Here is a 144,179-nt window from a genome sequence, read left to right on the forward strand (position 1 = left end):
AAAAGAGCCTCAGGCTCAGGGTTCTGAGGCTGAGTTGTGGACAAATTTTTAATGTCAGTTTTGGTTATAATCTCCTTTTACAATGATAGCTGCCTCCACTGAACAAGAACTAATATTTTGATCTGGAACTAACCTGCTGAAGTCTGATGGAAAAATTTAGTTTTCTTCTGGATTTTTTACGTCAGTGGAGCTCAGAGTGTCTGATATCTGCTGAGGTGGTGTATGATGTAAAAAGCTTGAAAACCAGTGAAGTACATCATTCTCACTTGTATACCCATCTGCCCGTCCAAGGTTGGATGGTTGTGAAACCAGCTGTGCAGGAGAGTCAAAGCTGAGTTGATACCTGAGGCCACTCCTTCTGTTCAGATGAGGAAAAAACATAATGACAAACTGATGAACGAAAATAAAAAATGATAATAAAGATGTGCAATGAAGCCTGATTTTTCTCATTTTTAAAGTGTTTACTTGATCATAAATAACCACAAGGTGAGCTAAAAAGTAATATAAAAACGTCTTTATGTACAAACGAATCATTAATTCTTCCTGAACTTGGACAGCAGCCTGCAGTCTGGTCCATAAGTGCGACAGGTTGCACATCCACGTGGTGCTGTGGCTAAAGGGGAACGTGCACTGTAGAATACAATTTCTTAATAAAAGTAATTCTCATAATAAAAAGACATTCTTATATTACATTTTAATTATTAAGGAACACATTCAGCAGGTGGATCTGGGAGTCTCAGGCGACTTGGATATTCTTGTGGCTGAGGCAACAGATCTGGCATGTGTGCAGTCTTTTGCACTGATGGTGTTAGAGGAAGACCATCAAGCGGATTAGATCTGTCTTTACTGTGACTTGTTCTTGAATGAATGAAATGGATGAACAGTAGTTTCATTTTCCCTTGAGGGAAATTAGAAAGTCTGGATCTGCAAAAATGGTATTTATAACAGAATGCTTCATATTTCACCAAAAGTAATTTAAAAATCTGACAAACATTACTGTAGTTTTATTTTTGTATTTTAATGAACAGAGCAGCAGAGAACAACACAAATGCTGATTTTGTTCGAACCCAAGATATGAAGATTTTGGTGAGTGCCACAATTTCCGTAAAATGTTTGTAAGTAGGATTAAAAAACAACTTAAGAATGTAAGAATGGCTGAATGAGGCCCATTGTCCCTCACAGCTCCCCATACATTTGGGTTTGATTTTGTTAAATGAAGTTTATTATTCTCATTGACTATCAGTGAGGACATAGTCATGTGTTGCTGCAACTGCTGGCAGATGACGATAGAAAACCTGAACTTGAAAACATTATGACATAATGAAGCTACGGGTTAGATGCTATACAGCTGCTAGCATTCTCCCTCCCCATGGTACCACAGCATTGCTGAGCATCAGAAGAGTAAACACGTGTTCACAGCAGTAAAAATTAATTGGTCAAACAATTTCACTTAATTTTGTATTTTAAAGATGAAACTTAACAGAGAAGCTTCAAAAATCAGATCCTAAAACAGAAAGAAGTTCTCAGATAACTGAAGTTTGGGCCTGTGTGGCAACCATGATGCTGACAAACAGTTTGTCTGATGGTTTGTGATTTCTTTTTTCATTTAGCATCTCTTCATCTGTTAAAATAAAGAAGCCACTCGTGCATGTTGACATGCACACATTTGATGTTAGATTGACTGAACTTGATTTTATTCCTCAAAGCAGAGCTTTGTTTATTACGGCATTTTCCAACTTTATCGCTGAACTCAATGATCAAATAAATATCGCTTCCTTTTTAAATAAAAATGGTATTTGTGCCCGTTCACACAGAATCCTGTTGTAATCGTTCTTCTGAGATGAATGAATTTGTATTTAAAAACTAAATAAACAAAAAAGACACAAGACAATAATGAAACAAAACTCAGCGTAAACTTTAAATGTTTTTATTAAGTTTCTCAGGTTTTTTAATTAAACTGAATTAATCTGCTTTTCCCCCGGTAGTTTTTTCCATAGAATTAATGTCTTTTTTTCTATGAGTTAAAGGGGATTGTTGGTCAAGTAGATCAGCATTCACAATCAAACCTTCACTCTTTTTTTTTTACAGCAGAACTTTTAAAGTCATTTTTTTAAAGTTTAAAAATAGAAAAAGATAAATAATAATAAGCTAAACATTCCATTTAAATACATTTTATGCAGTTGTCAATTCTTTATATTTCCTTTTTTTCTATTTTAATTTTCTCTCCAGTGCAGTGACGATTAAATTTGATCCAGCATCATTAAGCTTTAAACCCCGCTCATTCACCAAGGAAAGTCTCTTTTCTCCAGCTTTTTCTCTCACTGAACACCTGTTTTATTTTGCTGTGGTGTTAATATCCATCATTTGGATGCTGTTTATGAGTGATATGAAAAAATGATGTAATTAAACCTGCTGCTAAACAATCTGCAGGAAGGAGGAAAGGCTTCCTTCGACAAAACCATTTCCTCCAAATAAAATAAAAATAACATCCACCAGAAGAAGGGATGAAAAAAAAAAATAAATAAAAGCTTTATTGTCAAAGTAGTAAGTTAGAGAAGTTGGGGGAGTGAGGAAGAGGATGGACAGAGACAGGAGAGATCTGAAACATGGGATGAAGCTAACATGCAGCCTAAATCATACACGGTTCATTCTGAAGGTTTGGAAGTGGAATTTGACTAAATATGCATAAGTCTGCTTCATAAGTCAGCTTTTAAGCTCTTTTGGAAGTTTCGTTAACTACTGCTTTTTCCTTGGCGAGTTTCTGCTGTTAAACCTGAAGTAGATGGCGGTGATAACGGGATTACATGGAGAATTATAATGTATTAGACTGAAGTTGGCTGGCTCGTTTACCATGACAACTGGAGAGCTAGATAGTTTGAAAATACTGGTCCTCATTTCATGAGTGTATCTTGAATTAACAAGATTTTGTCCTAGATTAACAACTAGTTACCTAGTTAGTTAAAAAAAGGTAATAAAGTTGTCCGTTCTCAGTGTCTTGTCCTGATATGTTTAGTCTATGGATTTCAAGTACAGGTAACTCTTTGGGTGGTTTTGGATGGTTAGTTCAGTCTGCACAGCATCCTACACTGAGCATGTCATTTAAACAGCAAACCCTAAAAGCCGGCTTTCTCTACTGCTGGCTTCTCCTACAAACAGCAGAGACTAAATTTGTCCTGACAGCAGACAGATCTCTATCTGAAGATGCTACAAACACATGGGAGAAAACGCTGAAAAATTTTCAGAATTTTAGTGATTACTTGTTAAATGATGTTGTTCAGGCATGTCCAGAGGAAGAGGTTAAAGCAGCACCCATAACTTAATGTGCTCCTTTTTAAAGTAAAATACCTTCCCCGTTCTGATGTAGCATTAGTTTAGCTGTGAGGAAAATGAAGAAGTTGGCGTGGCTGCAGTTATTTAGTTTTTGGTTTACCTGTGACACATTTTAACAGGAACTTTTTCTCTTTTTGTCTTATTTATTTTGGAGTAATTTAATTTCTGACAATTTGAACTGTATGTGAATTTAAGACATTCAACAAGCCTGACAACTTGTGCATAGTACAGACAAGCAGACAGCAGTGAAAGTGTTTTCTTTACAATATTTAACTAACAGTGTTTCTTTAGTTTGAACCTTAGAATTTTTTAGACCGTTACAAACTTTACAAAAAGATGAATGTGATGGAAGTAAATTCAGAACCAAGCCCGGAGTGTACAGCTTTTCATTTGTTCTAGTGTGGGTAAAAACTGATGAATGAGGTTTAAAAGATTTAATTAAATGGAAACAGAAGAGAAGACAATAAACCTGCAGACTAACACAAGAGCTCACTGTTTGAAACTCTGCTGCCTCCTGCTGCCTGCTCACAATGCTGCACAGGATACAGCCCTCCTGGAGGATGGGAGGATGGGTGGGATGTATTCAACTGCCTGAACTCCCCCAACCCCACATAAGACAAACAGGTAGCTCTTTTCAATTTACAATGAAATAACCAGTCTCGATGCATACACAGACCCTCTGCATGCTTGTATCCAAAAACATCTCTGATTGTATTGCTATGTTCTTCCTGGTCACAAATGTTCAAAACTGCATGTAAAACAAAATGTATATTTATACCAAAAATTAAACAACACAGCCAAAGACACAGAGAAAAGTAATGCTCAGCTTGAATTAGCTATAGATGTGGCTATTTCTGACAGGAAAAGGCTGGATCTGGCCTGAAACTGCCTAACACAGACAGAACTGCCCACAGTGGAGTGTGACGGGGTGACCGCGTTGTTCAGACTGAAAAATCAGCCTCTGGAGGTCCAAATTTAGGGGATTTTTCATTTGAAATTGCTATGCAACTTTTTAAAGAATACATACAGCAGCATCATAACATCTAAATATTCCATTGTTCTGATTCAGAAGATTCCTGAGTTAGGCCCTGTTTTTGTTGGACTTTTGTCTCCATTTACTGGATAACATTGACCGAGATGACAGAGAAATTTACAGCAAACAGAAAATCACACTAAAGGATCCAGCCTGTTACGCTGGGTTCTGTTAGCATGGCTGCATAAGATAGAAATGCTACAAGTTCATTTACAATCAAACATGGTTTCACTTTGCTAGTCTTTTCAGAGGGGAACCCGACCTGGATTCATCTTCCAGTTTGATGACCAAACTAAAGTCATGTTCTATCCTCCTGGTCTAATCTCCAATCCATAAAGTGCACATAAGGTGTCAAGCTGACACTGAGACTCCTCAGAAACTAGATAAATCGATTTGAGGCGCTTTTCAACCTTAGCTTAAACATTTTAAACAGGAAACACATTTGAGAGACATTCAGACAGTGAGAACCAACGTGAAGAGGAGCAGGTCTGTGGAAACAGCTTAGCAGCTCTTATTGAAACACAAGTCCAGATGTTTCTTTCTGCATTTCTTACATTTTCATGGGAGAGAAAAAGATTAAGATTTGATATTTATTCTGTATTTCTACAGCAAATCTGGAATCATATATGGATTATTACACAAGCACAAACACTGAAACTCTCACCCAAAAAAAAGCAAAAAAAAAAAAAAACATAGAACCTTTGACCTCTGCAAGACAGGTTTTGGTTGGTTGGTGTTTTGGCAGAAACTTTATGGCGAGATTTCACTTCATAGTTTTCAGTGGTCTGATTAATGTGTTCTTTGACATCATTTTGAGACTTTCTCTGCTTATTCTTTGTCTTTTCTGTCTTCATAGTTTAATCTCACCTGTTTGATTTTACAGGACGTAGACAGAAATCCTTACAGCTCAGTAATCCATTCATGCCTGCAGTTTAACACAATATGGTGGAGCTAAGCGAATCTTAGACCAGCTGACGCAGAACAATTACTGCCAATAAAACACCATGCAGCGTAACATAGTCAGTCAGTATGACACACTTTCAGCTTTTAAAGACATTTGTTCAGGATCTTATCTGTCCACGGGTTGTATGAAAACACTTTGACCCGTTCAAGTTGTGGTGGGACTAGACATAAACATAAACCAAGATGGCTGCCTCTCCTTCACGGGAGCTAGCGTGTAGCAACCAATAACGTAATAACAGCCAGTAACGTAAAGTTTTTTCTTTTCTTTTCACGTGTCTAAATTAGAGTTCATTATCTGTATTGTATATCAAACTTAAGTGCCATTATAGTGCCAGTCGAGTTTTAAATGCAATCTGAATTGTTTTAACAGTTTTCTTGAGAAATGTTTGAAATAAGTTTTAATTATATGTAAAATAAAATCATTTGATGATGCAACATCCAACAAAGACACTGACATGAAATTCTGAACTTTCATCTCTAAACAAATAAAACATTCTAAATAAAGATTTTGTACAACAAATAATTCAGGAATTGGCTCTCACAGCCATAATTAAGAGGAGCAAAGGCTGCATAGTACATGTCTGTGATACGAAAATATGACAATATGCAAATCTCTAAACCTTTTTCTTTAAAACTGTACAGGACTGCAAAAAAATCTTTCATTTCACAGAAACGCAGTCCTACTTATTTATCTTTCCATTACTGGCTGAAATTAACACATTTTCAAAGGATTTTTTTTTATCAATGCTAGTCTATTAATGTATGAACCCATTACGTTATTTGCTCGTTTTTAGCGGTTATTTCAGACCATCACAGCTATTCAGCCTCCAACCCACGTAAGACTACCAATCTGATCCTCTGCTATCATTTCTGATCAGCTGATGGATGTTTCACTGTTTCTAAACCTGACGTGCTGATTGAGATGTTTCCACTCTGAACCAGTGGCAGAGCTAGGCTTTTACACAACCAGAGGTTGGGCAAGACTTTATCAGGGGGTCATATACTAAGAAAGGAAATGATTATGTTCTAACACTGCTGTAATAACTGTGGTCACGTTAAAGAGACATGAGAAATAAAACATTAATAATCTGGATCACCAAGTGGAAATATTTACAAGTTCAAAAGGTTCATAGAACGTGAGTTGGTTGTTTTGGGGTGCTGTATGCAGTGCTTGATGTGGCAGGAGGGGATCAGTTCCAGTTTACTGTCTGGTGGTGGCGGTAAACTGGATCCTGGCTAGCTCCACGCTGGGATCCGTGGGGCTGCTGATACTGGGGTCTGTCTCATCCTGATCTGTCCTTCCTCTTTACAAAAAAGTCAGAAATATCTCCCTTTCTCTTCATTTTTATATCTTCCCATCCAAAATCAGACTGGTGACATGATATATTTCTCCACATTTTCATGCTGTTTAAAACCAGCTAGCAGCCTTGCTAGCCTCCTGTTTAAATGGAACTGGATCATGTAGCACTAGCTTAGTCAGCAGTAAGTAACATGGATACTGAGCTTCTCTTTGAGCATCTTTAGAGTTTAGTTTAAGCTCCAATGTGAAAATGTTGAACTGAGCTGATGTGTAGTCTGTAAATACACCCAATGGAAACTAAATATGACATGGTTTCCTCACATTACCTTAAAAGTAATCTAGTGCTAGCATAGAGCTAGATTAGTTCTGCTATGCAGCTTCATGCTAACATCAGGTTAATACCTGACATTAGTAGAAATATGCAGCCACATGTCAATATCTTTAGAGGATGAATAATTAGGAAACTACTTTAAAATGAACTTCACACTTGTGTAGTGACCCCTGGGCTTTCCAGTCAGGTTTCTGCCCCCACTAGCTCCGCCACTGCAGTCTGAACTGGTCTGATTTGGAAGTTTCAGTCTAAAGACATTTTAGCTGCTAGGACATGTCACACGAGGATGAAATTAGAGTCAAATGGTATCCTGAAACTGGTTAATTTTAGAGGCATTTCTAGAGCAGTTACCGAGAACAACAAACAACAGAGATTATTGATTACAGCAACTCGATATGAGATTTAAGTGCTTTGTTGAACGAATCAAAGTGCATTAAGCCTAAGTCTCACAAACAGCACCTTTTAATCCTTTTAACTGTGGCAATGCTAGATAAATAAAAAAAAGATAAATAAATAAATAAACTCTCATAGCTAACTGAGATTTCTTTTAACATAATCCAATTTTTGACAGCAGATCCTGAGTTTTATATGATTATTGTTATATTCTTTAAAACTTTTTGATTAACAAACTTAATTTTCTTTATATTTTGTGGAAAAAAACATGGTTCTTGAACCTTGTGTTTGTTTCCATAAATAAACATGAATAAAACCATAATTAATATCAAACTGATTATTCTGACACTCAATCTGAAGAGACAAAAAACAAACAAAAAAAACAACAAAAAACAAAAACAAACAAACAAACAAAAAAAACCTGGACATTAATCTTTCCCTGCTGAGCAACAATCCTGGATGAAGAGGCAGCCATTTTCACCAGCTGTTAGGACCAGCCAAGCTTCATCGCTTTGGGATGGGCCTCGGACGGTTCAAGTAAAGGGACGACACACACTTTCAGATCAAATTGATCAGATCAGGTTGAGTGACAGCACCCCTCTCTGGAGTCCAGATAACGACACAGATACACAGCTGCCATCAGAGAGTTCAAGTTAAGGTTCAGGTAAAAGGCTACAAGTAGAAAACCAGGAGAAGTAGAAGCAGACCAGCAGCCAGGTGTAGAGCTGAAGAAGAAGAATTATCTGTAGCAGATGCCGTCCATGGAGGTGATGATGGCTGTTTCTGGACTTTTACTGAACTCTCCAAAGATTTTTTTTTCTTTTTTTTAAGGAAAAAAAAAAAAAAAAAACACGGAAGAACTTTCAACTCTTTCAGTCCCAACCAACAAAATAGAGAACATTTTTTTTTCTTAACAGTGTTGCCCTGTTACATTTAACATCATCAATTTTCAATTAGTAGCCCTGTTTTTCATGAGATCAGAGTGGCTTGCAGAAGTCATGCAAAATATTCATGCTGGTAAATGATGCCTTGAAAAGACTCTTTTTTTTTTATATATAATAGGTGTTCTCTAAATCCCGTAAAGTGCCTTCTTTCTTTTCCCACATCCCGACAGGTGTGGTCTTCACAATCGCCTTCCTCCCCCATTCTCTAAGAGGAGGGCGCGTCTACTCATCCTCTCCGCCTCCAGAGGGTGCAGTTTCATCCATTAACAGCAGATTAGACGAGTTAAAAAGGGAAGCCAATGTCTTTACTCTGAGACTGCTAAGTGGGACAAAGCTAAAGATAAGGTCTTTCTGCAACTTCCTCATTAAACTCCACCCGCCTTTTTTTTTTTTAAAAACCCTTCATTTCATTGTCCTTCTCCTGATTTTTATTGGTTTCATTCATGCCATGCATATTTGCTATAGAGGAGGAGCAGTCGCAGTGTTGAGATGCAGGAAAGGGACCACAAAGATTTTAGGGGGGGGATAGATAGAAAGAGAGAAGAGAGAGAGAGAGAGAGAGAGAGAGAGAGAGAGAGAGAGAGAGAGAGAGCGAGAGAGAGGAAGTTGGCTGATGATATCCTTGTCTTTTATATTAGGTTGATCTGTGGGTTTCTGTTTGTCCCATCTGACATGTCGTTCCACATCTGTCTTTGGCTAATTTCTATCAGGGTGGGACAAAAGTTACTCGGATGTTCAGTTTACAGTCTGTAGAAAGAGCTGGGTGAGAACAAATTTGCATGATATGGCTTGAGTTTTCAGATATGTGTGAGTAGACTCCAGCCCGCCGTTACCTGCAGCTCAGCAGTGGAATCACCAGATCAGTCTCTGTGGGAGCTCTTACACATCACCAGCTTTCCATCCAGGAAAATCCTTTCATGTGATTTGTTCGGACTGCCGGTTCACTACAGGTGGAATATTTGGTCTCCCGTATTAAAATCCAGTTATTTGTCCTGGATGTGATGATGATAATGATGATGGTGTTCTCTCTCTTCTCGCTTTCTCTCAGTTTTTACATTGATTTGGAGGAAGTGGAGGAGCAGCAGTTTTGAGTTTACAGTTTCCCTCTTCTTATGGTGAAAATGGTGGAAGCATTAGAAACTCAGCACTGAAAGGAAAAAGAAACCAGAATTTAGACAGATTCTGCAGTAGATAAGTCAAGATCGATGATCCTCCAGACACCAGACCTTGATCCTGATGAGGGACGACTCATGAGGAAAGGCTGCAGCCAATAAAACAAACAAGCTTAGTAAAGTTTTAAAAGAAGTTAACGGAGTTCATTTAACTCTAGTTATCAGATTCAACGTCCAGGTCTGGTGCAGATCAAAGTGACGTCAGTGAATGATGCAGGTGGGTAAATTAATGTTTTCTTTGCTTTCACTCATATGGAGCCAGCAGCACCAGCCAAACATTTCTCATATCTGAAGGAAAGTTTTACAACATGTTTTAGGACTACATGTAAGAGACTTTTTCTTACTACATATTCACACCCAGTAACTGTACGTCTGCAGTGTCGATCTGCCACTGACTGTAGAAACAGACATGGTGAACCCTGCTGGTTGGCTGGCTCCTGAAGGCATGAACAACGATACGATTTAGACAAACGGTGGAGAGTTATTCTTGTAACTTGATTGGATATGTGTCTTTTTGAGAAATATTTTATAAAAGACTACCAAAAACTGATTAGAGGGAGTGAAATTAGCCAATAAAACTATGATAAATTGTGGAGGGTGTCTAAATGTTCTATTTTACAAATATTAGCATTTGAACAAACCATGAAACATTCATAGACATAACACTGTTTGTCTGTTTGTCCTAGCTAGTAGTCGTTATAAACTTTAGAAATATTTAACTAGCTGGTGCAGCCTTGTCCTGTTATATGGGTACTGATCAATCATGATCCTATCATGTTGATAAAGGATCATTTAGACTAAAGAGAACAACCCACCTCAGATTGTAGGAGAGGCAATGAGCAAAACTGACAATTATTTTAGCCACCATCACAGAATTTATCAAAAAAAAAAAAAAATCCTGTTGGAAAATAAAACATGTGAAATCACTTTGAATGCAGCCTTTTTGCCAAAAGCATCAACATTTTAAAACCTAATTTATTTATTGATATGCATAAACCGTCTGAGCTCAGACTACATTAATTCTTTTTCTTAAAACCTAGTCAGAAATTTTAGAACCTGTGAATAGCCAGAGGCCGATAGGGGACCCGTGCTATGGCTCCTCACCGCTGGCCAGATGTTCAGCCCATAGAGAGCTGGTCGCAGATCATCGTTAGTTTGATCTCTCCATATATCAAGATTTGGAAATCCAGATCACTTCTATTTCTATTCTATTCTATTCTATTCTATTCTATTCTATTCTATTCTATTCTATTCTATATCTAGTCAACACAACATTTGCCATAACCCACATCCAGGCTGACATTGGAAATCTGGACCACGTTTGGCTCATACTACACTTGCCAATGCCATAACTGAGCCATAAGTCTGGGTTAAGGCGGATTTATACTAGCACAGCGTCTGCGTCACCGCGTAGGCACGCGTAGGTGTAGCTCCGCAGAGGCTCGACGCGCACCTCTTCCAGACCTGACGTTGACCCCTGCTACGTGGACGGTTACGCGGAGGTACTCCCTTGTGATTGGTCTGTTTGGGATCACGTGTTACCGGATATCTGGATCTTCTCACTGAATTTTTGTGGTAACCGCCGTTTTTAAAAACAATAACCAGTGGATCAAGTTGATGAGAGGCTGATTGAATTATTTCTTTGATTTCTTTCACAAGCTAATAAAGACACTGAACTATACTGGACGCCATTGTTATTTTAAAACAGAAAATACCTACCGAACTGAAGTGAACCATCAAAAGAACTCTGACCTGGTGAGTTTACCGGCTGATACCACCCCTGCTGCCACCTTCAGGTTAGGAGGAGAAACTGCAACACAACACCAAGATGACGAGTACCCCCTACGCTCGAGTGCGAGAGCAAACTCACCAGTGTCAGCTATGCCATAGCCGACTGTATGCAGACTCTGCATGAGTATAAATCCTCCTTTAGGCCCGACCATGTCTGGTGCCTGGGTACAGTCCTCTCTCAACAAAGCTGGCAAACATGACTAGGTCATCCTTCTTGACCAAGCAACAGCAAGTCACTTCTCAGACCAGATGTTCAGCATGATTCAGCATGATTTGGTCTATTTATTCAAAAGTTTCCACCAATGGGGACAACTCAGTATGGGACAGCTCAGTACACACTCTTTGGTGTTTCTGCATGCACAAGCTGCCTAGGGTGCAAAAATATTTGATCCGAACTGTTCTACAATTTTAGGACCCTTTCATCGGGATCCCAATCTTACTGATCCGACTAAAGGGTGGTGCTTGACTCTGCAATCCATTGATTGGTTGAACTTTAACTTCCTGTGTGACTCAGCAATAAGACCAAAGCAGGAACAGCTTGGGCGCATTCACACCAGCCTTACGGATTCAAATCTGCAAGTCTGTATGCTCGGAAATTCTGCTTCTTTTGGGGAACTGTGTGAATAAACAAACAAATTCTTATTTGAATCAAAAAAGCAAACTCAGTCCACCTACAAATGGACCAAATACAAGAAGCAGACTACAAAACAGAGTGCATTGTGGGTTCCGTGCACAGCATTGTGGGTAAACTCAACCAAAAACATAATCATGTGTGGGATGATAGGTGGCTCTGGATGGGAGAAATGGTCAGAGGCGGAAGAATTTGGGAAAAGTTTTGATAGAAATTTGATCAAGTTAAAACCGCTAGGATCTGATGCAGCTCTGTTTTTAGCGAGAGTGGAACAGGTTATTTAAAAGGTTGGATTCGTTTGAGTAGTGCAGCGTAAACACAGTCTCAGTCCAGAAGAATACTGCACCCCCTAACTGAACCGAGTCCCAACTGGACCAATTCAAGCAGACTATCCTGGTGTGAATGCACTCAATATTTGGTGGACTTGTTGTTTAAAGCTATATGCCAAGAATGAAAAACAGAAACTGCTGGATCTCCACCATTCTCCTCCTTTGTTACTGAGTCACTATTGTCTTCGTTATAATTCAAGGAAGGCGTCATGCTGTTATGTCATGCTGATGCATCTATCATTATCCGCCTGCCTACCAGGTAAGGGCCATGGAAACGCAAGAGAGTTTACTAAACCAAATCTCACGAAACTGCCCCATCCCAAGCTGGACCTCCTGAGGGAAATGAAGCTAAAGATAACCTTTGCACCACCAGCTGAACCCATCGCTCCTGTCTGATCTCCAGCTTCCCAACGGGGTGGGAGGGGAGTGAGGTTGCCGTGGTGTACCTAACCTAATTTTATCATTTCTGACTGACTCTCTGGAAACTTGTATTTGGTTGAACTCATTACAAACTGAATAAGTTAAAGTTTAGATCACCCTCTCAGGGAAGAAGTCCTGACATATGGATCTTTCATGGGTCTTGCGCCACTTCTTTTGTCCCTGTTCTATTTTGGGGTTCAGCACATCACACTCTTCCAGAGAAAATGCCACAGATCAAATGTGTTTAATTCTGGAGGGATGATGGAGGAGAATAGAATTCATTTACTGTGGTTAAATTGGCCACCTTGTTGCATATTGTCTGGTTCAGCCAAAAAGGCTCACTAATAAAGATGGGGATACTGGTGGGTGGTACAGTAGAAAACAAGTTGCCCCACGTCTCATTCCCATATGCACTTTGTTTAAACTATTACTACCTGACCTTGTAAGCTCTTGTGGACTCCATGGCTGAGCACGGTCCATTTAACCCTCTTCCACCCCCCCCTTTGTCAGCATTGAATGGTCAGTAAATTGTAAGCATTATTCAACAGACACAACCAGTTTAGCTAATTGTCTGTTTTGCATTCTTATCTACCCTTTCTATAAAAGCACAATCCAGGACAACATTTTGAGAGTTGGAGTCTGTTTGTCTATCTTACCGTTTGCCCTACCACCAGTTCATTCTAATCCTCTCCTTATTTATCCGATCTGTCCTCTGTTCCTGCCACAATCTGTAGTTGGTTTTCAGCAAGAATAAAACTCTGTCTTTGCCACCACAACAATTCTTTAAAACTTCCCGCCCATAAAGAGATGCCATATAAAAATACATCTTTGAGTTTCTGGCTGCTGGAACGATATGATAAAGACTCTCAGATTAATGAGGCCTCACCCATTTACTACTGCTGCTGCTGCTGTCTTCCGAGCCCAGTCAGTAATGCTCTAATGAAATTTCAAAACATTTCTCTATATCTAGATGACATTCGGATCTAATAGGAATGCCAACAGCGTTTGGAAAACCTTGAGGAAGCTGAGATATGTGACTACCATGTGCCTTCATTGACTTCCTTGGGATTTTCTTTCTTGAGGTGGACAGGAAAAGACAGATCCAGAGAAGGTAAAGGCTCTCACAGAACGACCATTCTAACCAGCGAGAAGCAGCTCCAGCAGTCCAGAAAAGCTTTTTTGAATTTCTGTCTACACTTCATTCAGAGCTGGTCACGTATCAGCTCCTTAAGCTAGGGTCACCTAAAAGACTCCAAACTCCAGTGAATGCATCAGATTCTGGAGTGGGGGCAGTGTCATGTCACTGGTCAGGCTGAGAAGGTAAGCTGTATCCCTTCACTTTCGTTTCCCTTGTTTCGTTAAGCCCTGCGGACCTCAGGAGTCAGAAGTTGCTAGCAGTAAAACTAGCTTTGGAGGAGTAGAGACATTAATCAGAAACTGATTACAAAATTCTTTCTTCTCCTCAATCTTCTGAGAGACCTTGGTGAGGTAATGGCCTTACAGCTGCAGTCATATGGGATCAGCTGCTTTCTTATAAACCACGTTTGGACCAGTGGGGAACCAACAGTGTGCCCTGTCACCATTGTAAGAATCTCTCTCTCTCCCCCTATTTTTATTTTTACTGACTGGTAGAACTGGTGTTGTGGCTCTGATTGGCTTGGCCATTCAGTGCAGCGAATCAATGCACAGAAAGGCAGGTGGCAGTAATAACAGAAAGTTAACAGCTAATTTTAGTAATTTCAACTAAAGAGCTCATTTTTTTCCTTTCACTCTATGCAGTCTTCTGCTCTCTACTATATAACAAATGTTAGACCATCCATCTGAATCAGGTCTTGTAGGAAGTTGTACGTTTAATTTTTCATTCTTTATAATCTTCATGAATTTATTTCTGTGTCTTAATCATAGCATGCAGGCAGTAAGGCAGGGTTCACATGGATGTGATGCTTTAATGCTTGTTGGTGGCTGGGTCTGATGCTGGGGACTGCACCCAAGAGATCAGACACATGATTTGTCAAATGATCTGATTGGCCAATACTTCTGCTGCTTTTTGAAAAAGTTGTCCTCAACTCTCCACCGCGGTAGTGAAGCAAAACAACGTTTCCAAAATTCGATTCAGGAATGTGAGATGTCCGTCCATTCAGAGTGAGTGAAAGCAGGACTGAAACACATCTGTGTGAATCCAACCTTACTACGACCAGCAGCTCCACACCCAGAGGGCTGATGGCTAGTTTGTTGGATCATATTGGCACATTTTAACCCAAAGATGCTGCTGGCAAAGAGGCAATAGGAGCTCCTGTGATGTCATGAATTATAGAAAGACGTGTTTCTTTACCACAACTGCACAGCATTCAAAGTCCTCTCAAGTTTGAGCAAGAACGAAAGAAAAACATAAAACTGCAACAATTAAAACTGTTGTTAATCTGGACTTTTCACTAGTACCCAGTGTAAATGGTTGTACTAAAGGAAACCACAACATAGTACTGTAAATTTAACCAAGCAAAAAAATCAAACACACAACTAAGCAAAATGAAAAACACACCATCATAAAGCTTTCTGATCACAGCAGCATGCATGTCCACTAAAATACAGAGCTTGATTATGACACACATCAACCTTTCCTGTTTCTGGTTATCCAGGAGGCTGTGCAATTCTCTGACTTTACACTTTTATGTGAGATTTACTAAGATTGAATACTCTGTAACTCAAAATATTTTAGTTTTAGTTAATGTTCCAGTCAGAAGTCTGCAGCCAACCAGTTCCAGACTGAAATCTGAGCACAGAATTGAAGACTATCCAGACCAGACCTCAGCCAAGTAACAGAGATTTTTAACTTCATGTCACTTCATGTTCAAGCAAAGAGCAGCTGTATCAGGTCAGGTTCTCCTTTTGTTTAGTTCTGGTGCAGTTTGTTTGCTCGAACAGCAAACTGCACCTGTGTGGGATAAAACAAGCTGTAGGTGGGTTCGGTGAAGTCTGTTTGACCCAGATGTGGAACAAACAGAGACAACAGCGAAAAATAACATGGAACACAGCAAAGGAAGAAAAACATAAAGTAAAATGTCACACTGATACATAACCACACAGATGAAATTAGGAAGAACAGCAGAAATTAACACTGAAGTTCACATTCTTACATGCTTCTTTCTTTCAGTCCTCCACATCACCACACTTTTCTGTCTCGCCCAGAACTTTTCCTTCTCCATCTCCTCTCTGATGCTGCTCGGCTGACAGACCACTCAGAACACATCATTTCAAAGCATTTCTTCCCCTCCTCCCATGTACAGCTTAACACATCTTTTTCGTGTCTTCCTGTCTTTTTCCTTTCTGAATCCACTGTCAGGTCAAGATTTTTTTACTTGCTTCAGCAGTTCTCCAATTTCACTTTTTGCTTTGTGATGAGTAGAATCTCACAGAAAGTGAGATCCATTAGTGGGAAAGGGCAGAAAAACCAGGAGAGGACACAAGAAGAAGACAGGATGACACTTGAACAAGGAAAGATAACAGTATATTTGAAGGTGGGGCAGTATGACAGAATATAAGGCAAGCACATGCACAGAAAAGAGCTGAACACTTTATCTGGACCCCAGTCTTCATACAATCATCACTGAAGAAACATGGTGGAACACAGCAGCAGAGTCAGAAATAAATACCTGAGCTGGGAATGGATGAAGGAAGAGGAAGCCAAAGAGTGGCAGAAGGAGGATGAAGTGATTCTACATTCATTTAAAAATCCTCCATATTCCTCCAACAATGCAGTGATCCAACACAACGTCTCCTCATTCCTGACAGGAAGCATCCAACAACTCTCAGAACCAGAGAAGAAGAAAAAATTTACAATTTCCATCCGTTTAGACTTCCTTGTTTTACACATCTGCCTCCAAACAGTGAGCCCAGACCAGGAATCAGACCTGGATCAGGAATCAGACCTAGACCAGGAATCAGACCTGGATCAGGAATCAGACCTGGATCAGGAATCAGACCCCGTTCAGGAAACATACAGGGATAAAGAGTCAGATATTGATTAGGAATCAAATATCTGAATCGGGAGTCAGACCCTGATCAGGAATCATACAAGGATAAATAGTCAGATCTGGATCCGGAATGAAACCTGGATCTGTCACGGTTCTGCTGCTTGTGTTTCCTTTTCCTGGGCTTTAGGTGGGGCTGTGCAGGTTTCAGGAAGCCTTGGTGGAGTCCGGTCTGCTCCTGCCTCTGTAGCTGTTTTCCATCTTTCCTCATCGAGCCTCCCTTTATGAGGACTGCAGGAGCAACCAGACCTCGCCAGATTGTCTCACTGTTTTCGTGGTAAATCAGGCCCCCACCAGCATTACTTGTGCTTCCAGTCAAGTATTCCGACCCTGCCTTTTCCTCCCTCCTAGCATTGCCTTGCTGCTCCGGGACTTCAGTTCACCTCCACCTCCAGTCTTCCTCCGCCAGTCACTCGCTTGCTACCTTCACCTACCTGCCTGCTCGCCCCACCCTCCTCCAGCTCAGGAACTGCAGCCGCTACCTTCCCCTCCACTCAGGATTTCCACCTGGATTCAGTAAGCCACCCACTAAGATTGGATAATTGGATATTTTTCTGATCAGGACTGCCCCTTATCATTCTCCTCTCCTCCCAGAGATCCAGAAACCCCTGGACCCTCCCCAGTTCAGGCTGCTCAGACTCCAGTAAACAATAAAGCTTGTTCTGTTTCTACAGTTTTCACATCTGCTATTTGGGTCCTGCTTTCACCTTATTCAGACGGCTGGACTCAGCCGTGACAGGATCAGGAATCAGACCTGTAGACCAGTAATCAGACCTGGATCAGGAATCAGACCACCATCAAGATTTATATCCGGATCAGGAATCAGATCTGTATCAGGAATCAAAGCATGATCGAAAAATCAGATATTGATCAGACCTGGACAAAGAGTCAGGCCTGGATCAGGAGTCAGATTTTTATTCAAGAATTTGATCTGGATCAGGAAGGAGGTTTTGTAACACGCCTTGAAGGTTTGGATGTGTCTTAAGGGCTCCACAGGTTTGGAGGTCTGTTAAGGGGCCCAAGGGTTTGAAGGGTTTTCCAGGGGCTGACAGGTTTGGAGGTTTGTTTCAGTTTTTCCGGACTGGCGTGTTAACCGTTATGTTGAAGCTCAGCACTGCTGTCGGTTTGAATGAAGGCCTAAAACGGACAGATGGAAACGACAGAGTATGAAATGATCATGAAGAGAAGTTGTGCAGATGGAGAGACTCTGGGGAAAGCAAACCTGGGAAGAGAAGGTCTCGCCTCTTGCTCCCCAAACAGGAACAAAGACAGTGGTGGAAGCATCTGGATTTTTTTTTTTGTATGTTTTCACGAGTTCACAGTTTCTGCTTCTTGTTGCATAATCTGATGCAGAATGTTCACTTCTCCATAAACAGGAAACTACATCAGAGGCTAGAATTGCTTTTCTTTGTTCAACAAGTATCTAAGCATCTATATGAAAGCAGGGATATAAGACCCATGAGAAATGGTCTCCCCTCCATCCTAGAAAAATAGCCCCCTCCCCCCATCCCTGTTACAGTACCTAACCTGATCTGTAATGACCAACAGATCAATTATAGTATTTTATCATGCAGAACATCAGCTCATCCCACGTCTTCTACACAGACTAGGTTGTTTTTTTGTTTTGGCCTGCATGCTAGTGCACGTGTGTGCATCTAAACACACACACATTCATACTCTCTGTTATTAGTCTAAATGTTCTTTACACATTCATTGAGTTTGAGACAAAATAATAAATATTAATCATGAGTGCCCTTATTGTTTGCAATGGAAACCCATGCAGGTTCGTACAAAACAAACTTTACATATTTTACATGTTTTCTCTTCATCTATACGACAAAATCGACCAATGATCTCTGGAAAAGACTGAGTAGAGGGGTGAGAAGATGAAGTGATAACAAAGGAAACAGTGACTGAGAATGAACATCCATCAGATTTTCCTTTCTTTCACATTTTGAAGACAAATGGGGAACTGATCCCAGCTTGAATTCTATGCAAGATGGGAAAAAGAAACGCTTCCGGATCCTCCAAAAAGGCTCAGAGGAGAGTTTCCTTTTTAGCAGAGAGCAGGTAAGAACGTGGTGGAAATCAGGACTGGGTTTAGTTTTCTGACCGGACATGGAGCTAAAATAAGGTCAGAATAGAAACATGGCTCAAGACAATGAGATTCATTCAGTGTGTTGAGGCCAGGTGCATAAAACACAACTAACAGATTAAAGTCTGCTACAGTTCATAGCAAAGATGTCAAATCCAAAACATTTCTGCACAACAATCAGTGAAAAAAAAAGACAAAAGACCTTCAACTTTGATTAAAAAAAAGAAAAAAACAATTTAAATAAATCAGCTTTTTTAAGAAAAGGAAGATGTTTGTTGTGCATCTCAGGACAGAGGTAGATGCTGGTCCGACTGTCAATGTCTCATCTACACTGCATATTTCTATTTTCTTCTTTGACGTCGCTTTCTCTCACTTCTTCTTTTGTGGTGTTTGGAGTCTGCTCCTCTTCTACCATGGGCTGTCGCTCCAGTAGCCGTTCATGGTGCCTCCTACTGAGCAGCAGCAGCAGCAGCCGAAAACAAAGACAGGATGGATGGACAGAAGAGGGAGGGCAGGGATGGGTTCAGGGCAAAAACAGGGAAAGAAAGAGAAGCCAAAAAGGGACAGAACTAAAAAATATTGCCATTGGCTGCTGAGTCACACTGGGGTCAGTGGTGGCGATGATGGTGAGATGAACTCCGACCTGAGGAAAAGCCAGCTTCTCACCTTCAGGCTGAGCGGCAACGTCTGAAACTTTCCCACATAAACACAGTCAGTTCCTCCATCAGAGAATGAGACATGTCTGGTAACTACAGACCTGCAGTCAGGGAGGCTTAGCTTTAGCTTCTAGATGAGATTTAGAAGCAGTGAGTGAAACCTGGCTGCTCTCTGAACTGGAACAAACTGGAATTAGTTTTTATTTTTATTGGTGGATGAAAGTTAAATCTGAAAAAGGCTGTTTTAGTCATTTTTTTTTTATGTCAGATCCCTGCTAGGCTAACCACATTCTCACAGCAGCAATAATTTTCTTTAACATCTCTACATTGAACGAATGATCAGGTGTTTCCTGGTTTTACAGCTCAGTCTTTGATGAGAGCTCAGGTGAGAGGACAGCAGGTGGAGGATGAATCGTGGATTTGATCCTACCGTCATTTTTTCTGACAACCTGTACCCTGACGGCTGTGGTGGGACGAGTAAGTAAATACGGTTTTTACAAACATCCTCCTCGTTTCTTTGTGTTTCTTGTATGAAAAATAAATGAGCATTACATTCACCATCTCTGCTGTGTTCATCCCTTCTGACATTCCCAACTTCTTCTTTTTAACTTCAGAACAGTATGAGCTCATTTGATTGAAGCAGAAATAATCTCAGAACATGTCGCTCTAGACGACTAGAAACATTCTTACCTGCGAAGGCATCCCCTTAGAAAAGAAAGAAAATCAACAGGCTGGTTCACGTTCATGTTTTTCTTTTCTTTGGGGTTTAAACTTCTCTCCTAGTAAAACCACCTGATTCTGCTTTTTAACACTGAGGTGGATAGATGTGGATTTTCTTATCTAAAGTTTGTCTATGTTTGGATATTTTATCCTAACAAGCTTGAGTCACATGGTTAAATTTATATTTAATGTGCAATGCAGTATTATTCTTATTTCAAGTTAGAAATATATATATATATATATATATATATATATATATATATATATATATTTTATTTTTTTCCTGATATTGCTCTATTAGGGAAAAATTAATGACCAACACCTTCACGTTCATCTTACATCTAAAGGGCTCCAGATGGGGAACCGCTGAACTAAGACATAATATGTTCCTCAACATCTGCTCCTAAACTGTAAAAAAAAAAACAACAAACAAACAAACAAAAAAAAAAACCTGTAATAAATGTTTTGCTTTTTTTTTCAGGAAGAAGCTGTCAGGGATGTGTCAGGTGATCTCCTTCAGCCTGGTCTCCCTGCAGACTACAGCTAGAACACAAAGAGGTCAACATCTATGGTCAAAATGGCTTCTTCAAGATGTTGTAGTTGGGGTAAAAGTTTTTACCTTTTTTTAGTCTAAACCAACCAAGCTGTGATAATATGTTAGTGCGTGAGTGTGATTGTTCTGAGGCTTCATTTTCTACAAGGTTTCTTATTCGTAGCTATACTTATCAGGGGCAAAATAAGTGCAAGTGCAGTCAAAATACAGGCAAGAGTCAGCAACAGGGAAGCTACAGGAGTCCTAACTAACCTACTATCTATCCCTGTTAGTAAGGCAGGCGTGCTGGTGTATGTTGGACTAGTTCTGACGTTAGCTAAAGCATCTATTTGACATAAATCATCCAGATTTTCTTGTCTCTGGTACTAAATCTTAAATATGGCTCAGCGGCTCCGACAACTTTAATTCTTTGTTTTTCTTTATCAGGAGGAAAAAATGAAGAATGAAATGAAAAATGAAAAACAGCTGTGAGTATGATTTCCATTCTCTTGAATATTCTCAAGAAAAAACAAAACAAAATTGATTTGGTTGTTATTGTTGATCTTTGTTAGCAAAGCTACAAGATGGAGGGGATAGGTGAGTGGCATCGTCTGAGGCCAGGTGGCTCAAAGGGCTCAAAGGTGGAATTGGTGATGGGGGTGAGTCGCAGCGGGCCCCCCGTCATCCCAGAGATGTTATTCAGGCTGCGCGACTTCTCATAACCTGTGGCTACATGACATGCACAAGTCAGAGAGCAGAGGTTAGAGCAAGGTGACGGTCATTCACGGCAGGTATGAGCAGACCAGGATGTCAATGAGAGAAAATCATGATCCAGTCAGTGATGTTATGTTATGACAGCATCAGATACAGCAAACACAAACCAACCAGTACAGTTACAAGCACCGATAAAGAACGAAAAGAAACAATATCCAAACAAAAATAACATAATTATTTTAGACCAAAGGAGAAAGTTGGAAAAAGACGGACAGACAGATGGATGGAAGGACAAACAGATGGACAGACAAACACAGACAGAGACAGGACAAAACAGGAATGTGGGTTATGAAAATCAGCTCTTAGTTCATACCTGCAAACTCAGAAGGTGTGAAAAGGTGACAAACTTAACCCCTTTAAAGGGGTCTGGGGGTAAAAACGTGGCCATTTTAACATGTAAATGAAACATTCTGGTGGACTCTGAGAGGAAAATAAAGCAATAAATCTATGATAGAAATAGTAGTTACGATTTAGTGACAGAAGAACCACCTCTGCATTAGTAACCTGCTGAGATTCAGGCACAGGAACCTGAACTCCAACTGGGAGTGTGTTGTGTTGGCACTGAGAACAGGCTAAAAGTACCTTTTTTGTCAATATTTTTAAAATACTATGATTTCCTTCACCTGCATCGAAAACCCAGATTTTCTTTTAATATAAACTTCTTAGTAGTTATTATGATTTAATGTTTTTTTTTATAAACTGTGTTTCATTATTAAACCAAAAAAAAAAAAAAAATGTTTTAATAGTTCTCAACAATGTGCAGTGTGATAACGGTTAGCTAAAGATAACTGAACATGTTACGTTTCCGTCAGAGGGGCTGCTTCCAAAACTCAACGTGTCTGGACCACGAAGATTCGTTGAAAATGCGTATTCAGCAGAAATGTATCCTTTTGTGATTGCTGTGCTATAAATTTGAGTTATGTTCTTTACTTCCTGTGTTTTGTTTACATTTGGAAAATTCTGCTCTTGTTTTAATTTTAAAGCTGGTCTCATGAGTCAGCAAGACATAACAGAAAGAGAAACCCAGCACAGTCACAGCCTCTAATATAAAGTAGCATCAGGGGTAAAAGATGAAGGGTGTTGATATTTTCTAATGCCAGTTTCCCAGTCCTGCAGATTGCAGTTTTTTACCCCTACTCAATGACAAATATATGCCAAGATGCACTTTTAAATTGTTATCATTAAAAGGTCTATTTCAAAGTTCAATTCAAATTTTAAAAGAATTTTGGATTAATCAAATATCTAATCTGGATCAAGCTGAGTCTTTAAAGTTGACTTTCCATAAAAACGGAATAAATCTGACTTAAGAGAGTTAGTTTAAATAATTAGGGGGTATAAAGAAAATGATTTAAGTGAACTAATGGGTTTTAGTAAAGTCTAATGGTTGCCTTGTTGAGTTTCAGCATTTGTAAAAACTAAAGACGTTTAGGGGAAAGGGTTTCCACCAAATTTCTATTAAACACAACTAATTGTGGATTACAGTGTGAGACTTTAACTGGATTTTATTCTGTACCTCAGCCCTGAAACAAGCAGCACCCCAAAACCTTTCTCAAACTCTTCTTGAGGAGGCCTCCTGTCTGCTCAAAATAAATTAAGAATCTCTTCACAACTACAAGGGCTGTATGTATAATCTTGTTTTTAAAAGAAAGTTTGGACATGTAAGATTACTTCAGAGGTATCACAATCAAGACATGTGTTACTGGAACACAGTAGAAAATGTAAATGTTTATCTCCTCCTAAAAGAAAACCCACATTACTTCAAGTGAAAACCAGAGAATTGCAGCCAAATTAATCTAGGAATCCCTAAGAGTCCTAAAAACACCACAGGAATCCAGAAAGAAGTGAAACCTAAGATAGTCTATGATTGGAAACCTGCTAATTTCATCTCCATGGAAACTAGCCGGACCTTCATGATTAATTTCTAACAATGGCAGAGTCATACATTATCAGAGTTAAAGTAGTAAAGTAAGACATGATTTCTGATCCTGGCTGCTAGCTCCCAGTGTTTTTGTCCCACAGTGATGAGACAGACACCTTTGTAACCAGCAGAGTCTCTGCTTTCGTGTGACTCCTTGTTTTTGTGGTTTGCTTGAAGTGGAGAAATTAGCAGAAGCTCTGAAGTGGACAGAGCTGTTCTCACGTTTTTTTTTCACATTCCCATGTAATTGCTTGAGGTTTGAACTGTGTTTGCATTGGATGCCAATGCTTGGGAGAGTCTTTTAGCTGAGTTTCTGCCCATCATTGTATCAAGCTACATGCTACGATTGCTGCTGAGCAGGCTAACCCCAACTGCATCTGACCATATTAGATGATTACTTATTAAACCAGACACTGGTGTGTACTTTCGTTTTAACTTGTATTTTACAACAATAACATTAATTGAAATCAACTAATGATACAGTGAAGCTAAGCAATGGAGATAGTCCTCCTTGAATGACTCACTCTGAACTGAGTGACACTGTAGGCCTATATTAACAAACGATTCACTGATGTTAGCTGATGTGCTAACATGCAGACCAATTGAACTTTCCATTATAGACTAATCCGGGCAAATACTAGAAGTAGACCGTCTGCCATTATTGCTGTGGCACTTGTTTGCCTGTCAGAAGAAGTTGTGAAGAGAATCGGATAATTTCTTAATGCCACTGCTTACATCTTAACGATGTCAAGGAAATCTGGGAGGACATGTACGATTCTTGGTTGCTTTAACAGCTATGGAAGACTTCAGTTGTGGAAAAAATGGACCTTTAATTCATAAAGATTGCTCCTGTCTGTGACCTCTCTTGGTTTACTGATTCCCTGGGAGGACAGCAGACAGGGATGCTTTACAGAAGTGGGTCAAGAATATAAACAAATTTTTTTTATTCCTAACAACAGCACACTAAGTTTTAGTGAAAAGTTGTCAATCTGACACTAAAGCTTGTATTTCCATGTTGTCAAGCTTAACATGGCACAACAAATCCTGTTTATTTTGCTAGTTATTGTTAATGGTCTAAGAGACAAGAGGTTGCTCTGCTGCTGAGAATACATTACTAACTTGGGAAATATTGTGAAATGTTACTAAGCGTAGACCTGCCACACACTCACACCAAAAAACATTTGGACTTTAGTTTTAACCTCATAGATTATTGTAAAAGCATAAAATTTGTGTGATACTTTTATTGTTAGAATGTGAAACATGAAATGTATTTATGTTTTTGTCTTTGATTGAGGAAACTATGTATACAGCAGATCGTAAAAATATATCATTTACAAAAACCTGATGTTGTACTTGTACCTGATGTTGAAGTTGTACTTCATGCTGGGCTGATGAACATGTTAACATTGGACCCTTAAATCAGACACGGTAACTTTATTCGTCCTGTGGTTCATAGAAATGATTTTATTCTAGTTTTCAGCGGACAGCTATGAAACTGGTGTAACCACTAGGAATGTCAAATGGACTTTTTTTTTTCCTCGTATTTCTCCTTTCTCTATTCTGTCTATTTTTTTAACCAGTGTCTGACTAACATGAAAAACAAAATAACTATCAGAATGGCAGATGAGATACCTTCATCAGTAACTGTGGACCACTGCCTAACATCATCAGTCCAGATATCCAGCTGCTCAGTTGGCAGGGCTTACATCTCGCATGAGGGAGACTCGAGTTTGAATCCCACAGGGGACATATTACAACTGGGCAAATATTAACACCTTTCACTTGGGTCCTTAGGCAACCCTTAATGTTACTGCCTAACCACCTCATCATGAGTACTATCACAGTCTGAAAGGAGATACAACACGGTAATGCTATGGCAAGGGGGAGCCAGGACAATAGATCAGAAGGAGGAGATAACACCCCCCCCCCCCCCCCCCAGAGATTGGGTATCAAGCCCCAATGATGAATGAGATGAATGAGAGAGCAACTGACCTGAGGGATAAGATCATGGCAAAGATGAGAGCCTGTCAACCCCGACACTGACTAGCAAGAATGTGTGAAGTACCACCAGAAAATCTTCTAGATGATGTGAATGCAGCAATAAAAACAATCCCTACTGTGACCATCACTAAAACCAATGAGCTGATATATGGTAAATAGTCAGTATTTATATAGGCCAAGGACCGAACTGGCAACCCTCAGGCTACAAGGCGACCACTCTACCCACTGAACCATGAGGCCTCATACAGTACAGCAACAGTAATCCTGAAGATGCGCATCTCCAGGCACCATGGAGAAGGAAGATGGCAGCCAAAATCAAGGCAACTTGGAGGAAAGTTAGTCAACTGTCAGAACTCCAGAAGTGTACAACCACAAAAGGGGTACCCAAGAGGTACAGCCAGATGTCCATACCTGAGGCTCTGGAAACTGCCAAACAAAGACTCCAAGCATTGGCTGCATGACTAAGGAGATGCACTACACTCTATGAGGCTTCATTACAAACTCAATGAAGCTGTGGCAGACCACCCTTGAGGCCAACTTCAAGCCATTTGCACAAGTCTCCATCAAATAAACCAAGGAGATTCTCTGTCCCCACTGCTGTTCTGCATAAAACTGAACAGCCCCCAGTGCTAAACCTGAACTGCCTCAGCCAATTGATCAACAAGTCTGGCTATGGCTACCGACTCAGGAATGGGGCCACCATCTATCACCTCCTCTACATGGATGACATCAAGCTGTACGCTAAGAGTGAGCATGACACTGACTCACTGATACACACCTTCAGGATCTACAGCATGGACAATGGAATATCATTCGGCCTGGAGAAATGTGACCGCATGGTAACAAAGAGAGGGAAGGTAGTCCATACAGTGGATATTGCACTCATAAAGGGCAGAACAGTGGATGTTAAGGAAAGCTACAAGTACCTTGGCATACCACAAGCAAACGGAAACCACAAAGAAGCCACAAGAAAAGCTGCCACTGCCAAATATCTGCAATGAGTAAGGCAAGTCCTGAGAAGTCTGCTCAATGGCAAGAATAAGATCCGGACAATTAACAGCTATGTCCTGCCAGTGATCAGATACCCAGCAAGATAATAAGCTGGCCAAATGAGGGAGTTCAGAATACAGATGTTAAAATAGGGTCCCACCCTAAATCCAGTGTTTTATACACTAAGCGCAAAAAGAGAGGGTGAGGACTAGTGAGCATCAGGGCCATTATCCAAGATGAAACACCCAAGCTCCATGAATACATCAGGAAGATGGCCCCAAGGGATGAAGCACTGAGTGAGTGTCTCAAGCAATGGAACCTGGAGGAGAATGAAATGGAGGAACCATCATGGGAGGACAAGACCCTGCATGGGACTATCTACCACCGACAGATAGCTGAAATGGAAGATATGAACAAGTCCTACCAATGGCTAGAGAGGGCTGGACTTGAAGGACAGCACAGAGGCGCTAAACATGGCAGTACAGGAGCAAGCCTTGAGTAGAAGGCCAATCGAGGCCAAGATCTACCACACCACACAGGACCCCAGGTGCAGGCTGTGCAAAGAGGCCCCTGAAACAATCCAGCACCTCACAGCAGGGTGCAAGATACTGGCAGGCAAAGAATCCATGGAACACAATAACCAAGTATAGTGTACAGAAACATCTGTGCAGAATATGGACTGGAGACCCCTAGGCCACAATGGGAAACACCTCCCAAGGTGGTGGAGAATGAGAAGGCTAAGATCTAGGGGGGACTTTCAGATACAGACTGACAAAATGGTAGTGCCCAACCAACCGGACATTGTGATCATGGATAAGCAGCAACAAAAATCTGCAGTGATCAATGTAGTCATTCCCAACAATGGAAATATCAGGAAAAAGGAACACGAGAAACTGGAGAAATACCAAGAACTCAAGGAAGAACTGGAGAAAGCCTGGAAGGTGAAGGCAACAGTAGTACCAGTGGTCATCAGAGCACTGGGGGCCGTGTCCCCCATGCTGGAGAAGTGGCTCCAACAGAAACTCTCCAGATATCTCCATCCACAAGAGCGCAGTCCTAGGAACAGCTAAGGTACTGTGTACGACCTTCAAGCTCCCAGGACTCTGGTAGAGGACCTAAACTTGGCAAAGTGATGCTTCAGTACATTATTATTAAGGATGGATGTGCTGTGATGAAGCAACACTTCCACTGTTGCTAGATGACCAATCATCACCAGAGAACCCTGTCCCCCCCTCGCCCCCTGTTGCACTGAAGATTCACATGTCTACAATCTAGTGGTGGAAAGTGGTAACAGGTTAAAGTTCTCTTTCTGGAGATACGACCCGATGCTTGTCACAATTTTGACTTTGGCGCCTAAAGGGTTAAATAACAAATATGTAGTTGATAGTGATAATGATAGTTCATTACATCAACATCAAAGATTTGTCATCTCAGAGGAATTTGATGTAAGGGTAAATGATGCGGCTAAGGGAAGAGCAGTCATCTGTTAATTATAAGGTTGGTGGTGTGATCCAAGCTTCCCCACACTACATGCCGAAGTATGCTTGGTCAAGAAACTGAATCCCACGTTGCCTCTGATGTATTCACTAATGTGTAAATTTGTGTGATAGGGAAAAACACATTTAATAGATAACTTCTCAGAAGTGCTGTGTGAATTTGTGTAAATGGGTGAATATACTTTGCAGTGTAAAAGTGCTTTGAATGGTCAAAATGACTAGTAAATCGCTATATTATATCCATTTACCAGTGAAATATAAATCTTTTTGCTTTGGCATGCGTTAGCTTGGCATAGCGTCCAGCCTCTGCCAAAAGAGCAGCCGTAAGCACAGTTACCTCTTAGTAAACAATCCACTGCCAAGCTTACATGTAGAATTTATGTGGTTTCTACTGTATGGTTTCCTCTGTAGCTTAGTGTTGACATACGTAGTAAGAGAAAAACTGCCTTTATATCTGTAACTATTAGGCTAAATTAATAGTTTTTAATAGCTCATAGATGCAGTTGGCAGTTTATGAATGCTATGGTAAAAGCTCTGGTTATTTCTTCTGCGTTGCATACACTGATCAGCCATAACAACATGAAAATTTTTAAACAACAGAACAGATCAATAAATTATACGTCCATCAGCTGTACTAGTATGTTGTCAGTGGTTTTAATGTTATAGCTGATTGGTGTAGGTCAGGGCTCTCCAACTCGCGTCCTCCAGTTTCCTGGTCCAACACACCCGATTCAAATAAAATGGATCCAGCAGTTTGTTGTCGTGTTCTGCACAATGACCCAGTAATCTGAGTCAAATTTGTTGAAGCAGGAAACATCTAAAACCCACAGGACCCTTGAGGACCAGAGTTTGACATCCCTGATGTAAGTGTTTTTTTTCTGGCTGCAGATCAGTTCTGTGCTTTCACCACTTCTGAAACGATTCTTTTTAAAGCAAAGCAAGAGGCTAAGCTCAGAGTAGAAGCATATATGTCCAGCAGTGTGGTGGCTTGTTTTACATACCTCCTCTTGTCACACTTTAGTAACACAACGCAGGGGGAGAGACTGAGGAGGATAGCCTGAAGATGGGATGGACACACCATTGTTAGAATGGAAAGGGGAAAAAACTGTGGGTGGGGGAAGGGGAGAGGGAAAAGGGAGCAAGAGGAAGGAGGTATTGAGGGGAATGAGTGGTAATGGATGAGCTAAGAGTGTGCTGACATAACAAATTGAAAAAAACTTCTTTTTCTATATCCGCAAAGATGTAAAGACCTTTTACTCATTTCTAGGTTTTAACTGAAGTTATCAAGTTCTCCAACTGAATCGGTAATATCTGTTCATACCGTTAAGTGTGAATCATAATCATGTCCGGTTCATGCAGCATGAGGGAAATATGCTTCATATAAGCATTTCCAGACTGGATCAGACATCATTATCAAGTTCATAAATGTAATAGAATCCTGATGAGGATGAAGGACAGTGGGTTGAATGGAGCTGCCAACTGCTGTAATTTAAACCACGGGCCTTTGCAAGACAGAACATCAAGACCAACATATGATCGGTTGGTAATAGGGAGTAAGAGCCGGGCAATATTGCAAAAAAAAAAAAAAAAAAAAAAAAAGATCACAATGATTTTCTAAAATATCTCGACAATGACATCGTGTGTGTATGTGCCAGATATGTACATGTAAGAAATACATGTATAAAGTATGAGAAAAACTATTTATCCTAAAATAAATTCTTTTTACAAGGCAACTGACACTTTTAGGACCATTTTACAGGTTTCTGTAGTTAAAGACAAATACAACATGTTACAGCAAATCTTTATTTCTGTTTTGCCTGGACTGCATCATCACTTGAGTAGGATTATGATTATAAGCTTAGAATACAAATAAAATGAAAATATGTTATAACTTTATAAAATCATCAATCTATTAAACCTAATTCAGCCCTGGTTCAACCAAGGAGTCAGTCTTGGTACAGGATGTCTCGGTACACATTTTTTTTTTATGTTGTGAACAATGGAAAAAAAGATAAACTGGGAAATGTACCAGAATATCCAATTACAGCTGTCACATTTTTTGTGACCCTTTCACTGGGGTCCCAGTCTTTCTGAGCCATCTCTAAAGGGTGGAGCTTGACAGACTGTGGTCCATTGATTGGTGGAAAGAATCTTCACTTCCCCGTTTGACTCATCAATAAAAAACTAAAAAGAGGGAACAGCTCCATGTTTAAATATACGGTGGATTATTTTATTGTTGTTTAAAGCCACATGCCAAGAAAAGCGGACACAAATTCTGGATTGTCCTTCTATGTTTCTGTCACCTTCTTCTTTGTTATAATTCAGTGAGGGCATTGCAAGGCTATGATTTCATGCTATTATGTAGCTGATGCATATTTCTATCCGGCTTATACCCCACATCCGAGGTCAGGGTTTACTGAACCAAGCCACACCAAGCTATCCCATCCCAAGCTGGATTCCTTTGTGGAAACAGGGCTTAAGGGTACCCTAGGGTAATTTCTCGTTAGCATCTTGTTGTTAGCCATTATTTTGGCTTAAAACTAGTCGCAGATGTTAAAAAATAACTTTGGTATTGACAGCTAAGTCTTAGTGTTTGATCGTGGGTTTGAGCAGGACTGCATATAACTTGGAGAAAATTTGAAGGATTGTTAAGCAATAATTTCTGGTACCTCACCGGGTCCGGCATGCAAAGGGGGAATAGGTTAACCAAAATCTGACCCTGCATGACAGACATTTTAACCCTTACAGACAAGTAGGAACATAGGACTTCATTTTAAGTTGTTTCTCCATACTAATGTTGTGTGCCAATAATGATACCCCGGAAAGTACCTGATCATTAATACCACTTTCAAAACCATAAAGGGAAAAAAATGACAACTTGTAAAGTATAAAATGTTTTTAAAGTCAGTCATGCCAATTCAGAGATTTAAATAGGACCATGTTGGATGCACTGTAATAGCTGCTTAAAACACATTTTCTAATTGCAGCATTTTCTAAACTCAAGGTGAAGCCAGGTTATATCCACATTTCTATTTTATATAACCAACAGCATCTTCCATTATTAGACTGAGGATGATGCTATGCTGAGAGCTAAGTTTATCTACTTTAAAGTACAAAATCAATGCAGGAAATTTAGACCTCTGAGAAAATAACAAAGGTTCCCAACAACCTTCTTTTTTTACATATCCTGTTTAAAGTTTTTGGCTAAAAGACACTAAAATCAATGCTGGAACTGGAGCCAGATCACCATACGCTAACAGGTCTGGTGTTTTAGATACAGGGCAAAGAGAAAAACCAGGATATTCTGATTCACATCTTCAAGGACTATTGCCCTGAAGTTGCACAAATGTTCTGTGTACAGCGGTATCAATAAGAAGCTTTAACACTCGGTCTTCAGACCTGTTTCACAGTTCATCATTTTTGAGGATGGGAAGAGACAGTTCACATCACTGACACAGTCTGGGATCTGAAAGAAAGTCTTTTAATTTGGCACAAAGGTGTTGGAGTGATGCCGCAGCACAGCAGACGCTGGCTGCTGCTAATACTTGGCCTAGTAGACCCCCTGATTCAGATAAATGAACTGGTAAGAGGTACAATCTAAGATCAAACGATATAAACTATGTGTTATGATAGCTGCATTCAACCACGTCTAACTAGTTCTCTCCCAGGATATCATGCCTGTTGTCTTTGGAATCACCTTTTGTAAGTTTGCATGCTCACATTAACCCAGTTTTCCATCTGCATCTAATGTTCTGTCAGTCTGTCATGTTAGCATGTTAGCATGTACGCCTGCTGCAGTGTAAATCTACATTGTACGTTTCAGACACTGAGCTACGTACCTGGCGTCAAGTGGACAAATGCAGTACTGGACAACTTCTGTTTGGACATCAGGAATTTTGTGTTTGGAAGGTTTAAGTTAAGAAGAAATTCATGCTGTTTCACAAATTCATCTGTTTCATTATATATGTGTCTTTGTGTAATTTCCCCCTCTTCTTTCTAGTTGCCTGTCTCTGTATTTTCACCTCTTTGCTTGGAGGCTCCACAGTCTGTTCACCTATCTGAATTTAGAAAGGCATGAACAGCAAAAGTAACATATTTAAATTTGTTGATTTAGGGAGGTGCTACTAAAAGCAGCAGGATCATGGTTCACCAACAGCAGCTCGTAGGAGGTGAACTTTTTACCCAGAGAATGATGCCCACTCAAAACTCAAAAGAGGCTTAATTCAAAACTCAGTCAAAGTTTATTTAGAGAGCTTGAGAGATGCTTTAATGTGGTCCAACAATGGTCCTGCTGTCTCAGTAGCAACGTTGGAACAATAAACAAAAGTGTGAGAAGAATAATCTAAACACAGTTGAGTCACAGTGGGATTGGATTAGTCTCACCAGTGACATCAAGTTCTTATAATACTCTTGTTCAATTACTACACAGTCTGTAATTATGCCAGCAAGGGAGGCAACCAGGATGGAAGGCAATTTTTTAAAGAGCCCTGATGGCACTCAGACGCAAAATCTGGTGAAAATTTTGCATATGAACATGATCCTGTCATAAAATGTGACAAGTCTCAAATGTTAAATGGTAGTAAAACAATAGAACAAATAACTAATGCATAGGCTTTTCTTCCACTAATAGTTTTTTTAAAGAGGCTTCAAAGGTGAGACCATATGGAGTCACCACAGTTCTTAAAGCTCTTCTGAATACTTACCTGGCTGTGGTCGTAGGACCTGTGTTTTGTCTGTTTCTTTCCCCCTGCTGCTTGTCTGTTAAACCTACCAGATTGTTTGAGTCCCGAATGACCGAGTCACCAGAAAAACATGCTGTCATTTTACATGTTCTGGCTTACGTTCCTTATGTTGACTTTTCACAGTTTTTGATGTGTGTTTTTTCACAAACATCACCGCTAGACTTGGTGTCAGATACATTTCATTCTTTTTGGGGATCAAAGTACGTATTCAACAATCCATAACACCAGTTTTCAGAAGCAGATTTTCCTGGTGACTGGGCTGATCCTGAAATAAAAATATAATTGACCTCATTAACTAACCATATACTGTAAGCATGACAGCAGTTAGCGTTCCATCCGAGCCCAACAGCGAGTCAGATTAGCTCAAACTAAAGATTATCAGGAGCTTTTTAATCCCTGATTTTCAGTCATATCTACAGAGTTGCTCCCCAAACAAATGAAAGAGTCTCTCTGTTGGCTGGGATGTAAAAACTGACTGAGCTTAATCCCAACGGGCGGATCAGAGGAGACCAAACAACCAGAAACTAACAGTGCACAACAGCCGCAGTCACTCTGGCACCTGTCCCGAAGCAAAAAGGTTTCACTCATCCTCAGCTTTCCTGCATTTAATTACTCTCTAAAACTAATTCAGATCTTTGGAGCAAAATTTGTTTTTTGGTTTTGGTAAAATCAGGACTGAAATCTCAACTGAAGAATCTGAAGATGCCAAGTTGTTTTTGAGGTGTTTCATCAACACGTCGTGCAGAGAAAAGGTGATAGTTGGTACCCCTAACCCTATCTGTAAGTACCAGAGTGAGATGAGACTGGGTGAGAAGAGGAGAAGGAGGAGGAAGAAGAGGAGCAGGAGGACGGAAAGACAGCTACACACAAAACACAGACAGACAGAGGACGGATGTAAAGAGAAAAGAAACAGAGAAACAGACAAACAAAAAGATGATAGTGTAACACAGACCAACAAGAGCCAACGTACAAAAGCATGAATGTACACAACCTGAAGAAGGAGACAGTAACAGAACAGCATCAAAACAACAACAACTGTAGGACAACACTGGCATCTGTCCCCATGACCTGTCCTCCGGCTGATGACAGCATGGTGTAGGTGGAAACAACAAAGACACACATTCAGACTAATAAACAGGCTTAAACGGTCCCACTGATGTCTGGATTGTCTGTGTGTACAGCAGCCAATGCTGTCTTTCTCAGTCCTACAGTCCTCATCTTCAGATTAGATCAGTTAACATTTTTTTACATCATGTTACTTCTAAAAAACTAACAGATCACAGTTTATGGGTGTGGTGAACATGAGATGGGATCATTTTACAAGCACACAGGTTACATTTAGTAAAGAAGTCTCTAAAAAAACAGACTATCTAAAAAAATAAAACCTGTGTGATTTTCCGTTTGCTTGGATGTTTGGTCAACCTGTGCCAGCGCTGTGGACAATCGTTAACTCAACAAATAATCTAAATCTAAAATAAAACCTGTATAACATTAATTAATATGAAGTGCAGCTTAATGTCAGTGCAGCTAAAGTTAAAACTGGTCCGTACATCTTTTTATTTTCTATTCCCACTCATTACAATGCAGGGTTGCAGCTGGAGCCTAACTGCTGTCAGGTGAGAGGCAAGGTACGCTCTAAACTAGTGGTTCCCAGCCTGTTTTCCTTGAAGATCCCCCTTGATGCAACTACCAAAAAGCCATGGATCCCCTATACTAAAACCCTGCTTGGCTTCATGCTTTCACCAGTTGCTTCTCACCACAAATGCTGCACTCTGGCAGAGTTCTGTCCTTTGATCAAACCAAAGTTAAGGTGGCTATCAACATTTTATATATATTCCATTCTATTCTAGCTTGCGCTGCAACGTGGCAGCAAACCGTAGTATGTCCGACCATAAATACAGTCGACTTTTTTTCAAGACAACCACCATCAAGTAGAATTTTTTAAAAAGATTTTTTCATGTTGGTTCAGAGGCTGTGCTGCATAAGGGATTTCTCTGTGTAGACTGGACTCTTTAAAGACTTGCTATATGTTGAGTATCCATGGCAATAGAAAAGCCTAACCGGGATTGACAGAGCTCTCCAAAACCAAGAAAATTAGCTAAACAACACTATATTCCCAAACAAGTTGAAGAAGAGGCTAAGAGGGCAGGAGCGAGGCAGCGACAATAACTGTGGAAATTCAAACCGTTCTGATGGGTAACGTGAGATTACTAGCTAAAAAAACAGACAGGCTCGCAGTGCTAAAGAGGTCTCAAAAAGAATACAAGGGATACAGCATTATGTGCTTTACCAAGACATGGCTGCATGAACACATCCTGGACTCTAATGTGTCAGCAACAAGAAAATCAGCAGAAAGCTAAAGGGGGTGGAACTGCAGAGCTTTTTAACCACCGTTGGTGCCATCCTGGACATGCCCCGGTAAAGAAGAAGATCTGCACAAGGACATCGAACTGTTAGCTGTGAGTATACGTCTATATTACTTACCCGGAGAGTTTACCTGTTTTATTCTGGTAGCGGTTGGTATCATACCTGGTACCACTGTGAACAGTCTGACATCATCAGCGTCATCATTGCTAGGCTACAAACACAGCATCCTAACGCATTCATTGCGCTCTCTGTAGACTGCAACAACGTCTCCCTCTCTGCAACATCGCCAACATTCCAGCAGTGTTTCAGCTGCTCCACCAGAGAAAACAAGATGTTAGATTTATTTTATGCAAAAGTAAAAAATGCATCCAGCCCCTCTGCCCTGCCTCCTTCAGGAAAATCAACTGGCTCTTCTCACCTTCACCTACAAACCCAACCTCTCCTACTGGGAATTTAGAAGCACCAGTTAACCTAACATCGGAAAGCCAGAGAACTCACGCATGCACTGCACTACTTCTGCTCTAAAAAGTCAGCTGTCAGCAACGTTTTTCTCCACATTTACTTATTTTAAATGAATAAAATGACCACCCCCGAGAACTGCCAGGGAGGATTTACTGCTGCAAGACTGCTGCAACATATGAAGTAAATGTAAAGTTTATGTAACTAGGAGGAACTGCAGTAGTCTCTTCCTTTCCCTCAAATGTCAGCAGACAAACTTGAGTTGAACAGAAGCTGTAAAATAATGACTTTCTTTATAAAATACAACTTATGTGCTTGCAAAAAGAAAATGCAAACAAACAAAAGACATGTAAATATGGCGTCCACTGTGCCAGCAGAGATTCCAGAGCTCTGGATGTTAAATCAGAGTTTGAGGAGCTAACATGCTTGTCGTTATCCTGCATTTCAAAAGCAGGACTGGCAGTTAAAAGATGTCAGAGAAGCATGTGAGCTGCTGTAACCACATGTTGTATCATGAACATTATCTTGTAAAAATTCTACAAACAAATAAAATGTTGGTGGTATTAAAAAATAAGATGGCTTCATGAACAAACAAAGACACGCACACATACAACCTGCATATGTCACCACATGCATCTTTAAATGACGCTGAGCCAATGTTTAAAACATTAGCTTTTACTAAACTGTATGCACTTTTTAATGTTTGCCCATACATTTAATTAAAGTCTGTATTTGTGTGTAGCAGAAAGCTTTTGATTGTGTTGTATGGTATATGATTTCTGACTCACTAGCAGTGACTACTAGCAGTAGTATCAGCATTAGTAGCACTAGCAATAGCATTAGCATTACTAGTAGCAGTAGTAGTAACATTAGAAGTAGCAGTAGTAGTAGCATTAGTGGTAGCATTAGTAGTAGCAGTAGTAGTAGCATTAGTGGTAGCATTAGTAGTAGCAGTAGTAGTAGCAGTAGTAGTAGCATTAGTAGTAGCAGTAGTAGTAACATTAGAAGTAGCAGTAGTAATAGCAGCATTAGTAGCATTAGTGGTAGCATTAGTAGTAGCAGTAGTAGTAGCATTAGTGGTAGCATTAGTAGTAGCAGTAGTAGTAGCAGTAGTAGTAGCATTAGTAGTAGCATTAGTAGTAACATTAGTAGTAGCAGTAGTAGTAGCATTAGTAGTAGCAGTAGAAGTAACATTAGTAGTAGCATTAGTAGTAACATTAGTAGTAGCAGTAGTAGTAACATTAGTAGTAGCATTAGTAGTAGCATTAGTAGTAACATTAGTAGTAGCAGTAGTAGCAGCATTAGTAGTAGCATTAGTAGTAGCAGTAGTAGTAGCATTAGTAGTAGCAGTAGTAGTAGCATTAGTGGTAGCATTAGTAGTAGCAGTAGTAGTAGCATTAGTAGTAGCAGTAGTAGTAGCATTAGTAGTAGCAGTAGTAGTAGCATTAGTAGTAACATTAGTAGTAGCAGTAGCAGAAGCATTAGTAGTAGCAGTAGTAGTAGTAGCATTAGTAGTAGCATTAGTAGTAGCATTAGTAGTAGCAGTAGTAGTAGCAGTAGTAGTATTAGTAGTAGTAGCAGTGGTAGTAGAATCAACATTACTTTTGACGTGAGCTGTGGCAAAAGCATAAAAAGTATTATTTCATTGTGTTATATTGTGTGGAATCACATTGGGGTTTATTGTGTTGTATATTATTGTGTTGTATATTATTGTGTTGTATCATACAGAGATGTTCAAGTCCTTCTTTGCAAGTCCAAGTCAAGTCTCCAGTTTTTGACCTCGAGTCAAGTCATTCCTGCAGTAATTTCCTGTGCAACACCTGCCGTCTGGTCTGCTTAGAAGATGCATTATAATTTCCAAGGAATTTAAAATCCGTTCTCACCTTTTATCTACCAGCATTGATCTTTAGCTGAAACTGACAAATGCTCTGTCCCTCTCCTCTGGATGATTTCTATGTTTTACTGATTTCAGAAAACCTGCAGATTTGTTTATATTTGTATGTTCTTAAAATAACTTATCCAAGAGTTTTTAATCTGTACAAGAATCAATCTGGACCCACAGAGAAATTTTCAATGTTAATGCTGCAGTTCATAACAAGATTTTCCTGAATGTAGAGTTTTTACTATATGATACAAATATGTATCTTAGTCATTTCCCATAAATATGTATTTCTGCATTTAGTGTCGTTTCCCGTGATGCTGCAAGCATGTCGGGAACTTTTTTTTTCTTCTTTTACAAACATGTTCCAGCTCAAGGTGCAACATGCAGGTAGTGTTACCTCCTGCTGCCATTACTTCTTCTTCTTCCTCTTTTCTTTTTGTTCTTCTTCTGAGAAAGACAACATCTAATTTTTAGGAATATTTTGCCATTCACCTGGCTGGTGTGTTACTGAAAAAATAAACCAACAATTTTTGAGGGATATTGTGCTGTTGTTTCATTACCTCACTGGATTTGCCTAAAAATCCGTTCATGTTTATTTTCCCAATATTTTGACCAAAACCTGCCCTGGAAATGGGTTTTGAAGTGTTTACTTTTTTTTAATTTTAACTTGAAATCACAGCACCACCATGAGGCAAATTTAGACTTATTTTTTCAGAGAGCATTTCCCCTTTTTTCTAGAAATGCCAGCAGGTTGTGCACGCAGCGGCGTCCGTGTACCACAGTACTTTCTCACCACCTCGATCAGCTGTTAATTAAAACTATCCTTTCAGATTTGCATCAGCAGAAAAGCGGAAGTGACAACTTTCCGCTTCATGCTTTTCCACGTTAATCACGCTCACCTCAAATGTCTGACCAATTACACAATACTTCTTGGAGTCCAAGTAGAAAGTTCTTCTCCACTAACCGTCAGATTTATCAAACTACGGTAAGTCTGCAAAATGATCGCCTGTTTGATGCTAATGCTAATGCTAATGTTCCACATTTTGTACACTGACATTAAATGGGGATTTGATATGAGCTAGCTCCAATCACTAATTTTCAGTGTAATACTCATTTACTATGATTCTACTATCAGCTGGCAGTGGAGGATTGATCAAACTGACCTGATTCTTGATGGTGATATGAGAGCAGACACACCAGGTAAGTAATTGCATGGTAATGTACCACATTGATAGTTGTCAAAATATTTTCTTTAAATGCTAAAAAACATACAAACTGCGTCTCAGTGACAGACATTTTACTGAATGACTGCATCTATATGCCTCAGATTTCCCTCTTAAATCTCGCCATACAGTGGTTCAAGCACAGAACAGCGTGCATGAATTCGAGAGGAAAATTTCAGACGCTATCTTGTATCTCAAATAAAAGCATGTAGATAAGTGTGCGCCCTCTTCAGTGTAGTAGCACCTATGATATGTCAAGTCTGATTTTTGACATTCAGGATTTTGTCCCAGGATGGGCATTTACACTCCCGTCAATCTTAAGGCCAAGAAAGTACTAGACATCCAACTGGTACAGGTAAGATGTGCTTATGAATGTTATTAAATGCTTTAACTACATCTTTTGTTTTTATCATCACTTAAAATGCCATTTATGCTAAATTCTGCAGAGCAATAAAACAGTTTCAGGATGGAAAAGGAAGGTTAGAATGCGACCTTACATTTCTTGAGGACAATGATGTTCAAATCAAAACAACTGCTGCATAGTAGCATGAAGAAGTTCTTAAGAGTAAAAAGACCTCGTTTTGCACAATGTTATGATGCATGGCATATTGGGAAGGATAAAAGAAAAAGATTTTATTTTTATTTTTAACTCATCTAAGAAAAACTTTGTTTCATGTGGCCTTATTTGACTGCGGTAATATTACCTGAGCTAGAAAACAGCTGAAGAGAACCAGTATAGAAAGTCAGACCAGATTGGTCTAAAGACCATGTCTGCATCCACCAAACATCAATCAGCTAACTTTCATTCTCCCTGAACCCCGCTGGTTAGTTACATCACTCAGTTGGGAGCGGGCTGGGTTCTCGTCGCTCCTGGGTGTCGGGAGTGGCTGGGTGGGGGCCCCTGGGACCTACCGGTCAGATCTGAACAAAATGACGTCATTTTGCTCTCAGAGACGTGGTTGGGGACAGCTTGCGGCTTCTCAACACATCATCCGAGCAGAACTATTGTGTGGTTGGTCGGAAGTTTCAGGTGGCCGTGGTTAACGTGGAAAAGAATGAAGCATTTCTGCATTTCCCCTGATCCGAGGCTGAACGGATAGTTTTAATGATGGAGGTGGTGAGAAAGTACGAAAATGAATACAAAACGTGGAATTTAAAGACACAGACACCGCCACGCGCACAATCCCGCCCTGCCATAGACCAAGTTTCTCTTTAAATGTTAAATAACCAGGTCAATTGTTCTTTACACATAAAAACACAGACATTCCTCCTGCAGTAATCCCCGCCCACCGCGGACAAAGCCTCTCATGGAGGATGAATTGACCGATATGAACTTTTTTCCTGTTCTTGCAGCCTTGAACAAAGTTCTCGCTTTTTGTGGAGCATGTAACAAGATTTAAGGTGCCTTGATGCTTACAGCAATGGCACCCACACTCAGAAACATCCAGAATGACTCGGGTGGAGTGTGAGCATGCATGGTTGCTTATCTTGTTTGTCTCTGTTGGCCCTGTAATGGACTGGTGGCCAGATTCTACCCCAATATCTGCAAGTGGATTAAATACTTTTTGAGGCAGTTGACTCATTAATTAAAATGGCAGTTTAATCCACACGATTTGGTCAATTGTCCTTGGGTAAAACTCTGAACCCTTATTTTCCCCCAGTGTGTGCATTAGTGTGGAAGTGTGAGAATGAAAGAAAATAATATGAATGTATAGAAAAGAAGGGCTGTATGAACGTGTGCATGAATGAGCAAATGACACAAACCAAAGCTAGAAAAAGGCTCAATCCTAACTAAATAACTGTGGACTACGTATTATTACAGTGGTTTTTAATGGGCTTAAAAAACCTGGAGCTGAGTGTTTTATATCAGATCAGATGGGAGGTGTTTGTCAGATGCCATCTACAAATGTCCTGTTGGGTGTGATCTGTTGTAGTGCATGATCAATAAATCAGCTTTGTTGCATATGGGGCTTATCAAAATTTAGACACATCCTGGGGATCGTTAAACAGTCACATGCGTACAGATCAAGAACCAGTCCCTCTTCATCAGTGTTCCTCTTCCGTCAGTATCATCTTAAGTGTTCTTGGTTGCACATGACTCATGCCGCTTTCTTGCAAAGTGAGTAGCAACCGTGTGTTAACCACTACAACGGTGAATCATATGTCTAACTGGCCTTTGTCCTCATCGCTGTTTGTAACTTTTCTGCTTATTCCCTTCAGATGGGCATGAAAGTAGAGGACAAAGCGTTCGTACAGTAGTTGAGAATGTGGTGAGGCTTACTGTTCCTGGAATTTATAATTACTCAAAGACACGAGTACACATAACAGTGCATACTCTTATTAGCATGCACTGTTATTATTTATTATAAGGTACAGAAAAAGAGCCTTTATTTAAGAGATATATCAATTAAACAAATCCCATTTGTAAAGTTGATTGAAATGTCTAAACTAAAGAAAACTTAGCAGCCAATTCTTATTCCTGATTGATCCCCAACCGGTCCAGGCCATCCTTCATGGTTCTGGTTCTGCTGGAGGTTTGTCCTTCCTGTTTTCCTTTCCACTGTCTCCTACCACACCGTGCAACTCAGGATTGAATCAAAGAGAAGATTTGATGCAATCCGCTGGTTTCTTTAGCTAGGTCATTATTTTTATGAACTGGACTAATGTGTATTTATTGTAATTGGATCACAATGAATTTGTTGGATTAATTATTTCTGTAAAGTGACATTGCGATGACGTTGTGAATCGGTGCTATAGCACACTTGACCTGTTCCTATTCTTGTTATACCTATGAGGCATAGCAGAGTAAATAACATCACCCCAACATTTTATGTCCATCGCTGTAAACGGTCAATAAATATAAATGAAGCGTCTCTATTTAGACCACATCCTAACTAGGCTGTGGGTTTTCCTTTAGTACTTCCATATTAGATTAGATCAATCTATCTTCATTTTTAATAGCCATTTAAGATTAGTAGAATTAAAATTTGACAGGATTTTGTGCTAATTACAGACATATCTAAACTTTCTTTTGTCTGAAGAGTCTTAAAAAACTACCTCAAACTAACTACAAACTACCTGCTTAGGGAAGATCCATTAGAAGACTTTCAGTAGTTTTTAAAGCTCTTAGGAAAAACGCTTTTGGAAATATCCACCAGCTCCTCATAGTCTCAGAGAGTGGACCCTTTCCATGTCACATATCATTCTTGCACACAGCTGATCACAGCGTCTGAGCTTGTCTGCTTACTAAAATGAAACATGTTCTCTTTTAACACTCAGAGTTAGAGCTGGCCCAGCTGTCCTTAGACCATGCCGAACCTTTTCTGCCTGTAGCAGGAGTCCTAGCCATCGAGCCAATGGGCATCCTTCTGAGTCTAGTTCTGTTAGAGCTGTTTTTCTCTTTGAAGGTAATCTGTCCTTCCCAGTGTTGCTAAATGCTTTTCTCAACAGGAACTGCTGAGTGTTTTTTTAAGTTCCCTGATTGAGATCTTATAAACTGGAAAAGAAGAAGCCAACTGAAACCTTTTTCATCCTCCCCAACCAATGATGTGACTGTTTAAAACAGGAAGACCTGCTCTGGAGCCAGTGTTGACCAATAATCCACCTCAGCGCAGAATCTTAATTTGTCTAAGCTAAAGTTCTTTCTTTGACCATAAAAAGTTAATCTTTAAGCTTATTCTTTAGCTGCACTGATTTAAGGCCAGAATGGCCAGAGTAGGGTTAGTTAAACATTAATGCAGAGTAGGTGTATCCAGCCTTTGACTAATTCTTTATGTGCCACAATTACTGCTTGTGATGCCTGAAGTGACACAGTTGCCACTGAGTTTTAACTCTTAATGATGGTTAAGGAAATGTGATAGGTTGTGCATTGTGTGTAGTCATACATGTAAAGTCCCTCTTCACTAACAATGAAAATTTAACCACTGAAAGTCAGAAACTTGAGGTCAGAGGTCAGTCTGAATCAGTGTTACCCAACTAGAAGGTGGCTGAAAGCGAAGCCGCTAATTCCTGGAGTGCCAGGCCAACCTGGGAGCTACAGGCAGCCGAGATGCCGTAGCACTCGGTGAGCTGTGCAAGCAGACGTCACCAGCAAGGAGCTAGACCCGTTCCCAGGCCTATCAAGCCTGGTGCTCCATCATGAACAGGCTTGAACAAACTTCTCTCGACTGGCTCCCAGGCTAACCCAGCACTCCCAAAGTCTGCTGCTCCACCAGCAACTGAAATTCTAGTCAGCTTCTCACTTGGCCGGCTTCCGTGTCACTAATGCTGGGAATTGTGCTAGCTAGCAACTCTGAATTAATCTGTCTTCTGGAGAAAAGTACTGCACCTGAACTTTTGGAAACATACAAAGCAGATACGTTACTATTATAATACTTATACCTACATACAGCCTGTGTGCAGTATTCCTTTGGCTTTCTTGCAAACTGATCTCTGGTTCAAAGATAGATGACTGGAATTTTTACAAAGGTAGAGTCATATCTCCAGCAGTTTTAAAACTTTGAGAACTTATTCTTTTGTCCTGGAAAAAACTTTGTACAATTTGTAAGTACAAAGATGAATGTGTAGAGGATTTAGAACTGCTGGAGCGGGACTTTAATTCTATAAATAAGATTAAATATTCAACTGTTGCTTGGTGTCTACCGGCTCTTTGTGTATTGTTAGTAATGCATTATGGTTAGAACATATGATATGTGCGTGTCAATGTTTGAACACAATATTAATCAGAGTCAGAGCTATCTGCTTTCACTTATGGACCACCCTCCCATCATTCCTCCTCAGCCTTCCCCCTACCTTTCCGAACATTTCCGTCTGTAGTGCGCTGGAACTCCCCTGCACTCAGCAGAAAGCAGGCCCGGTCATGTGGGTAGCGCTCACGACTGGTGTTGGAACCAAGGCCTCCAGTAGCTGGGCTGCGCTCGTCCCCCAACACTTGGTCGATGGTGGGGCAGTCCTCGTTGGCCAGGGCTGCTGCATTGGCTGCAGCATCACCATTCTGCTTGGAGTCTGAGAGAAAGGGTGGGCATATAGAGAAGCAGTGGGGGTAAAAAATGAAAAGGAAAAATATGAAGATTTATTATAATCAGAAATTACGATAAAGGTAAATCAGAGGGTAATCACAGGCTTTTCTATCATGTCCTAGCTCCTTTGATGGTAACATTTTCCATGTTATCCATCACACAACACTTTTAAAAACGGAGGGTTTTGCACTGTAAGAAGTGAATGCTGACTTTTGATGAATGGCTCTTTAGCAGGCCCTGTGAAGACGGTTGGATGAAATCCAACAGAAGTCCCTTGAGGGAACAGCAGTGGCTGGGGTCCAGTTACCAGTCTGAATGAGCCATTGCTAACCATCATCACCTGCACACGACACCTGCTGTCTGAACACATTAAATCCCGGTTCACTGTCAGAAAAATACATGGTTTGAAATAAAGATGATGTGAGTTTTATGGTTACAGCTGGGTCAGAAAACCTTCATGCACTGCCACAATCATCTGATCGGACACGGTCTGATGTTTCAGGCTACCGTAGTGTTTCATGGTGACAGTAGAAGTAGTTACAGACTCTTCAAAATGTCGAGTTCCTGATGGTAAACAGGGATACTACACAAGTAGAACATGCAGGTGTCTATGGATGTTTTCATCAAATGCTGACCACAACCAGTGCATCTGAACACATAGTGTATCTTTTTGTTTTCTGTGATTGGCACTTCGGGATGGGGGTGGGCTCCCCTGTTTCTACACATTCGTGTCCTCCTGCTACATATTTTGTTGGTCCTATTTTAACTCTGATTACAGCATCATTCTCTGTGGCATCATCTCAATAAGCTTCTGCAATGACACAACATTAATTTCTGTCCAGAGTTAATTAATTTTTGTCCAAGATCTTGATGGGACAGTCGAACCGCTGCACAAAGTTCATTCCTCCATATTTCAAAAGTTCTTAATGGCGTTCAGGTCTGGACCCTGTGGCCAGCTCATGTGTGAAAACCATGTCGTCTCCTGTTCCCTGAACCACTCTTTCACAATCTGTACAGTAGGCACTAGACATGGTGGTTGCATCACTTCATTCTTCTTTCCCTGATGCTCCTATCACACGGGAACAGTGCACAGGTGGGAAGTACTTTGTTACTGTATTTAAGTTGATTTATTTCAGTATATGCCCTTTACCTGAGTATTTATTTTTCTGACATTTTTTACTTTTACTCCCTAAATTTGAACACTTTCAACTCCTTACATTCTCAGAACCAACCTTCTGGCATTTAACAACTCCCTGTCAAATGTAAAAAAAGAAAACATTTACAGGTGAGGTATTTTTTCAGGTATCATTACCTTTCAAACTTAAAAAAATGGTAATTTAATAGCTTCAGTTCAGCTAACGTGTTGGACAGTCCTGAACCCAGTTCTAGTAGTTTCTGCTTCTCCTTTGATGTTTTCTCAGCTTGATACCAATAATTTGACCTTCTGAAACAGATTAAGATCTTATCCTTGCTTATTTTTTTTGGATGGACAGTGTATTTGACTGAGTATGGTTTAGTTTTCTGTGCTTTGTATGGCTGGTGAATAGCTGCACACCTTTTGTTTGTTGTGATGGGGAAACATGCTGGATTTATGCTTTGGTTGGTGCTGGACATACACACACCTTTTGCAATTATCCTGTTATTTCCTGCTGCTTGCGGGCATTCCCATTCTAGGGCTGATCGTCAACAGGTTTTGTCATGTTTAAAGTGAAACAGGTTTTAACTAAATACATCAGCGCTTTGATCAGGGCTTCAAGTTCCAGGCTGGAGGCTTTGGCTTGATGTGAGCTGTTGCCCACAACCAGCACAGCTATTGTTTTTTCCATGAACACCTCCATGTAAGGAAGAATACTGACTGACATGTGGAGCCAGCTACAGCTGTCTGCTGTAAATATGTTGTAGATCCACAACAGAATAGTCCAAAAGCTGGACCTCAGCCTAACTTAAATGCTGTGCAGAGAAAGCTTTGTTTATTCAAATGATCAACTTTTTAGAAAAGACGTTAGAAAAATAACACAATATGTCATCTGTTGAAGTTCATTTGAGGTTTTAAATTATTTTAACAGATTATTTGTCTTTTTTTAATCATATCCTAAAAATCTGTAACTTTAGGACTCAAAACATTCCTCTTTCTTTTTCTAGCCTGTGAGGCCGGTATAGAAGAGTTGGTTCAGAGAAAGTAAGCATGTTTTTGTGTTTTTTTTGACCCATCACCAAATGAAAATCTATTTTAGTATCTCCACATTAGAAAGAACAAGGACATCAGCAGGTTATTTACAGCTTCAAAATCTGTCAGGTGCACATTTTTCACAGCGCCTCTAGTCAGCGTTTTATTCAACAACAAAAGAAACGTTGACAGTAGTGTTCAGTTATTTTTAGGAAGAACACAGATTAATTTTATCATTTTGTGTAGTTTATGGAGAGGAGAAAAAGAGATTTTTGATCCAAACAACTTTATACAAAACAGCATAAACATGATCTAATATCCAAATGTAGATGCCTTTTTACTCATTTTTTACAATGAAATTCAAATTCTATGTCTGTGTAGTTGTGTATTTGCTTTTGGAGAACCATACCAGCGATTATTAATCAAGGTTACTAGTGACACAATAGTTTTCTAAAAAATGGAATTATCCACTGCTATCTTCTGTCTGGTTTCCATCCTTCAGCATTTTGGCCTTTTTAGAGACAGAAATATTTGTGATAGAAACTGGAACTTAAAATTTAATTGGACAAAAGTAATATAAGTCTTAATTAAAGAAGTATTTTCGAAAGGTTAAACTTCAGTGACTTATTTGTTGACAGGGAAGGACACTTTCTGAATGAGTCAATGCAGATGTTTTCCATCACACCAATCGTACAAGCCCATTCTGTTTCTAACTTGTAATTAGACGAATGATCACAATTTAACTGCTGCTTGAAAGCCGCATAAGCTTCTGGTTGATGGTGGTTCAACCCAGGCTTCAGGTTTACTTTTTTATTACAACCAAACAAGAAGGTTCAGCAGTAAACCGAAATCTCCATCATAAAGACTAATCTCAGGATCACTGATCTTAAAGAGGCTCAACTTGAGTTGTTTTTATTCCTCCCGATTGGCTAACACGTTATTTTTTAGCTATTTTCTTTCTAAATAACTGAAATGAATGACTGTATTAAACTATGCTTTTTCTTTGGTTGTGTTCTGTTTTAGTTGAGGTGTTTTATGACTTGTGTGGAACTCTGTAACATCCATTCCTCATCTTTCTCTTACCTGCCCTGTTTATCTCGATGATCTCTTCCTGTGCCAGGGGGCAGTCTCCAGTACCCATCATGCTCCCGGATCCCACCATACCTGGCCCAAGGACGTTGCCCATTAGCCTGTGTGGAGAAGCAGTTGCCATTGCCAAAGCGTCTGGTTTGCAGTAGTTAGGGCTGCCTGGTTGTGGTGCTCTCGGGATGTGCTTGTTCCTTTTCTTGGGCAGCTTCTGCTTGGCCATGGCCAGGGAGTAGTACATGCCAAAGTTGTTGACAATGACTGGTACGGGCATGGCAATGGTCAGTACACCTGCCAAGGCGCAGAGGGCACCCACCAGCATTCCTGACCATGTCTCTGGGTACATATCCCCATATCCCAGTGTGGTCATGGTTACCACAGCCCACCAGAAGCCGATGGGGATGTTTTTAAAGTTGGTGTGGGCTGCAGCAGTTGGATCATCTGGATCAGCTCCGATACGTTCAGCATAGTAGATCATGGTAGCAAAGATGAGGACGCCCAGTGCCAGGAAAATGATTAGCAGCAAGAACTCATTGGTGCTTGCCCTCAGAGTATGGCCCAGAACCCGTAAACCAACAAAATGGCGGGTCAGCTTGAATATACGCAGGATACGGACAAAGCGTACGACACGCAGGAAGCTTAACACATCTTTGGCTGTTTTGGAGGACAGGCCACTAAGCGCTACCTCCAGGTAAAAGGGCACTATGGCCACAAAGTCTATGATGTTCAGGGCACTGCGGAAGAACTCTGCTTTGTCGGGGCAAAAGATGACGCGGGCCATCACCTCAATAGTGAACCAGATGACACAGACGCCCTCCACATATGTCAGCCAGCCATCTGTGACAACTTCATATACAATCTGTGGAGGGAATGACAAAAACAAAGGGTTTAGTTATTCATTCACAGCAAAGTCAATAAAACAATGTCATGATATTCCAAAAGAACTTTATTTAATCATATCAATGTATACTTTTACTTTAGTGTGGCACCCCCCCAAAAAACTCACTAAACCCTAATTGTTTAGCTAGTTAGCTAACACTAAGCCTTAACCCCTAGTTAATTCACTAGTTAACTGACTCTAAGTAAGGAATAATGCCCAAGGAGGTGGCCATTATCATAAATTAATGGACGGCACGGAGGAAGACGCAGAGTCGTGAACCGTCCAATGTGAAACCATCCTACATCGTTCAATAAGCCTGCAGGCTGCTTTCACAGCGACACCCCGTCACAGACTTGTATTAGACCTAATCAGTGGAGGGGAGGGAGATGATTGCTTAATGTTATGTTACATGACACAAAGAATCATTTCAGAGGGCGGGTGCAGCTCTTACAGCTTGTGTGTGTCCAGAGGATGATGCAACATTTTATTTCAAACAGTCAAAGTCCACAGATAGTTTCCTACATTGTTCAATAAGCCTGCAGGCTGCTCTGATCTGGTGCGTCTGCAGCCCGGCATCTGAGTTTCTGTTGCCACGGTTACCAATTACTGTTTAGTCAGCGTAATAATTTACAGCAATAAGGCTATTTGGCCGGAACTTCTTTCATAGGTGTCCATTATCACTTTTTTTATGGACACTCTCCAGCCAATCACAATAGAGTATTCACCCAGACCATGGTATAACTCATGTTAATTGGCTAAATGGACATCAAAATATCTTCCTCATATTGTTATTATTATTTTTTTTTTTTATTTAATCTTTTGTTATTCAATAATGAGACAAATGGAAACATAAGAGCTACTGGGATTAGTAAATCTCAGTGAGGGGAAGATTTGGATGAATATAATGATGAGGATAGTTTGGAAATTGGAAATTATAACTTTACAGTAGGTTGGCAATCAAAACCAAACATGATGGCCAAAAGTGACTGAGTGGTCCAACACAACCAAAAAGACTGAAGAGCAGTGAAAAAACAAAAAACAAAAAACGGATCAATGTCAGGACTCCTGGTTGACTTTGTAAAGGATCACTACTTATAATAATTAGCACCTGGCATCTGAAATGTTTAAACTTTTAAAGTAAATAATTTCATTTATGTGTAATTTTACATCCTGAAGGACAAAAATTTTGCCTGTTCCAGATCACATGGCTCCAGATAAAATTATGATTGTGGTAAAAAAAGACTGATTGGCTGAAAGTTAATTCAACTTAACGAGACCTGGCAACAGCCGACAATGTCTGATTTATAACAGGATAAAGAAGCAGAAAAGACTCAATGAGCCCAGATCATCTATGACAGGGCTACTCAATTCGGTCCTACGAGGGCCGCAATCCAGCAGGTTTTCCATGTATTCCTGTACCAACACACCTGAGTCAAATTAATGAGTTATTGTGTAGAACCTGATTGGCTGTTAGAGCCACCTAATTTGACTCAGGTGTGTTGGTGCAGGGATACATGGAAAACCTGCTGGATTGCGGCCCTCGTAGGACCGAATTGAGTAGCCCTGATCTATGACATCCAGACTTTAATCACTTAGTTTTATAATCTGAAGTCTTTGGAGCAAAACCAACAACAAGGGAACCAAACCAAAACAAACCAATGCTTCAAGATGTGGCAGAGGGAAGATAAAACAAGTGAATTAGTTTCATGACTTCACTTACCTGTCTTGAGGATTAAGATTTTCCTCACCCTGTCCTGCCTCATTTGCTTCAGTCTCCTGGAGAGTCCAGTACAAGAGCACAAGTGCCTCTAGCGAAGGCAGTCTGGAATGACCTGCTGCCTTACCTCCAGTGCCATCAATAATAATGTAATGTAACAGTAATAGTAATGTGGATCATTTAATGTTTTTTTTTATTGGACACCAATGAATTGGACATAAGATTACTTTATTGTGAATTGGCGCTGTATAAATAAAGCTGAATTAAATTGAATTTGTTCATTTGGGGGGGGATTCAGGTGGATATCTACCCCACGCATGGAGCTAGCAGAATACAGGAGGAAAGCCATCATCTGTGATTCATCAGAGAACATTCTATGAACAGGACTGAGACTGCAGATGGGTGAGCAGGAGGGTCAAACTGGACTGGATGACCACTACTCTCCTAAAGCAAACTCCACCCAGAGTAAAAGCAAAAAATTAAACATTTCCGTTAAACTTTCTGTACCTCCTCACGTGTGATGTTCCCAGTAGTGACGTTCTCCGTTTTATTGTAGATGGTGTTGAAGGCCTCATGGGTCTCCAGGCAGAAGGTGGAGATAGAGAGGAGGATGAAGAAGAGGGAGGCAAGCGCCACATACTGCAGGCATGAAGAGAGAAAGACAGCTATGTAAGAGACAGCTTCAAGCACAATGATGATTTTAAAGTTTCATCTTCCACTTCAGTCTGGCTGAATGAAACAATGTGCAGTGCCTAAAGGCTGCAGACAGGGGGCAGGAATAACACACCGATGATGCAGTCTCACAGAAGACATTAGAGACGGACATCCAGGAGGAAAAGACAGAGGTATATCTGAAAGAGAGAAATTACTGAAAACAAATCTGCATCATGTGCATGTCTCTTCGGTAACTGGAATCTAGAAACCATCCCTTTTAATCACTTCTGGTGTTTTCTCCAGCAGCATCTGTGAGAATTTCTCTTCTCTGCAAGAGTCAGAAGATTTCATCTCATTACTTTTTAAAAAAACTACATTCTGTTTAAAAACATTTAATTCCCTAATAAATCTAAAACATTTTCAAGGCAGGAGAATAACTTGTTCTATCTTTTACATCTTGCTTACTTAATAGATGTGACTTCAGTTTGTATGATGAGGTGAGTCAGTTCAGGTGTCAGGATTACTACACACGTGGAAATGTACACATGTACATTTCTAATAACTTCTAGATCTGGAAAGTTACTCTGATCATCATGTGGAACACTGGATTTGTTTAGATCCATTATGATTTGGAAGGTTTAATGAACATGGAAAAGAAAAAATGTCAAAATACTGTTAAACTTATTTTTTCCCAAAAATCTTAGGTTGTTCATAATGTTTTAATATAGTTCATGAAACGTAAACGTCTTGATAATGTGCTTCTAATGTAAGGTACTAATGAAAAACAAAAGGAAACATTGTGGAGTTTTCTTTATTTATAGGTTATTGTGCTTTTATTTTACTGGTCCGGCCCACTGGAGATCCGATGTGCTGAAAATGGAACCTGAACTAAAATGAATTTGACATCCCTGGTGTAGATGGATGAAAGGAAACACAGTTGATGGTGAAGGTCCAGATAAGTGTGAACCACCTCCTGCTGATGGAGGCGGCCGTCTTGTTGGTGTTTACTTTGGCTTGCAGCTTTCTGCATCTCTGTCACCGTGTGTGTGCCTGTAAAAGCAAAATATGTGCACCTGCTTCAGTATTCTAAAGTTGTTATACATCCAACAATCATGCACGTGTGTGTGTGTGTGTGTGTGTGGGTGTGTGTGTATCTAGGGCAGCTGTATATAGCAGTATTAAATTAGACCATCATAATAAGATGTGGGACTCAAAGCGCTCTCTGAGGGGTTGAATTATACTTCATCTGTCTGTCTTCATCACTGACCTATCACACACACACACACACACACACACACACACACACACACACACACACACACACACACACACACACACACATCTGCTTTACACTGGCTGTGAGGACTCTTTATTAACACAAAGCTTTCCCAACCCGACCAGAGCCAGAACCCTATTCTGCGCCCCACACGAAGACCAAGTCAAAGCTTGTTTTGCATTCATTCTTCTGCTGCTGTAAATTATTTTTTAATGTTTTTTGTTGGTTTGTCTGTCTGCAATAAAGGAACGAGTGATTACATTTGGGGGTGATCGGGATCACCGTCTGGATTCAGGAACGTTTGTAAGGATTCCCTACTTTAGGGAGATGGAATAATTTTGTCATTACAGCTTCTAACTAAACAGATAATGTCCAACATCATGTAGAGGTTATAATCCAACATTGACTCTGTGATTCAGAAGGTTAAAAATATTGGGGGTACTGGGTGGGACCTTTGGGGTTTTTCTTGGTGCTCTCTGGAGGTCTGTGCTCTCTGAGTGCTTCTAGTTTAAAAAGAACAAACTTTTTTAAAAAACTTAAATAAATATATATTTCATTTTATAAATATCATACTGGATCTACAAAACCACTAAACATGTAATTCCAGGTATCTGCAAGGGACAATTTTCACATTATGATCAGAGTAACATTCTAAGATCTATAAATTATTTTAAATGTACAAATGTGTACATTTCCACATGTGTGTAGTAATCCCGACCACCTGAACTGACTCACATCATCATTCAATCTGAGGTCAGAGAAATGTTTAGAAATGTTAAAATTTTATATAATATCTTCTGTTATTTTCACATTTACCACATTCAAGATGCAGGCCAGACTGGACACTCTGCTGGGCCGGTTTTGGCCCCCGGGCTGTATGTTTGACATGCTCTAGAAAATTTTAATCTCAACATTCATGTCAGGAGATGGACTCTTTACAGCTCTTTAGGCTCCACTGACCAAACCTTAATCTAACTTTAATTCTATCAGCTATGTCAAAACTAATCTATTCTGCTTGGTTTCATCATCAGTTAGAAATATAGATTCAATAATTATGCCTGATGATGCTTAAGTGTCGGTTAGATTAGATTCTGCTATCTGGGTTTTATCTATCAGATTTGTTGGATACTGTAAGCAGAGAAGTAGCAGCGGTTGTCTGGACCAGAACAACCTGTTGATGTCGGGGGTCAGAGCAGAATGGACAGACTGGTTGATGATAGAAAAGCAACAGGAAGTCAAATCAGCACTGGTTCCTACCAAGGTCTGCAGACCAGGATCTTTGAACACACAACACATCCAAGCTTGAAGCAGATGGGCTCCAGGAGCAGAAGACACACCGGGTGCCTCCTGTCAGCTAAGAACAGGAAACTGAGGCTACAATTCAAACACACTCACCAACACTGGACAACAGAAGATGGAGAAAAGTCTGATGAGTCTCCATTTCAGCTCCACATTCAGATGCTAGGCTCTGAACTTGTCAGTGAAATCTCTAACGATTGTCTTTAATTACGCTGAATTTCTGATTTTGATTTTAATGTGTTTGCATGAATCATAACGTGCTGCTGATATCAGCTCAGGCCGTGTGTTAGTTCACCTCTCTTCCTGAAGAAATGAGAAGAAGCTGTTTCCCCTCACTTCATTGTCTCTACCTCTTCTGTCTTGTCTTTTTTGGTAACCCGGTTTTCCTTTCTTGAGACTAACTAATAACAACTACATACCACAGTTAAAATGAGTAGTGCAGGTGTGGACTTAACCATTTTGCATCTTTTTAAAAGTGGATCCATAATTAATGCTAAATTTTGAGCAAAATAAGCTCAATGGAAACTGATGCATTTGACTTTACAGATTAGTCCAAAAAACCGGTCTTCTGTCCCTGTCACTATTAGGCCTATATCGCATTATCCCTCACTTCTGAATGGGTTATTTCCTCTGGGAGCTATTCCACATGCCCCAGTCCAAAGACATGCATGTTAGGTTAATTGATGACTCTAAATTCTCCCTAGGAGTGAGTGTGATTGTGAATGGTTGTTTGTCCCTATGTGTTAGCCCTGCGATGGACTGGTGACCTGTCCAGGGTGTACCCTGCCTCTCACCTGTTAATGCTGGGATAGGCACATGCCCCAGTATAAGTGGTGTGCAACACCTATGGTGTGGGGGATATTTTCTTGGCCCACTTTGGGCCCCTTGGTACCAACGTGGCCTGGTTTAACCAGCACAGCCAACCTGAGTATTGTTGCTGACCATGTCCATCCCTTTATGACCACAGTGGAGCATCTTCTGATGGTATGAAGGTAAAAATGTGCCAGAATGAACAAATCTGTAGATTTGATGTGAAAACTTGTAGAATACAATGTGAGAACTTGCACAACAAAAATCTGAACTTGTATGTTGAACTGAATTTGAAGTTACAGAGAAAAATAGCCCACGTGACAAATAATAATAATATAAGTTTACTTATAATTATTTTTTTCCTTTTCGTTTTTTGGAAGTGTTTATTTTGCATTACAACCTCTACTTAGCCATTACAACTTCTTGGACCAATCAGAATGAAGGGTTGGGAGACCAGTGTGGGTCATCGATAGGTGAAGCAATCAGAGTAAAAGGTTGGGAGACCGTGCTGGACCTCTTGTCAGCTATGGCGAAAACGAGCTGGGTAAGTTACTTCTGGACAAAAACATAATTTTGACTCGTCCGTTGTGTGTTTTAGGAGTAGATAAATACATGCCAACAAAATGTTTTAAGAATGACATTAAACTCAAGTAACTACCACTCTGGCTGGTACAGCTGACGGCTAGCTAGCTAGCATAGATACATTAGCAGTCAGAGGAAGACAGACCAGCCTGCATGGTTCCCACATAGGCCTGTCATGATAACAAATTTTGCTGTACGATAAATTTTCTCAGCAATTATCGCGATAAACGATAATATTGTGCAATGCGATAATGTTGTCATTTTTAGACCATTTTCAACTAATATAATGACAATGCCATAATAATGCAAGTACACCTTTTCAAAGATCAATAAACTTTCATTTCTAAAGAACATTTTACACTAGAACTGGAAGAAATTTTAAATAACAAAACAAAAACCATAAATAAAATGGACTCGCATTCTCATTAACAATAAATGAAAACCAAACACAACCAAACACAATAAGTATGATGGATAATAAAGTCTGTTCTGTAAACAAAAAATATATTAAAAATAAAATTTAAACATGAGGCTCAGACAGAGAAAAGGGCAAAACTGCCAGTTAGTATCATTGTATTAAAAAATAAAAAAATAAAATATATGAAATTTGACAGCTAGCTAGCTAGCATAGATACATTAGCAGTCAGAGGAAGACAGACCAGCCCGCATGGTTTCCACACTTCACATTAAACACACTGGTTGTAGCAGAGAGCTCAGTAGATGAACACCAGTGATCGGTTGTTGTGTTTAAACTGGATTAAATATTGAACATTAGTTTAACACCATAGATATTATACTTTATTATAACCCTCTTTAGTTGAAAAGGCCTCCCCATATAAAGTTGTAAAGCCTAATTTATCATGGATCATGGATGCAGCCGACAAACCTGCAGCAACTGTTTGATGCTGTCATGTTGATATAGAGAAAATCTCTGAGGAAGGTTTCCACCACCTCTTTCCATCTATCACACCAATAATTAAGGCAGTTCTGGAGGAGAAAAGGGTCCAACCTGGTACTACAAGGCAGTCCTGATAAAGTGGACCTGAAGTGTGTGTTACACTGAGTGGGGGAGGTGTCTCAGTAGAAAAGGAACCTGTGGACAGTATGAACATCTTTGGACTAAAACTTAACTAGTTCTACAAGATATAAAGCAATCAAAGTCCAGAAAGAGCTAACATGTCTGATGAACAAAACCCTCCCAAATCCAACAAATGTGCAGCAGGACGATGGGGCTTCTTTTTTTATTTAAGCTTTCAGTTCAGTTCAGAGACCGATGAAGACGGTCCTCTGAGTGTCCCAACAGGCCCACAACTCTCATCTTAATGGGAGGACAGTGCTCTAATCCTCTGTCCCAGTCAGCCTCAACCAGGAAGCGCTGACACTGTCACTGGCGATGAACCGAGTAAAGAGGAAAAGGCCATCATGATTCTTCCCCTCACTGGGTTGGAATTAGCATCCCTGATCATTATATCCATGAGCATAGCTGTCAGTTTGTGGGAGAAACATTTCCAATAAATCCCCTGGTTCGATTGTTTTTCTCTTTGTTCTTTATTTGAAAGCATTGAAATTAGCTGGTGTTAAATCTGACAGACTACAGGACACTATTCTAGGAAAATGCACACTCATACGGTAGATCTGTTTGACCGTTAAAGATCAGTGGTGACGTTGATCAGCTGATTCATTTATGCAGCCACAAAGTCAGCTTTCTTTGTCCTTCATCTTTGCTGCAGCATCTGTGCTGATTGTTAGTGCCCATGTGATCAGTTCTACCCTTCCGGTTGTGTCTGGCACCGACCCTCTTAATACATTAATAAACCACATAAATCTGTTTATTGCATCAAGCCTTTATACTTGGTCAGGAACCTGTTTTTTAACTAAATAAAGCAAAAATAATAATAAAAAAATTATGTATATATATAAATAACTAAATACTAAATAAATAATATTTTTTTTCTACCTAATACCTCATTATTAATAGTTGGGTAACACAACAACCTTTTATTTATTTATATGTTTCTCTTGAGGTTCATTTTACCATTTTTTCATTGAAATGAGGGGTAGGCTGACAAAAAAAAATGTCCAGAAACCCACACAAAAACCATTAAAAACCAATATTTTCATGGATAAGGAGAGAGAACTGTTTTTAGTGTATGTTACGATTTAAGACACAGGTCAAAACCGTTAACAGAAGAGACAGTAACAGAAAGATAAGACAGGGAGGTTGGGTGTAGTGTCATGTATGTCATGTATGTGGCATCACGACCGTGTGGATGGATACAAATGTGTTTCCATTCAAGGCTACTGCATGTGATGAAGAGGCCTCCTCTGCACTGATCTTGTGACATTTTACTGAATTTATATCATATTCATAAAACAACAACTTGTTTAGGGCTAAATGTGTGAAAAAACTACTGTTTAGTCCACTTTTAGTGCCAGACAAGATCAATTTTGACCAAGTGCCTTTCTGCTTTCTCTTTGGGGTTTGTCACTTTATAAAGCAATAACATAATATATATATATATACATATATATATATATATATATATGTATATATATATATAAACTAGTGCTGGGCAACGATTCAAATTTTTAATGGTGATTAATCGCATGGCATGCTGTGATTAATCGCGATTAATCGCAGCATGGCATGCTGTGATTAATCGCGATTAATCGCATCGTTACGCACAAAATGTCTCTGTCCTTTAAAAGAAGGCCTACAGCTATATAAAGAAAATGTTATGCTCTCTGCCCTGCCTGGGCTCATCAGATCAGATCACCTGGGCTTAATTGCCACTCTGCCTCTGTTCCTGCTCTGACAGGCTACCAGCCTAATTCAGCCCACCTGGTTTTCCCTGAATGCTGCTTGGTTTCTCTGCACTACTTAATCCCAGCACCTCTTGCCTTGCCCTTGTGGGATACCTCTTGCCTGGTTTCTTGGATTTCTGGATTCCGACCCATGCTTTGTTCTGGACCCTGAGCTTCGCCTGACGTCTTGGATAAGTACCCCATCTGTCTCTGTGTTCTGACCATTGCCTGCCTTCTGACCCTGGTTCTGGATTTTGGACTTTTTAGCATTCCTCCTTCCCCACTCCAGGACTAGACCGCTTCTTCCAGCCTTGCTGGACTCCTGCCCCTTTGCTGAATAAATCTGTTTTTTCTACATTCCAACTGCTGTGTGTGGTTGAATTTCCGGGTCCTCACAGTCACACATTACAGAAAATGCAGTAAACTTTACAAACACGACATCAGGGGTTTCCAACCTGCGACTCTGGAGCTGCAAGTGTCTCTCTGGACCTTCCACAAAGCCTCTAAATAAGTGGCTAAAATATTTTTTAAATCTTTTTCTTGTCATCAGATTGGAAACCAGGGACTTTTTTTCCTTTTACATCATTTTCCACAAATATCTACATCCCTTAGAAGAAAGTCTGTTTATCCTCTTTTTATAAAGGTTTTATGTTTTTCTTTATTTTAAAACCTAAAAATGGAAATAAAAATGTGGTTCTTCAAAAATAACAAACATCCTCTGGTGGCTCTTCATTAAAATATATATTAAGCTGACTTTTTGAAAAGTCTCATAACATTTGCGTCTCTAAAGTAGTTTTATTTAGCTGGCTGAGGGAAAAATGGCTCTTTGGATTGGAAAGGCTGCAGACCCCTGAACTAAACACATAAACAGGTTTAGCAGCAGTTTTCTCTTTAAACAGCAACAGTTAAAATATTTCTTCATATATATTTATAAAATATTTATGAGAAAGGATGAAATGTTCAGGATTTACTAACTAAAAGGTAAAAAGTCAGCAGGATGGATTTAAAGCTGTGAAGCTGCTTCCTTCTAAACACAGAAGGAACAATATGTGATGAATATCAGCATCAGGTGAACAGACAGAAAGCAGGATGAGAATCTCACAGCTTCTAGATGGTGAGGAGAGAGAAATATTCACAATATCCACAATAACTTCCATCCATGCACCTTCACTGCTTCATTATCCTGGTTTCTGGCCTATAATTTCTCTAAATCTGCATTTTTAGCTTGACTGTAACTGCATTCTCCGCTACTGGGAGTTAAGGGGTTAACATCTCGTGTAGCGTCAGGTCTGTAGATGTAACTATAAACATGTGTGGTATCCACAGAAAGTCCAGAATCTCAGCTACCAGCTCAGCAAAACCATTTCTATCACCAAAACACAGTTAAGACAACAATTTCAAGAGCAGCTACACAAAGACTAAATATGAAGAATAGAATATGTCCACCCCACGGCATGAACACGAACAAATGACTCCTCTACTGAAAGCTCACATCTCACAGATTCCACAGTTTCATCCCGCTATGACTAAGATTCACCAAACCAGAGGCAGAAGAAGGCCTGATTTATGCTTCACGTTTGTAAAAACATATTCATAAAATGTCCAACCTTTGCTGTCTTGCATAAATTAAAACCGCATTTATTAAAATAATGATAATAAATAAGTTTCCCGTCATCAAAAATCACGATGTTCTGCATGGGCTTAGACAAAGAGAAACGTCGGTTCTTCTTCTTCTTTCTTAAGTTCCAGACAGAAAACGTCTCTTCATTTTAATAAACCCGCTCTCTCCTGATTACATCAGACGCACCACTGCAGCAGGAAGAGAGACGTGGACGCCATGTTTCTGTCATCAAAGCCAGCGGCCAGTAAAAAAAAAAAAATCTTAACATGCGATTAAAAAATTAACGGCGTTAATTAAGCGTTGCGTTTATTAAGCGTTGCGTTTATTAAGCATTGCGTTTATTAAGCGTTGCGTTAACGCGCGATTAATAAACGCGTTAACGTGCCCAGCACAAATACATACATAAAAACATTTCGTTTCTCATGCGCTTATGCAAGAAATCTGCATGGTAACTTTTTTTTTTAATCATTTTAATGTAATTTATTATTTTATTGTCTTTCCCCACACTGAAATTTTATTTCTTGGATGTTATCGGTTTTATTTCCTTTATTATTGCTTTCTGCACCCTGCTGAAATGTTTTATGTAAAGCACTTTGAATTGTCTTGTACATGAAATGTGCTATACAAATTAAATTGCCTTGCCTAATATAAACACACACAAAAAATAAACCTATGTCTTTATGCAGAACTGATGTGAGCCTCCAGCTCCCTGCTTTGCATGTCATGCACTGAGCCATCTGTTCATCACTACCAAGAGGAAAGTGGGAGTTTTTCTGTAGTTCATCTGTGAATTTACATTTATGTTTCTGCATCTTCTGGCTTTACTAGACACTCAGATCTAAAAATCCTGAGCAGCTTTTTCCCCCAAGCCATCAAAGCCATCAGTCCAAAACATGAACCTGGTCTTCAGTCCGTCTTATTAAGCTGTTTGTGCAAAACTGCGGAGAAAATGAGGGAGTGATATATCTTAACAAAATGTGTGTTTGTTTCATTTTTTATTTTTTTGTTTTTACCTTGTTTTGTCCAGCATGGTGGCAGCAGAATGATGGTCTGGCTGCTGTGTTGTGCTGAACAAATCTGCTTTGCCAAGAGGAGCTTTATGGGTCTGAGGCTCCTCTTGATAATCTAATTTTTATTTCCTTGTTTAATTACATATATTGTTTTATCTTATTTATTTGGAATTATAAGATTTATACAATCTTGCTGGACATGATCGGAGGGGACATCAGAGAAAAAGGACAGTAATGGAAAGAAGTATAAAGGAAAGTGGAAAAAAGAAAGAGGAGACAAAGATCCAGTAGATAGAAGCAATCCTACCTAACACCAGACAACCAGCTGCTACACCTGTACAGAAACACAACAGAGAATTTCCTACAGCTTTTAAAGGTGAACTAAGCAGACAATCATCAGGAGTTTCTAAAAAAATAACCAAGACAACAACAAGAAGATGTATCACAACAACAACCAAAGTACCAGAAACACACACAAAATAAACAAACAAAAACATAACTTAGTGTATGAACCCACTGGACACCTCAGTGACTGCATCAGGATGAGGAATGAGGGTGATCAGAGATGAGTGTGATCATGCTAGAGGCAGATTAGGGCGCCGCAGAGACCCGGGCGATTAGCAGCCATCCTGGAGCACCAACCCAAGACACACCACCAATACGCCTGTACACCTGTCCATCCATCCATCCATCCATCCATCCATCTCCCGCTTCATCCTCCCTCACTCGTGAACAAGACCTTTAAGATACTTAAAATCTTCCACTTGGGGCAGGACCTCATTCCTGACCCGGAGAAAACACTCTGACTGAAGAATGTGGTCTCAGATTTGGAGCTGAGGCTCATACCTGATAAAATCAACTGTCAGTACCAAACACTTTTATTAGTGGATTCCTGGCTGAATCATTGCATTGATGTTAAAAACAGAACCAGAACCAAATAAGGCAAAAGTAGAGCTTTAAAATTCGGTCAGAATTACAGTGAAAACTTATGATACTAACCTGGCCGTAGTATGAGTCTTTCTGGCAGAGAAAACATCTCCCCTGCCACCTTGTTTGTGAACAAAGACTGGCTTGCAAAGCTGACTTATCTAGCAGATATATTCAGTAAACGGTGAATTTGTCTCTGCAGGGTCGGACACCAGCTGTATGATGAAGTTGGTGGCTTCCTGAAGATGCCAGTTCTGTGGAAAAACAAGATTTTCCTCTCCAGCGAGGATCTGAAGAGAGCTCCAGTCAGGTCAGTTATAATGATTCATTTGGCCAACTTCATTCAGGAATTTAATTCCTACTTTCCTGATTTGGAGGAGAAATCTGGATTGGGTGAGAGACCCGCTACAGAAACAAGCGAGCTGTCACCCATCAGGAAAGCTGCTGCTGGTGTCATCTGACGGCATGGGAAGCAGGAGCATCCTGAACTGGGACAGAAAGCTGTGGAGCATCTACATCTATGGAGCCCATGTTTCCTGTGAAAAAACACTCACTTGATGATGTTCGTCATCTTTTACATTAAAAGATGATTAAAACTAAGTCTAATTATTTGGTTTGTACCATGTAAATTGAATTTTTTTAACATTTTGTATGTACATTTTCATTCATGATTTCTTGTTTGTAAAGACATATATTAAGACATTTTACTATCATTTCAGTATTTTATTTTGAGAGCAAATTTATAATGAACCTGAAATAAACCACTAACTACAGATCGTTATTTATGATTAAGTTATTTTTAATAACAAGTCTTCATATAACATGTTAACTTATTTTCTGAACATAAGCCTGTTTGTTAGTTTTCAAGTTGTTCAAGAGAGACAGCTGCAAACAAGAAGTATTTTACATCCTAATAGATTTAATTTATGTATGCTCAATGCGCTTCTCTAAAATTCACAGCTGAATCTCTGCATTTTAGTGATGAGAAAAAGTTTGCCATGAATTCAGTTATGGGTTATTAACATGTTTGAAATATATTGTTTAAAAATATTTGACACACTATTTATTTATCTTAGTAAATCTGGCACTGATGGCAGAGCCTTGTGGTTACCTCTGTTTCCTAAAAGAAAAAAAAAGGCAGACCAGCAGTGGCTAGGGGGTACGCTGTGGAGGCAAACCAAGGCAAAGCAGCCTTTTACATTGGCAAACTTAAAAGTGAAACAATCATGAAATCTGTCGGCTGTGTTGTAAAACGAAAAAAAAAAAAGATGTTGTAATTGTACAAATATTAAACAATGCTAGGTAAAGTAGTGCCTCCTCCATTTCCACCATTTCCTCCATCCAACAAAGCAATGCTGCTGCAGATAGACAAGCTTACAGCATCTCCGTCACTACCAGCTGAACACATCAACACCAGCTAACTTTCATCTGACCTGACACTGTTTATTCCTTCGGAAGTTATTTCATTTTTCAACACCAGTGGAAGAAGGGACAACAACAAGTTACCATCTTTATTTGTTTATTCAGTAATCAGACAACTTTGCTCTGCCCTCTTAAGGCCCATTTATGCTTGACGGAGAAGACGGACCGTGTCGTCGTCTCCTACATTGGTTACACACATATTTTGATCTGTTTTCACAGAGCCTAGCTGTGGCAATACCACCGGTAACTGCAGGGGCAGGGCTGAGCCGAAAAGCCGTAGTGCGACCAGCGAAAGAAACAAACCAGAGAAGAAGAAGAGGATCAGGAAGAGAAAAAAAAAGCAGAAGAAGAACGCAGATGAACACTGACGAGCAACTGTAGAAACTGCGCGAGGTTTTGAAGAAAGGCTTTGCGAGTGTTGGGCATTACCGCTGCTAAACGGTGTCTGAAACTGACGTCGGCTCGAGGGAATGAACTCTGAACTCAGCACTGCCCACTAGTGGAAGAAATGACTGAACATCCATGGCAATGCAAAACACACATGTAAGTATGAGGATGGTGACGTATGACAACGTTTGAAACGGATGTTGCTATTTACATACGTAAGGGAGCAGAAATGGGCCTTTAAACTATGGCGTCTACTTCACAAGAAATTAGCATTCTGACCTGTGACATGACCGTCCTGAATGAACTCAAATTAGACGTGGATTAAAAAAATAGTCATTCTCTGACAGGAAATGGTCACACCAAAGGAACACTGTGTGTTATATATTAAGCTCTTGCTGTTACTAAACCTTTGTGGCCCTGTCCAAACGTACATGGGTATTTTCACAGATTTTCTTTAATTCATTTGGAACTCCAGGGTCCTTCGTGTGTACATGCAAACCAAAAACAAATTTTAAGGAAAACCATCTACAGATTTTCTGTGGACAGAATAACCGCTGGGCTTTAATCACACTGTTTACTCCTTTGCTTACATGGCAAACATAGACTGTGCAGCATGTCTGCCTGCAGCGTTTTAAAGGCAGGAATCAACTAACTCTGTCAAAGAGCCTGAAATGAAACTAGATTAAATTGTTTAGTGCACCTCATCAGAGTAATGCTGATCCAAAAATGTCTACATCCAACTCACCACATTGACATTTATTTTGTCTTAAATCGCTACTAATGTTTTAGTTTTTCCTGTAATGTAATGACAGTAACGCAAACAAAAATACCAAACACCTCATTTATTTTGAAGAATGAAAAATCAATTTATGCATATTAAAAACAAATCAAGCCTTTGCACACATCAAAAGAGACTACATAAAAAAAAAACAAAAAACCACTCAAAGTCTTTCATATAGTTGCACGCACAAACATGTATATATATACACCTACAAAGCCGCCCCCCCCCCCCTCATTCTGCACAAACATGACTCCCGGATTTCTGTCTCTGAACTAAAATTAGTATAAAACACTAAAAGTGATAAACATCTGGCTTGATGCTGCTGTGAGGAAACAATATCATGGGGATTCATCCACACCAGGAGCCAGTCCACCCATGTCCCACAGCAGCTGTAATTATTGTCTCACAAGTTCTGTTTTACTCTGGAATATTTCTCCTTTAAAATGAACAGAAGTTTAGTCATTTCTGGAAATGCTCTAATTATGACCTAATAATTTATTTATCAGTTAAAACAATAAATGAAACATAACAGCTGCTTCTATTCTCAGTTTAGTGGAAAAGACTGGTCAGGAATTCTGTTTCTTAAAAAAACATTTCACACCATCTAATTTGTCAGTGTTACTCTGTGACATCAAAACACCCCCCCTTGAATCACAACCTTAGCATGAGCAGCTCAGTGAGCAGCATCAGCTCCTGGTGGGATCCTCCAAGGCAAGAGAGAGTCAGACTTAAGGCCCATTTATGCTGGACACAGAAGACGGATACGCAGACGGATGGACACTTTCATCCGTCTCATTTACGCATGTAATATGGTCCGTCCGTTCGGGGGCCTTGCAGATCCATCACTTAATGCAGCAAATAGAGCACTACCACTGGAAACAACGGGGGCAGCACTGAGCAGAATACTTAACATACACCAACGAAAGTAACAAACCACAGAAGAAGAAGAGGAACAGGAAGAAGAAAAAAAAGAAGAGAACTCTGATCTCAGCACTGCCCACGAGTGGAGGACCTAACAACCACGGCAAATTAAAAGACTCATCATGGCCGTATGAAGGCTGGACGTATGACAATGTTTGATATGGACGTACCTATTTATGTTCATACGGGAACATAAATGGGCCATTTTTTATTTTTATTTGGATCCCCATAAGTTGCACCAACCAGCTGCAGTTATTCTTCCTGGGTATCAGGATCTTTGTTAAATACAATCAAAATCTATGGACATGCACATACACAGAAATACATCGCATCCCTACAAACAAAAGCCATAAACTGTTCTTTAAAATATTTAATCCTTGCACATACGTACATGCACACAAATATACAAACATTCATACATAAAAGACTCATATATGTACACATATATACACATATATTCACATCTATACACATGTCCTCATACAGATATACACCTTTATAAATTTAAAACTAAATTCCATCGTAGTTTCTTTTCTAAACTCAATAATGCCATTTACTGTTGATATGCTATGTGGTAAATGATTCCACTCACACATTCCTCTATAAAAATGGTCTTTTTGTTTGCATTAGTCTTGGCTTTTGGTAATATAAAATTATTTCCAGCCACGTGCCTAGTAATAAATCCATGTATGATTATACTGAAATTAAGGTTTTTATATAGTATTACTGGTGTTTTTCTTACCATGGTACTCTTGATAAAAGTGAGTATAATTACCTGTCTTTAACCAGTATTAAATTTAATAATGCATCGTAATCACATTTGCCCTGTAATTACGTTTAAGTTTGTTTAAAGTTTGGAAGTCTTTCATGTGATGCGCTGACTAGTTAACTCAACAGTAATTGAGGTTAGAAAAGATTGATTGGATTATTTCCTTCATTGCAATTGTAGGTAGAAATGTTGCTTTTCCTCTCAGTGCTGGGATCACACCTCCCATTATAGCTGTAATTCTATCAATGTGATTGTTCCAAGTTAATTTATAATCTAGCACAATACCAACAAGGTTTGGTTTCCTGTACTTTATTTACTTACTTACTTTATTTTCAGGTTTTGTTTTGGATTTAAGCAGATTGAATGATTTGAGCCAATTATCAAACAACTGTTTTTTCATATGATAAGAACTATTTGATTTTCTTCCACACACTGAGTTGCAACCTACAGTTAAATTTTTAATACTGTTCAGTTCAGTAGATGCAGAGAAATATGGTGGAATCATCAGCGTATAATAGTTTTGGCCAATTTCAAGGCCAGCGTTGAATCATTTGTGAAGACAGTGAAAATAATGGGTCTTAGCAGCTACCCTGGGGCACTCCACACGTCACATTTCTGAAAAGCATCCAGCATTGAAGGCATTGAAAAAAAATTGTTTTGTGATCTGTTGGTCAGACAGCTTTCAAACCAAGATAAGGCGGATTGTTCCACTCCATACCATTAAAGTATTTTTACAATATTTCATGGTTGGTAATATCAAACTCTGCAGAGAAGTCAAGCATTACTGATCCAATGATCATTTTTTCATAATGTTCTGCAAACCAGTTGACAACCGTCGATGTCAGAGCTGTAGCAGTGGAGAGCTTTTTCCTATAGACATGCTGGAAGCCTGTCATTATGTTGTTAATCAACAGGTAGTGCTCCAACTGTCCATAAACAATGCTTTCCATAAACTTAAAATGGGTAATAGGCTGATAGGACGACTGTTTGCAGCTCAAAGGGGTAGCTTTTTGTCTTTTGAGAGTGGTATTATTTTAGCAGTTTTCAATTTAAGGGGGCATAAGGATTGAGTAATGTTTAGATTTATTATACGACATACAGCAGGAAAACACTGCCACCAGTTTTGGAAGTTTGCTGTCAAGGCCTTCAACACCTGGTGGTTTTGATTTGCTGGATTGTGTTTCCTTTACTATTTGATTTATATTTACTCTTTGTAATTTAAAGGTACATCTTTATCACTCATAATATCCTTTTATGTGATTTCCTGTGATAAGTTGTGATTAATGATTGGCATAGTCTTTCTTAATTTATCAGTTTTACCTATAAAACAATTATTGAAATAATTTGCTATCTTTTCAGTTCTAGTTACAATTTGACCTTCTATTTCTAAGTCAGGTGGAGTACAATGTGAACTCCTTCCTACAATCTCATTGATTTTTTTAAAATTTACTTTTGTTGTTATATTGATTCTCTTCCTGTAATACATTTTCTTTTAATCTCTATTTAGTTTTGGTACAACGTTTCTTAGACTTACGGGTCAGATGGGCATGCTTGTTCACCTAAAGCAGTGTTTCCCAATCCAGGTCCTCAGGACTGCCCTGCATGTTTTAGATGTAACCCTACTTTAACACCTGAATTAAATGAATGGCTCGTTAGGCTGCAAAGAACTAGATGTTTGAAGTTCAGTAATTTGAATCAGGTGTGTTGGAGTAGGAACACGTGTAAGACATGCAGGGCAGGGGGTCCCAAGAACCTGGATTGGGAAACACTGACCTAAAATAAGAAAGTATCCTCAAAGGCCTGCAGTGTCTTGATCTTGGGGTTTTTAGTCTTGTCATGTTTAGTTCTGGTTTCCAGTTTCATTTTGTAGGTTCATTCCCCTTCTGTATTGTGTTCTGTTTTACTTCCTATTCATTAGCTCACTTGGTTTGATTTTCTCATTCATTTCACCTGATCCTTATTAGTCCCTCAGTGTATTTATACCCTTTGGTTTTCAGTTTCTTTTGTCAGATCTTTGTAGAATTTTCTTTCATTAAAACATCTTTCTGCAGTCCTGCTAATGGGTCCTCACCTCTGCTGCATCGTGACATGCAGAGCATTATTAGGATCTTCTGTAGCTAAAACATTTTTGCATTGTTTATTTTCCTTCATTAAATGCCTTGTATGATCGTTTCAATATTGATTTTGGTCCTGACTTTTTCACTTTGATATTCCTACTTTTTAAATTAGGTTGTGGTTGCTGCAGCCTACAGGAACAGAGGATATTGTTGTACACAGTTCTGGTGTATTGGTGAAAATGTGGTCGATATAGGTTGAAATAACTGTGCCATGATTTTTAAAGCATGTCCTTGTTGGATAGGTAATCACCTGAGTAAAACCACAAGCTTTTGTGACAGCTGACAGTTTGTTTTTCATGAAGCACTTATCTGATAACCAGTCAGAATTTAAGTCTCCAAAGAAGTACGTTCATGACCCAGAACGCTAACCTCATCTAGCATTTAGTGTCCAGATGACAGCTGTTTGCAGTCTTTTTTTACTTTTCTGATTAGTACTGGTATATGATCTTTTATATAAAATGCTTTTCCCTCTTCATGTGCATTTCTGTCTCTTCTAAATATCCTGTATCCCCTAATATGTATTTCACCATCATCAAAATTTTCAAGTAGCTAATACAGAAATATCCTTTTGTTTCTAATGCTAATAATATCAATATAAACCATTCTTAGACCATTATTTGCCAAATCAATATAAGTCAGACATATGTCTTATTACAAAGGAAATTTATTGTAGTAGACATATTTACAACAATGTCATCTTGGACCGCCTTGCGTCCTCTGTCCAAATAACAGTGAGAACCACGGGGAAAGAGAAACCGATGTGGCTGTAGCAGAGTTCTCTACACAAAGAAGCAGGATCCTGTGTTGGTAACAGTTTTCCTTCTTGGTTCTGGTCCTGATGGAGATTTTCTTTACCGGTTCTGGTCCTGATGGAGGTTTTCCTTCCTGGTTCTGATCCTGATGGAGGTTTTCCTTTCTGGTTCTGGTTCTGATGGAGTTTTTTCTTCCTGGTTCTGGTCCTGATAGAGATTTTCCTTCCTGGTTCTGGTCCTGATGGAGGCTTTCCTTCCTGGTTCTGGTCTTGATGGAGGTTTTCCTTACCGGTTCTGGTCCTGATGGAGATTTTCCTTCCTGGTTCTGGTCTTGATGGAGGTTTTTCTTATCGGTTCTGGCCTTGATGGAGGCTTTCCTTCCAGGTTCTGGTCCTGATGGAGGTTTTCCTTCCTGGTTCTGGTCTTCATTGAGTTTTTCCTTCTTGGTTCTGTTCCTGATGGAGGTTTTCCTTCCTGGTTCTGGTCTTGATGGAGGTTTTTCTTACCGGTTCTGGTCTTGATGGAGGCTTTCCTTCCAGGTTCTGGTCCTGATGGAGGTTTTCCTTTCTGGTTCTGGTCTCGATGGAGGTTTTTCTTACCAGTTCTGGTCCTGATGGAGGCTTTCCTTCCTGGTTCTGGTCTTGATGGAGTTTTTTCTTACCGGTTCTGGTCTTGATGGAGGTTTTCCTTCTTGGTTCTGGTCCTGATGGAGGTTTTCCTTCCTGGTTCTGGTCTTGATGGAGGTTTTTCTTACCAAATCTGGTCCTGATGGAGGCTTTCCTTCTTGGTTCTGGTCTTGATGGAGGTTTCCCTTACCGGTTCTGGTCTTGATGGAGGTTTTCCTTCTTGGTTCTGGTCCTGATGGAGGTTTTCCTTCCTGGTTCTGGTCTTGATGGAGTTTTTTCTTACCGGTTCTGGTCTTGATGGAGGTTTTCCTTCTTGGTTCTGGTTCTCATGGAGGTTTTTCTTATCGGTTCTGGTCCTGATGGAGGTTTTCTTTCCTGGATCTGGTCTTGATGGAGATTTTTCTTACTGGTTCTGGTCCTGATGGAGGTTTTCCTTCCTAGTTCTGGTTCTGATGGAGGTTTTTCTTATCGGTTCTGGTCCTGATGGAGGCTTTCCTTCCTGGTTCTGGTCCTGATGGAGGTTTTCCTTCCTAGTTCTGGTTCTGATGGAGTTTTTCCTTCTTGGTTCTGGTCCTGATGGAGGTTTTCCTTCCTGGTTCTGGTCTTGATGGAGTTTTTTCTTACCGGTTCTGGTCTTGATGGAGGTTTTCCTTCTTGGTTCTGGTTCTGATGGAGGTTTTTCTTATCGGTTCTGGTCCTGATGGAGGTTTTCTTTCCTGGTTCTGGTCTTGATGGAGATTTTTCTTACTGGTTCTGGTCCTGATGGAGGTTTTCCTTCCTAGTTCTGGTTCTGATGGAGGTTTTTCTTATCGGTTCTGGTCCTGATGGAGGCTTTCCTTCTTGGTTCTGGTCCTGATGGAGGTTTTCCTTCCTGGTTCTGGTCTTGATGGAGGTTTTCCTTCCTGGTTCTGGTCCTGATGGAGGCTTTCCTTCCTAGTTCTGGTCCTGATGGAGGTTTTCCTTCTTGGTTCTGGTTCTGATGGAGGTTTTCCTTCCTGGTTCTGGTCTTGATGGAGTTTTTTCTTACCGGTTCTGGTCTTGATGGAGGTTTTCCTTCTTGGTTCTGGTTCTGATGGAGGTTTTTCTTATCGGTTCTGGTCCTGATGGAGGTTTTCCTTCCTGGTTCTGGTCCTGATGGAGGTTTTCCTTCCTAGTTCTGGTTCTGATGGAGCTTTTTCCTATCGGTTCTGGTCCTGATGGAGGCTTTCCTTCCTGGTTCTGGTCTTGATGGAGTTTTTTCTTACCGGTTCTTGTCTTGATGGAGGTTTTCCTTCTTGGTTCTGGTCCTGATGGAGGTTTTCCTTCCTGGTTCTGGTCTTGATGGAGGTTTTTCTTACCGAATCTGGTCCTGATGGAGGCTTTCCTTCCAGGTTCTGGTCTTGATGGAGGTTTCCCTTACTGGTTCTGGTCTTGATGGAGGTTTTCCTTCTTGGTTCTGGTCCTGATGGAGGTTTTCCTTCCTGGTTCTGGTCTTGATGGAGTTTTTTCTTACCGGTTCTGGTCTTGATGGAGGTTTTCCTTCTTGGTTCTGGTTCTGATGGAGGTTTTTCTTATCGGTTCTGGTCCTGATGGAGATTTTCTTTCCTGGTTCTGGTCTTGATGGAGATTTTTCTTACTGGTTCTGGTCCTGATGGAGGTTTTCCTTCCTAGTTCTGGTTCTGATGGAGCTTTTTCTTATCCGTTCTGGTCCTGATGGAGGTTTTCCTTCCTGGTTCTGGTCTTGATGGAGCTTTTTCTTACCGGTTCTGGTCCTGATGGAGGTTTTCCTCTCCACTGTCTCCTTGTGGAGCTAAAGATGGAGGATTTAATCGAAGAGATGATAATGAAAAATAGAAATTACTAATCATTATTTGATCCAGGCCGGTGGTTGCCTTAGCTTGGTCATTACTTTATGAATTAGTTTATATGAACAGCTTTTATAAATTAGAATAAAGTGGCTCATATAATTGATTTCTTTTGATTGGATCATAATTTGACTACCATGAACTGGATTGAATTGGACTGTGTCTGCAAAGGGACTTGAGATGATTTTGGTGTGAGTTGGTGCAGAATAATAAAAAGTTTATTTGAAACAACCTGAATGAAATTGTTGCTGTGCCTGCAGAATTTAACGGTACAAGCAGATCCGGGAACGATGATGTGATCGTGGCCATTTTGCTAAAATAAAAAAGAGACCGTTCAAGTGAGAGTTCCAGGCTACTGGATAAACTGAATAAATTCTTTTCCATAGAAATTCTAAAACTTGCATATATATCTCTTCTATTTTTCTAAACTGGGTGATAATAAATCATTTTAACACTGCAAATAAGCCTGAAAACATGCCATCGCTGTTTAAACTGAAGGAGCTCACAGGCAGGGAAGAGATGGCGAAATACTGAGAGAATTTAAGGAAACTTAAATATCATGAATCAGCTTTGAAATGCTGCAGACATTAGGGAGCTTAAAGGAGGCTTTCTTGAAATATTTTCAAAATATTAGGAGCTACTTGTGTTTTTTTGTTTTAATCACGTTAAAGACGAGCACTGAAATAGAGAGGACACAAATTCACTGCACATCACAGCAGATCCCTCTGGACCAACATGCTGCACGTGTGTGAGTGTGTGTTCACTATATATCAAGGCTTACTGCACATGCTCTGTTCAGTCCTAAATTAGCTGGTTTTGGTTTGTTCCTCTGCATTTAGCTGTTTGTATGTGTGTGTTTGTGTGTGTGTGTTTGTTGTTGTTGACTGCGTTACTGACCTACTGCAAAGCAAGAGGACAGTGGAAATCATTTAGAGGTTAAACGCTTTATTTCTTGACATGTCATCAAATATACTCTGGTGTCCCTCTTTCTCTCTGTGCACCCTCTTCTTGTACATTCACCCTTCTTTCTCCGCCTCTCTCTCTCTCTTGCTCTCTCTCCTGCAGTTGGCAGCACAGAGAGAAAGAAAGCTCTGTCGCAGCATTATCTTGAAAAGCACAGAGGGGGATGGGGGACCCTGGTGGATATATTGCATATAGTGCAACAAAACCACCAGAGAGAGAGCGGGGGGATATTTTTTCCTGTTTTAAAGGTTTTTAAAACAGGAGAAAAAATGTTGGATGAGAAAAAAAAAAGCAAGGCAGTCTTAAAACAGCTGAAGTGTGAGAGTAAATGTTTCCATCTCTGTGCCAGTGTTTTGCTGCAGAGATCCTGCAGATGTTACTGCTCAGCATTCACACTGATGACTGGAAGCAGTGAGTCCTGTCCTGAACCCGATCAACATTCATCTATCACTAGTTCATCAAAGAGGAACCTTTTCTCTATCTAGTCTATTGGGAAATATACTTCCTGTACAACAGCTTTTCATTCAAGCTTTTTTTTTCTTTCTGTTTCAGCCAAGGGGATGATTGTGGATTTTAGTTTTAAGCCTTGGGTAGCAGGTTGTTGATGAATACAGATACCTGTGTGTAGATTAATGACTGAAGCCATGTTTACACATAAAGGCAGAAATCTACATGTATTTCAGATTTAATAGTTATAGACAATTTAATAGATGAGGCTATCTAGTATCTAGTAACAGAAATTTGTAGTTCTCTGATGTAGATATCAGTCCCCTCATGGATGTGGACACCCCCCCGAGTGCTCATCTACCCATCAAGACATTTATTTCACCACCAGCTTGACCAAACGTGAAACGAGAGAACCCAGAGAAAAAGAAAGACATTGTTTTACTGTCTTAGTTTAGGAATCAGGGGAAGAGATGATTGATTAAAAAGTAACTACATTTATCAACTCTGAACCAGTATACATTTAGAAAAGGAAATAAAATATATGGAAGACAAATAAAGGCTAAAAAAAAGCCACATAACCATCTTTACGCCTAAAGACTTGTCCCTGGACGGTAACCTGGACAGAAGTAAACCACTGAACCGTCTACAAGAAAGGACCAAGCAAACTACTTCTAGAATAAGCAGAGATCCGTCAATGTCTGAACCAAGATGCTCCCTCTCTTCTCTCAGTCTGGAAAGTTTAATCTGCTTTGCAGCATTTGTTGGGGGAGCAGAATCAGAACCAAAGACTTAAAGAAACTGAACAAATTGACCCAGAAGTTCTGGTTCTGCTCTGGGGACTGATTCGAAGCTGATTGTCCAGAGAAGAATGCTGCACAAGCTGCTGGACATGATGGACGATTCTTCACATGCACAACACAGTTAGGAAACAACAGAGTGTGTTCAGCCAGAGGCTTCTTCAGCAGGTCATTCCTGGCTACAGTAACAGGCCTGCGATACAATGACTGTCAAGAACTAATTAATGAATCAATTCATTTATATCTTTATTAAATTCACTTTATTTGTCACCAGTTTATAAAAAACTGAGATGTGGAAAAACTATCTTCATTCATTCATTCATCCTTTCATTCATTCATTCACTCATTCATTCATTCATCCTTTCATTCATTCATTCATTCATTCATTCATTCACTCATTCACTCATCCTTTCATTCATTCATTCATTCATTCATTCACTCATTCATCCTTTCATTCATTCATTCACTCATTCATTCATTCATTCATTCACTCATTCATCCTTTCATTCATTCATTCACTCATTCATTCATCCTTTCATTCATTCATTCACTCATTCATTCATTCATCCTTTCATTCATTCATTCACTCACTCATTCATTCATTCATTCATTCATTCATTCATTCATTCATTCATTCATTCATTCACTCATTCATTCATTCATGATCTTATCCATCCGTCCTTCCATCCATCACGTGTGGTTATGACATTGTAATGGTGTCGTTATGACATCATACGGTGTGGAAAGGAGGGAGAGAGTGAGGCGATAAGGAGAGAAAGGAGGAGTGTTAGTGTGGGAAGGTTGTTCCTTCCACCTAAACGAGACAAACTACGAGCACATGAGCGCAGTGATGCTGCCGTCCCAGCTTCACCGAATCAGGAGAAAGAAAATGAACACCAAAAAGAGGCGTTACAGAAAGTGTTCCCATCCTCTTCTCATTCTTGCCTGATATTCTTTCTTAGACCCACCACCCCCCCACCTCCCCCAACCAAAACACCTCCCATTTTGTTTCTCCCTCCCCTCTGTCTGTACTTCTCTCCCTCCTTCTCTGCAGCAGACTAGAGCAAAGTCAGCTACTATGGGGACTGCAGTGTTACGCTATAGCACAAGCTGGGGGGCGGGGGGAGGGAGAAGACATGCAGCGTAGAGTTGGCATGGAGGGCTCCATGGTGACGATAAGCAATGCAGCACTAGTCTTAGAAATGGACAAAACAGAGGACAGGAAGGGGCAGAGAACAGGAAAGGACAGAGTTCTGGGGACAGGGTACAGGAACAGAGGACAGGAAGGAACGGTGTACAGGAAGTCACAGGAAAAACGAGACAGAGGACATGAAGAGACAGGGAACAGAAAGAGACGGAGGACAAATGTGATGTTGCGTAAGCAGGAAGAAATGAACAGCATGTCTTCCTTCTAACAGCTGACTCTTTGTTCCTTTGATTCCTCGTCAAGCTGATCAGCTGAAACCGAGCAGCCACCTCCACCTACCTCAGCATCCCTGCTGCTGCTTCTGCAGTAACGCTCCACCCTCCACCCCTCCAGCCTAATCTTTATGTCACACTTTTGGCACTAAACTTATTGACTGCAACAATTTCAAAGTCACCTCAGTGGCGTGCTCAACCTGCCGTCCCACCGTGGCTTTCGTCGGACTCTCTTATTATTATACTTTGGTACATGGAATAAGGTGCACAAAGCCAAATTCTTATTTTACAGAGTAGCAACTCTGAGAAGAGTGTGCAACAAAATACCTCTAACGTTATGATTTCTGTTTTCTGTTCAGGAATCTCTATATCGGTTGGATATCAGTTTTTGACCATCTATGTCGTCATAGACCATTCACTGACCTGAACGTTGAAGGACACGTGACTTCATTCAGCTTCTCAAGGTCATTTGTTGATCTTCCAATTAAGTTTTGGTCAAGAAAATAAAACAACTTTTATACATTTAAGTTGAATTAAATCAATTCAAATAAAAGATGCATTCATAACGTCCAGGTCTGAAAAAGGAAGCCAATGTCAAAACTTAACTTTTACTGGATCTAAAAACCTGCAGGGGAGAATGTCCCTCATCATAAAAGGAGGATGACTGTATCTACTATTACTTGGTCTATAGCCTCAGTAAGTGTAACACTAAAGACTTTATGTCTCATTTATTCATATTGTTCAGATAACAAATGCATGTGTCAGTGAGTGCAGGGCTTCAGATCTGCTGCAGAGCCATCTATCACAGCTGCTACCAGCGAGAGGTGCAGGACACCCTGGTCTAATCGCCCTTCCATCACTGGGTCAAAAATAAGTAGCACGCTAGTTAAAAAAATATGAACGCACTCCAACATCAGTGGCTGCTACATACTGTAAACGTGAAAAAGTGAGCACTTAATGCAGTTTGCTCACTGAGTAGCAGTGAGGACAAACTAAAGCTGAGGTGTCTGAACTTTCCCAACTCATACTCTGATCTGGCACCATGAAACAACACCTGCATGTTGAATAGGAACATTCACAGCTCTAACAGGGACGTTGACGACTGTGCAACATGTGGACGGAGAAAAATGCTTAAATCTCTCATGACCTCAGACCATTTCAGAGGGCAGGTTGAGTTAGTGGTACCTTTATTGCACTGATGTCAGTGGTTTACAGACAGCTGTGAAGCAGGCTGAGTTATTTTGACACACATTTTACTGTTGTGTATAATTATTATATTGATGTTAGCTAATAACTAAATTTAGCAGATTAGTGTCTCTAAGGGTGGATTCACACCGCAAATTCAAAAACTGACCCACCTCCCTTTGGTTTAATTTGTTTTCACTCTGAACTTTACTGAGGTATACCGAACCACCTGGACGACGTAATACAGTTACAACATGTGCTCACAAGGGGGCGATATTCCCTGAAACAACCTCAGACCAAGAAGAAAGTAGAAGAAAATCCATCTCAGTGACTGGCCAGGTCTGAAAACAGCAAATTCACGGCAAGTAAACAGCGGAGATACAATCCAGCAGCCTGGTATCTGTTTTTACTTTGATGTCCAAACCTAGTGTGGTTTTCACCAGAATCCGTCCAGTATGAGCAGCAGGAGAGGCAGCCAGATATCCACTATGTTGACCTACGTTACTTCCTGGATGGTCTGTTTGCTTTTACACTGGAAGAGAATGGGACCAGGAGACCCCTGGTGTTCGATCCAAAGTGAGAAGGAGTGTTCACACTGCTCCAAACAAACCGTTTTATCTGTGGAAATGGGCTTTAATGGGTTTGTTTAACACAGTGCCAGAGTGAATGTGTTTAAAGTGTCTTTTATTAACTATCACTGCACATTCATAACCCCAAATTATATAATACATAATAGTACATAATAATACATCTAGCAGGTAGCTAGCCTGTGTGGACATGGCTAAAGAAACTCTTTTAAAGGTATTCAAAACCAAAGGTATTCAAAAACTGTTTTATTGCTTTTGCTATTGTCAAAACTGAAAGAGCAAGAACAAGAAATAGAGATTTATTGTCCAAACATTTTAGAGTGATGGGTGATTATGCTGATTTTAACTTTCCTTTATTTCAGGGATGAACATACCAGCCGGTTGGCATCCTGACTGGTTGGTATGTGGAGAGATGCAAGAACTAAAAGGCTCAGGCACATTTATTTCTTATTTTGTGAATATGAGGTTTAATCCAATCAAAATGAAACATTGGACAAATGAATTAGTGAGTTTTGTCATGTGTTGAGTTTGAGCACCCTCAGTTTAGGTCCTGTCAGCTGCAGACTGCTCGAATCTACTTGTCAAAAAATAGAAACGGGTCAACCTCTTGTAAATTAACTGTACTGTTCCAGTTACCTGATTGTAGATTTTTTTAATACTATAGCATCTGCCACCCATAAAAATGGTGATTGTACTGCAGCCTGACTGATAGCAGAGTTCTTCAAATGAAAATAAAGAAGAAAAGCTGAAGCTAAAAAGATTCTGCGATTTTTTTTCTTTACTTTGTTGCAGCACCCAGTTTTCATTATCCAAGCTGTTTTTTCTCTCGAACAATACAACTCTCTGAAACTAAAGACATTTACTTTTGAACTGGAAACGTCCAAACAAGTAGAGAAAACACCCAATAGTTCAGCAGACCCAACAGAAACTCATATCCTTCCTCAAACTGGTCAGTCAAGTCATCAGCTGATCATGTCCATTTGACCACTCTGTAAAAAAGGAAGCTGTTAAACCAATCTGCTTCATGACATCCTCAACACGGGAACAGCAACACAAAATGTTGAGTCATTCTAATGGCTTTGTCCACAACACCGTCTTTAAACCAGCATGGTCAGATATCAGATAGGATGACGCTGTCTTACATCAAAACCTGTGAGTTTTCATTGGAGGGTGTTTCCATGGCAACATGGTGAATAAAACATAAGTATATAAACCAAACTTAACATGTTCTTCAATTAACACATCTGCAAAATACATCCTGCCACAACCCACTGAGAACAGGAAGTACTTCAGGGACCCTTTCTACACTATTAATCCTGAAGAAAATGTGTAAACATTTCCTAATGTGTGGTTATTCATACTGAGAATTTTTGGCCAAATATTTTCATGGTGAATGTTGATGCTTCATCAGGAAACAGGATTATTCCATGAAAGTTGCTCTAGAAAGAGGGACACACAGACCAAAGGCATTAGGTGTGTAAGTGATCTATGTTCAGATGTTTCCCCCTGGTGCAGAGGAGTGGTTTGCTAGTGGTTAGAGAGGTGGCTGAGCATCTGGAGAATCTAGGTTCAAGGCACCAGCTGGCAACCAAGAGAACGAGGTAGAAATTAATATGAGTTCAATGCAATAAAATATTTTCTCAGTTGGCATTAATAATAGTACCTGTTATTGATCCTTCAAAATGTTCTTTAAACTCTATATAAAATATTCTTGGCTGAAAAAATACCCTTTCCATTTCACTGGGGAACAAACTTTAAAAATGCCTATGGCCTTGGTTACATAGGGTTTTTAATTTGGAATTAATTATTCAGAGTTTAACAAGTTTTTTCTTTCTTTTTTTTGGCGTTCACATGGAAATAGTAATTCCGAAATTGAGGTTTACATGGAAAACATGTTTAATCGCCTTTATTCAATTGTGCTGTAGATCTGGAGTTGGGAAGGGTTCTGATTGGACAGGGGGTGGACATGAAGTATTTATGTCTACTGGAAGTAAAAAAAAAGACTATTTCCTGCTTCTTTTCGTTTCATCTACAACATGAAAGACCACATAATAAGAACCATTTTCACTTTGATTTTGATTCTAGTTTTAAAGCAGCAGCTCAACACCAGCATCCTGCTTCACTTTGGTCAGCTGAGGAGAAGGGAGGTAGAGTACCGTATCGTCACGGCGACAGGACGAGAGAACGAACTAACCAACGAACTACTCAGAACAACCGAAATTAATTTAAAGCGGAATGAACGTAAATATGATCAAAAAATTTAATTCGGATTTAAAATCAGAATAAACCAGTCTGTTACTTTGGATTTAAGTTTAATTCGGAATGGCCATTTTCATTCAGAACTAGGTGTTTACAAGGTCATTTTAAAGAGGATTTATTTTTATTCTGATTTGAAAGGGGAATTAAAACTCTCATGTAAACATGTACTATGTGACTATATAATATCATAATTAGTTTGGCAATATACAAGAATTCACATTTAGTTTTACTGAGTCAGGTGTAACTGTCCTAGTAACCATTAAGCTAAACAACCATCATTTCATGAAATGGAATAAAATGAAAGATACTAACATTTTTAAATTAATTATTCTTAAATATATGTTTGCAATCATTGCATATAATGTTTGAATTTAGCTATATTCATGTTTTAATTTATTTTGGAAAAAATTAAAAGGCTGTTACCTGATTTTGAAAGATGTTTTTCTAACTTTATTTTATTATTAATATTTGAAGCAGCACTGCTCCAGACTCTCAACTCAAAACAAAAATAAATAAGACAATCAATAATAATAGATGACAAAATAGGTCTGGACTATGTCGATAACATAAGAAATACAAAAAGGAAAAACAAGAAAGAGGACCTCTCATCAACTTTCTCTTTATTACTATAGAAGTTTGGATTCTGACTGCCCGGTTTCTTTATATATATATATATATATATATATATATATACCCATATATGTGACTCGAGATGCACACACCCCCAAAAAAAGGCTCTCCCGAAATCCCCGGTGTAATTCGAACTGAGACTAAGCTTATACTCCTCGATGAATGCTGCTTGTACAACACAATGGCTGCAAACGATAACACCATTGACCATTTTTGTCACGTGGCTCCACTGCTAGTAGCTGCTAAACTGCTAGTAGAGATAAACGGCTAGTAGAGATAAACGGCTAGTAGCGGCTAAAGTGCTAGTAGAGATAAAACGCTAGTAGCTGCTAAACTGCTGGGTCTACTTTGTGCCAAACTGGCAGGCTGTGCGGACTGTGCTCACCTTTTTATGCTTTCCGTATAATCACTTAAGTGATTAAATGATTAAACAGATTTGTTGTGTTGCTGGTTTTGAGGGCACCAGTTGCTGACATACTTTTCATATCGGCTTAATTTGCTCCACGTCTCTTTGGAGATACCCAAACCACCACCACACAACTGACATTGTGACTTCATCTTCGGAGGATAACTCTGATGTCATGCTTGGCATCTGTTTTGCTGCCCTCAGCTCCATGATCATTCTGCTTGCCTAACTTCTTCTTCTCCAGCAACTTATGGAAGTGGAGCAAGAAAACTCTCATTGGCTGTTGTAGTGCACATTTCCACCATTTTTAATCAAGCAAATAGGCTGATCAGCATGATCGACAAGAAATTTATCATGATCATTAGGCACAATATAATCGCCCAGCATTAGTGGGGTAAACTGTGGTATGTAGTACATTAGGATTAGTTATTGTACAGTATGTAGTTGTATTTTGTTGTACATTAGGTTACGTCGCGGTATGAGTGATTACTCATTTGCATAATGTCTGCCACAATGTTCTCAGATATGTGCTCTTACCAAATTATTGTTGGTTTATCTAAAAATATATAAAGAGATCACAGAAAGTAATTGATAATATCTTTAGAACTTTAGTGTAACAGAAATTTAACTGACAATTAATATTAATATATTAATCAGGCTTCACTCTGAAGTTTTAACTGCTTCATCAAATTAATCTCAGCTATGCTGAAAATGCTGAAAATCTAGTTTGTACTTTGAGTCTTCCTCTGTGTCTGTCCACTAACTAGTCAGCAGAAACAGTAGTTCTACAGCAGAAACAACTACGTTTGGTACATGCACCAAAATGACCACGTCAATCATGCAGTGACTACTATGACCTTTCTCAGATAAAGGACCAGGAAGTCAAAATCAGGAAAACATTTTTTTTTTTTTTTAAGTTTCATGTCTGGGAGTCTATCCTCCTCTCTATTAGCTGTTGGTGATCCAGCAGCAAGTAATGGTTTCTCATCACTACTGGTGCAACGCGTCCATTAAGCTGTAACTAAGTTCATTGGTTATGGTATGGGCAAATTGTCAACATGTCCTAACCTCATTAGACCAGAGACTGAACTCTACAATTTTCATCCTAAACAGACGATGTCACCTCAGAGAAAATGACACTACAGGGCCAGTACTAGAAAAAGTCACACAGTACCCACAAACAGATTTACGTAGTTGCGACTTCTGCTTCACTTGATAGGAAAAAAAAGAAAGAAAAAAAGACTTATGCGCACCAATACGTTTCCATTCTTCCAGAAGTTTTAGAGAAAGATTTACGCATAACAATGCGCAGCAGTTTACGTCTCCAGAAGAAGAGGAAGAAGTAGGAGAGAAAGACGCACTGCAGGCTAAAAATGTAGAGAAGACCAGACATCTGTCCGGCCACTCACCCGGGCGTATTTGGAGGAGTAGGGGTCTTCGAACAGCGCCCACATCCAGGGCTGCCACACTTCCCACCAAGTGGCCCTGCGGCCGTCTTCTTGCATGCACAGCCGCCTCAGGTCGCCATCCGCTCCGCCGGTGAGCGCCGGGTCATCCTCCGGTGCGTCTGGCTCGGGGGTCTCGAAGCTGTCCAGAGCTTCCTCTGCGTCGCGGTGCTGCCTGTAGTTCATCCAACAGCACGCCTCCACGTCGGTCTCATCGATGCCCCAGAAGGCGAGCTCCTCCTCGAATAGCGGCCCGCAGACATCGTTGGGACAGTGGAGCTTGCCGGTACGGTAATAATTTAGGATGAAGGCGAAAGTGGCCGGGTGGCGGTCAAAGAAGAACTCGTCGGACTTGGGGTCGTAGTCAAAGTTGCTGAACGCGTCGGGCTCGGTCAGCCAGGACAAGCGCGTGCCCGGCAGCGTCTTCAGGGTGCTCCGGTAGGTCTCGTGTCGGATCCCTCCGCAGTTGATGACGATTTTCTCGCTATCTGACGCCGAGCAAGTCATGACTGCGCTGGGGCATGCTTCGGTTGGTGCGCCCTGCTGCTGCTGTGGCTGCTGCTGCGTCCCATCCACCGCTGGTCCTGGTCTCAGCTGTCAGTCTGCAGCAGCTGCTGGGCAGAAAGAGCGGAGGAGAGAGGAGCAGAGGAAGGAGGAGTCTGATCAGAGAGAGCGACAGAGAGAGAGAGAAAGAGAGGTGGAGGGAGGGAGAGAGAACAGGTTGCGTATTTTATGAATCAGTAAGTTTGGCTGCTGAATAAATAAATTCGTTAATTAAACTTGACTGGTAGAAATAATACTATTATTTTTTATTTACTGTTGCCTCTTTTTATTCCCGTGTTTCCGCGCATCCCTGGACTGAACCGCAGGGAGACGTTGGAGACAACAAGCCGAAAATCCAAACTTTATAGACAGAAGCCTACTGACACAGAGATGTCTGACACCAACCCGTTTCCTTAAAGAAGCCCCCCCCCCCCTCCACAAACACACACACACACACACACACACACAGACATGATACATTCTGTTCGACTTCTGTCCTTTAAATTATCAACATTTTGCTTTTTTTTTTTTTTAACTAAGGATGAATAATCTGCACTGCGGTGTTTCTCAAACATGTTTCATTAATGAAAATAAACTGGAAAATCAAGGTTACCAGGACTGACATGAACTACTCCACCACTGCAGCTCCACCGGCTTACTGACTGCACATAACCACAGAACATGGAGCAAAACTGATTGAATAAACTGTGTTTTTTTTTTTTTTTTTTTTAAGTAGATATGTTTTAAAATATACTTGTAAAGCAGATTTTGATGACCCCCATTTATTCACTTTGGGACCTGGTTTCAAAAGTTTTCAGACTTTAATCCTTTGGACAAAAGGATGTGGTCTAAATACTCTGCTGGTGGATGAGTAGATGACTGGTAGCCATGATGATTAGATGAATGGCAGCTGCACCATAGGAACCTGTCTGAAGAATCAACCATGCCCACAAACACACATAGGGGAAAGGAGCACGAACCATGGCACTATCCAAGATGAATGAGCGAGAACCCCATGGCTGTTCCTCATGCCCATAACCCTCCCAGTCTACAAGGTACTGAAAACCCCAACTCCGACAACTGACATCCAGCAGCCAGCGATCCGGGTGATCATCAATAATTTGGGTGGGAGAATGGGCATGGTTGGAGGGACCAGGTCAATGTCCAAGACCGGCTACAGTTTGAAAATATGAAAAGCAGGATGGACCCTCATCGAAGGGGGCAGTCGCAGTTTCATGACAGACTAGTTGATTACCTTGACAATCTCGAACAGACCCAAATATCTGGGTGACAACTTCCTCTATTCAACTCTTAAGGAAATGTGCTCAGAAGATAACAGGACCTTCTGACCCAGAGGGTAGGTAGTAGCAGGAACCCGCCTGCAATCTGCCAAGCGGCGATTGCGTTCAGCTGTCCTGAGCATGGCAACCTTGGTCTCAAGCCAGAGCCTCCGCGACAAAGGTGATGTTGAACAGAAGGCACAGCGATCTCCTCCTGAACAGGGAACAGGGGCGGTTGGTATCCCAGAGAGGCTTCTAAAGGAAAGAGGCCCGTAGCTGATGATGTGAGGGAGGTGTGGGCATATTCACTCAACTCAGCTGGTCACTCCATTAAGAAGGGTTGGCAGCAGCCACACACCCCAGAGCTGACTCCAAATCTCGATAGCCCCGTTTCGCCTGACCATTTGTTAGGTAAAAACCAGAGCTTAAACTGACTGTAGCACCAAAGGGCATGACAAAAAGCCTTCCAAACAAGATGAATTGGTGACCACAGTCCGAAACTATCTCGACAGGGATGCAGTGGAGCCTGACGACATGGAGAGTGACAAGTTCAGTTTCCATAGCCTTGGGCAGTTTTGGCAGGGCCATAAAATGCACCGCCTTGGAGAAATGATCAGCAATAGTGAGGATAGTGGTGTTACCTCTAGACACAAAAGTCCAGTGACTAAGTGACCAAGGTCTGCTGGGAGCGGGCGAAGCAGACCAGCAGGGGACTGGGTGGACTTCTTTTCTCTGGCACAGGCGGGGCAAGCAGCAACATACTCCGGAACGTCCCGGTCCATAGAGAGCCACCAAAAATGCTTCCGTAGTAAGGAGAGGGTGCAAGCCGACCCAGGATGACAAGCCATCCTAGATGCGTGTCCCCAGCTGATGACCTGAGAACAAACAGTGTCAGGCACAAACAGTTAGGGGGACTGGATCAGGGTTGTCCTGTAGAGCATTTTGTAAGGTCTGTTCTACTTCCCAGGTAACAGCAGCAATCAGACAGTATGAGGGCACGATGGTGTCTTAACTGAAGGGTGACTCTTCCAGGCTGAGATGTCATGATAGGACATCTGGCTTTGTGTTCTTGGAACCAGCTCTGTATATAATAAGGTTAAATCATCCAAACAATAAGGCCCAGCGAGCCTGGCTTCAATTAAACTTTTTTTTTGCAGTTTGGATGTATTTCAGATTCTTGTGATCTGTCCAGATAATAAACGGCAACTTAGTCCCTTCCAACCAGTGTCGCCACTCTTCTAATGCCAGCTTGACAGCCAAAAATTCTCAATATCCTACATTGTAATTTCTTTTAGCGGGTGATAAGTGGCGAGAGAAGAAAGCACAAGGATGAAGCTGACTGGTCTGAGGTGACCTCTGTGAAAGTATCACCCCAACCCCAACATCAGAAGCATCAACAATGAACTGTCTGGAGGGATCTGGCTGGTGAAGCACAGGGTCTAAGGTGAAGCTCATCTTCAGTCTGTGAAATGCTCCTTCTGCCTCCTCTGACCAAACTAAGGGAACCTTGGATGAAGTGAGATGGGTTAGAGATGTTACAACTTGACTGAAATTCTTTATAAACCACCTGTAAAAATTAGCAAATCCAATGAAACATTGCAGTTGTTTAACAGAGGTTGGTCTAGGCCAGTTCACCACGGCTTTCACCTTCTCCGGATCTGTCTTCATCTGCCTGCTCTCAAAAACATAACCCAAAAAAGTCAGACTGCATAAAACTCGCACTTCTCTGCCTTCAGAAAGTCTGTTCTCCAGCAGCCGTTGGAGAACCTGGTGAACATGGGTAACATAATCATCACAATTCCTCGAGAAAATCAAAACATCGTCCAGGTAGACAAAAACAAAGGGATTCAGGAAATCATGCAGGACATCGTTAACTAAAGCTTGAAAAACTGCAGGAACATTTGTGAGACCGAAAAGCATGACCAAATATTCAAAGTGCCCCATGGGTGTGTTGAACGCAGTCTTCCACTCATTTCCTTCCTTGATTCGGACCAGGTGGTAAGCATTTCTTAAATTTAATTTGGTAAAGATGGTGGAGCCCCGAAGTATGCCTGAATTTAGTAACTCATTCCTATAATTCTCCATGGCAAGCTTTTCTGGTTCGGAGCTATTATACAAGCGATTACTGGGTAGGGGGGCCTTTTGATTTGCTTTGGATTTGCTAAATACATCAGCCAGATCATGATATTCCAGAGGGAATGGAGACAGGTCTGGTTTTATGACATCCTCGGTCCTCCTGCTTAGCGGTGGCGTAACTAATTTAAGGCAGTTGAGATGACATTTAGTGCTCCAGCTACATATGGAAGCCGTCTCCCAGTTAATGTGAGGATTATGCAAGGATAACCAAGGATGCCACAGAATCAAGGGTGACTCCGGTGCTGATATTAGGTTCAATTCTATCATTTCAAAATGATTTCTGGATAGGTGTAGTTCAACTGGTACAGTGGAATGAGTAACCCAGGCTATTGGTTTTCCATACAAAGCATTAGCAGAGATAGGATGGTCTAGGAGTTTAGAGGGGATTCCAGCTCTCTGAGCCACCTGTATGTCAATAAGATTTGCCTCCACTCCTGAGTCAATAAGGGCAAGAAGGGACAAGGTTTCATCATTGTAATTCACAGTGGCTTTAATCTGTGTCTTGGTGGGGGGATTGGAACATGAAACATCTTGGCTTGCCAGAACCCCCAAGTTTACTGGCAAGCCTGGTCTTCTGGGCGTTTTGGGCAAAAAACATGAATGTGGCCCAACTGACCACAGTAGAAGCACTCACCAGACTGCCTTCTCTGAACTCGTTCTGCTTGGGTCAGATGAGCTCTTCCTAATTGCATGGGCTCATCAGTTGTTGTAGCCACAAGGGTTGGAGTCTGTAACAGAGGAGAAAAATTAACAGCTGCAGCCTTGGCTGTCACAAGAGATGGGGTAGTGGCTCTCTTTTCCCTACGTCTCTCTCTTAGTCTGTTGTCTACGGTTATGGCAAGTGAAATTGTGTCATCCAATGAGGTTCATGGGTTGCTAACTCATCTTTGACTGCATCATTCAAACTGTTGAGAAAATGATCTTGTAGAGCCTTGTTGTTCCAGCCAGAATCTGCAGCCTGATGATGGGAAAGCAATCTTTTGGCTGAATCCTGTCCTCTCACAGGAACAAAACCTTCTTCATCTCATCCAAAAACTCAAAAAAAGAAAAGGTGCCAATAGAACGGCTCTCAAGTACAGCTTCTGCCCAGGAAAGAGCTCTTTGTTCAAAAGTCAAACTATATATGAAATCTTAGCTTGGTCAGAAGAAAACGTCAATGGTTTCTGTTCAAAAACCAGAGAACATTGTAACAAAAAACCTCTGCACTTCTCCAATTCCACCAGAGTAAGGCTTCGGATCAGGGACATGACCCTCTCGGCTGGGAGGAGGAACCGGAGGCACAGGTGCAACTGTGGAACTGGAGCTGTGGAAACAGAAGGCTGAGAACATACAGTAAGCAGGGCTGACATCCCGTCAGTCAACTCATTTTATTCCGGATTTCATATTGATTCTGTCCAAGGGTTTGTAACATCTGTGAATGTTGTCCGAGCAGGTTAACTTGACTGGCAACAGCATGAAACAGGTCCTTTGATCTGGGTTCCGGGTTCTGATTTGCTGGGTCCATGTTGGGCAGAGCGTTCTGTCATAAGGGCAAGATGGTGGACCCAAGGAGCAGACAGAGTTCTAGAACTGAGAACAAAAAGTTTTATTTAAAGACCAAAAGTGGTAGAAACAGCGAGCAGGCAGACAGTTAAGCCTCGGTCTGTAGGGGCAGAGTTGTGCAGGCGTGGCGCTGAATCTGGAAGGCATTAACAGGATTCTCTGGAAGACAATGCAGAATTAAAACCAGGAAACATGAGCAAGATGGAATTTCTTAAATACAAGAGACCAGATACTAAGTGTTGGTAGTTCAACGCTCGGGTGTCGAGTGAAGGTAGGATGTGGTCTAAATACTCTGCTGGTGGATGAGTCGATGACTGGTGGCCGTGATGATTAGACGGATGGCAGCTGCGAGGATTAGATGAATAGCAGCTGCGCCATAGGAACCCGTGAAGAAACAACCACGCCCACAAACAAAGATAGGGGAAAAGAGGAAACTAACAAAAAGAGTTGACACTAGAGTCCAGACATACACAGGCTTTCAACAGTTAAAGTCTTGCAGGGCCCCTCTATGATCTATGCTCCAACAATCCTCACAGTCCAAACTGGGTTCAGATCAGTATCTACTAATTGCTAACATAATGTGGAATTCAAAGTTTGCATCATCCCAGTAAAAATCTCATTTACAATTATACCAGTTTGAGGAACTACTATAATTGTTTCTTTATTTTGTATAATTTAGTATGCAATGGAGATTTTTCCAGTATTTTTCCTTTTCAACCACCTCTGGCCTCTGTTCATTTGATTGCTTTTTATCTAACTAATTTATTGTGTTAATTTATCTGCTTTTATTCTCAAATTTTTCAATGTATTCTCATTACCTGTTCATATAATATTGTTATGCTTTTTTGTAGGATTTGCTACGTAATTCCAGCAACACGACAGATCAGTGCACCTGCGCAGCCTGCACATTCACTTATTCTGTCTATGGTTTTAGTCAGAAAAATTTTTTCACCGCAACAGCAAAACTCTGTATAACATGCATTCACTTGACCAAGATTATGAAAAATAAAGTTACAACTTCTAGGTAAATTATGAAAGTTTTGCTATGTAATAACGTCATTATATGTGTGCATGTGTGTCATTTCATAACTAATATCCAGCCGCCCATCCATTTTCTTCCACTTATCTGTGGTCGGGTGGCACCCAAAGCAGGGAAGCCCAGACTTCCTCTTTCCCCAACTTCTTCCAGCTCATGGCCTCTTCTTCCAGTTTGTCCGAGAGGATCCAAAGCATTTCCATGCCAGCCGAAAAAATAGTCCCTCCGGCACGTTCCAGGTCTTCTCTGGGGTCTCCTGTCTGGAACACCTCACCATGGAGACGTCCAGGTACAAGTTTTAGAGCAGTCACAAGTCATAAGTCACAAGTCACGTGCACACATACATTGGTGCACATAGCGCGGATAAAAATATGGTAACTACTAAAAAATCCTCTGCTACTGTTGCAGCTTGTTTAATCAGAAACAGGGACAGTAAATTCTTTTACAACCACAAAAAGAAGCATATTGTGTTTGTTGTTTGGACGCTCAGCACACAATAAACAAACAACGTTGCTATCCACAAGGTCGTTCACAGTTCACCTGGTTGTTTGGAAGATTTAATTAATTAAATTAAATAATAAAAATGAATGCTATTATTTTTAACAAACATCTGGAACATGTAGAAAAATTAAATGTATCCTGGAAGTGGACTATTTTTAGAACTCCCCTTAAAGCATCAGCTGAATGTCTTTACTGGAGCTCCTCTGTCTTTCAGGGGAGCTGGGCTCCCCTCAGCTCCCCTGTAATTCAAACCCTGTTTACAGTCATACTCAGCAAGATATATTATGCCACATATTATGCTGCTGTTAGAAAGAATGAGCATTTTGCATCAAATTTAAAGTTGAAGATATTGAATTAACAACAATCTAATTGTTAAATGTGTGTAAATTTATTTTATCCATATTTGACAGCGCCCCAAGTTAGAGGGTATAACATATGAGTTATTTCATGAAGCTCAGGAGAAGAGTTTTCTCTAACAGCTGGTCCCATGTCTTCAGCCCCTTTTGTTGTTAAATTATAAACCTTAAAAAAATGCACTGAGACCAAGGTTCAAAAGGCAGTTTTCCATAAAAGGAGTCATGTAGAGTGTTCACACTGACATATGTTATTATGAATCTGGATTCAAGATATACATTCAATGCGAGCACCTCATTGGTTGTTCAGCATCTTACTATACTTCTAGCTATTACCAGTATTAGCTGTGACTGCATAACAGGAGGATAAAATGACATAAATGAAACAATCCAAGAATCAGTGGTCAGGTTTCATTCAAAATTATCTGATGGCATAAAAAAACACACCTACACACAACAAATGACATTATTAGGGAGCAAAACCTTCATTGTGTACCAAAGTCAGTCAAATTATTATAAAGATATTAAAAACATTTTCTGCCTTTATTCTTTGTTACCTTTGTACCAGAAAAGTCCTCCCAAAGAATTGGCTCAATGATACTGTATCATAGGACCTCCTGGCAGTTAATAAACCTTCTTGGCTTTAGAATGACCAGAACTGAAAGTGGTACAGCCTGGTCATATTTAAAATGAACTAATTAGATTGCATGACTGCCGCTCAGTAGTTATTAGTTATTTTACTTGCAGAGAAAATGAGAAAATGAACATGTTAGAGTACTGTTGTATTACCAGGAAGTTTGTTACAGTCAGTCTTCAGTAAATGCACCAGCAGTAGTGAAACACTTCCTGTTGACACCCAAAGACATAACTCCTGTCAACCTCATTAAAATGTTTTTAGAGGTTTACAAAGTTATCACCTCCTCAGCATTTTCCCTATTTGTTGTATTACAACCTGAGATTAAAATGGATGTTTCCAACATCAACCCTGAAGATGCAAAGTGATGTTATTGTGAAGCAAACAGGAAATAAAATAAACAAACAAACAAACAAACAATATAAGCATGTATCAATGTTTACTGCCCCCAAATGAGTCATCTCTATTTCTATCTTTTTCTTCAGTTCCAACTTCAGTCTCTTTGGCATTGTGTCTCAGAACTCGGCCCGTCCAACTTTTGGGACGTTTGTCCTTTCTTTAATCATGCACATCGATTAGTCGTCCACATCTAGAGATTTGCATAACTAATAGATTAGATGAATAGTTGGAGCAACACACACAGTCAACTACTATTTTTAAGAAGTGACTATCTTTGTTTGAGGCAGGAGGAGAGTTATGTCTCATCAACACAGAGATGTGGAACCAAGGTTTACAGCACCGTTATAAGAGCGCCGTGGTGAGTGACAGAGAGAGGGAAGGACACCGCTATGAGTGTTCGTTCATCTCTGAGTGAGATCAAAGCAGGAAAAATCAGCTGTCCGTTTAGTGGTGAATGGTTACAGCAGAGTCTCGTGTCTGCTTCACCAGCTTCAGCCCCGGTAGAATCACCCACCTCCCAACCTTGGTTTGGAGTTGGAGGGAGGAAAGTTTTACAACTGTTTCTGCAAGTGTTTTCACTGATCATGGAAGCAAGCACCATTACTAAACCCTGACAAAAATGCTGCATCTCAGGAGCAAAAAGACCAGATGAAAGGACAAAGAAAATGACTGGTTTTGTTGCTGCTGGAAGGTTGAATGTCAGTGTTCTGCTCACCTGGATAAGTATCTGTCCCACAGACAGAAGCATAGAGCCTCCATGCAGCTGGCCCAGGTTCAAATTTTGGTCTGAGTGTGCATGTCACTCCCTCCCTCTTTGATCTTTTAGTGTCCTACTGTACATAAAGACCACTGGAGTCTGCAAAATATTAAAAATATTGCCTTCATGTGGGTGGAGGGCATGAAAAATTTAATTTGCATTTTACAGTTTCCTTAGTGGATAATGTATTTTTCATTTGAATCATGATTATGTCATGATGACATCACAACTCATCTGCCAATTAATTTTTTTAGCCCAATTAGTCAGCCAGCTAAATAAAACATGTAGTTTTTGCATCACTAGCAAAGCATGGACAAGTTTGTGAAAGTGCCAAAGACAAACATAAGGCAAACAATGATGAATCAACAATATACATTTTAACAGCAAAAAAAAAAAAAAAAAAAAAAAAAAGACAAGGACAACAGATAAGGCTTAACTTGTTGTGGGCTTCACCAGTACAAGGAAGAGAGACCACAGTGTGTTGCCCTTCTGGAGATTTCTCATCCTGAAAACAAAGAAAAGCCTGTTGATTACCTTAGAAATAAATTACATTAGCATTGTAGATTGAAGGAGGGCCCTGCACAAAGGTTTAGGAACCACTGCTGTAACAGATACCTTTCATCACTTAGTCACTGGGTAGACCTGGAGATTCCCCCTGGTGAGCCAAAAAAAGTAACCTGAGACAGAGAGAGAGTCAGAGAGAGAGAGAGACAGAGAGAGAGAGGGAGAGACAGAGCGAGAGAGAGACAGACAGGCAAACATACATACATACATACATGGATGGATGGATGGATGGATGGATGGACGAACAAGTGCACACAAACAAGAAGCCTTGGATGACAAAGGAGGTCACACCACTAGGAGATGGAGAGAGAGGTACAGAATAGCCAGACACCACTTCAGGCTAAAGCCGTGTACAAGGAATAAAAATCAATAAGCACTTTCCCAATAGGGACTTAACAAACTCCAGAGGGAACCAAGTGGCATATATCATCTCCATCAGCTATACACAGGAGGTCAACTACTTCTTCAGACGCTTTGAAATCACAGGACCTGACAACAGAGAAGCATTTATAACTGCTGCTACAGATCTACAGACCAGCCACTGATTCTACAGGACCATGAAGGAAGGCAAACCCTCAGCTTCGTGAGTGCCAGGAAAACTGGAGGTCCAGATGGGATGAAAGACTGTGCTTGCCAACATGCACATGTATTTAGAGAAATTTTCAATCTGTCACTGGCCCAGGCCACTGTACCCTCCTGCCTCGATGCAGCTACAATTATACCAGTATCCAAAAAGAATACAGACCTGTAGTGCTTATTTTTGTTGTGCCGAAATTTTGACATGTCAGCGTGTTACTTACTGATTATAGCTCTACGTAGTCCCCAGCAAGTTACAAGACCTGGGCCTTAGCAACACCATGTGGATCAAGAAATGTCTTTTTCAATCACTTGTTTACATAACAATGCTGAGACAGTAAAATGCAAAGGTTTTAAGTTTTGGCCTCTTGTGTGGGCTTATTGGTTTATTTGACAGTGACGTTACAACCCTGGCTTAGCTAGGGAATAGTGGTGGTAACAAAAGAGACAGGAAATAAAATGTAAAGGGGTTTATTAAACAACAACAAAAAAAGGGATGAAAAGTAAAAGAACACAATCTAAAAACAAAAGACAAAGAAACTCAAATCCAAACAATCCCAACAAAAGCCCTGTACTATCAAACTTAAGGTCTAAAACTGTTTAAAAAAAAACAAATAATTATCAAGAACAAATACCAAAATCAGTCCACCTAAGGCTTTTTCACAGCCTTCACAAAACAAGTTAACCTAAGAAATGGGTTAGAAAAAACCCCAAGACCAAAGAATTCACAAATAGCAAGCTGCTTTGAGTGATTGTCTGCAGCCTGCTTAAATAGTGGAGCTCCAGGTAGGATTAGGCCAATCACAGGCAGGTTATGACAGAGCCAGCCAATCATGGCGGGTGATGACACAGTCAGGCACTTTCTAAGGAAATTCAGACAGCCGGTCAATCACCTGGTTGAAGCCAAGCACAGTAATTTAAATACACTGTTCAAAAAAGAATGAAGGGAACACTTAAACAACACAATGTAACTCCAAGTCAATCACACTTGTGTGAAATCAAACTGTCCACTTAGGAAGCAACACTGATTGACAATCAGTTCCACATGCTGTTGGTGAATGGAAAAGACAACATGTGGAAATTACAGGCAATTAGCAAGACACTAGTGATGCGCGGGCCGCCTCCTAACCCGCGGGTCCCGCGGGTTACCCGCGGGTCGGGTTGGGGCGGGTCAAAGAATTTTCGCTTCACTGCGGGGCGGGTTGGTGTGGTTTACTATTCTGAAATATCTAGTTCTATCTATTAATTTTATTTTTTGTCAAACTGAAAATAAAGACCTTAATCAGTGTCTACATTTTGTTACTATAATATGTAAGACAAAATATTTATCAGTTATTTAAACACAGGTCACGTTTTATAACGTAATGTCCACGTAGGCGCGTAGTAGGCTACGCAGGCTACGTGCAGAAAGCGCCAAGCAGACAAGCAACAAAAGATGGAAGAAGTGTTGAATAACATTCGTTCGGGAGTTTACGTCCTTAAAAAGAAGAAAGAGGGTCAAATGGCTAAATCACAGGTTTGGCACAGGTTCAATGAGGTAATCAGTGCAGACAACAGCAGCAGCATTGGCTTTATAACACTTAAACGCTTTAAAACACTTTTTTTGTTTGCCTATTTATGTTTATAGACTTAACGTTCAAAAGAAAATACATTTTGTGTTGCCAGGTTCCAGTGCCAATTTAGGAGACCATATGCACCTTTCTCAGACTAAATAAAAGCATTCGTCAATATCATAACATGTGTTTTAATGGGGCGGGGCGGGGCGGGTTAAAAAAATAGAAGCGGAGGTGCGGGGCGGGTTGGTGCGGTCCAATTTTTTTTAAAAGAGCGGGACCCGCAGGTCGGAAAAAAACCCGACCCGCGCATCACTACAAGACACCCCCAATAAAGGAGGGTTCTGCAGGTGGTGACCACAGACCACTTCTCAGTTCCTGCTTTCTGGCTGATGTTTTGGTCACTTTTGAATGCTGGTGGTGCTTTCACTCTAGTGGTAGCATGAGACGAAGTCTACAACCCACACAAGTGGCTCAGGTAGTGCAGCTCATCCAGGATGGCTCATCAATGCGAGCTGTGGCCAGAAGGTTTGCTGTGTCTGTCAGCGTAGTGTCCAGAGCATGGAGGCGCTACTAGGAGACAGGCCAGTACATCAGGAGACAGGGAGGAGGCCGTAGGAGGGCAACAACCCAGCAGCAGGACGCTACCTCCGCCTTTGTGCAAGGACGAACAAGAGGAGCCCTGCCAGAGCTCTGCAACATGACCTCCAGCAGGCCAGAAATGTGCATGTGTCTGCTCAAACGGTCAGAAACAGACTCCATGAGGGAGGTATGAGGGCCCGAAGTCCACAGATGGGCGTTGTGTTTACAGCCCAACACCGTGCAGGACGTTTGGCGTTTACCAGAGAACACCAAGATTGGCAACTTGGCCTGTGAACTGTGTTCTTCACAGATGAAAGCAGGTTCACACTGAGCACATGAGACAGACGTGACAGAGTCTGGAGACGCCGTGGAGAACGTTCTGCTGCCTGCAACATCCTCCAGCATGACCGGTTTGGCAGTGGGTCAGTAATGGTGTGGGGTGGCATTTCTTTGGGGGGCCACACAGTCCATAGCATTGATGCTATGGACTGACCCGCCCGTTCCCCAGACCTGAATCCAACTGAGCACATCTTGGACATCATGTCTCGCTCCATCCACCAATGCCACGTTGCACCACAGACTGTCCAGGAGTTGACGGATGCTTTAGTCCAGGTCTGGGAGGAGATCCCTCAGGAGAGCATCTGCCACCTCATCAGGAGCATGTCCAGGTGTCATAGGGAGGTCATACAGGCACGTGGAGGCTACACACACTACTGAGCCTCATTTTGACTTGTTTTAAGGTCATTACATCAAAGCTGGATCAGCCTGTAGGGTGTTTAATTGTGAGTGTAACTCCAAATCCAGACCTTCATGGGTTAATAAATTTGATTTCCATTGATCATTTTTGTATGATTTTGTTGTCAGCATGTTCAACAATGTAAAGAACAAAGAGTTTAATAAGAATATTTCATTCATTCAGATCGAGGATGTGTTATTTTAGTGTTCACTTTATTTTTTTTGAGCTGTGTACAGTCACAAAGGCCAAGGCCTGATAACAACTGTACATTTAAAGATATTACTGTATATGTACCAGCAGTCCCTGGACGAGATAAATAAAATGAAAAAACAAAAGACAAAACCAACAAGGTAGTAAGATCAGTCTCACATATAAAAAAACAACAACGAAGATAAAAGTACATAAAAATACTAATGACAGTGATCAGTCTAAAATACAAGCCCAATGGCAAAATACTAATAGTTAGTTAAAGGTACTCAGTATCCAATATTATCACAATAAGATGGCGATAAGGTCAGATCAGGGCCCACTTGCTCAAAATGTTAATCTGACTGTTAATAAACCAGTTTATTTCTTTTAAAAAGGTTTTTTTGCCAGATTGTTTTAGATAATTGCTCTGATGTTTACTGGCACAGTTCCAGTTCCTTGCAGCCATTACTAAAACCAAACACTGACTAGAAGCACCTTTTCAGAGAGGAACAGTGCAGTCTCCTCTTTCTGCACCTCTTGTTAGTTGGTATGAGTTATTTCTGAAGTTTACAAACTGGCTAAGAGGAGGAGATGATAGACCATTAATAATTCTGTACATTAGACACAAATTTACATATTTTAAAAAGTTCTACTTTTTGCATAACTCCCCCCACTGCGAGTTAGAAAAATGCCTGAAACTGCACTGGCAAGATGGAAAGCGAGATTCACAAAGCAGCTACGCCACAGAGCGTCTTTGAGGTGGAAGACTTTCCCTCCAGAATCTCCTCTGCTACACATGAACCAGGTGGTTCTATAGAAAACCCCAACCACCTTAGCAGCCCTCTTCACCCAGCTCATAGGTCTAAGTTGGAGGAACGCATGTGGCAAAAAATGGACAGAGACGACGTGTTCCCTCAGGATAACATTTATTATTGCTCTAAAATATGGCGCAATCCAAACCAGCAGAGGGACCAAACCAGTGATGACAGCAAAACAAGGAAATAAAAGGCAGGGGGAAGGGTATGATCAAAGCCAGGCCCAACCCAGACTTGATCCCAGTAACATCCATCCATCCATTTCCTGTTGCTTATCCAGAGTCGGGTCGCGGGGGCAGCTGCCTAAGCAGGGAAACCAAGACTTCCCTCTCCCTGGCCACATTCACCAGCTCATCCGGAGGGATCCCAAGGCGTTCCCAGGCCAGCCGAGAGATGTAGTCCGTCCAGTGTGTCCTAGGTCTTCCCCGGGGCCTCTTTCTGGTGGGACATGCCCGGAACACTTCACTAGGGAGGTGTCCAGGAGGCATCCTAACCAGATGCCCGAGCCACCTCATCTGGCTCCTCTCGATGCGAAGGAGCAGCGACTCTACTCTGAGCCTTTCCAGAATCACCGAGTTTCTCACCTTATCTTTAAGGGAGAGCCTGGCCACCCTGCGGAGAAAACTCATTTCGGCCGCTTGTATCTGAAGATCACAGCCCGATGAAGCGAATAGAACCACATCATCCGCAAAGAGCAGAGACCCAATCCCAAGGCCACCAAACCGGATCCCCTCAACACCTCGGCTGTGCCTAGAAATTCTGTCCATAAAAGTTATGAACAGAATCTGTGACAAAGGGCAACCTTGACAGAGTCCAACCCGCGCTGGAAACAATTCTGATTTACTGCCAGCCATGCAGACCAAGCTCTGACACCGGTCGCACAGGGACTGGACAGCTCGTACAAGCGGGTCCGGCACTCCATACTCCCAGAGTACCCCCCACAGGAGTCCCTGGGGGCCTTCTCCAAGTCCACAAAGCACATGTGGACATGTAGGTTAAGCAAACTCCCATGCCCTCTCAAAGACCCTGAAGAGGGTGTAGAGCCGGTCCACTGTTCCACGACTGGGACAAAAACCACACTGCTCCTCCTCAATCCGAGGTTTGACTATCCAACGGACTCTGAATAGACCATACCATGGAGGCTGAGGAGTGTGATCCCCCTGTAGTTGGAGCACACCCTCCGAGCCCCCTTTTAAAGAGGGGACCACCACCCCAGTTTGCCAGTCCAGGGGAACTGTCCCTGATGTCCATACGATGCTGCAGAGGCGTGTCAACCAAGACAGCCCTACAGCATCCAGAGCCTTAAGGAACTCTGGGCAGACCTCATCCACCCCTGGGTCCTTGCCAGAGAGGAGCCTTTTAACCACCTCAGCTGCCTCTGGAGTCCCACAGGCGAAAAAGGCCCAATTGGACTCCTTCTTCAGCTTGAGAGCATCCCTTACTGCTGGTGTACACCAACGAGTTCGGGGGAAACCGTCACGACAGGCACGGCGACCTTATGGCCACAGCTGCGGCAATAGAGTCACGAAACACAGCCCATCCGGACTCAATGTCCCCCGCCTCACCCAGGACATGGTTGAAGCTCTGCCGGAGATGGGAGTTGAACTCTTTCTGACAGGGGACTCTGCCAGACGTTCCCAGCAGACCCTCACAACATGCTTGGGTCTGCCAGGTCTGACCGGCATCCTCCCCCACCATCTGAGCCAACTCACCACCAGGTGGTGATCATTTGACAGCTCCGCCCCTCTCTTCATCCGAGTGTCCAGAATATGTGGCCGCAAGTCCGACGATATGACCGGGTCAACCCCAACGTACAGGCGCCAAGTCGGGGGGCAATGAGAATGTCCACACCTGCTTGGCACCTCTCACCGGGAGCAACTCCATAATGGAAGAGGGTCCAGCTCCTCCTGAGTCCAACTATATCTAGTCAGAACTGCTCAACCTCGTGCACCAGCTCAGGCTCATTCCCTGCCAGAGAGGTGACATTCCACGTCCCTAGAGCTAGCTTTTGCAGCTGAGGATCAGAATGCCAGGGTACCCGCCTCTGGCAGCTGCCCAGCTCACACTGCACCCGACCCCTATGGCCCCTCCTGCAGGTGGTGAGCCCACAGGAGGGGAGGCCTATGTCACCCTTTCAGGCTGAGCCTGACTGGGCCCCATGGGCAAAGGCCAGGCCACCAAGCACTCGCCTCCATGCCCCCCCTCCAGGCATGGCTCCAGAGGGGGGCCCCGGTGACCCATGTCTGGGCAAGAGAAACCCTGGTCCTTGCTTTCTCATCATCATAGGGGTGATTTGAGCCGCACTTTGTCTGGTCCCTCACCTAGACACCTGTTTGCCATGGGTGACCTTACCAGGGGCATGAGCCCCTGACAACATAGGCGCTAGGATCGTCAGGATGCACAAACTCCTCCACCACGATAAGGTGGCAGCTCAGGGAGGAGGCAGCTAAAAACCAGAATCCTGAGGGAGATACACAAAAAAAGTAATTTCAAAGGAACAGAATATATAAATGAAATAAAAGCAAAACACTAAAAAACATAAAAACCAAGCGGCAACCTCCGGCAGTGAAATGTGAAGCCTATGCAGAGGTGCAAAAAACTGCAGTTCCCCCCTCATCCACTAGGGTCTGGCTCCAAAACAGAGTCAATCCCCACAGACTCCCGTGTTAAAAAGATTAACTTCACATTAGAAATAAACATGTCTAAAGCCTGGTACAAAAATCCATTTTAGGATTAATAGGTCACATTTACCTTCATGACAACTGTGAGGGAGTGAGCTTTTTTGTAACTCATCCGTTTGGATGTTCTTTAATCTTGAAATTTGGCATAATTAGGGGCGTGTCCTTTTGACTGATATCTATCCAATATCCACAGCAAGAAGGGAGAATGCAGCACAACCGCAGGTTTTAGCCAGCTAACAGTGTGCCTTAGCTTTAGCCTACCTACCTTCATTAGCCTGTTAGCTCACGTTAGATCTGAGCTGGCTCAGTTAGCCCTTAGCTACAGGCAGCTCAGAGTTTGATAGACATCAATCATCCACCCCCATGTGGATTGTTCATTGAAATTTTTTTTGTTTACTATTTTTCATGAAAAAGGTTATTTTCTTCCAGCAAGGAACAACTAAACTTACTGACCAGTTACTAACCAGTTAACCAACTTTCCAGCATCCAACCACCAGATTTCTGTTTTTCTATTACTTGTCACTTCTTTTCACATTCTCTCCTAATTCAGCTGCACTTTGTTCATCCAGCAGCTTGTAAACAACCCCACCCAGCCAAAGGATGGATGATACATCATAGAATAATGTTGATGGAAAATGTAGCAATTAGTTTCATTCATCAAAGCGATGGAGGTCAGATTATTTTAAAAGATTTGGCTCCTGTAGAGCCAAATCAGTTAAAAGTCCCACCCCTTTAGAGCAGGAGAAGCTGTAGATAGGTTTTCCTGATTGGAGCTGGATTTTTTCTCAGAACACGTCCTTAATTCATCACCTGCCTAAGTGGACCGGAAGATTTATTTACACAGACAAACTAAATTTTAGTCAGAATTTGAAGGTTGGTGTCGATTTAGATTCCGGTCTGCCATACAATCTATCACCGAACTACAAATAGCCACAGCTTGACCTCAGATGGACAAAGGAGTCTTTATTCTAGAGTTAAAATTTTGGGAATAAATGTAGAGTAGATTAAGTATAAATCTTTTTGGTTGGATCTTAATCTTTATAACAGGTTGAGTTTGACTGAGTGAAGATTACTGAAATGAATAAACTGCAGTTATAGATAAATAAAGGTTAAAAACAGGTGGGAAAATAAGGACATGTAGTTGAGTTAACTTTGGGCCCCAAAATGTCTAATTCCACCCCTGCTTGGTGTGGTTGTATTCCATGCCGATGACTCTCAGTTTGTCATCTCAGATGGTTAAAAACACACAAAAGCTTCAAATAGATGGAAATTAAATGACACATTAAATTTCATATTATTTATAATCAAATTTCTAAAAATGAGCAGCACAACATATGAATACGTTGCAGCCGACATGGATAATGCTAATTCTGACAGATGGTCTGTAGGCAGGTTTTATTCTTTTTTATATAAAAAAAATTATAAACCATGAATTCATTGAAGAAAACACATGCAAGTCAAAGATCTCAGTGCAGTATAAATAATTGCGGTGTCCTCCGTGATTCGTGGTCTCCTTTCTGAAGATGTCCTGTTCTCCTCCTCTGCATCACTCTGCTCCTCAGTCTTCAGACTGCTAACACACTCGGTTTAATTGGAGCAAAGCAAAAGGGATATGGTACAGTCTTTCATGCCCATCTCTCTCTCTCCCTCTCTCCGTTAGTCCCTTTACCACCAACCAGAAAAAAGGGGTGGGGGGATACCAGAAGCAGAAAAGAGGTATTTGCTGAGCTCTACAGAAAAGGGAGGAAATACTGCAGACCATCAGATTATTAGTGTTCTCCCATTTTCTCACTCTTTCTCGCACGCAGGATATTCTCTTCATTTCCCTCTTCATCTCGCCTTATCATCTTTGCTGCTCCCCCCTCCCCCACCTTCTCTCTCTGGTGCAAAGCTAATGTGCTGTGTCGGCCTGTTGAGAACACCCTGCAGCACTCTGCTCCACACTGACAGTCCAACCACAGCGTTACAGCCGCAGTACCACCATCACACACCACCCATACCTGCTCACCTGTTCACCATTCACTATATCCAGACCCATGGAGATATCATTTAGAGGTACAACTCAGGAAATCTGCTCATGTTCTTGATATGACAGAACTTGATTCTGAGTAGAAATAATAACCTCTGCTGGAACATATTTATTCTCACAGAGGAAATACTGATGTAAAACACTACATTGTACACTACACTACATGTATCTGTCTTTTTCCTGCCAGAACATCACAGGGCTAAAAACAGTGAGGGGTTTAATCACACTCACAACTACCAGACAGGTTAAATTCCCAGTTTAGCTTCAGGAAGCAGAACCTTCAGTTATTAGACCCCTCTCTGTGGAACCAGCTCCCAGTTTGGCTTCCCATTAATTTAGTCCTGCTGCTATAAGCCGAAGCTACTGGGGAACATCCTGTGACGCATTGGGCTCTTCTCTGCTCACTTTACTCTCCATGTAGAAATATCTTACATTAGCTACGTTTATATGTACAAATATTTAATCTATCCAACTGAAATCAATCTGATCAGATTCCAGCTGACATGTTTGCATGGACACTGGATAAAGTGATCCGATCAGTATTAACATGGTGGACAGATTTGAAAAGATTGTAATGCTTTTGACATGAACAATGCCTTCTAGTTTTCTTTTTTAATTTGAACGTCTGCACACTTCGAAGTCCACTTACCGTTCATGAAATAGGACCGGCTACCTGGGCCAACAGGTATTTCCCGTAGCAGCAACATATTAAATCACTTAAACATATGAAATTACTGTTTGCATATCATAGGACACTTTAGAGAATTTTAACACCTACTGAGTAATGTAAAATAAATAAATAAATATATGTATATATATATCTATATATACGTATAGATAGATAGATAGATAGATAGATAGATAGATAGATAGATAGATAGATAGATAGATAGATAGATAGATTTATATGTGTGTGTTGTTTTCCAACAGTTAAACTCCTCATTAATCCTTTAGAAATCCAGGAATATCAAACATTACAACATTTTAATGCCACCGTTTAACAAATGTATTTTTTAATATACTTGGTTTTGTCATGTTTCTTCTAAAGTGTGGTTTTAAATGAATAAATAAAAAGCTCTTGTTGCTCATTTAGCGCCGTCTTGTGCGCAATGAATTCTGGGAGAAAAGAGGCCATGAAAGATGCATCACTAGCAGCCTTCGTTACAGGTAGGGCTCGAATTACACCAGAGCTTTTAGGGGAGCCTTTGTCTGGCGTGCACCGTGACTTTGCACATCATGTGCACGCGCATATTAGTGCATGTAGCCCAGTCCAAAATATGGTTACTACAAAATAAATAAATAAATAAAACTCTGCTCCTACTGTATGCAACTTGTTTAATCACAAACAGGGACAAAAAGTTATTTTAACAACCACAAAAGAAAGCATATAAAGTGTTTTTTGTATGGACGCTCACAGCACACTACAAACAAACAACTGTGCGGTCCATGGAGCTGAATGAAACAGAACAGATCACATTTGGAGGATTTAATTAATTAAATAAAATATGTAAAGGACCTAGTTAAATACTATGGTCATGTGACACTGATGTTATCACAGCTACGTGCCCTGGAACTAGTTCAGACGCAGATCCTTCTGTCTACTACATTTACAGCAAAAAGACGTCTGTTACACATTAGTTTCTGTATTCTTTGTTAAATATTGCCTCGCATGTACGACATTATATGATTACTTTGATTTATTTCCTGACTTGCCGATGTGTTTTGTTTATCTCATGCTTGCCTTTCAGGGTAACTTTAGCTAACGCATGTCAACAAGCTAACAGCCACATGTGGTTACGGTTTAAAGCAAGGCTCCCCCCTTGGCAAGCAGAGCGAGGTATGATGTTTCTGTAATATAAGGCACGTGTGAAACATCATATGTGTTACACAGTTCACTCAGTTTGTGTTGTGTAATGTAAATTGTTGCACATGAAAATAGTGAAGCTGCTAATGGCTGTGTCTTTGTGTTACAATATGTAAAGAGGAATTTACATGTTTTATTGTGAATGTACAGAGTATTTTGATTTTTTCTCTACAATTGTACCCGCAATTCAGTTTAAGAATACAACCTTGTTTATTTTATCTATTTTTATTTATTTTATGTTATAGTTTTCATGGTGTTCGGATAAGAAGCTGGAGGTGTCAGGCTGTTCCTGCACACCCCAGAAGGGTTCTGATGGAGGCTTTCCTTCCTGGTCTTGGTTCTGGCGAAGTTTTCCTTCCTGGTCTTAATTCTGATGAAGTTTTCCTTCCTGGTCTTAATTCTGATGAAGGTTTTCCTTCTTGGTCTTGGTTCTGGTGGAGGTTTTCCTTCCTGGTCCTGGCTCTGGTGGAGTTTTTCTTCATGGTTCTGGTCTTGATGAAGGTTTTTCTTTCTAGTGCTGGCTCTGGTGGAGTTTTTCTTCCTGTTTAGGATGGAGGTTTTCCTTTCTTGGGTGTAGTTCTGATGAACGTTTTCCTTTCTGGTCCTGGTTCTGATGAAGGTTTCTCTTCCTGGTTCTGGTTCTAATGAAGGTTTTCCTTCCTGGTTCTGGTTCAGATGGATGTTGTTCTTCCTGGTCCCAGTTCTAACAAAACTATTTAGCAACATCTCTCACACAATGTCACACACACTGAAATCAACATTTATTAAATAGACAAGACGCAGACAGACAGAACTAAGACTATACAGACCTAACAGTCCTTAAAATGATTCTAAACAATGTGTATGTTCAGATTTAAAAACAAACAGTTGTAACTATCAAGGTAAGATGCATTATGGAGGAGGTTTCACACATTTGACGGCTTGAGGATAAAAATAGTTTTTCAGTCTGTGTGTGCCCCTAATTTCATGCAGTTCCTTCCACAAGGAAGTTGGGTCCTTTAAGATATGGCCAGCTTCCCTGTGAAGTCGGCTAGTGTAAATCTCAGACAGAGGGGGTAATTTACCCTCTCTGCCACTCTTAACGCTGTATAGTTTTCCTGTCTTCTGCTCTGCAGCTAGCGAAACAGTGCAGCAGGAAGACAGGAGGCTCTCAACAGTGGCCTAGTAAAACCTGACCAGCAGATTTTGAGAAAGGTGGAACTGCTTCAACTTCCTGAGGAAGTAGAACCTCTGTTGGGCGTTTCCCACCTGATGTCTAATTTGTGCTGGCCAGGTGAGATTAGCCATGATGTAGACTCCCAGTTAGCTGAAACAGTCCACCCTCTCCACATATGACATGTCCAGAGTGCTCACTCCATTTGGATTTTCGAAAGTCTGTTGTGATTTCTTTGGTTGAGAACCCACCCCTGAGGTATTCCAGTGCTCAGGGTCAGAGTGGACAAGGTGTGGGATCCCATCCTGACCCTCTGTGGCCTGTTATGAAGTAAGTCCAGTACCCACTTCCACAGAGAGCTGCAGAGTTCCACGTTTCTCAGTTTTGTTGCCAATTTGTGAGGAATTATTGTGTTAAAAGCCAAACTAAAGTAAAAAAGCAGCATCTAACATACTGTATGTATTATTTTTGTCTAAATATGAAAGTACTGTGTGCAGGGCTGGAATAATTGCATCATACAGGCCCAGACTGGCCCATGGAAGAAGCAGGGCAATTCCTGGTGGCCTGGACCCGAAAGTGGGCTGAGTGGCCTGCTTGTCAAAAAGTCAATAAAAAAATCATAGTGCATTACATGCCTAACCAGGGTTAGGTTTAGGGTACTCGAACCCCTAACCCTTACACTGAAATGTTTATACAAGCTTTCTTACAAGCAACAATATGTAGACGAGACTGTTTGCATGTCTTGCAAGTGGAACCACCAGGACCATGTAACATAATACGTGCCTGTATTGTCCTGCATAACACTGCGACCAGGCGGAATCTCCCTCTCTCTGACAATGTTTTCAGGACGGCGGATCACGCAATCCGGCTTAATATTTTATTGATTTTATTGTGATTCTTGGTATGTGTTGCTGCCTTTTACTATTTCTTAATATCTGTAATGCTTTTGTTTTATGTACTTTGAATTGTCCTGTACATGAAATGTGCTGTACAAATAAACTGCCTTGTCTTGCTGATGCCCCTGAGCCCCGTGTGGAGGCCCAGCCTGCCATTCTGTCAGAATGAGGGACGGGGGGCGTGTAAAGGGATGCAATCCTTTCAAATTTCTTTTTTGACAGGTTTTTATTCTGATTATGCAGTAATGAATAACAGGAAAATTGAATATTTTATTTGGGTTTCTTATTGGATTTGTTTTGGGGTTTATTTTGTGGGGACAGGATAATGTCATGTTTTTAGTTTTTTACCATTTTATTTTACCATGCTGAAAGGCTTAATATGAGCCTATCTCTATGTTAACCTCTTTATAACTGTAACTGTTGAACAAGTCAGGTGCAAAATACAAATATAAGCATATGAACCAAATAAAAAGTTCTATTAGTTGATCAGCTGTTAGGTTGTACCGCAGTTTCTTCCTGAAATCCGCCTTGTAATCCTGCTTCGTTCTTTACTGGCAAACTTCAGAAAATCAGTCAGTGCTTCCATGTCAGGGGCAGGACATATGTCCCTGTGTCCTCTCAGTGACATGAACACCATGACACACTTTTCTCCAGTCAGTCCTAAAAACCTGGATGATCATTGGCCATCTGAAAACCACCACTTGCTGTCCTGACACCCTGCCAACTGGGTTTTTTAAAAGAATGTTTTAGGATGCATGGCCTTAGCTATCTTCCAGATTGTAAATACATTTCTGCTTTCAGGTGTCTTCCCACAGGAGCGAGAATACTTCCTGTTTGTTGTCTATGTGAGCTCTCTGATGTGATGCCAGTTTTCTGACTCCTTTTCTAAATCTAACTGCTGATCTGCCAGCTAACAGCTGATTTTGTTGTCAGTTGTTGCTGATAGCAAATTTGTCGGGGCCCAACAATACTCTATCCCCTGACAAAATTGAGGACATAAAGAAGTCACCTGACTTCCTGGTAGAAGAAGTTACTGCTGTCTTCATCTGAAAACTGTGCTGACTTTGGTGGAAGAAGTCAAGGCACTGCGATTGCAGAATGCTGAAAAAGATGATACAATTCAAGCTTTGTCACAATACACAAGAATGAATAATGTAATTGTTACTGGGCTGGTCATTAAACCCCGGTCATACGCCCGGGCAGAACTATGTGGAGCAACAGGTGATGACTTTCCTCAACCCCAAAGGGATAAAAGTGGACAACAACACTATAGAGGCATGACACCCTTTGTACAGGAGAAATAAAAGTGATCAACTGACCGTCATCATGAGATTTGTAAAAACACAAAGTGGCTGTTGAAACAGGGACAACGTCTGAAAGGATCCAAAGTGTACCTGAACTAACATTTAACAAAATGGAATGCAAACATCACCAAGAAAGCTTGTATCCTGAGGAGACAAAAGAAAATACACCTGGACCTCTGACTGCAAAGTTTTCATAAAAATGAATGGAACTCTGGAAACAGCAAAGGTTCTTGTCATCAGAGACATTCAGGAGCTGGATAGACTGGAATGATCACATCACTAGTGGAAGCAAGGTATGGCTTTACTCCAGTCAATCACATCATCCATAATTATGACAGACTGTCACGAGGTCCTTTCAATTTCCTTCTCTGAGTGGAAGAAACTCAGGCAAGCGAAAGACGTAAAATGCTTGTGACGTTTTTATTTGCTCACCTTCTGTGACAATAAGTAATTAACAGGGTTCACCTAGGCCAGAGTCCAGTCCAGTTTATTCAGATCCTGAGCGGTTGTTACCTCCTTGGTGTCCATCCCAGCACTGCCCACATCACAGTAAGGATCCCTCTTTTTATACTATAAGCCCCTCCCACTGGGCTCAGTACCCAAATGAAAAAAATATACAAAAACAAGTGTCCTTTTGATTGACAGCTATCTAATAGGTCTGTATCAGACACGTGACCTGATTTGCCGACACCCCCCCCCCCCCCCCCCCCCCCCCCGCGCCATGTTGGTTGCATCTCGGATATAAACAAGCAACACAAAGAGCAGTATTTTAGTTAGTATTACATTTTAAAGCCATTTACCCAGTCGCCAATCTGGAGAAAAAGAAGAATGATGAGAGGATACCGTACAGGGACAAGCCTATCAAGGAGGCCCGGGATCAGTATTTGGCCAAATTGTCAACATTCAATAACATAGATCCTTACAACCTCAAAGTTAAGGAATGGAGCTACGGTGCTACATTACTACCTCCAACCTCATTGCTGGGCATAACAAGCTACCTCGTTTATGGTATCAGTGTTTACACGTATGAAAAGTTCAGAAACTACAAATTTCTGGAAGCTCACGGACATTTCTGGAATGTCTGGGTGCAGATCTGTTCACACTTCCACCGCAGGACTGAACAACACCGTCTGGTTTGGATTACTTTACTTGTTTTGTCTGATTTTCTTTACTTATTTAAACTCTGAGCATAAATGATTCATTTGCATTACAATGTTGTAAAAGAAACAACTTCATATTTATATTCCATAACTCAGAAAAAGATTGAAATGATCTAATAATCCTACCACATGTTCATACAACATAACTACTCAAGTTAACACGTCAGTCTGGCATCAGCCTGTAAACCAGAAACGTCCTTATAAATGAAGCTAAATAAAGCAAACGGTTGAACACGGTTGTAAACGGTTGTTGTGTGTCTGCCAGTGTGTGCCTACAGGTCCTGCACTCCCAGCACCTGACCGACTCTCCACTGAAGCTCTGGGTCATCATGGAGGTCTACAGCCTGCAGCAGATAAAGAAGATTTCTGGATCTGCTCTCGTTGTTCCTCTTGTTGACAAATTTGCACATAGTTTGCACTGTTTTCAGCACAATTGCAGGTTATATTTATTCAGTGTTGAAATTGCCATCAAAGATGTAAAATTTTCTCTCTACATTACTTAAAGATATTTTGCCACAACTTCAGTGTTTTTATTGTATCACTTGTTCATATTCTGTATTTTCTTTTATTGAAGTTTGATCTGTTTAACGTTGTGCTGCTACTCTTTATTCAGACTGAGAATTTCAATTAAAACTTTTATGAAAAAGTAAAACTGTCAAGCTTCTCATCTGGTTAACAATCATGTTTTCTATTCAGTGTTTATCTCTGAAAGATTTTTTAATATATGTAAAATTGAATGTAATTTTCATTATTAAACTGACGCTGGTTATTTATGTGCTTATGATGCAACGAAAAGTCAAAATACTTCAAAAATGACATTGACACACACTTTATTATTCATGTTTAAGCCATGTACAAAAACAAAAAAAAATTGCATATTTTTGCTGCACAAATAATATATATATATATATATATATATATATATATATATATATATATATATATATATATATATAAACAACTTCCAACTGTCTGTCTGTACACACACATCATCATCATCATTATGTGTCTTATCCTCTGATCAGCTGATCACCATCCTCTCCAGCATCAGGTGTTCTCTTCATGGTCTGTAGATCTGTCTGCATCCTGGTGGACTCCATCTCTGCTGCTTGCAGCGTTTTTTTCCTCAGCTGATCCGTCTTCTTCTTCATCATGCAGAGCGTTTGTGGGTGTAACTGATGTGTGTCCTAGAAGCAGGAATGGTGCACAATCTGAGCCTCCATCATTTCTTAAGCTGGTTGACCTGCAATCACATGTTTGGTGTTATAAAAAAACTAGTTAACACTGGATGCTTCCATTACATTTCACAATCTGAACCGCTTAATCCAACCAGTTAACATCCCATCAGATCTCACAGAGCACTCATGTTATTTACCTGTATCTCTAAAATCATTCACTCTGTGACGTTTTATATAAAGATGATTAAATAAAATAAACATTGATCAAACATTTCTATTTCCCTCCCTCTTTGCCTGTATTTTACAAGTGAAGTTAGCCAATGTGAATATAGCGACTTTAAAAGGCCAAATAAAGTATATTCATTAACATTACTTATGCAATAAAAACAACAGCAACAACAAAAAACTACTTGCCTTTATGAAAATGCCGAGAGCAAACACACATGAAACAGCTGGTGGTGAAAGTGATGTCCTTCCCTCACCACTGCGACCCAGGCCATCCGACGCCTCAGTTACATCCTCAACCTGATGTCCAAAGCCTCTTTAAAAGTGGGAAACCGAAAAAATCTAACATTGTGGCCCACCTTTCTACCTTTTTTATCTTGTGACTTTTTATGGCAGTCTTTCACACAACACGAGACACCCATGTTATCAAAGATTATAACGCAGCAAAGACAATGCACAGTTGTGCAACGATGATGCAACCAACATGGTGACCGACTGCAACTCGACCTCTTTGCCCATTTTTGGATATTCTGGGAGTAACGACACGCGCGACGCTACCAGGATAGTACGGTGGGAAACGCATTACCGAGCTTTGCTTTTGCTCTTCAGAAACCTATTATATACAGTCTATGGTTAAAGCACAAGCGGGTGAAGACAGAAGAGGTGATAAATGCATTTAAAAATTAGCTGCTAACATATAACTACATGGAAGAAGCAGATGTTGATATTACAAATTCTTAAAAAATGTCAAATTTTAGTTTCAATTTTAAAAAAAATGACTGTGGTGTACGGTTAAGCATGGCACCGTAACGGTGTGACACGTGTGTGAGGGAACTTCTGGCCGGAAGTTGTTGTGTTGTTGTGAGCCACGAGGCTAAATAAAGCTAATTGACAGTAATGCTGTGGTCCGTGTCTTCTGGACATAACATTGGCGACAAGGATGGAGCATCTGTTCTCACCTTTACCCCGTTTCTCGCCCTGCCTGGCGAACCTCAGATTCCATGGCCTCGCTGGTATGAGTCCTTCCAGACATTTGTGGCGGCCATCGGCCTAGCTGATGCTCCAGATGACCGGCTAAAGGCGATGCTTTATCCAAGGCCTAGGCGTCGAGGGACAACGTATCTTCCGCATGCTCGGCCCTGCACGGACCTACGAGGACTGTGTCACGCTACTGGCTGGCCATTTCGCCACACCACACAGCGTGGTGGTCCGACACATCCTCTTCCGCCAGCGCCATCAACAACCCGGTGAGTCAGTCCACCATTACGTGGTGGACCTCCGATGTTTAGCCGGCCCCTGCAAGTTTGGAACCATGGAGGACGAGATGATTCGGGATCAGTTGGCGGAGCACACGACCAACCCGAAGCTGCGGGAAAAACTGTTTATGTCACCAGATGACCTATCTCTCTCAAAAGCAGTTGATATGGCTTTCCAATTGGAGTCTGCGGCTCTGCTATCATCGCAGCTACCAAAGCCCGACCCAGCCCTGGCCCACCCTGCTACACTGACACGATCTGTGGCCCTTGCAGTCCCGCAATCCCCCTCCTCTCCTCCTTCACCCCAGGATGACCTAGCTGTAAATATTGCGGGCTTTCAGGGCGCCACTGCTCCCCAACCCTGTGGTAACTGAGGATCTTCTTCTCCTCACACACGCGCCCCAACCTGCCCAGCCACCTGCCAGCGGTGCCGACGATGCGGCAAGCCTAATCACTTCTCCAAAGTGTGCCATTCGGCTCCGACACCTACGAACTCGAGAACTCGCATGACCCGGACATCGATCCCCACCACCATTCACTCCGTGGGCTCTGGCACCAAACCATTTAAGTGGTGCACGGTGGAACTGGACAGTGTGCCTTTACCATTGCTGCTGGACACGGCTGAGTCGAGATCCCTGCTTAGTGAGCCTACGGTCCGACGTTTATTTCCCAACCACCCGATCGTAGCGGACGCCGTTGACTTGTACGGCTACGGGAACGCTAAAATTGGCATGGTGGGGACCATTACCCTCACAGTACGTTACGGCCCCCGAGTCCTCCCAGCGTTCACATTTTTAGGTGTCCTGCCAGGGCACCAACCTCCTCGGTTTTGACTTATTCTGTGCCCTGGGCTTTTCTATCATGGACAATGCGGGCTCCACTATTCTGACCGTTGCCACACCCTGACAGCACCGTTGGCCGTCGCTCTTTGCTGGGCTGGGCTGTCTCACTGCCTTCAACCACCAGCCTCTCATAGACCCAGCCATGTGTCCTGTCATCCAACCACTGCACCGGCTGCCCCTTGCCCTACGCGACTACATCACGGCAGAGTTACACAAACTACTGGACTCCGGCATTATTGAACAAGTCGACGCCTCACACTGGATATCAAATCTGGTGGTGGCAAAGAAAAAATCAGGCGGTTTACGCCCCTGCGTGGACCTCGGACAAGTGAATAGAGCTGTCATACCGGACAGATACCCGCTACCCACCACGGAGGAACTGTCAGCTAAGTTCCACGGGTCCACGGTCTTCTCCAAGCTCGACCTACGCCAGGGCTATCTACAGGTTCCGTTACACCCTGATAGCCTCAACCTAACCGCTTTTGTGACCCACATGGGGGTCTTTCGTTACACCCGCATGCCTTTCGGTCTCAGCTCGGCCCCCAGCTGTTTCCAGGAGATCATGTCCACCATTTTTGCGGGCATCCCAGGTGTGGTCGTATACCTGGATGACATCGTGGTGCACGGCGCGTCGACTGCCCTGCATGACGACCGCCTTTCCAGGGTCCTCGACCTGCTCGCCCACCACAATCTCACACTCAACGGTGAGAAGTGCGTTTTTGCAGCATCGGCCATAGAGTTCGTGGGGTTCCGTTTGACAGCAGATGGTCTGAGCCCACTCCACTCGAATGTGGAGGCAATCCTACGATTGCCCGAACCTACCTGCCCCACCCAGCTGTCGTCGTTCCTAGGAATGACAGCCTTTTACCTGCGTTTTCTCCCACGTTACTCAGAAACCACAGCACCTTTGCGTGCCCTCCTCAGCCAGGGTGCCCCCTAGTCTTGGACCCCTGTGTGCTCTGCCGCGGTCCGCCAACTCAAATCGCAGCTCACCTCCCCGCCGGTGCTTACCCATTTCGACATACTGAGTCCGATGTTTGTGACCTGCGACGCTTCTAACGCCGCAGTCAGCGCCGTCCTCTCCCAACTCCACCAGGGCGCTGAGCGCCCAGTAGCATTCGCGTCGCAGTCACCTACCCCGACGGAACAGAAGTACTCGGTCGGGGAGAGGGAAGCACTGGCGCGCGTCTGGGCATGTTAGAGGTGGCATATGTACCTGTACGGGCACCATTTCCCATTATGCACAGACCACTGGGCCCTCACAGCCCTGCTGGCAACAACCGGTTCAGGTCACAAGCCCCTACGCCTCTATTGCTGGTCCGAGAGACTGCAAGCATATAACTTTACCACACAGTTCACACCCGGCCGGGAGAACGCGGTGGCAGACCTGCTCTCCAGAGCCACAGTCAGCCCCATACAGGACGTGGTTCAGGACCACCTAGAGCCAGAGCTGGTCCTCATGCTGCACACGCCCCTCCAGACGGCTGTTTCCCTACAGGAGCTCTGGCTATGGCGCACGAAGGCCACCTGGGCGTGGTCAAGGTTAAACAGCGGTGCAGGAGCCTGGTTTGGTGACCGGGCATCAACAGGCACATCGAGACAATGGTGAAAGACTGCTCAGCCTGTTTGACAAGCGGGAAGACAGGCCCACCCCCGTCCCCGCCTCTACAGCCCCTGCCCTGGCCTCCAAGGCCTTGGACCCACATCCAACTCGACATCTGTGGCGAGCTCCACAACGTACCCCAACACCAATGTTTCCTCCTGGTGGTCTATGACCTCCACTCCAAGTGGCCCGAAGTGCTGCCAGCTGGCACTGTTACCACCAGGGTGGTTACTGACTTCCTCATTTCCCTCTTTGCACGTTGGGGTGTGCCAGACACCATCACCACCGACAATGGACCCCAGTTTGTCTCGACCGACTTCACCGCTTTCACTGAGGAATGGGGCATGAAACACATTAGGACCGCCCTGTACCACCCCCAGGCTAATGGCGGCGTGGAGCGGTTTAATCAGACTCTCAAGAACGGGCTCAGAGCACATCTGGCAAGCGGTTTCCGGTTCACATCAGCCTTAAGGAACACCCTCCTCCACTTCAGAGCAACACCTCATGCTACGACGGGCCGCTCTCCAGCTCTTTTGATGCTGGGCCGCGAGCTGCAGCTTCCCTTGGACCGCCTGCGGCCGCCGGGACACAGGTGGTCACCAGCAGGGTCCTCTGCAGGAGATAAGGTGGCGGTCCAGCAACACCGTATGTAACAGAGATTTGACAGGAAACACCGCGTAGAGCACCCCACGCTTGCCATAGCCGACTGGGTTCGAGTACGCCGACCCAACCAAGCCCACAAACTATTGTCCTTCTGGTCAGCGCCGCAGCAAATCATCAAGCGGTTAGGTCCAGCTACCTTCCGCCTGCAGGATGGATCACTCTGTCATGCTAGCCGACTTACGCGGGTGCCATCACAGTCCCATTCAGACCAGCCAGCCGCACTCGACCCGGGGCCCCTGGACACGGACTGGGATTTTCCGTACGAACAACCGAGGGATTCCAACCGGGATCTACCGGAACCTGAACCGCTGGTTGGACCCCTCCAGTTAGGAGGCCGCCCTGCACGGACCCATCAGAAGCCTTCTTACCTCAGTGACTTTGAGGCTAATTGACAGTAACGCTGTGGTCTGTGTCTTCTGGACATAACAATGACCAACGTAAATGAAATAACCAGTAGTTTCAAACATTTTTTGGGTTCAAAAATCACTTTATATTCTGTACTGTTCATTGATTTTGCCATATTTGAATTATTGTGTTGAGCTTTGGGGAAACACAAGAGTTCTATGCAACAGTAAAAAGCAATAAGGGTTGTCTGCAAAGCTGGATATAGGGAACATACAAATCTACTATTTTGGAAGTTAAAAACAGTAAAATTCAGTGATCAGTACAATTAAATATGTGTATTTATTTTGCATTGTGTAAGTGTGTGTATACATATACGTTTATGCAGATGTATACATGAATGTGTATGTGTACATGTCTATATTTTTTTTTCTGTATTTTTTTTTTTCTAAAAGAAACAAAAGAAAAAAAAACCTGAAAACTAACAATGAATTAACGTAACAACTGTAAGGAAGACAAAAATTAGGATTGTAAAGGGGGGCAGGAATAAACACAATTTTTACTTCATCCTGCTCCTTTTCAGACGTTATAGCAACTCCTTTTTATTTTCTTTAATCTGTGATTAATTTGTGTTATTTTTTGCTTGAAATAAGGAAAAATCAATCAATCAAATAAATAAAAAAATAAAAACAACCGTCATCAAGCCGCTACTGAAAAAGAAAAACCTAGACTTGTCACTCATGAGCAGCGATAGACCGATATCAACAATCCACTTTCTTAGTAAGATTATAGAAAAAGCTGTCTTTCACCAGTGTTGTAACTTCCTGACAGTAAATAACTGTTCTAGTTAAGGTTTTTAATGACATCCGCCTGAGCACAGATAGCGGGAACATTTCATTCATGGTACTGCTGGATCTCAGTGCTGCATTTGACACAATCGACATAACATCTTGCTAGACCAGCTGGAAAACTGGGTAGGACTTTCTGGCACTGCATTTAATTGGTTTGAGTCCTATTTAAAAGACAGGGACTACTTTGTGTCTATAGGTAACTATAAATCTGAACAAACCAAAATAACCTGTGGAGTTCCCCAAGGCTCCATCCTGGGGCCACTGCTGTTCAACATCTACATGCTGCCACTTGCTCACATTATGAAAAACAACTAAATATGGTACCACAGTTATGCCGATGACACACAAATCTACATAACCATCTCACCAGGAGACTACAGTCTAAACTCTGATCAACTGCATTAAATAAATTAAAGACTGGATGTGCCAGAACTTCCTTCAGTTAAATGAAGACAAAACTAAAATAACAGTTTTGGAAACCAAGGAATAAAATTAAAAGTCAGTATTTAGCTTCAAACAGCTAAGTTCAAAACTAACAACCAAGCCAGAAATCTGGGAGTTGTCCTGGACTCAGACCTGAATTTTAGCAGTTATATTAAGACAGTTGTGAAGTCGACCCGTAATCACTTAATGTCTGTGTCTAGTGTCTAAGACCACCAAGCAAGCCATGCTGCTGTATCTGATAGTCTCATGGGAAGACCAGAGGAAGAGGAGGATCATCCATAATACCACTGAAGTGGCAGAGAGGACCTCAAGATGGCTGTGGCTCAAGAGAGGAGATCCTTAGAGACAGGGTAGCTAGCTAGCCACCTGGACACAAGCCGAGGTCAGATCAGCCTTGGCTGGGTTACCTGGATGAGGGTGTATGGTGTTGGAAGACCCAAAACACCCAACGATTCCTGCAACATCACTGAGGGTGTAACCAGAGGCATTACATTAAAATGATTAAAAGCAAGATAAATTAAAAAAAAAAAAAAAACTTCTAAGTTGAGCTTCAGTTTTTTTGAGCTTCTCAAACTTATAACTTTTTAAAGGTTTTCTGTGCTGAATCAGGAAAAGACTTCTGAGGGAAAAGAGAGTAAAGATTCTGTCAGTTGATTTAGTCATTTTTAAATATTGTCCAAATGCTGTATATGTATGTATTTAGATTCATACAATCATCATCATTGGTATGAGGTTTAATCAACAAGTTGATTCATTCATGAGCTGAAATTTTATTAACCATTTGTTTATTCCCCTGTTAATGTTATAACATTTGTTTTATTTTGTGTGGTCAATGTGTGGCTTTTCTTTAACAAGGCATCATTTTAAGACTTTAATAGTGTGTAGTATACAGATTAATTTGATACTTTTACAAAGGGGATTAGAAGGTTTAACACTGAGCCAAGCCCACTGATTGCCATTGGTTGAAACAGTCAAGCCACACTTCAGTGTGGACGTATACCACACTAAAACTTCCAAAAATTTAAGACAGAGAGATTCAGAAGAACTGGGTGATGTAAGCTGCATCACCCTGGACTACGTTTTGAGCTTACATCCTTAGCATGCATGATAGATGGAGGACATCCACCAGCACGGGTCTTTTGAGCCTACACAATTTCTCTCCTTGTGTTTTCGTTTATAAATACGTGAACTCTGTTTAGTATGCTTCTTTTGCTCTTTTTGGTACACTAACTTTTGATAACTGGTTAAATCAGGCTTGCCACGCTTCAGCACCAGTTTACAAAGTCTTTTCTTTTGACTCATCAAAGCTGGACTCTTTTTTAAAATTCTTTCTGCCATACCACTGCAAACAGTTCACTATCTACTATCTCGTGACACCACCGATCCAGCAGTGTCTCGGGACGAGACAGCATAAGTAGACAGAACCTTCAGATCCAAACCTGCGGACCATCACGTGACTGATCTTTGGGCCTTTCCTAGAAGTCCGCCGGGATTCAAACCACTCCTCCAGACTTCCTCTTCTGTGCACTGGAGTGTCACCACAATGGTTGTAAGTGGATCGATTTGATTCCAAACGGAACCAGACAAGTCCGGTCGGAGCATTCTCTGCTTGTCTGCTAAGAAATGGTTGGTTGTCCGACAGTTGGTTTTAGTGAAATACTTTGCTTCTCAGTTAAGCTTCAGGCTTAAACAGATGAGACTCTTCTTGCTCTTAGGATTTAGAAATCCTTTTCAGCTTTCTTTAAACATTAGTTTAATTAACACCACAGGTTAATTAACTTCTGTTTTCATTTTTCTCCACATCTTACAATTGCCTTACAATAAGATTCTGGTTGAACATCACACTTGCATTTACCATGTTGTTTTTCATTTATCCTTTGTAAATATTCCCTTTGACAATTATGCATGTTTAGACTAGTTTAATAAATATCCACCTTATTTTAACTGGTCGTGGTGTGATCTTTCCCTATGAATCATGTCATGGGTCCCTTCGAATTAGAACTCACATCATTAGCGTCCTGAGACTGATTGATTTGATTTGATTTACTCTAATGGTTTTCCATGCTTCCATTAGATTAAAAAGCTGGTGGTGCCCGAAGTTTGTCTAATATTAATAATTCATATTTTACGTTATTAAAATGAATATTTTTATCTAAACATTTTTAGTGTTTGATGACGCTAGATCACTACAGTGTGCAGTATATGAATTAGGGCAGCCTGGGCGAGTGACTCCTGGCCTGACTTCTTGTCCCAGTTGGGCACTGTCTGTTGATCTGTTTGACTGATATGCAAACTGCTGCTGATTAGAAGCAGGAGGAATGGCAGCTTTAATGTATGAGATAACTTATCTCTCAAAACATTTGGTGATGATGGTTGTGAGAGCACCTGGGCAGTAATCGTTTTCACCGTGCTTTTCTTGGGTACTGGCACGATGGTGCTAGACTTAAACTTTAATGTTCTTCTTAACAGCAGAAAAATATTTTCTAAGGTTGGGATTCCAAATAACAAGCAAGTGTTTTAAAATGTTAAATCACGGAAAGAAAGTGGCAGTGACGCCTGATGTAGATGGAGGAGGGAGACCTAATTCACCAAACTGTCAAAGTATTCAATTTACTCAGAAATGGTGAACTCTTGTGAATGTGGGAGTTATTCAAACTCCAGTTTGTCTGGACATCCTGTCCATCGATTTCCTGCACAGAAAAAGCCAGTTTTTCAGCCTTGGGTGAGATTTGTGCAGGTGAAAAAGCTGGACTTCACTAGCAGTAGGGTTTCAACCAACTCTGTGGTTTGTGGATTTCCTGAGAATTTTTACATTGAAAGTGACCAGAATGAACACAAGATTGGGTTCAAAAGACAAAATCAGACTGAAACCTACTGCAGTACCAACATTACAAAGCAGAGACAGGGAGGTGAAAGAACAACGCAGACAGGAAGAAGCAGAAACAACGTCGACTCCTTCCTGCAGCAGCTCGTAAACTGGAAGTAGCCAGGGTAAGTTTTGTTTTTGTTTAAAACAACATTTAATGATACAACAATGAATGAATGCATGAATGAATGAATGAATGAATGAATGAATGAATGAATGAATGAATGAATGAAACGTTCAGTGATTTAATTGTAATGGTAAAAAATGTGTAAGTAAGGTCTCTTTCAGAAATATTTGATGCATGGGTGGGCGGGGACAAAAAATCTGAGCTGGCATTTTGGCCCAGACTGGCCCATACGACACACAACTCATCTTTGAGCTCCCTTAAATGTGAATATCAACCATGCAGCTCCTTAAGGCCCATTTATTTTTCCCAATATTTTTCCAAAATATTGGAAAAACAATATTTCCCATAAGACTAAATGATTTCATTGATAAGTACGGTACATTGAGTGAACAACAACATGGTTATAGAAAAAATCGGAACACTTCACTGGCACTAATGAATTGTATTGAACAGATAACAGATGCAAATAATAAAAGAGAATACAGTTGGTGTATCTTTAGTTTTGCAGTTTTTTGTTTGATACAGTCGATCGTAATTTACTTCTTGATAAATTACATGGTTACAGAATCAGAGGAGTTGCACTTGAATGGTTACAGAGTTATTTAGCGAGCCTGTATCAGTTTAGACATGTAAATAATATGGATTCTCAGTTACTAGGTATCATGTGGGGTACCACAGGGCTCTGTACTAGGCTCTTTATTGTTTATACTGTTTTTTAATGTCTTGTTTCCAAGTTGTTGAAGTGCATTTTATTTGCTGATGATACAACTTCCTTCTGTAGCGACGACAACTTAAAACAACTTCTGGACACACTGGAAAATGACTTTGAGTTAGTTAACCAATGGCTTGTTGTCAACAAATTATCTATTCACTTTGGAAAAACAAAATGTGTTAAATTTGCAAAACATAAAACAAATAGTTACCAAAAAATTTAAATAAATAATCATGAAATTGACATAGTTACAGAAATTAGGTTTTTAGGAGTAATTGTAGACCATAATCTAAACTGGAAATCACATGTAATTATGTCAAAACCAAGATGTCAAAATCTATTGCAATACTGTACAAAGTAAAGGACCATCTGTGTCAGAGATCACTTTTTATCTTATATAACTCAATGATGAAAAAAAAGAAGATGGCGCCGAAGATGGCTGTTGCATCTCAAGCCCCCCTAATGTTTTTCTTTTTTCCTTAAATAGTATCTTATTATTCCTTTTTTTTTCTTAGTTATACAACCTGCTAAAGTGAACCCTATCACACAATATGATAGAGATAATTACTATGTATCAGGTTGGTGGTGGAAGAAACTTCTTTATCGCCACCAGCTTACAACAGGGAATCTCCACGGCGGCGCCTACCTGTTGTTGTACTTGAACGGCAGAGGCGGCGGAGGAAAAGAGGGTCACGAGCTGGAGTCCTGGTCCCGCTGAGAAAATGGAGGAATCGGCCTTCTCTACCGAGTATTCTTCTGGCAAATGTGCAGTCATTGTACAACAAGCTAGATGAACTTCGGAGCAGGATGAAGATTAACTTCTGTAACGTTTTTGCTTTAATGGAAACTTGGCTCGACCCCTCGATCCTGGTCTAGGCCATTCTTCCCGAGGGACTCTCCATTTATTGGCTGGACCGGACCATACATTCAGGAAAGAGCAAGGGAGGTGGTGTCTGTTTCATGGTGAACAACAAGTGGTGCTCAGATGTGGGAATTATTTCTACGGGCTGGAGCACCTCATGATCAGATGTTGGCGTTATTATCTTCCGAGTGAGTTCACACCGGTTGTCATGACAGCAGTGTATGTTCCGCCTCACGCTGATACCAATGAGGCCATGGAAGAACTGTTTGAAGTTATCGACAGGGCAGAGACTTCATGGCCGGAGGCTGCATTTATTGTAACCGGGGATTTTAACAGCACCAACCTGAGGAAAGTCCTGCCGAGATACCACCAACACATCAGCTGTTCTACGCTGGCAAGAACACACTTGATCATCTTTACACCCCTTACGCAAACACATATAAGGCCCTCCCTCGATCTCCTTTTGGGAAATCTGATAACGCCTCAGTTCTGCTGCTGCCTTCCTGTAGACAGAAATTGAAGTGTCACGGACCAGTGACGCTGACCATTCAGCAGTGGTCCGTCCAATCGAGTTGCAGCGTTCAAGCCTGTACCACCAGCTCAGGAACAGCTTCATACCGCAGACCACGAGACTTCTAAATGCTGTCCGGAGAAACACCACCTTTAAATAATATCATCTTCTTATTGCTTATTATATATTTTACTGTATAACTTATTTTTATTATTCTTGCTTTTTGTGTTTGACTATTTTTATTGTGGTTTATATTCTTTTTAGCTTTGTTAGGAGAGCCTGGGATGTAAGGATTTCACTGCCAATTATTAATGTAATGTAATATAATTGTTGTGCAGTGACAATAAATTCATTCATTCATTCATTCATTCATTCATTCATTCATTCATTCATTGTGACCTATGTGACCTATTGTGTAGGGATTTGGGGAAACACTTATCACACAAACACAAATTCAGTTTTCTTACTGCAAAAGATTTTTTACTGAAAAAAAGATTTAATAAATTACAGCACAATTCAAATTATGTATAAAGTTAATAATAATTAGTTGCAATTCTGTATCTAAAGGCTGTTTAAAAAGAGGAAGAAATGTTATAAACTTAGAGGAAATTAAATGTTTAGCAAACAAATGTTAAGTTTCACTGTATATCTGTCACTGGTGTCAAACTGTGGAACAGCTGAAGTTGTTTCAAACCGCCACACACTGATGGATGCTACCGCAGCTTCATCCTGCTTTGTGTCTTAAGGAGAAAGAAAACAACGAGCAGACATGAGGTTGATGAATCAGATGAGAACTGTTTCCGGTTAAAGTGTAGAAACAGTATTTCTGTGTCTGCAGCTGCTCTTCTCTTCTATGTTATCTCAACCCGGTTTAACTAGAGATTGAATGCTTTGGTTTTTTTTATCATATTGATGCAGGGAGATCCAGAATTACCGGACTCTGGTAAAAAGGCAAACAGCTGCATCACCATTAACATCTGGACTCAAGTGTAGGCTGAATAAATAAACAATCTTACAAAATGTTTATTTATTGTCCATAAATACCTACACAAAAGCTGCCTCTAACACATTTTCACCCAGAAGTAGCCGACTATCAGCCCTCAGCCAATAACAGATCTGAAATTTGCGGTCTCACTGTTAATGTTGATTACGCTTTCAATTAGATGATTTAGTTCAGGAAGACATTAAAGAGCTAAATCTTAAATCTGCTGTTTCAACCAGTGTACACAACCAGTTAACCAGGTAATAAAACAGCTGTTTTATTGGCTTGTTTTCATCATTTTATTATAACTTTGTAAACAGCTAGCGTGTTTACCACTAACTTTTAGTGCATTCACCGCTAATTTGCCTGTATGGATCAGACTTACTGGGTTTACTGGGTGTCTTTGTCTTTAAAAAATGTTTCTATTCAAAGAGACACAGGACAGACCAACGCCGGCCACTGGGGATGTGAGACGGATCAATGCCGGCTACCGCAAATGCAAGATGGACCAACGCCGGCCAATGGGGACGCGGGACAGACCAACGCTGGCCACTGGGGACATGGGAAGCACCAAGGCTGCCCAATGAGGATGGAATGAAATCCAGATCACTGTCTGGATCCAGTTTTTTCCTAAGTGATGATAATCACTTAGTCAAATGTTATGGCAGACTTGGTTAGTCAGTGTGAGTGCACACACACACACACACACAAACACACAAAACCAGAAGGAGCAGCAACGGTGAAACAAGAGAAAACAGAGTTTTAATCTGAAACCACAGACATCTGTTTCCCCTCAGAGATAAAAGACAAAAACGTTGTGAGAAATGTTAATTGTGACCAGAAACAGAGTTTTTTCATGGTGGCTGGAAGCTGCTAGAATCAGGTGAAGCTCCTCTCCTGAGGAGGAGATACGACATCCAGCAGCCTGTTCAGGTTGATTCACAGCCCATCCCCAACTGCTTGCTAGCTTCTCATGTCTTCCATTCCTCACAGAACCAGAATCTGCTTCATCCACCATATTTGAAGACATATAAGGAACTTTTTGCCACCAGTTGTCACTTTAGTGGAAGTTTTAGGATAAGTAAAAAGTAATAAAATAAGTAAAGGAATAAAATAAGAAGGAAATTATAGATAAAATGGACTTATATTGTGGTGTCTACTATATACAGGGTAATATATCCTTTGGGATCAATAAAGTTGTTCGTATATACAAATACAAATTACAACTACAAATATCAGAGCAATGTACACTGTATGCAGTAGATGCAGTAGAGGAGCAGTAGAACATGAAACGTGAGTGATGAGGTGCAACCAGTTAGCAGTTTATCTGGTCAATAAAGTGACTGCAGTGGGGAAGAAGCTGTTCCGGTTCCTGTTGGTCCTGGTCTGCAGAGTTCTGAGGCGCCTGTTGGTCCTGGTCTGCAGAGTTCTGAGGCGCCTGTTGGTCCTGGTCTGCAGGGTTCTGTGACGCCTGTTGGTCCTGGTCTGCAGGGTTCTGTGACGCCTGTTGGTCCTGGTCTGCAGGGTTCCGAGGTGCCTGTTGGTCCTGGTCTGCAGGGTTCTGAGGTGCCTGTTGGTCCTGGTCTGCAGGGTTCTGAGGTGCCTGTTGGTCCCGGTCTGCAGGGTTCTGAGGTGCCTGTTAGTCCTGGTCTGCAGAGTGCCTGCCAGATGGGAGCAATTCAAACAGACTGTGTACAGGGTGATGTTCCCTGCTCCCCTCTGAATCCTGGAGGAGTACAGGTCCTGAATTAGAGGGCAGGGAGGTTCCAACGGTTCTGCAGTCCTCACAGTGAGCTGTAGTCTGGTCTCGTCCCGGTTGGTGGTAGCTCCAAACCACACAGTGATGGAGGAGCACAGTGACTGCTGGATAGACCTGCAGTAGCCACTCCCGGGGCAGTCCATGTTTCCTTTGAATTAATTAATTGTTGTTAATATTAAATTTTACTTCATTTTGTTCCAGATTTTTTTCAGTATTCATTTTCTTTTAATATAATTGTAAATAATTTCAGGTGTTAAAGGGTTATGATCTATGCTGTGATAGTGGCCAAGTTAATGGAAAAAGTCTTTCAAACAATAGACTAAAACACATGTGTAACCTTTTTTTAAAGCTTTAGGTGAGACGTTTTATGGAAAATATTAGCTCATTTGATGGCAGGAACACATTTCTAAACAGCTGAAACAAGAGGTCCAAAAAGCAGGAAAAGACATTGGTACAAATCAGAAACAACTAGAGGAGCATTAATACTAACATGACTGGGGAGAGCCTCTCAGGTGTGAATAAGGACAGAGGTTCATCAATCTGTGGCAAACTGAGTCAAAAAATTGAGGTACAATTTCAGAAAAATGTTCCTCAACATAAAATTGTGAAGACTTTTCACATACAGCAGAGATCATCAACTCTGGTCCTCGATGGCTGGTATCCTACAAGCATTGGTTCTGTCCCTGCAGCACCACACCTGATTCAAAATGATTGGGTCATTAACAGACTTGTGCAAAACTTAACTAGAGGCTGCTGAAAATCCACTTAATTAGAATCAGGTGTTGCAGTAGGGAAACATCCAATACCTCCAGGTCACCGGCCCTGGAGGACTGGAGTTGGTGACCCCTGATCTACAGTGTAAAATATTAAAAGATTTAGAGATCAGGAGGAATCTCTGTATGCATGGGAAAAGACTGAAGGTCAAAATGGATGCTGGTGATTTTGGGGCCCTCAGGCAACACTGCATTAAAAGCAGACATGATTCTATTCTGGAAACCACTGCATGGACTCAGGAAGACTTCCAGAAACCACTGTCTGTGAACACAGTTGTTGTGTTCTAATATGCAGTTAAGTGCCAAGAGAGGGTGCTAGAGAACTGTGTATGCAAGGGAAGAAGGAGAAGAATAAATAAGTATAAGTGAAGCACAGTAATGGTCTCTCTCTACTTCTCAAACATGTAATACTAAACACCACAACAGTTCACCCTGAAACCCACAAATGCAGGTTAAAGCTCCATCATGCAGAGAAGAAGCCAGATGTGAACAGGATCCAGAACCAGCTTCTTCCGTCTTCTCTGAACCAAAGCTCATTTAAAATGTTCTGAGGCAAAGAGGAAACCTGGATGAAGATGTGAACTAGTTTGTGGAAAGCATGGACGGCGTGTCCTGCAGACTAAAGAGGAGAGGGAGCATCCAGCTTGTTATCAGTGGACAGGTGAAAAGCTGCATCTCTGATGGGATGGGGCTGCATTAGTGCCTATGGCGTGGGCAGTTTCCACATCTGTGAAGCTCCATCAATGCTGAAAAGTACATGGAGGTTTTAGAGCAACATCTGCTCCCATCCAGACAACGTCTCTTTCAGGGAAGACCTTGCAGATTTCAGCAAGACGATGCTGAACCACATCCTGCATCCATCACAGCAGCATGGCTTCACAGGAGAAGAGTCCGGCTGCTGAACTGGCCTGCCTGCAGTCCAGACCTTTCACCAGTACACAACATCTGGAGCATCATGGAAGCAGAAATCAGACCAGAATGGGACAACATTCCTCTCCTAAAACCTAAAACTCCTTAAACATCGCCCTGGAACTACTTTTTCCAGACATGTTGCTGCCATCAGATTCACTATCAGCTCATATTTTCCATCAGATGGAAAAATGTCTCAGTTTTATCTACATGTAAAACCTATCAATCTAATATGTTTGGGTTCTTTTGGCAATAAAATCTGGGTTGATGAGATTTGGAAATCATTGCATTCTGTTCTTATTTGCATTGTACACAGTGCCCCAACTCTTTTGGAGTTAGGGTTGAACAGTGATTTACCACTGCAGTTATTATTTAAATGAAATTGTTGGACATCTGTGCAATACGTTGTTCAAGTTTTTGGTCATAGTTATTTGAACTGTCTCAACATTGTTAGAATGTTGAACATGGTTCAGTTAAGATAAGATCAAATTAGATAAGGTCATTCTTTTCCCACATGGAAAATTGATCACAGTAATTATCCATGTGAAACATGACTGTTAAACACGTATTTGGTTGAAAAAGGTTCAGATAAGCTGAAAAAGACAGAAACTCATCCACTTCAAAATATGGTGCCTGGTGTGTTCTGGCATTAACTGCTTTGGGGTTTGCTCACATTAAAACAGGAAATTAAATTAAATTAAATCACATAAAATGAGAGTAGTTATCTGTTAATAATAGCTGGAAAAACATGGAGGAAAATGTGAGTAAAAGTTTGTGCTGTGGAGCTGTGTGTGATGCAGCGCTTGCTGATTCTGGATGTGTTTCTGCAGAGCGGTAGACAGCAGCATCTAAAGGCCAAATGAGGGAACTTCAGAAGACCAAAATGCTGCAGTGCCCCCTCCCTCTTCCTAATTAATCTCCTCTTTCTGCTCCCTCTCTCAGAACCTTGACTATGTGGCCCCCACTGATCACTGTACTTTTTCTACTGCAAGATATGATCCCAGGTCTGATCACAAGATGTTTAGGTGTATTAAATGAAGAAGAAAGAAGAGAGTATGAGGAAGAGTGGAGGGTGAGGAGAACAATGTCAGTCTTGCTGCTGCTGCAATCACACAGCAGCTCCTGGCTGACTGATGCAGTGCTGGACCAACGTCCTCCTCCCCCTCCTGCTATCGGCGGTAGGGACTGCTGCTGGAGCTCGCTGCTGGACAAACAGGAAGATGTTCAGAAAGACGGTTTGAACTTTGTCACTGAGTGAAAAGGAAGAATTTCTCTGTGAGAAGTCATTTTTCATTATTTCTTGTCATTTTAAAGTTATGAACATGGACAATAACAGTGCATGTTCAGTTATGACAGGATAAACATTTTAAATTAGATATCAGTTATCAAAGACAGCCAGGGCAACAGTGTGAGTGTGATTAATCTGAACTTTCATCATGATTCTTTTGTGAACTGAAAATAACCAAAGTCTATTTATAATCTTGACTAGAGCTATTTTCTCTGCCTCCTGTCTGAAAAGTACATTTTCACAACTACAAGGGCTGTATGTATAATCTCAACAAAAAACAGATTACTACAGAAGTTCCACAATTACGTTATGTGTTACTGTGTCAGAGTAAATTTAATTAGTTAAGTAATTCTAGAAATTAGTTAAAGAGTCCTAACAATTAGTAAAATGGTCCTAGGAATCAGTGACGTATAGTCTCAGGAATTAGTTAATTAGTTTTAGGAATGAGTAAAGTAGTCCTATGAATTAGTAAAGTATTTTTACAAATGAGGAAAGTAGATCTAGGAACACGGAACACAGCATGCGGCATCGGAGCTGCTTCATGAGCCGGGCAGTAAATCTTGCTGGTCTCTGAAAACCTGCTCACTCTCACTCCGGAGTCTTGTTCCATCCAGCAGAGCCAGATAAGCCAGTGTGTGTCTTTACACACTGGGGTGCAGTTTCATATCCAGCCATCGATGTTCTGAATAGCTACAGGTGGGGAAATTGTAGCCTGACTGACGAGCATGTTTCCATGGTGATAATTTTATTTTAATATTTATTATTATTAATTTGTCTGGCACATGCTGACAGCAGATTGTCCACCTTATTTAGCACAAATGTATTTTATAACATGAAAGTTTTGTTTCACAATGACAGAACATATTTCAGTGGTTGAGGCTCTTTTTGATAACATCTACCTTTCTTGTGTAAATCCTGATTTTTATTTATTCATTTTGTTTTTGTTTGTGAGCATGCGCTCTTAGGTCCTGCCCCAAGCGGAGGAGTTCAGTTATCTCAGGGTCTTTTTCATGAGAGAGGGATCAATAGAGCAGGAGATCTACAAGTGGATCGGTTCGTGTGTTAGCGGTGATGTCGACCTGGCTGCCACGTTTCCGTCAGCCTGGCCCAGGGCAACTGTGGCTACACATGTAGCTTACCATCACCAAGTATGACTGAGGAGCGAATGAATAATGGACACATTATAACGCATTTTGGGTGCCTTGAAAAGTGTTATATAAAAATAACAATGGTAGCATTTGGCATGCCCTAACAAAACAAAAACATACATTCAGCCTGAAAAGACAAGTACTTGATCAAGTGACACAACAAAAAATACTTAGTGTTCCACTATAAATCAATAACAGCAAAGACAAGTCACTGCTGTGACAACACACCTACATACCCTAAATCAGCTTCTCTCACCTAGATAATGATTCATTTGGATTTTTAGGAGTAATACCTTTGTGTGTTAATCTGTTAAATGAAACTGTAATCAGGGGTCACCAGGTTTATCTGATGTTAACGTACACTTCTCAAAAAATAAACTAAACACTAAACAACACTACACTAAAACAACACATCCTAGATCTGAATGAATGAAATATTCTTATTAAACACTTTGTTCTTTACATAGTAGAATGTGCTGACAACAAAATCACACAAAAATGATCCATGGAAATCAAATTTATTAACCCATGGAGGTCTGGATTCGGAGTCACACTCAACATTAACGTGGAAAAACACTACAGGCTGATCCAGCTTTGATGTAATGTCCTTAAAACAAGTCAAAATGAGGCTCAGTAGTGTGTGTGGCTCCACGTGCATGTATGACCTGTAGGACCTCCCTACGACGCCTGGGCATGCCCCTGATGAGGTGGTGGATGGCTTCCTGAGGGATCTCCACCCAGACCTGGACTAAAGCATCTGCCAACTCCTGGACAGTCTGTGGTGGATGGAACGAGACATGATGTCCCAGATGTGCTCGGGTGGATTCAGGTCTGGGGAACGGGCGAGTCAGTCCATAGCATCAATGCCTTCGTCTTGCAGGAACCCGCTGACACACTCCAGCCATATGAGGTCTAGCATTGTCTTGCATTAGGAGGAACCCAGGGCCAGCTGCATCACCATATAGTCTCACAAGGGGTCTGAAGATCTCATCTCGGTACCTAATGGCAGTCAGGCTACCTCTAGCGAGCACATGGAGGGCTGTGCGGCCCCCCAAAGAAATGCAACCCCACACCATTACTGACCCACTGCCAAACCGGTCATGCTGGAGGATGTTGCAGGAAGCAGAACGTTCTCCACGGCGTCTCCAGACTCTGTCACGTCTGTCACATGTGCTCAGTGTGAACCTGCTTTCATCTGTGAAGAACACAGGGCGCCAGTGGCCAAGTTGCCAATCTTGGTGTTTTCTCTGGTAAACGCCAAACGTCCTGCACGGTGTTGGGCTGTAAACACAACCCCCACCTGTGGATGTCGGGTCCTCATACCTCCCTCATGGAGTCTGTTTCTGACCGTTTGAGCAGACACATGCACATCTGTGGCCTGCTGGAGGTCATGTTGCAGGGCTCTGGCAGGGCTCTTGTTCCTCCTTGGACAAAGGCGGAGGTAGCGTCCTGCTGCTGGGTTGTTGCCTCCTACGGCCTCCTCCCTGTCTCCTGATGTACTGGCCTGTCTCCTGGTAGCGCCTCCATGCTCTGGACATTACGCTGACAGACACAGCAAACTTTCTTGCCACAGCTCGCATTGATGAGCCATCCTGGATGAGCTGCACTACCTGAGCCACTTGTGTGGGTTGTAGACTCCGTCTCATGCTAGCACTAGAGTGAAAGCACCACCAGCATTCAAAAGTGACCAAAACATCATCCAGAAAGCAGGAACTGAGAAGTGGTCTGTGGTCACCACCTGTAGAACCTCCTTTATTGGGGTGTCTTGCTAATTGCCTGTAATTTCCACCTGTTGTCTTTTCCATTTACACAACAACATGTGGAACTGATTGTTAATCAGTGTTGCTTCCTAAGTGGACAGTTTGATTTCACACAAGTGTGATTGACTTGGAGTTACATTGTGTTGTTTAAGTGTTCCCTTTATCGTTTTTGAGCAGTGTATGATGGAAGATAACTCATTCAGATGTTGTCAAATGACTCCATTCCCCTTATCCACGTGTATAAATGATAATTGGTCTTTGATCAGATTTACTGTACATTGCTGTTTGCACATAAAAACTGTCCTTACAGGAATAAAGCTTGTAAAATACAACTATATTCATCTTTATTTTGCACAGTTCTCACCACACTTACATTCAGGTTATTTGTGGACACAAGAATTTGGTGGTGAGTGGGATCCACTTCATGATTGCAACACATCAAGCCTGTACATATTCGTGTACATAATGTGATCAAAAAAAGTGTGTATAATGCAGAAGGAGATAGTAGAGGGGGAAAGATACAATTCATAAGATACAAAACCAAATAAATGAAGAGTTGGTATTATATATGAGATATATGAGCTCTCCATCCACTTTATCAGGTCCACCTGCTCAACTTCACGTTAACACAAATATCAGCCAATCACACGGCAACATGGAGTCATGTATACGTGGTGAAGACCACATGCTGAAGTTCAAACTGAGCATCAGAATGAGGAAGAAAGGGATTTACATGACTGAACGTGGCCTGGTTGTTGGTCTGAGTATTTACTGGAGTTATCACACACAACCATCTTTACAGAGAAGAGAAAAAAAGTCAAATACTAAGGTAGGCAGAATAGCATTTCTGACCATACAACATGTCCAAACTTGAAGCAGATGGGCTACAGCAGCACCACATCTGCTGGTCTGATAAGTCTTTATATCAGCTCCACATTCAGATGCTAGGCTCAGAATCTGCTGGAAACATCATGAAAACATGGATCCATCCTGTCTTGGATCAACGCTTCAGGCTGCTGCTGGTGTCATGGTGGGGGGAGATTTTCTTGGCACATACTGGGCACCTTAGTACCAAGATGGTTTGAACACCACAGCCACCCATTTAGTCCAAAAAAGGTCATGTCCTCATCTAGTTGAAAAATTTGCAATTGCAATTTCTTCCTGTAGCCTTCTTCATAAGAGTTGCATGATGTTATTGTGATATGTCTTGTCAGCTAGTGTTATCCATGGAGGACTACACTCCCTGCAGTCCAGTGCGTCTTTGAAGGATAGCATCACAACTGTGTGGTTAGGTACAGGATCCTTCATCCCACTAAAAAGATTGCAAGAAAAGAAACAATAGTAAAATAGTAATAAAATCAGCCATAGCCCATCACTGCAGAGAAGAAAATCAATTTTTGAATTAGGAAAAGCCAAGGTCATTCACTCTGAAAGCACCAAATACCACCACTGGATCAGAAAGACCACTGAGATCCTGAAATGGCCCCAGAGGACCATTAACAGGGATGAAGGATCCTACACCTTATCAAACACCAGGGATGCAATCTGACAGCAAGGAGTGTCCTCTGCTGACCATGTCCATCCCTTTATGACCACAGTGGAGCATCTTCTGATGCTACTTCCAGCAGGATAATGCACCATGTCACAAAGCTCAGATCATCTCCACCTGCTTTCTAGAACATGACGATGAGTTCACTGGACTCCAACGGCCTCCACAGCCACCAGATCTCAGTCCAGTAGAGCAGCTTTGGGATGTGGTGGAACGGGAGATTCTCATCATGGATGCAGCCGACAAACCTGCAGCAACTGTGTGATGCTGTCATGTCAATATGGAGAAAACCTCTGAGGAAGGTTTCCACCACCTGCTTCCATCTATCACAGTGGTTCCCAACCTGGGGTCCGGGACCCCCCAAAGAGCACAGGGGGTCCCTGAGGCTTTGAACATTAGAGCCATTATGATTAATGTCCACAAATTTCCCCTATTTTAAGGAAATAAAGTTAACGTTGGCTTTATCAAAGGACAGGACTCAACCAGAACACATTATATATGGTGAGAATCTTACTTTTGAAACCCTAAAACCAGCATGGTTTCAGCACAGGGTGGAGCAGGGGTCCATGGCATTTTAGTATATGTATGAAGGTGGTCCCGGAGGAAAAAAGGTTGGGAACCCCTGAGGATTCTTGTTTTGGAACTTTTCATGATTGTCGGCGGTCCTACCTGGTACTAGAAGGTGGACCTGATAAAGTGGATAGATACTTATAGATACTTAATTTAGTGAACCATGATCTAAATCATCTCTGCATTACCTGTTTGGGTAACAGATTATGATTTAACATTTACTAAATTAAATTAATGAAACTATAAACACACAGTATACATGTGCCATGTCAGACTCACTCTATCTTGCTTTAAACCATTTCTAAAGTCATCACGGCTTCAAAAGTATCAGTAAAAAACAAATCAAATCCAGTCTTCAAACTTCATCACTCCGTTAAAACCATGGTAGGTGAAAGGCTCCCGTACGGTGCCGCAGGTCTCCTGAGCGAGGCAGGCCATCCTGTTGTTATCACAGCTGTCTTCAGCTCCAGGGCTGAAGTGAACCGCATCTGCAGAGTTAATGGACGGGTCCTCATCAAAATAGTTATGGGGTCGCAGCAAGACCCCACCCCCATTTCCCACTGTAACCGTGTTGGGGATGTCCTCAGCGTGAGGGATGTGTAAGAAACCAGTGGTCACCCAGGCAACCAGGTCCTGCAAGACACCAGATAACTTTGTTTAGCTCATTTATCCAATTTAAAGCTGCCACACTATGAGTTTATATGAAGCAGTTGTTTCTTCAAACTCACCCAAGAAATAATGACATGTAAAATAAAAGCAGTATTCAATCATTTGCAAATGTCATATCAGATGTGGAAAATGAAACATCATCTTCTTCTAACATGTTTGCAAACATCTGGGAAGCAAAGAGACCAGTTGCTGGAGTTTTAGGAGAGGAATGTTGTCCCATTCTGGCCTGATGCAGGATTATAGCTGCTCTACAGTCCTGGACCTTGTTTGCTGGAGTTTTGTTTTCATGGTGTTTTCTAATTGGTGAAAACTCTGGACTGCAGGCAGGCCACTTTAGTAGCCGGACTTTTCTCCTGATAAGCCATGATGTTATGCTGGATGCATCACAAGAAAACATATAAAGTAAAAACAATAATGATCAATTAGAAGATTAGGAATGGTCTTGTGTGTCTTTCTGTCTTGCATTGGACTTCAAGAAGTCTCAAAGTGAACATGCAGTTGGTGCAACATCTTTGTGAGGATAATCAGCTCCATGGGTTGCAGGTCAGTCCTGCAGAACAGAAATAGAACTTCTAGATCAGTACAGTTAGTCTGGTTGTTAGCTGGGCTGTTAGTCTGGCAGCAAGCCTGGCTGCCAGTAGGATGGCCATACGTCCAGCTTTAAGATGGACAGTCCGGTTTTTAATCTCAAGGCAGATGGATGCCCATTTGTCGTCCTCTTGAAATAATCTTTTTTTCATCTCATAACGTGTCTCTAATGAAAAAGTAAATGTGCCTAATTAAAACAAAACAATAAATATAAAGACTGCATGCAATTATGCATTCTTTAAAATGTTTTTGTGACAGAATATTGGATGAAATTAAATATCAAACATTGAATTGGTTGACAGCATTGAACGCAATTAAAATTAGCCATGTGGACAGGCCAGGCAGACCAAGTGAACCCACCCAGTCCACCTGCAGAACGCCAGAATGACTAAAGGAAAGACTACATAGAGGTAAAGGCGCCAGGTATCAACATGCTAGCACAGACAAGCACAAGAGCAACAATCAAAGCGCTGGCACCTTTTCACTTTTTTCCTTTCTTTGTGAAGCCATAGGGTGACAAAATAACTGCTGCAGAACTTTGTAAAGTTTATCATGCCATCAAGCATCACCAGTCATACAGGAGTTTAGACTGTGGAAAAAAAGTTGACCGAGAGATCTACAATGACTCATCAATAGCTGAAGGGAAAACCTGCAGAAAAACTGAAGCTAAAGCTTTTTGTGAAAAGGTCCTAGCACCCTACTCCATCCAGATGCATGTAAACTGAATTATTCACTGGCAACTGATGCATCAAACAAAGGCAGAACCAAGTGTTTCCCTATAGTATTAAGATATTTTCACTTTGAGGAGGGCGTGTATGTCAGGGCTGCACCTCTTCCTCCGGCCCGCTCTTCATCTCCCGAGTATTAGTCAGACTTCCGGAGGTTTTTCACGGCGGAGCTACCGACTGTGCGGGATTCCTGCTTCAGTGTGATCTATACTTCGCCTACCATCCGGGTCTCCAGGATCAGGAACGGATCGCCACTGTGATCTCTCTGCTGGGTGGACGTGCACGGGAGTGGGCCACCGCCAGCTGGAATAACGGTGGGAGGAGACTAACATCTTATCCGGATTTCCTTAGGCTGTTTCGAGCCGTCTTCGACCACCCACCGGAGGGTCGAGAGGGTGGTGAACGCCTGCTTCATCTCCAGCAGGGTTCCCGCTCTGCAGCCGAGTACGCCCTGGACTTCCGCACTACAGCAGCGGCAAGCGGATGGAACGAGGCGGCGCTCGTCACCGTCTTCCGACAGGGACTCCGCCCCGCCCTTCAGAAGGAGCTGGCTTGCCGGGATGACACCCTCTCTTTGGACTCTCTCATTACTTTAGCCATCCGTCTGGACAACTTGCACCGCGAAAGACATCTCGCCCATAACTACCCCTCGCATATGGCGGACTCACAGGAGGAACCCATGCAGTTGGAAAGATCCAGGTTATCCATAGCGGAGCGGCGCCGCCGCAGAGAGAGGGGATTATGCCTATATTGTGGTGAGGAGGACCACCTTCAACCGGATTGCCCTCACAGACCTCGGTCCGGAAGAGATAAGCGGGACCGGGCAGCGGTTCCTGATCGGGTGAGTGCATCTCCTCCCTCTTACTGCTTGGATCAGTTTTCCATCCCCGTGCATATATCCTATGGTAACCAGAACTGTTCTCTTCCTGCTTTAATTGACTCCGGAGCGGCGGGTGACCTCATCTCCCCTATACTGGTGAATCGGCTCCGCCTACGGCTCCATCGCCTCCCTACTCCGGTGGCCATCCGAGCTATCGATGGGAGACCAATCAGCAGTGGGACTGTTACCCACTTCGTGGGCCCTCTCCAGCTCTCTGTTGGTTCTCGTCGGGAGGAGATCACCCTGTTTGTCCTCCCTAAGTCCCGTCACCTCCTGGTTCTGGGCCTCCCCTGGCTCCGCCGCGCCTCTCCCACCTTTCAGTGGGGGTCCGGTACTGTGTGTTTCCCTGCTACGCTACCGGCTCCTCCTGTGACTTTGGACTGCGCTTCCACCTCCGTAGAAAGCCCGGTGGTGGCGTCGGCTTCTGCGATTCCCAGGGAGTACCGGGACCTGCTGGAGGTGTTCAGTAAGCAACGGGCCACCTGTCTACCACCTCACCGTGCCAGCGACTGCAAGATTGAGCTTCTCCCAGGGTCTTTACCACCGCGCAGTCGCATTTATCCCCTCACACAGTCGGAACAGAGGGCCATGGAGACATATGTGGAGGAGGCGCTGCAACAGAAGTTCATCCGTCCATCTTCTTCTCCAGCATCCGCCGGTTTCTTCTTCGTGGAGAAAAAGGATGGGGGACTTCGGCCCTGTATTGACTACAGGGGTCTCAACGCAATCACCTTAAAGTACAGGTATCCCCTTCCCTTGGTTCCCAGCGCTTTGGATCAGTTACGTGGTTCTACAATCTACACCAAACTGGACCTCCGCAGCGCTTACAACCTGGTACGCATAAGGGAGGGCGATGAATGGAAGACAGCATTCAGCACTCACTCTGGACATTTCGAGTACTGCGTGATGCCGTATGGTCTGGCCAATGCACCCTCCGTCTTCCAAAGCCTAATTAACGATGTGTTACGTGACATGTTGGGCAAGTTCGTGATCGCTTATATCGATGACATCCTCATCTACTCTGAATCCAGGTCTCAACATGTTAAGCACGTCCGACAGGTACTGGACCGACTTCTTGCCCACCGGTTGTTTGTCAAGGCGGAGAAATGCCTGTTCCATTCTCCAACCGTGAAGTTTCTGGGTTACGTCATCGGCCCGGAGGGTGTGAGGATGGATCTGGACAAGGTGGAGGCTGTCACTGCCTGGCCGACCCCGCGTACTGTGAAGGAGCTTCAGAGGTTTCTAGGTTTTGCTAACTTCTATCGACGATTCATCTGGGACTTTAGCTCTGTGGCTTCTCCTCTCACCTCCCTGCTTAAGGGCAAGCCTCGTACGCTGGTGTGGAACCCATCTGCACAGGCGGCGTTCGTGGACCTTCAGACACGGTTCACCACGGCGCCAATCCTACGTCTACCAGATCCCAGTCTGCCTTTTGTGGTGGAGGTTGACGCCAGTGAATCGGGTGTCGGGGCAGTCCTGTCTCAACGCTCCGGTGAGCCACCCAAGTTACACCCCTGTGCTTACTTTTCCAGGAAACTGACCTCGGCTGAACGCAACTATGACGTGGGAAACCGTGAACTTCTGGCCGTGAAGTTGGCTTTGGAGGAATGGCGCCACTGGTTGGAGGGGTCTTCACATCCGTTCCAGGTCCTCACTGACCACCGGAACTTGGAATACCTCCGCACGGCCAAACGCCTGAACCCCCGCCAGGCTAGGTGGTCTCTGTTGTTCTCACGGTTTGACTTCACCATCTCTTACAGACCAGGGAGTCGGAACGTTAAAGCCGATGCTCTGTCTCATCGTGATGTCCCGATGGCGTCTTCAGAGGAGCCCGTCCCCGTTCTCCCGGCCACGGTGTTCGTCGCACCCATCGTATGGGACCTGGATGCGGACATAGAACGGGAATCCAGCCTGTCGCCTGCTCCTCCTTCTTGTCCGGTTGGCCGCACATTCGTGCCTCAGTCCCTGCGTGACCGGATCATCAGGTGGGCTCACACATCCGCTTCTACAGGCCATCCCGGATCTAGACGCACGACTCAGCTGCTCACCCAGAAGTACTGGTGGCCCAACATGGTTGCGGAGATTGACCAGTACGTCCGGTCTTGCTCCTTGTGCGCCACGACTAAGACACCGCGCCATCCGCCGGCTGGGAAACTGATGCCCTTGCTTGTTCCCCGGAGGCCCTGGACGCATATAGCGGTTGACTTCGTCACTGACCTTCCGGTCTCGGAGGGGCATACGGTGGTGTTGGTGGTAGTGGACCGGTTCTCCAAGTTCTGCAAGTTCATCCCTTTTTCTAAACTCCCTACTGCCTTCCAGGTTGCTGAGTCCATCTTCAACCACGTGTTCAGGAACTTCGGCCTGCCGGAGGACATCGTCTCTGACCGGGGCCCCCAGTTCATATCTCGTGTGTGGAAGTCCTTCCTCCATCGCCTGGGTGTTTCGGTCAGTCTGACTTCTGGTTATCACCCGGAATCCAATGGTCAGGCGGAGCGCACTAACCAGGAGTTGGGGAGGCTGCTCCGGGCTCATTGCGCTCGTAACCAGCATGACTGGGCCAGGTTCCTGCCATGGGCGGAGTACGCCCAGAACTCCCTCCGGAATGCCTCCACGGGCCTCACGCCGTTCCACTGTGTGTTGGGCCGTCAGCCCCCTCTGTGTCCCTGGCATCCTGATCCTGAGGGGGGCCCTGCTGTGGATAACTGGTTCCGTCGGGCGGAGCGGGTCTGGGGCTCGACCCACCACCAGCTGCGACGTGCCATCCGCCATCAGAAGATCCAGGCGGACCGTCGGCGTTCAGTGGCCCCTGTCTTTCGCCCTGGGGACCGGGTCTGGCTCTCGACTCGGGACCTGAGGCTTCGCCTACCCTGTCGGAAGCTGAGTCCCCGCTTCATCGGACCCTTCAAAGTCTTACGCCGGGTTAATGAGGTGTCGTACACTCTGTTGCTCCCCTCTCAGTATCGTATTTCACCTACCTTTCATGTTTCTCTCCTTAGGCCGGTGGTCCAGGGTCCCCTCGCCGATGAAGTTCCGCCGGATGACCCTCCCCCGGCCTTGGAGGTTGAGGGCTCTGTGGCGTACTCGGTCCGGTCTCTCCTGGACTCCAGGCGTCGTCAGGGTCGGCTCGAATACTTGGTGGACTGGGAGGGTTACGGTCCGGAGGAACAGAGTTGGGTCTCCCGGGAGGACGTCCTTGACCCGGATCTTGTTCGGGACTTCCACCGGGCTCGGCCGGATCGCCCTGCCCCTCGTCCTCGCGGCCGTCCTCCGGGTGTCCGGTGTGGCACGTCGGGAGCCGTGCCTCAGAGGGGGGGCTCTGTCAGGGCTGCACCTCTTCCTCCGGCCCGCTCTTCATCTCCCGAGTATTAGGACTGGACTACACCACCCACAACGCACCGGGAGCTGTCATTATCAGGATCACCTGCAGGCCCTCATCAGACTAATAGTCTTCACCTGGACACAGCCCTATATATACCTTCTGCTTACCCTCTTTCAGTGTCTAGTCTTGCCTTTGCTGGTGCTTTCATTCTGCTGACCACCTTCATTAAATCATCTTACCTGCAACCTGCGCTTGTGTCCAGCCGTCCCTGTGTCAGCCGTTACAGTGTAGCATGCTCTGCTTGATTTTTACAGTGACAGTTACGAGACATCAGAAGCTACACTAGTGTATATTGCCAAAAGTATTTACTCACTACTATTATCAGGTGTTCCATCACTTCCATGGCCACAGGTGTATAAAAATCTATCACCGAGGCATGCAGACGGTTTCTACAAACATTTGTGAAGGAAAGGGTTGCTCTCAGGAGCTCAGTGAATTCCAGAGTGGTTCTGTGATAGGATGCCACTTGTGCAACAAGTCCAGTCGTGAAATTTCCTCACTCCTAAATATTCCACAGTCAGCTGTCAGTAGTATCATAACAATGTGGAAGCGATTTGGAATAACAGTAACTTACACATCCCTCACGCTGAGTAAAATCTGGGTGGATGTTGAGGCACATTGTGCACACAAGTTGGCAACTTTCTGCAGAGCCAACCGCTACAGACCTCCAAACTTCGTGGCCTTCAGATCAGCTAAAGAACAGTACAAAAAGAGCTTCATGGATTGGGTTTCCATATCAGCAGCTGCATCCAATCCATATATCTCCAAAATCAATGCATAGTGGTGTAGAGAACGCCACTTCTGGAATCTTGATCAGTGGAGACCCGTTCTCTGGAAGGATGAATCATGCTTCACCACCTGGTGATCTGATGGAGGAGTCTGGGTCAACTGTACTGCTCTGGCTGCATTGTGCCAAGTGTAAAGTTTGATGGAGGGGGGATTATGGTTTGGGGTTATTTTTCAGGAGTTGGGCTTTGCCCCTTAGTTCCAGTGAAAGGAACTCTGAATGCTTCAGCATATCAAGAGATTTTGGACAATTCTATGCTCCCACCTTTGTGGGAACAGTTTGGGAATGTCCCTTTCCTGTTCCAACATGACTGTGCACCAGTGCACAAAGCAGGTCCATAAAGACCTTGATGAGTCTGGGGTGGATGAACTTGATTGGCCTGCACAGTCCTGACGTCAACCCGATAGAAGACCTTTGGGATGAACCATTTTTCATCTCAGCCAGTAGAACAGCAAAGCTGAGGGGGTTTTGTGGAGGTGGATGAATGCAGCCTGCTGCAGCATAAGAAGGTGGCTGTCTCTGCTGCCATATATCAACCAAATGCTGTGGTGTTGGAAGCCCCTGACCAGCTATTTTCAGAGCTGGCGTGACAAAGAATATCCTAAGATGTTGTGGAAGTGGTCTGCAAAAGACAGCACTGAAGTGTCTGAGATGTACTTTTTCTTTCTTTTTCTATCACAATCTCAGACTGTATTAAAGAAACTTGAGGCCAACTCATTCAGCATAACCTCTGTGTTTAGAATGATGATTGAACTTAAAAGCAAACTCTAGAGTAGAGATGGGCCGATACCGATACTAGCATCAGAAACACTTGCCGATCCTGCCAAAAGTAAGGGGGTGGTATCAGCGAGTATTTCTGTCTAAACACCATCTGATACCATGGAAACTTGCTGCGCTTGTTTGCTGTTCATCTGAGAAGGAGGAAACTAGCGGTTCATGATTCATCTCATATTTAACCTAAAGTATTGTTAGTGGACGCGTTAGCAATAGCAAAAACTTAATCAGTCTCATGAATGAAACACATTTAATCTTCTTTCCTTTTGGCTTTTCCTTTCAGGGGTTGCCACAGCAAATCATCTGCTTCCATCTGACCTGATATGGAAGTTAGGATGTATTTGCACATTTGTTTGGCACGTTTTTGTGCTGGAGGTCCTTCCTGACGCAACCCTCTGCATTTATTCGAGCCCAGAGACACTGGCCTGGGGCTGCAGATGCCAGGGATTGAACCCGGGAGCTCATACATGCAAAGCACGCGCTCTACCACTGAGCTACATCCCTGTCAATCAAATGAAATTTATAGCCCTCTTGATAAAATAACAGTGGTGTCGAATTGGTACTCTGTAACAGTAGATATCTAAACCCTAGGTATCGGAATTGGTATTGTACAAAAAAAATGGCATTGGACCATCCCTAGATGAGAGGAGGCTAAAGGACCATTTTTTTTGGCTTAGCTGCGAACACCAAACTTAAACAGCTAACTTCTGATTTAGCAAAGAAATGTGAGGCTGATTTCATTCAGTTTTATAAAAAAAAAATAAAAAAAAAGCAAAGAAGATGTGAGGGAAAGGTATGACTTCTCTGAGAACAGCTTTCATAGCAAAATGCCAAAGCTTAGCCTCTCAACTGCTGTGTCTTATGAAGAATATGGTGATGCCGTCCAGGTCTGCAAACTAAATAACATTGATATGGATGGACTCTTTGAGGAATCTGACATGGTGGAAGCTATTCTCAGCTCCCCAGAAAGGGAAGGTTGCCACAGTGAGGAGCGTTGTCTGTTTTCCAGAGCAGATGTCCCACTGGTGAACCTGAGGAAAGTCAGCACCTACATCTTCTCCACTCCCTGCAGCAATGCACATAGAGAACACGTCTTGATGACATGTACACACGGCCGGATTATCCAATGTGCATTACGGGCACGAGCCCAGGGGCCCACACCCACTTGGGGCCGACTTGGAGCCCACATGAGCAGTTTTAAGGGGAAAAAAAGGCTTTAAGTTTTTAGATATGATAGTCGATAACCAATAAGAAGCACCTCTATACAATTTTTATTCTTAACAGAATTATTTGATTAGTGGGGTGTGATTGTGGAAACCATGGTAACCTGCCCCATGGCCACGCCCCCTTTCTACTGTCTTTAGCGTTGAACTGGCAGAGCAGTAGTAGGCTGTGAGAAAATGAGTGAGAATAAAAGAAGTGGTTGTTTTTAAATGGAAGTGAAAGCGAGGAAAAGAGGAAATGGATGCATGTTTATTATGAAGTGTACCTTCTATACACACTTTCTTTATCAAATCAAGGGAGGAAAATGAGGATGAGGTAATAGAAGAAGTGGAAGCCAAGCCAGTGTTCTGTCAGTTTAGCATACATCGTCAGATCGGCATATGCATAGTGCAAACTGATGACTGCACCTAACCCTAACCCTAACCTTAACTTGCATGCACATTAACATAATGTATGCTACTCTGATGCGTATGCTAAACTCACAGAACACCAGCGGGTTGGGATCTGGAGGAGGCTACCGTTAGCCCTACAACAGAGCCTGAGGCTAGCTGCAACAACGGCGACGTCGACTGGCAGTGGATTTACCAGGTCTGTGACCCAGTGTTCTGTCAGTTTAGCATACATTGTCAGATCAGCATACGCATAGTGTAAACTAACTGCCCCTAACCCTAACCCTAACCCTGACCCTAACCCTAGCCTTAGCATACATTAACGTAATGTATGCTACTCTGATGCGTATGCTAAACTGACAGAACACCGGCTTTGTGGGGGACAGTCAGTGAAAATGCTTGTGCTGTCTTTATTGATCGTGGAGCTGCTGCCTTTCACAACAGAGTAAGCAAATATTCCGCTTCAACCCGTGATGGGGCTTGGGCAGTAAAGTGCTCTCCTTCATAAATGATCTAATGTGCTGTCATCTTCCAAATGGGGAAAAAGTCTCTAGAGACTGGATCACCTATTCACCATCTACAGGTAACATTTTTTGCTTCCCTTGTATATTACTTTCATTAAAAAAAAAACAGTTCATTAGTGGTTTTTCTGACTGGAAACATCCCGAACGTGTGCATGACCACGAGAAAAGCTCAGAGCACTGCAACAGTATGCTAGCTTTACTTCTGGGCTCATCGGCCACTGGGAGCGGGAATGTGAAGAAAACTGGCGCAACAGCTGGAAGGAGAGAAGCGGTGATGGCGGGAGGTGCTCAGACGGGTTGTTGCTGCAGGGCTGCCAGCTCTCAGCATTGGCCATGAGACTCACGCATTTAAATGACTTCTCACGCTGAACCTCTGATTTCTCACACTGAAATACACATCAAGAGCTATGTCAGCTAATCGGGAGGTTCGGGAGGATTCTCTGTGGGCCGGTGTCCCGGTAAAACAAATAAATAAATAAGTGGGAACGGGATACGATATGATCTGTCTGAGAAGAATAAATAGTAGTGATGTGCAGATCAACAGTGAAATATCTATGCATCCTATACCAACATTTATATAACTAAACTTCCAGGACGTAGGAACTACTTCTTCTTCTGCCTGTAGGCAAATGAGAAAAAGAAGCAGCGTTGCGTCGTAGCAGAGCGGTTCATCCACTGCTCAGTGATCAGTCGACATGCAGCGATGAGTGGAGATATTTCAGCTCCACAAACAGCAACGATGCCCAGTTTGATGTGTGTGTGAAGCCAACAAACTGCATTAAACATCAGAGAATCTACTATAACACACAAGCAGAGGTGATGAGGTGAATTAAAGAGGAGGAGGACAGGTGCTGCTAGGGCAGAGACAGATGTTACTCCGAGTCCTTGTGCTGCAGGTACTATCAGGTACTATCAGGAACTATCAGGTACTATCAGGTACTATCAGGAACTATCAGGTACTATCAGGTACTATCAGGAACTATCAGGAACTATCAGGAACTATCAGGTACTATCAGAGAGAGAAAATGTGGAGCTGGTGGATCCTGTATGTGTAGCAATGTCACTGGTTTTTGGGGAAGTGGTTTACGTCTGCCTGCTGCTAGATTTAAGTTTTTGTGTTGATGTTTAAACAACAGGACTTCCTGAAATATTAAAACTAAGGCTTCCTGTTTAATTCAGATGTGCAGTAATAATTATCAGCCACTCAATGCTGACAGCTGAGGTTATTCTGGATCTATCTGTTTAGTCTGAAAAAAGACGTTTGTGATCAGTAAGTTATGCCTACAGAGGCTGAGGGCAGGGGCGTTGCTAGACATAGGGCTCTACAGGGGCCCAGGTCCCCCATTACTCAGATTTTTTTTAAATTATTATAAATGTTTATTATATTTATAAAATGAGTAGCATTATGTTCCATCTGCTTCTCTTTGCTAACCCAACTGTTACTGCTGCTTCCAAACAACTGCCGCTGTAAATGGAACAATAAATAATATAAATAATAATAATATGGTTCTAACAGACTTTATACAATCTACTCTTTTGTGAGTTGTCAAAAAAGTGAAACATACAAATAATCTATATAATTATAATCTAATCAAATGTATTAATTCATATGGATTTAAGTTAGAAAAATCTTCCAAGTGAATATCAGATTATAGATTTCTTATGATCTCTTACATGAATTTGGAGGTTTGCTTTGAAAATCCAGATTAATAAAATTCATATAGTCAGACTTTAATCATATTTATTTATATTTACAGAAAGAAATTGTTATAAGTGATTGTTGGAAATTTGCTCCAACAAATGTGTTTAAAAAATTATGTTGAAATTTATTCTCCAGTAAATGTCACTGAGTCATGTTTTGTATTAAAGCTGCTGCCTTACTGGGAACTGCCTTACTGGGATCTGTTTAACTGGGATCTGTCTGACTATGATTGCATAACAATCATATATACTGAACCTTTCAGCACCACTTTAACATTGTAACATCAGTATTGGCAAATAAATTACATCATGAACCACATGGTCCTCAGGTTCAGACCCAGGTCCATCATCACGTCCAGTCGAGGCTGAAGTTCTTCTGTTTACAATCCTCTGCAGCTGGTTCAAACAAAATGATCTCAGTAACACTGACATTAATTTTTTCTATTGTATGTTCTGCTATAAGCAGGTTAAGATAATCTTGTTATCTTATTTTCCACATGCTGTATTCATTTTCATACATTCACACCGCCATCAGCTGATAATTCAGGCCCCACAAAAGGCCAAAAGCCAGTCTGACAACATAAGTAGGTGTGACTGTGTGTTTGTGATTGAGTAGTGGAAAAATCTGAAGTGTAGACCGCCTTGATGGACATGAAACAATATGTACATAAGCCAGTGAGTTACATCACAATGTGTAGTGTGTTGCTATTGGCACCACTGACTGAGAAATGTTAGAAATGTAGTTTTACATTGTGTTATGGACAATTTTCACAATGTTGCTGTGGGTAGGGGGCCCCCTTGGACACTCTGTGCCCAGGGGCCCCTGCACTTTCAAGCCGGCCCTGCATGTACAGGAAATTTCTCTCAAACAAAAAACTAATGGAAGCAGCCAAAAAAGGTCAAAAATATAAAACATGGATCACAGAGTACTCGCCATTACTACTCAGAGCAGAAATGGGTTTGATATTATGTTTTTTACCCTAGCTTTGTTGAGTCTTGAAAAGTGTCCTCCTTTTTGTTGTTATGGAAATGGCCACCCTAGCTGATAAGTCTGGCAGTTAGCTTGACAGTTAGCCTTGTTAGCTCGGCTGTTGGCCTGGTTGTTAGTCTGGCTGTTATCCTGGGGTTAGACTGTTTGTTAGCTTGGTCTGGAGCAGGCTGGCTTCACAGAAAAAATCGCCATGGTAATTGTTGTGAAACCAGATCAAGGATAAACTCAGCCAGGAAATCCAGGAAATCCTAGCTTAATCTGTTATCCAGGTTTGGTGTAAAATATGTTTTTCCATCTACATTCATGCAGAAATAGTCTACAAACTGAGTTACAGTGAAAATCTGACTCAAACTGTATTCAGATTAGTGGGAGAGACTCTGTTGTCTCAACCAAATAGGTTTAGTAATTATTAATATAAGTTTAATGTTAATATCATCACAGATGTTTCAGTGATGGACACAAACAGGCTAAACTGATGTTTTGATTTAAAGAAAAGTGTAAATATTGAGTTTATTTATTTGTCCTTTGTGTTTTAAAAACGTCTCTTAATTTTCTCCTAAAATACAAGTATTTCCTTACTAATTAAACAGGTTTTTGTAATATATCTAAGGCCCTATCGACACCACAGCGCTGAGAAAGTAAAACGCTGTATTTTTTTTTTTTTTTTTGCATTCTGGTCTCATGTTTAAATGGTAACAGAGTTTTGGGATGATAAACCTGCAAAGATTTGACAACGGCCTCCAGAGTGAAATTTTCTTGCAGCGTAAGGCAAGTCCAGTCAGTCTAAACTGGATCTGGAGTCTTTTGGTGATGATGACGTCTTTCATATTATCTTGCACTCAGACCCCTGCTTAACCCACGTAAAGCACAAGAACACGGCGGACCTCCATGTCATGTTTGTGCTGCTACATCTTTTTATTTATTTGGTCTGTTGAAGGAAAACATGTTTCTGGTAGAGTATTTATGCCGTCAGTGAAGACGCAGAGGCTCCATACGCCAGATAACGCGGTTGGCATGCCACACTTCTGTTGTGTTGTGGATGTGTCACACATCTTGGTGTGTTGTTGCAAAGTATGACTGCCCACTAGAGGCCTGACATGCAAACTACATCGTTTCTGGTCCTATTTAAAATTTCCCTTGCACAGAGATGGTTTTCAGTTTGGTGTGGTGTAACCAGGGCCTGAATTCAGGACTAAATAATTTATCAGTGATGCAGTCAAACTTAAATAATAAATATTAAATGATTTAATGTGGTGCACCTATTTTGGAGGAGCTGTGAGTGGAAAACGCAGCCATAGGATGCTGGTAATCTTACAGTGTCCCTCTGAAGTACTAAAAAGGGAGTTCAGTATCAGACTACACAGCCTCACAACCTATCTGGAATGGAAGCTGCACATGCATATTCCAGTTAACTTACTTCATCAATGATGCTTTCATTGTCGTCAATAAACTTGCTGAAGTCGACTGCCGGGCTCCAGACGTCATTTTGATTGTAAAGACTGCTGCTGGTTTGCTCCATGTCCTTATGCTTGGTAATGGCAACCTTATACCTGGACGAAAGGGCAGAGAAAATACAGGCTGATTATGCTAGATGGTCAGAAAAATAATTTTAGAAGATCTCAGGCTGTCTCACTGATCACATGAATTTTCACCCAATTAAAAACTCTAGGTTGGGACCGACTGGTAAAGGGAAGACCGGAGTGGAAGCAGGGAGCTATGCCGGAGGAAGCTAAATGTCCTAATAGCAAGTCCTGTTTCTGAGGAAGGTAATCTCATTTCTGTCACAGGCTCTCCAGAACCTGGCAGCAGAACAGCATCTCCCGGCACCTTGTGTCCTCTTAAGAGTTCTTATGGACTACTCAAGGTCAGGTTCTAGCTACTTGTGAAAAATCTTGACAGCTTCTCAGAAAATAGTAATCTGTTCCCCTGCTAGGATGGGTTTTTGGCCAGTTCATTCTGTTGTTTTTTTTTGGCTTCGGGAAGCAGAACCTTCAGTTATCAGACCCCTCTCTGCGGAACCGGCTCCCAGTTTGGCTTCAAGAAGCAGATCCTTCAGTTATCAGACCCCTCTCTGTGGAACTGGCTCCCAGTTTGGCTTCAGGAAGCAGATCCTTCAGTTATCAGACCCCTCTCTGTGGAACTGGTTCCCAGTTTGGCTTCAGGAAGCAGATCCTTCAGTTATCAGACCCCTCTCTGTGGAACTGGCTCCCAGTTTGGCCTCAGGAAGCAGATCCTTCAGTTATCAGACCCCTCTCTGTGGAACCATCTCGCAGTTTGGCTTCAGGAAGCAGATCCTTCAGTTATCAGATCCCTCTCTGTGTAACCGGTTCCCAGTTTGGCTTCAGGAAGCAGATCCTTCAGTTATCAGACCCCTCTCTGTGGAACCATCTCGCAGTTTGGCTTCAGGAAGCAGAACCCCTCTCTACCTTTAGATCATCTTCAAACTTTCCTTCCTGATAAATCTTATAGCAGGTCTGGCTTGGTGACCTTGATCCATCCTTTAGTCCTGCTGCTATAGACTGAGGTTGTTGGGGGATGTCCCATGATGCACTGGGCTCCTCTCTGCTCTCTTTACTGACGTTGTTGTCATTCATCTGTGTTTTTTGTCTTCTTTCTCAGCAGGAATCCCTGCTTTGAGTTATGCTGCTTGTTGACCCTTCTTTCCTGTCCTCTCCACCCTCAACTGGCCCAGGAAGATGGCCATCCTTCCTCCATCTTATAGAGGTTTTTCTTCCTGGTTCTGGTTCTGATTAAAGTTCACTGTCTCCTTGTGCAGCTCAGCATTGAGTACGAATCAAAGACAAGATTTGATGCAATCTGTCCGTTTGCTTTGGTGGTCATTATTTTATTAATTATTTTGTATGAACACAGTTATTATAAATTGGACTACTGTGGATCTGAAAACTAGATTTG

At 41.8% G+C, this 144,179-nt stretch overlaps 2 protein-coding genes and 1 long non-coding RNA gene across 6 annotated transcripts in view; 1 reads left to right on the top strand and 2 right to left on the bottom strand.

The window, feature by feature from the left end:
• Positions 1-8,404: 8,404 nt before the first annotated feature.
• LOC121630406 (potassium voltage-gated channel subfamily C member 1-like) lies at positions 8,405-80,779 on the bottom strand. Of its 4 annotated transcripts, none has more exons than XM_041970703.1 (5): positions 80,094-80,779; positions 49,896-50,027; positions 46,789-47,650; positions 43,312-43,524; positions 8,405-9,441 (listed from the first exon to the last, which is right to left on the bottom strand). In XM_041970703.1, exons 1-5 carry the CDS (start codon positions 80,634-80,636, stop codon positions 9,428-9,430), a joined length of 1,764 nt encoding a protein of 587 aa, XP_041826637.1. In that variant the 5' UTR covers positions 80,637-80,779; the 3' UTR covers positions 8,405-9,427. The 4 variants fall into 4 exon arrangements, 3 of the variants coding, with proteins under 3 accessions (XP_041826637.1, XP_041826631.1, XP_041826625.1); XM_041970697.1 differs by lacking the exon at positions 8,405-9,441 and adding an exon at positions 18,193-19,212; XM_041970691.1 differs by lacking the exon at positions 8,405-9,441 and adding an exon at positions 20,427-21,397.
• LOC121630719 lies at positions 22,232-35,094 on the top strand. Its single transcript, XR_006008586.1, has 3 exons — positions 22,232-22,243; positions 34,828-34,837; positions 35,017-35,094. It is a non-coding gene; the product is annotated as an uncharacterized LOC121630719 (long non-coding RNA).
• A 47,609-nt stretch (positions 80,780-128,388) lies between the features above and the next one.
• Positions 128,389-144,179, bottom strand: part of aoc2 (amine oxidase copper containing 2) — a 24,189-nt gene continuing 8,398 nt past the window's right edge. The window contains exons 4-5 of the mRNA XM_041970645.1: positions 142,684-142,816; positions 128,389-129,265 (exon numbers count right to left, since the gene is read on the bottom strand). Of these exons, the coding sequence (XP_041826579.1) occupies positions 128,975-129,265; positions 142,684-142,816 (424 nt within the window). The 3' untranslated portion in view covers positions 128,389-128,974. The remainder of the gene's footprint in view (positions 129,266-142,683; positions 142,817-144,179) is intronic.

Source organism: Melanotaenia boesemani, chromosome 2, assembly GCF_017639745.1.
Source record: "Melanotaenia boesemani isolate fMelBoe1 chromosome 2, fMelBoe1.pri, whole genome shotgun sequence".
NCBI classification, from domain to species: domain Eukaryota; kingdom Metazoa; phylum Chordata; class Actinopteri; order Atheriniformes; family Melanotaeniidae; genus Melanotaenia; species Melanotaenia boesemani.

Coding starts and splice junctions, on each gene's coding strand:
- LOC121630406 (XM_041970691.1), bottom strand. CDS start 80,636: ATGACTTGCTCGGCGTCAGATAGCGAGAAAATCGTCATCAACTGCGGA. Junction 47,651..49,895: donor GGAACATCACACGTGAGGAG/GTACAGAAAGTT, acceptor TTCCCTCCACAG/ATTGTATATGAAGTTGTCAC. Junction 43,525..46,788: donor CATCGAGATAAACAGGGCAG/GTAAGAGAAAGA, acceptor CCTTTCTCTCAG/ACTCCAAGCAGAATGGTGAT.